Source organism: Malaclemys terrapin, chromosome 7, assembly GCF_027887155.1.
Source record: "Malaclemys terrapin pileata isolate rMalTer1 chromosome 7, rMalTer1.hap1, whole genome shotgun sequence".
Lineage (NCBI taxonomy): Eukaryota > Metazoa > Chordata > Testudines > Emydidae > Malaclemys > Malaclemys terrapin.
The window spans coordinates 127,779,335-127,920,934 of NC_071511.1; the positions used below are offsets into that span (position 1 = coordinate 127,779,335).

A 141,600-nucleotide genomic window follows, 5' to 3' on the forward strand; every position below is an offset into this window, starting at 1 on the left:
ACCATCTCGGTAAACAGAATTAAATTCAAATAGGTTGGGACTCTCAAGCGGACTGAAAAACGCAGCGCTAAACAAAAGGAAATAATAAACAGCAAGGGATGGGGCTGGCGAAGGTGCCTAGCAGTGTTGAGTCTGGTCTTATTTAACATTTTCATTAATTATCTGGAAGTGGAGTAAACAGCACACTCATTTCGCTGGCAGAGGATGTGAAATTGGGAGGCGTGTGAACGCCAGCGCGGGGAGAGAAATAAGGCGAAGAGGCCAGAAATGTTAGAAATGTGGGAAGGAAACGGCAGAGCCGGGTGAAAAATGGAGGCCGGGAGACTTAGCAGAAAATCTAACTGGGTTTTTTTTTTTCTGCTTTCTTTGGCAAAAAAAAAAAAAAAATGATTTTTTTCAACCGGCTCCATGGCTGGCAAGCTACAGGCAGGACACGGCGAAGAGACCGGGACGGAGAGATTTGCCCCGTTGCTCATGACGGTTTTGACCCGCTCTCTAAAACCAGAGCATGAGATTCGCCCTCGCTGCGTGCAGAGCGACCCCGGCCCGGCCCGGCCAGGGGAGCCGGGAAGGCATCGCGGGGCCGGGGGCGGCGGCTGCCCGCAGCCGGGGTAGCACCGCGGGAGCCCGACGCGGGTGTAGTTTGGTGGCGGTGAGGAGGAGCAGAGGCTAAGAGTCGCGGCGTCGAGAGACCGCTGGATGGGTGTGAGCCCGACGGAACCAGCGCCCGAACCGGCCCCCGGTGCCGGGAACAGCCCCCGGGGTGCGGGGAACCGGAGACTGGCGAGGGCAGTGTCCGGGCTGCAGACGGGCGCGGGGACGGATGCTCAGGGCTGAATCTGCCTCTCTGGGCTCCGGTCTGCGGGGGGAGGGAACCGCATCCTCCGGCCGCTCCACGGGGCATCAGCAGGGACAGAGCCAAGCGACCGGAGCCGCCGGATGAACTCCCGCGGGCACAGCCGGACGCTCCTGCCCTGCCCGGGGCTCCTTCGGCTGCGTCTGCCGAGCTCCGACACCCCAGCAGCTTCGGCGGGGCCGGGCGGGCGCCGCTGCCTCCGGTCCCGGACAACTTGAACGCTGCGCCCCGACACCACCGCGATGGGCGCCAGGCCGCACGGGGACGCCTGGGCACTGAACCTCCGGGCTCGGGGCCCCGAGAGGAGCACACGGGCTGCCGGGGCGGAGTGACTCACCCAGCCCGGAGGGCAGCCGGGGCAGCGCGCTGCTTTCACACGCCAAGGGGACCGAGGCCGAACAGGCCCGGCCGCAGGGCGAGTGTGTGGGAGCGTTACTGGGGGGCGGGGGGGGGGGAAACAGGCGCCTACCAGAAAGCGGGTTTTACCCGGGATCCAGAGAGTATCGTCCGAGCCCGCCACCCCCTACACACAGCCCCGAACCGCACACCCCTGCCTGCCGCACTACCACAACCACACACCCCAGCCCCCCCACAACTACACACCCCGAGAACCGCACACCCCTGCCTCCCGCACTACCACAACCACACACCCCAGCCCCCCCCCACAACTACACACCCCGAGAACCGCACACCCCTGCCTCCCGCACTACCACAACCACACACCCCAGCCCCCCCTCACAACTACACACCCCGAGAACCACACACCCCTGCCCCCCTCACCACAACTACACACCCCGAGGACCACACACCCCTGGCCTCCCCTCACCACCACAACTACACACCCCAGAACCGCACACCCCAGGCCTCCCCGCACCACCACTACACACGCCGAGAACCACACACCCCAGCCCCCCCACCACAACTACACACCCCGAGAACCACACACCCCAGCCCCCCCTCCCATCACAACTACACACACCGAGAACCACACACCCCTGGCCTCCCCGCACCCACCACCGCTATCCCCTCACACACCCCCAGAACCGCACACACACCTGGCCTCCCTCCGACCCCAACACAGCAGAAATAAGGAGAGTCAAAGCACCGACCAAAGCTAAGGGCAAAGGTCCGTTCTCCTGCCGGGCCCGTAGCACCCCGCACCGGCCCCTCCCGCACTCACCCGGGAGTCGGCGGCAAACGCAGCTCACCGTTTCAGCAGGAGCCAGGCTTTGACCCCTCCCGGTCCCGGGGGCCGCTGGCCGCCCTGCGGTCCAGGGCCTGGAGATCTGCAGCGACTCGGCCCCCGCAGAGCCGCCTGCCAGACACACGGGCCTGTGCCCCAGCTGCCCTCCCGCCGCCCCACACCGACACCCCGCGTCCTGCCTCGCGTCCCGCTGCCCAGAAGCCGGGGGTCCGGCGCACACCCCGCAGCGCGTCTCACAGCCGGTGCCTCTGGCGCGCACCGACCCAGCTGTCCGCAGGGACCCGCCGCGCCCTCCCCGGCTCACCGTCCTCGTAGTTCTTGAGGTAATAGTCCGGGCCGGGCCCCCCGCGGCTCTTGGCCGGGTTCTTCAGGTTCTGGAACTGCAGGAAATCGGTCCTCTTCCCCGCGAAGCGCAGAAAGGCGGGAGCCAGGCCCCGGGCCAGGGTCACCAGGCGCCTGGAGCTGGGAAGGAGAGAGCAAGGCACTGAGGGGGGAGCACCGGGGGGGCTGGCCCGGGGCGCCCCGGACCCAAATACCTCCTGCGGAGCAGCCCACCCCCGGGGGTCCCGGATCTTGGAGGGTCCCAGCAGCCCCGTTTCCTCTTCCGCAGGATGCAAGGCCGAGCCGGTCCCTGCCCAGCGCTGGCCGCAGCCCCCGCTGAAGCCTGGGGCTGCCCCGGGATAACTCGGGGGCCGGGCAGGATCGGGCCCGAGGCATTCCTGGCCAGGATCTCGGGCTGCTCGTCTCCCCCAGAAGCCCGCGCAGGCCCGGGGACCCCCGATGGGAGAGAACTCCCGCCGGGACACCGCAGCCGAGCTCGGGCGAGGCGCTCGCGTCTCATTCGGGCTTTTAAAGACTTTCCAGCGGCCCCGGCGCGGCTGCAAACCCACCTGGGGAGCCCGCTCGGGCCGGCAACCAGCCCCGGAGCTGAGCGGCGCGGCGGGGAGAGCCGCTACTTCTCTCCCACTGCGCCCGGCCCTGGTCGCCTTAGCCCGGCAACCGGAGCCCGCCTCGGCAAAGATGGGGGCACCCACCCGCTTTCCCGGGAAATGGCCAACTGGTCCCTCCCCAGGACCCCGGCGGGCCCGACCCTAGCGAGCCTGCACCATTGCGGCTGCCCGTTCCCGGGGGCGCCGCAGCTTCGCTAGCGCACAGGCGGTCCCATCCCTCGGTGAGTGCGCGCCCCGCGGACCCTGCCCTGGGCCCGGCTTGGTGGTTTCCAACCGAACCTTGTCTCCGCGCTTCGCCTCTCCGCCGCTGCCAGTCCCTGGGACGCTGCCCGGGCCCTCCGCGGAGCAAAGGGCAGGCGAGCTTCTGTTCCAAGGGAACCCAGCGGCGGACACCGGGGTAGCCTGCGCCCGGGCCGGGGTCCTGCTTGTGGGGCTGCGCGCCGGAGCCCAGCGTCCAATCCTGCTTTCCCGGAGCGTGCCCCGCCGTGTGTTTGCGTTGCTAATCCTCCGCGTAACCGGGAAATGTAACTGAGCCGAGCCTCGGCGCGCTGGAAGCGGGTCCCGCCAGAGACACCCCGCTCCCCTGCAGACCTCCGGCCCGACTGCCCCCGGGAAGGGAGGGGGCGCTCCCCGGGCGGGGCTGCCTCCTCCAGGCCGCTGCAATGCCACATTGTCCGGGCGAAGCACGGCTACTTACCTCGGAGGCAGGGTTTGCCCTCGGTACCAGGAGCTGCCTGCTCGCAACTAGCCGAGCAGCCGACGGGCGAGCGAGCCGGCCCCGCAGCCCGAACCCGAACCCGGCTCCCCGCCCGGCAGGAACCAGGAGCGGTTCGGGGGGGCGTCCCCGCTCGGCTCCCTGTGCTGGCTCGGCACCGCCTGCTGCTTTTGGCAGAGGCTAATTGCTGGGGAGAGGGAAGCCCGACATTTTTTCAGTCATAACTGATAAGTTTCTGAAATGCCTTCTCCATTGCAAACATGTGCATCTTAATGGGAAACACTCAATGCTCCGTCACAACAAGCGCCGGCCGCAGCGCGGAGCCGGCCCAGGGCTCTGGACCATTCGCCTGGCCTCTCTGGGGGCTGCGAGTGGGGAGCGGGGCGGAGAGGGGTGCACGCGGAGCTCCCGCCTTACCTTAAGAAATCGAGCCAACCATCATGGATGATGGACGGGTCCAGCTGCAAGGAGAGGAAGTTCTCACTGGTTATCCTGACAGGGCTCTTGGTGTTCACATCCAGAAGAATGAGAGTCCGTCCCTTCACTCCTGGAGGTTTCTCTGCGGGGACCGCTCTCCTGTCCCCGGCTTGGGAGGAAAGGGAGAGGTGCGCCATCAGAGCCAGCCAAGGGGCCAGGAGGGCGAGGACCCCCGGGGGGCAGGAGCTGGGATGGGGCATGCTGAGCTGCGGGACCCCGCTAATGACACCCCTCTTTCGGCAGGGGCTCGCTGGTGGCTAATTGTCCTTATCTAAAGTGTGGGGCTCGCTGCCTTTTTTTGCAATGTTTTGGTGCTGGTGGAGGGGAACTCACGCCCCTGACCAGCCTTTCCAGCAGCCGGTGCCAAGACGCCTTGTTAACCGGCACCGCCCCTTTAAGAGATGTAGACTGCGGACATTTTTAACTTTTTCAAGGTAAGGGAAGTCTCCTGGTTTAACCCTCTCAGCTCAGAGCTCAGGAGTCTCGTCACGAGGCCAAATGTGACCGTGGCGAGTTCGAGGTGTCGTTGTTTCATTTGCATTTGATGGACAAGAACTTGGGGTAAAATGGTCGCTCAGGGAGACCCAGGGCAGTGGCCCCTCACCCCACGCAGGGCTGCACGAGCGCTACAAGACTTGCACACGCGTCCTGACTGCATTCGCAGGCTCTTTGGGCCGGGGACTCGGTGTGATGTGCGCGGATGGTCGCATTGCTCTCTCCGGACTGGGTGAGTCCTGCCTCGCTTTTCCGCCACTCTTCCCTCCCAACTTGTACAGGAATTGGCTTCCGCCATCCTTACTGCCTTGTGCAGTCAGTCCGAGCCACGGAACTTTACTGGCACAAGTCTTTGTGGAAAGTGCAGGTCAAAAGTCTTGTGCCCTGGTACTAGTATCTGCATTCTAGCAGCCCACACACCAAATGTCTCTTTGCAGGCACACAAGTATCCATGCCAGAAGTGCAGGCACAAGGAACAGAAACAAATACTATCTGATCGATCACAACAAATCAACACCAGGCAATTCATAAATAATGAGTATAATAAGGGGGTCAAACACACACCGAAAATGAATAATTTCAACTGATGAATAAATGGCCGGGGGTCTCCAGGGCTCCTGAGTTGGAAACAAGGCTGAATGAATCTCGTGATTCATTTGGAATGATGAACTCGCTGGGATTCTCAGATTCATAGATTCTAACCCCTGAGATCATCTAGTCTGTCCTCCTACATAACACAGGCCAAAGAATTTCACCCACTGCTTCCTGCATGAAGCCCAATCATTCACGGGTAAGCTAGAAGATACTGTAGGTTTTAGGGAGACTTGCCCAGTGGCAGGGAGGGTGAAAAGACCCCAAGTGATGAAGAAGTTACCGCATGGCAAATTTAGCAAAGAAAGGCGGGAGATGAAAAATAGGCCGGGCTGAAACACCCCAGTCCCCAACGCAGGGGAGGTTGCCTGGCCCAGCATCTCCCATATTCTGAAGGACCCTTTTGATTTGCTTCTGGCAGCCTCATGTTTGGGAAATATGCCCCAGTCCTGCAATCCCTGCTTCTGAGAAATGTTCATTCTTCAATGAAGAAAAATCCGCCCTGGTTGTGCTGAGCACTCAGAGACAGACAGTAAGAAAGATCTGTGCCCTGTTCACAGTCTAAAGAGATCAGAGGAGAAAGAGGGGGACACGCAAATAGACACAATGTGTATAGACAGAGCTATTTTCTGTATAAAATAGCTATCCATCTATAAAGTAAGGGCCAGCGTCTCCCTGGAGCCTTCCTGCCACCAATGGCTGGCTGGTTTCTCACATGTCTGGTGGCAGATCTAGCTAGCTATGGGTTTAGACTAACCCATACCCACAGCAGAGAGGCTGAGTAAACCCTAGAAGCACATGGGTGAATACAGAGTGTAGACGCCATCCAACCTGTTACCTGGGGCTCCCTCCAGTCTTTAGCTGAACAACCTACTAATATGTGAGAAAACTACGAACTGGCCTCACTGGGATTTACTGTGTGTTACTATGTTGGCTAACTGGAGCTGAGACTAATAGAATTAACTCTGTTGTCTGGACAATGCCTAAATAAATAAACAAGGAGAGATACCTATCTCCTAGAACTGGAAGGGATCCCGAAAGGTCATTGAGTCCAGCCCCCGCCTTCACTAGCAGGACCAAGTACTGATTTTGCCCCAGATCCCCAAGTGGCCCCCTCAAGGATTGAACTCACAACCCTGGGTTTAGCAGGCCAATGCTCAAACTTCATGGAGGCTAGTCTCTACTGCCAGAAAGGTGTGTTGACATGGGGACAGTGTTATTTTCCCAACAGTCCTGGTGAGAGGAGGTGGGGTAGTTTTAAACCCCAGTGGCCGTCACCTACACACGCACACTTTGACTAGCTATTGCCAGGTAAAACCTATCCCCACAGGCAGCTAGCACTATCGGCTTGGGTAGGGGGAGGGTTTTGTTTGCCTTGTTCGGGTTGTGTGATCTAATTTGTGGGGTTGTTTGGTTTTTGTGGGGCGGGAGGAGCTGGCTGAGCTCAGTAGAGCTGGGAATTGGTTCCCTGTTGTACGGTCACTTTCTGCGCCTCTCCCGGTGCCTGGCCCCCGAGTTATCCGGCAGGGCCTAGGGCCACTCTTCAAACTACCGATTTATTCGTTTTGAACAGGCCGGGTCTTGTTGGTAGCGCCCGGTGCCTCCTTGTACCGGTGCGAGAGAGGGGCCAAATGCAGGGAGCTGGGCACTACCCAGAGCCCCGGAGAGCTGCGGGCACTTCTCACCGCCTCAGGAACAGGCGGTCCGGGGGTCAAAGCACTTGCGGTCTGAGCGGGCTAGAGGCCAAGGCCGGGGGTCAGACATGCATTACACAGACTGGCCTGCCCCGCCCTGCCCATGCGAGAACTGCGCCTGCCCCACGGGTCGCCTGGCTGCCGAGGGCAGCGGGAAGGGATGGTACATCCACCGCTCTGCCCGCTGCATGGAAACCCCACAGGCGTCCGATTCATCCCCCCCGCCGCACTGCGGGGCTGCTGTCCGAGTCTGCCCCTGCTGGGGGGAGAGGCGCCCAGGCGGGGGGAAGAGGGGGTCTGGCAGGATGCCCGGGTTCCCAGGCTCACACAGGCTGGCGGCCGCCCCCTCCCCTCCACTCAGCCGGGGCCCTGCGCGCAGCACCAAGAGCGGGGGAGCACCGGGACCCATCCAGCCCCTGCAGCGCCGAGCACTCCTCCTGCAGCCCCGGCTCGGAGGGGGAAGCTCCCGCAGCGCGAGGAGCAAGGGGGCGAGGCCGGGACTGGCCCTACCGGCCCCAGGAGGGCCGCCGCCTTCCCTGCCCGCTGGGGACGAGCCCCTCTCCTTACACTAACGCCGCGGCCTAACCCGCGGGGCTGCTCCCACACTCCGCTGGTCTGTGAAACGGGTCCTCGCCGCCTAAGCCCTTGCTGCCGGTCACTGCCCCGCAGCCCCGCCCTGCCCTTCCACGGCCTGGGGCAGCCTGGCACGGGCCCACCCAGCCCGGGGGGGCGGTGCAGAGCCCCGCGGGTGCCTGGGCACTGGCCCCCCGCAGCACAGACAAGGCCTCCGAACCCGCACTGCCCGGAGAGCCCAGGCGAGCCCGCGGGCTCCATACAGCCCTGCCTGCCCCCGGTGCGCAGGGGACTGACACCCTACCCGGGCCCCAGGCAGACCCCCGCTCTCACCAGGCACCCGGGGGCCGGCGCGGGGGCAGCCCCAGCCAGGCCGTGATTCCCCGGCTCACCATCTGGAGGCTCGCCTGGGGCTCGCCCGAGCCTGTAGTGCCAGTGCAGAGCAGGGTCCCCAGCGCCACCTGCCGGTCACTGCTCCTCAGCACAGCGCCGCCTGGGCCACCCTGGCACGGGTCAGGCCTGGAGCTGCAGGGAGCCGGGTCCTTCACTGCCGTCCTGTCCCCCCTGGATCGCCCCAGGCTCTGGGAGGAGACCGCTACTGCTCCGCCCCAGGGGAAGTGCCCCCTGCCCGGCTAAAGCTGGTTGGTGCCCCCCCCCCCCCCAGCGCCCTGCAGGCCCTGCCTTCCTCCAGGGAACAGGGCACACCCGCGCCAGGGACAACGGTCTGCACGGGGCCGGCTCCCGCCGCCCCCAAGCAGGGACCAGGAGAGACCCGCGGGATAGCGCCCTGCTCAGGCACCAGACCGCAGCTAGGCCAGGCTCCCTCCGCCCGGGCTGCTCCAGCCCGGGCCCTTGCGTATGGCGGGCAAGTCACTGCACCGACTTACCGGGTCCCCCGGAGCTGTGACTCCAGGGGGGTCCCGGGGCTGTGACTCCAGGGGGTTCCAGGTGCTGTGACTCCAGGGGGGTCCCGGGGCTGTGACTCCAGGGGGGTCCCGGGGCTGTTACTACCCGGGGTTCCAGGTGCTGTTACTCCCGGGGGATCCCAGCAAGGGCAGAGTGTAACCCCCTCCCCCTGCCACTGGCCTGCGCTTTCCAGGGGGTGTGGGCAGCCTGCCTCGCTGCTGGTGCCAGCCCAAGGAAGGGAGCGGGGCACGGCCGTGAGAGCAGTGCCTGGTAAGCTCAGACCCCCCAGCAGGGGAATAAATCCCCGGGGATCTCTGCTGGAGCAGGACTGGGCAAGGCGAGCCTGTGCCGGGGTGCCCCGTCCGTCGTGGGGCGGGACCGGGCACAGTCCGCACAAGGCCCCTTGGGGTAACCACCCCATTAGCCTCATCGGGGCCAGAAGTTCACCCCGCCGCGCTGGACGCTTCTCCTCCGGCCATGGCCCGGGCTGTAGGCAAAGGAGGCGCCCGCCGCCGGACTGGGGAAGGGCCGGACCCACCACCAGCCCGGCAGGTCACACGGCCCATGGCGCCGCAGGGGAGGGGAGGGGAGCAGCCCGTCTGCAGCCCGGGGAGCTGGGGTGACCCACGCGCCGCAGAAATAAAGGCCGCAGCCAGGGCGCTAAAGGGGGAACTGATCCTCCTCCCACCGAGGCGTCGGTGGGGGCAGGATCCGGACCCCAGAGCCCATCCCCGGCCCCAGCTCCGGCCGGGAGAGCTGAGGGCTTCTCAGCGGAGCGGACCCGGGGCCTGTAGCCCCACCCCGCACAACGAACGGCTCCCGGGGCGGGGGGCAAGAACCGCGTTGCAAGGGGGGGTCTCCCCCTGGAGCCCGCTCGAGCGGGGACTGCGGCTCTGGGTGCTCTGACAGCGCCGCGCCCTACGCCGGGGAGCGCAGGGGCCACCTCCCCGTCGCCAGCGGAGCCGTCCCTGCCCTCGAGGCACCCGCGTCCCCCTGGGCCGCTCGCCTCGCTGAGCCACCGCGCCAGGGCCCCATCCCTGCTCAGTGGGGGCCCTGTACAGGCCGCCCTGGCTCCCAAGGCAACCCCGGGATGGGATCAGGGCGCAATGCCGCGTGGATTCCCGTGGCCCCGGAGCGCCCGGCGGTGCTGCCCGGCTCGGCCCCGCGCTACAGCCAAGGGGACCCTGCCCAAGCGCAGCCGCGGAGCGTAACGGGGCAAGGGCCGGCCTGGCCGGGGGCCTGACCCCGCGGCGGAGAGTTCGCTTCACCCGGCCCGGCTCTGCTAGGCAGGACAGGGCAGGGCAGGGCGCGGCGGGCCCCAATCCGCACATCGCCGCCTGGCGCCCGCACCGCCCCGCCCCGCTCCCTGTGCTCTGGGCAGCTTAACAGCGCAGCTCCAGGCGCTGCAGCGGCCTCGCAGCCGCGGGCCCTGGCGCCGGGGGACATGGCAGGGCCGGGGCGAGCCGGAGCGGCGCTTTACTGCCCCGGGGGCTCCCAGCGCCTCCTCTGTCTCCTTGGGCCGCTTCTCTCTTTGCGCCGTTACTGATCTGTGCCGCGGGGACCGCGTTGCCACCTCGTTCGTGCTGGGAGAGGAGACCCAGAGGGCCCGGCTGGAGCCCCCTGGCCGGCGCGCCCCAGGGCAGGAGGGGATCCCGCTCAGCCCCGGGGAGGGAGGACAGCCCGGCCGGCCTGGAGAATCCAGCCCTGCCTGTAACGATACAACGGCCTCCTGACCCCGGCCTGCTCAGCGCACCCAGACAAAGCGCCGGCTGCAGCCTTCGCCAGCAGCGCTCCGGAAATAACCTTCAGATGCGCCGGCACCGTTAGACATGGGAGAGACTCCCACTGACTTCAGCGGGGCAGGGTGTGACCCACAGAGCTCATCTTGGGGAGGGTTCCCAGGCAGAGGGGCCAAACAGCAGTGCTGGGCCCTGGCCCAGCTCCCCGCGACACAAGGACCCCCCCCCTTGCAGCTCCTGCCCAGAACCATTCCGCAGGAAGCACATGGATGGACAGGCAGATCTCCCGGGATGGTCAGCCCCAACAAAACCCACTGGGAACAAACGGCCACAGGTAGAACAAGGTGCAGCCCCCAGGAAGCAGCTGTGCTGACCTGGCCTCTCTCCCCAGGGCACTGCAGAGCAAACAGGTGAGCTGGGGCCAGGAGCTGAGTCATCGCCAGTTAAATATCTACCCCTCGGAGGGCTCCTGAGCAGAGCTGGGTGAGCCTGCAGGTGTTTCTAGCAGCCTAGTGCCCTCAGTGAGGCTGGGATTTCATCCAGATCAGTGGGAGACTAGGGCCGTTTGCACATGAGATTCTTTTTTAAAACCCCAAACAAGCAGCTATTGTTAGTTTAATGAGGTGCTGTGCAAGGAAGTGAGGGGCTAGGGAGAGGCCAGGGAATCAAAGGCAGAAAGCTCCACCGGGACCAGAGGGAATTTTTAAAATTTTGCTTTAGCAAGAGCCTATTAGGCTCATAGGATCAGGTCTTGCAACTGAAGACCCCTGCTCCCACTGCAAGCCCCATTGGGGCCAGCAGGATCTGGGCCTAGGTGCCTCTTTGTGCTTTTCAACTGGGTTTTTGTTCTTCAAGCAGTTCCCCAGACAGCAGGGCCTCACACTCCCTGCATTACTGGGCATCAGGAGCAGGGGGACTGTTAGTTCTGGCAGGGGTGGTTTGGGAACCATGTGTTCAGCCCAGGCTGCTGTCCCCTGGGCCCACCAATATAGTTTCCATTTAGTCTCCAGGTTTGTTTAGGCAGCGCTTTGTGTTTACTTTCTGATAAATGGAAGGAGTTGTGTTTGTGGCCAGCTGAATAGGAAATCAAATCACTTTGGACGCCCCCTCAGCGCCTGGCAGAATGCATTCCCTCAGCCAGGGGGCCGCTCCAGTTAATCAGATCTGAACACCAGACCCTCCTAGTTCAGCATTTGTTATTCCTCCTAAGAGAAACTGGAGTTAAATTTGCCACATTTAAAACCAGATCCTCACCTGTATTACAGAGAAGGTTGCAACTGAAGGAGTGTTCCATCTCCAATTTCATTTTGCAGTTCACTCCCCCTGTTCAATAAAGAGAGATTAGTCAAATTCACTTTGGTTTCTAGTAAATTTCACTTTTGGTTCATATGCTGAGTTAATTGGAACAAACACTCTACACAGGGAAGCCTCATTCAAAACACACACGCTGTTCATTGACATTTAAAAACTGCACAAACCTATTTCCATTAATATTCCGTTTGCAGTTTTACAAATGCACAGAACTTCACTTTTGGGCCCAAACTCCCTGGTGGGTTCCCTTCAAACGCTTTCAACATAACAATACATGGAAATTATTCCTATAAATCAAACTTTAAATATTAGCTAGTGTGAATGATCTGGCCATGACAGTCACCCTCAGAGCCCCTGGCCCACTGTCAGAAGATGTTTAATAAACTGCTCCAAAAGCAAATGTCCCCAGAGTGGCCATGAATCGTACCTGCCCAGACAAGAGTGAAACGTGGAGACACCAATGCACATTTCATGCCAAACAAGGGCCTGATCCAAAACCCACTGAAGTCAATGGGAATCATTTCATTGACTTCAATGGCCTTTGGATCAGGCACTAGCAGCCTTTTCTTTTCATTGCTATAATATTCTTGATCTTATTCTCTCTGGATGAGAATACTCCGCAGTGAACTGCTGGCTTCACTCATGCACACAGCCCTTAGTCACACACTAGCTGCAAGTCAGGTAAGCAGGTTCATGTCCCCTTGTCTCCAATAGTCCAGGGCAATCCAAGAGCAGCGAGTGGGCCCACTGCCCAGCGCCACAACTGTGGTCTGTTAACAAATGGCAGATAATAGCAAACTCAGATACTGCAGCCTTTGGGGCGTGTCGGCTCAGGAACAGTCGGCACAGCTTTGGTTTGTGGGGCGATGAGGTTTACACAAAGCAGATGATGTAAGAGAATGCTGCACAGTATAAAATAACTGTTAGAGGCACATGGGCTCCGGCCCCACCGGAGTCTGGAGAGCAGCGCAGCCTCCCCTTTGATAAAGCTGCTCTCATGTCCCGGCTCTGCTTCAGATACTGTTTCAAACATGTTGATGAAGCCATTTGGCTAGTTTAAGATAAACAGAGAATACTGCAAAATGTGTCTCTTCTTATTTCTTGTCTCAGTTCTATAAAAGCCAGGCCGGGGGAGTCCAGGGGAAACAGGGCTGGGGACGTGGCTCCAGAGGATACAGGATCTCTCACATCACACACAGACCAGCATTTCACTGGGTTCCTTAGTGAAACCAAGTTCAAATTAATTGCAGCAGTGTGTACTGAAAGAAATCTCTCTGAGCAGAACCTGATCACGCTGCAAATAGTTCACCAAAGCCAAGAGGGAACAAAAGAAGCAGTTTGAAGGAGATGTGCTTGACCAGACAACAGCTTTTCTAAGTACCATCACCTCAACATTGCCACCATGGGTTGGGAAACAAGAGCCCATAACTTATCTCTACCAGGGCAGCCAGCACAACAAGGACAGGTCCAGTTCCCCAGCTGGCAGCTTTCGCTCTCACTGCCTCATCTTTAGAGGCTCTTTTGCTCTTCCGAAACTTCTCTGTAGCAGGGAGATTACTTTTCATGGCATTTCTCAAAGAACCTATTACTCTAGTATTCTGGAGCAGGGGACCCCTCTTTCCTTTGGTCTGAATCCTGGAGCTAGCTGCAGGAGGGTGCAGCGTCCACAGCTGCACCAGTTGAAAGACAAGGGCCTGGTTTCTACAATAGGTGAGGTCACAGCATTGTGCAACATGTACTTAAAACAATTAGAGATGGAAATTACCTGTCACTCCATTAAATATGAGCAGGAAATTTAAAAAACGGGATTAGCCATGGAACAATTCAGCTAATACATGTGAGGAAAAATAACTCAAAACATTCCAAGGGAGAAAGGAACCTAAGAGCTGTAAAGGCTGAAAGTTGGCACCAAGGACTCTAGAAGGTGCTTGGACACCTCAGTGAGTGGCGCAGTACAGCAGTTCAAATAACAGAGAAATAAGAAACCCAGCACAAGCCAATGTAATTTTTGGTGGCTTGGAGACATAGGTTGATGGGGCAGGCAGGAGACAGTTCCCTCTCTATCTCGTTATAGTGTGACTATACCCAGGGCCGGCGCAACCCATTAGGCAACCGAGGCGGTCACCTAGGGGCGCTAACATTTGGGAGGCGGCGACCGCAGCGGCCGGATCTTCGGCGGCATTTCGGGGGCGGGACCTTCCGCCTCCTAGGGCGGCAAAAAAGCTGGCGGCGCGCCTGACTATACCTGGAATACTATGTTCAGTTCTGGGAACCTCTGCTAAATTTTTCTAAAGCTCTTAAGCAATTTAGAAACCTAAGTCCCATTTTCAAAAGTGACTTGGCTCCCAACTGTCTAAGTCACTTTTGAAAATGGGACTTAGGAGTCCAAGTCAGAGGTGCTTTTGAAATTTTTACCCCTCATTACCAAAAAGACACCAACAAACTGTAGGTGGTATCCGGTGTCCAAATAAGTGGTGGAGTGGCAGCCAGCTATCTGCATATTCTCTTCCCCCACCAAAGTCGATCCTATTTTAAAATGAAATACCAAGACAATGTACAGTAAAGGGCAGAGAGAAAACAATATTTCTCCCTCTGACCTCCTTTACTCTTCTGCCTTAGTCCCACTTTCCTGCCCTCCAATCTAGCTCATGTTTAGAAAGGTGGATTTTTCTGAAGTGGAATTTTCTCCGAACTGGTCTCCACTTGTTGACTGCAGGCCAGGGCTGCAGTGCGGTTATAGGACACGGTGCGGTCACCTGCTGAGGCCACCAGCAGCAGCATACAACAAGAAAATAGCAGCCTGTCTCCCGGCTTTGAGGCTAGCTTGCAGGACTGGGGGAGAAAGCAACCGGGGGAATATTCACTTACCTGTCACCGACTAACAGCCGGGAGACTGTCTGCTCAGCTGCCTGTCCTATTTTGCTGGTGATGTCCTCAGGCAGCAATCCTACCTCCCTCTGCAACCACAAAGTGGAGACTGGGACTGCAGAAATAGCAAATTCCATCTAAAAATAAACAATTTCAATTTTTAAAAATTAGGGGTTTATTATAAAAGCCTCTTCTTTTAAATTAAAAAAGCTTGGGAAGACGAAGTTGGTGCCAGGAGTGTTCAGCAGGCTGAATGAACATAAGAGCGGCCACACTGGGTCAGACCAATAGTCCATCTACCCCAGTATCCTGTCTTCCGGCAGTGGCCAGTGCCAGGTGCTTCAGAGGAAATGAATAGAACAGGCAATCATGGAGTGATCCATCGCCTGTCATCCACGCCCAGCTTCTGACAAACTGAGGCTAGGAGCCCTCAAAGCATGGCGTTGCATTCCTGCCATCCTGGCTAATAGCCATTGATGGACCTATCCTCCATGAACTTATCTAGTTCTTTTTTGAACCCTGTTTAGTTTTGGCTTTCACAACATTCCCTGGCAAAGAGATTCACAGGTTGACGGTGTGTTGTGTGAAGAAATACTTCCTTTTGTTTGTTTTAAACCTCCTTCTATTAATTTCATTGGGTGACCCCTGGTTCTTGTGTTATGTGAAGGGGTAAGTAACACTTCCTTTTTCACTTTCTCTACACCAGTCAAGATTTTATAAACCTCTATCATATCCTCCCTTAGCCATCTCTTTTCCAAGCTAAAACAGTTCGTTTTTTTAATCTCTCCTGCTACAGAAGCTGTTCCATACCCCTAATCATTTTTGCTGCCCTTCTCTGTACCTTTTCCAGTTTCAATTTATCTTTTTGAGATGGGGCAATCAGATCTGCACGCAGTATTCAAGGTGTGAGCACACCATGGATTTATATAGAGGCATTACGATATCTTCTGTCTTATTCTCTATCCCTTTCCTAATGGTTCCTAATATTCTGTTAGCTTTTCTGATTGCCACTGCACATTGAGCAGAGAGGCATTGTCATAACCAAAAGAGGCAGGTTTGCTGTCTGAACTGGTAAAGCCAGTCTGGGGCTGGAGTCCACATGGCTGGAGGGGCCTGATGAGCTGGCGGATGTAGATGCCTCCCCAGAGAAGACAGTCAAAAGACCCGATGCTCTTCTCGCTGATACTGAATTTACACGGGTGTAATTCCATAGACTTTGGCAGTTACTCCTGATTTAAACTTGTGCATGAGAGAAGCAAATGAGGCCCAAAGGCTGTATGTCTCCGCTCCGATGGAGTGCCGAAGACAAACTCCCGAAGAAAGAGACTACAGTAAGAATCTCTCTTGGCATCAGATTTGTCAGGAAAATGAGCAGTCGTTTAGTGTTGTTTTAATTTTCTTGGGAAAGATCCAATTTTCACCAGCTGAAGTTCTGGCCCCATCCTCAGTCATGGCGAAAGTGTTGTTTCATTCTTATATTATGATAATTACTTTTGAAAGCCTGGCTCATTTTTACTCTTTATGCCTGTAAATATTTAGTCCATGGCTTTGTTAGACTTGTAAATACATTTCTCTTTTTATTTTCCCTTTACCCTGTACTTGCTGTTTTTAATCTTCAAGGCTGCCATTGAGAAAAGGGAGAGGGGGAGGGGAGGAGTATATCTAGAGAGAGTCATTCCAGAACACATTAAACATTTTCCCAACACCCCCAAACTATCCTCAACCCCCCTATAAACTATTTAGTGTATGTCACATCCTCTCACCTGTCTGCAAGCTTCCTTTTTATTGTAAGCTGTTTGGGGCATGGCCTTTTCTTTTTTCTTTTGGCATGTGTGTGTTTACAAAATGCCTAACGCTCCTTTCAGTCACTATATCAATAATAATCTTACGCCCCAATCCTTCAAACACTTACACACTTAACTGTACTATCCCGAGTAGTTCCATAGGAAGTGCCTTTACTGACATGAGTAAAAACTAGAAAGCAATGGAACTACTCAGGGTAGTAAAGTTAAGAATGTGCATCTTTGAGTCTTGTATAAACACAAGGGGGACCTATTTAGGGAGCTCCAAATGGGGTGGGGGAGGTGTTACAACCCGGAGCTAATTAGGAGACATTCAAGATGAATATATATGAACACTTACAGTGAGAAGTATCAGGGCATGGAATTGTCTCTAAAGAGAAAGTGGGGAAGCCTCGTCAGCTGGGACATTTAAAACTAGGCTGAATGAAAAATTACTTAGCCTGTACAGTAACTGGAGTTCTTCAAGATGTGTTGTCCATATGCACATTCCACGGATGGTGCACATGCACCTCGTGCCAGAGACCAGAGTCTTTCTGGCCAGCAATATCTGTACAGTGCGCATGCACTCTCCAGCCCTCCTGTTCGCAGTGACAGTGTACAAGGGCACAACATGCCTGCCAGCGTTCAGTTCCTTCGCAATGCAGAATCCCCAAGGTAAGGATTCTGGGGCAGAGGGGGTTACAGTCCCACACATGCTGTCTCCATATATGTCACAGGTCAGGGCAACAACACCTGTATTTCCTGTCAGTGACCCAGCTAGAGCACCCTCTCTCAGGGTTCCAGCTCCCCAGCTGTTGCCTTTCTTGGGTGGAAACCGGCATCTCGCTCCCTTCTGACCAGGGTATTTCCGGGCTGCACAGTTCCCTACCTTCACAGTGTTGTTCCCAGCAAAGATGACCTTACCTGTCTCTGAAGAGCAAACAAGCAGGTAACAGTGAAACTGCGCACAGGTAAAGATCCCACACAGCTCTCTTTATGCAAGCCTATTTTATTCTTAAGGTAAAAGCACTACAGAAAAAACATATTAAAAATCAATAAAAGAACCTACACGCAGGGGCGGCTCCAGGCACCAGCCCAGCAAGCAGGTGCTTGGGGCGGCCAAGGGGAAGGGGCGGCACGTCGGGCTGTTCGGTGGCAATTTGGCAGCGGGTCCCTCTTGGAGGGAAGCACCTGCCGCCGAATTCCCGCCGAAGAAGAAAGCGGCGCAGTGGAGCTGCCGCTGGAGTGTCGCCGATCATGATTGTGACTTTTTTTTTCCGCTGCTTGGGGCAGCAAAAACCCTGGAGCCGGTCCTGCCTACTCGCATGCTAATAAGCTTACCGGAGATCACACCAACCCTAACACAGGCTCTGACAGGAACAGTCCTTCAACATCCCACCCGAGGGACTTCCCAAGTTCATCCACAGCTTCAGCTCGGAACAAGCATGCAGGCTTCCAGTGCCTCAGAAGGCCCAGTCCTTCGAATTCTTCCCCAAGGAATGGGACCCTCTATGGGCCAGAAGTTCGCTCCATTTGCTGGAACAGGAAGAAGGCCCTGACGCTGTTGAAAACTAGGCTATTTATCCAAAATCCTTTCTTTGTTGGCCACAGGAGAATTCAGTTTGAACTAGTACATGCAAATGTTTCCAGGGGGTGGCTTCAAAGTGGCTGATAACCAGTGGAATTACGTTAACACGCCCCTCCCTCCTTGAGGAGTTACATACAATTCCACAATAGCACATACTCGATTACATTTTTAATACAATGGACCCCAAAGGCATTAAACCTAATTCAATAAAGCTTATCTCGATTCCAATACGTTTGTTGAGGATGTATCAGGGGACTGTCCGTCTGCCACAGAGGGGATGGAAGGGCTGGGCGGGTTGTGGAATGTGCATCTGGACGACACATCTGGAAGAACTTCAGTAATGGTACATAGTAAATACGTCTCATTCTCCTTTGAGTGTTTGTCCATATGCCCATTTCACTGGTGGTGCCTCCCAAGCAGTGGTTTTGTTAAGGAGATGGGAGTTCGGAGTAATTAGGTAAACAATGCATGAAGAACTGCTTTACCAAGTGCAGTGTTGGAACTGGAGGCCTCTGTCAGAGCACAATGCATCGTGGACATGTGAACTGATGCCCAAGCGGCTGCTTTACAAATGTCTGATATCGGAAATGTCACAGTGCTGCGGCAGCTGCAGCCTGTGCTCTAGTGGAGTGAGCTCTGATCGCAGATGGTGGATCTACTTTGGCCACCTCACAGTAGGTTTAATGACATCAGAATCCAGTTCGATAATTTCTAGGATGAAACTGCAAAACCTTTCATCCTTTCCGCATCAGAGACAGAAGCCTTGGTGATGTTCTAAAGAGTTTTGCTCTGTTTAAGTAGTAGTCCAAGGCTCTTCTAATGTATGCAACATTGCCTCGGATTTGGGTACATGAAGTTTCGGGAAGAATATGAGTAGATGCATTTGTTGCTTCACATGGAATTCTGTCACTACCTTGGGGAGAAATTCAGAGTGTGTTCTCATGAATACTTTGTCCAGGTGGGACATCATGTACAGCGCGTCAGCCATTAGTGCCTGCATTTCTCCCACTCTTGTGGCAGAAGTTATAACAACCAGAAATGCCATTTTAACTGACAGAGGTAACAGGGAAGAGGATGGCATAGATTTGGGCTGAAAGTACTAGGTTTAAATCCCATGAGGGACAGGTTCCTTGATAGGAAGGAACACTTTAATTAGGCCCTTCAAGAACTGAACTGCCATTGGCTAAGAAGATCACATGGTCCTCCCCTGCCAGGTGGTAAGCTGAAATTGGCGCCAAGTGCACTTTGACAGAGCTGAGGGTCATGTTCTTTCTTTTTCATTCAAGTAGTCAAGAATCTGCAAAATCGAAGAGCGATGTGGGATCACTTATTTTTGGTGGCACCAATGGGAAAAAAACCATCCAATTTGCCAGGTAGGTTTGTCTTGTTGATTCTTTTCTACTGCTTAATAAAACTTCAAAAACGTTAACCAACTCAGAGAACTGGTGGTACCTAAGGTCCCTTGGGAAGAAAATCTAAGGAATAAAGGAGTTCAGGAACGCTGTCGGTTTCTCGATGTTAAAAGCACAACTGCAACCTACTCTGATGCGAAGGAAGGATTGTGACGCTGGCAGAGCAGGTGCCAAAGTCCCCATGTCTCAATTAAACACTGACAAATATATAGCTGGGATCAGTCTAGCTCACTTGTGTGATAGTATTGTTAAAATAGGTATTTAAATTATAAGAATGTATTTAGTGTTTAGACTTTATGGAATGCTTGTGAGTTGCTGCCGGCATTAATCACACTCATAACATTTGTATCCCATAGTGTAAGGTAATATTTGAGTGGCTGTATTGTATTGAGTGGCTCTGTGACTGTGTAACTCACCAGACAGGAAAGACACATTAATTATTGTGAAGTGCTGATCATCAACAGAACGTGTTTCGTCCTTCCCAACAGGAAAGGTCCATTGACACCAGACGGTCTACTGTGGGACATTAAAGAGGACAAAAGATTTTGTTGTTTTGCTCTCCCCCTATGACAATGAGTCATGCAAGTGGATTCCTCCCATCATCTGAGTTTGCAGCTCAGAGCACGTGTCAGGACGGGGATAATGATCCCTAGCAAAAAGTAAATGGTTATCTCTATGCTGCTTGGACTAGGAGGGCAAGGTTTTCTAGGCATAAGCAAGAGATCCCCAGTTGCTTAGCCTGTGTTAGCCCTAATGGACATCTAGAGCTTGCTTATTGTAGAGGCTTCTATTACTTTTTTAAACTTAAGATAGTAGCTCATTTGTGAATATATGTTTATCTGCTTTAACTTTGTAAATAACTCTCTGGTTTCCTTTCCTATTTAATAAATCTTCATATAGTTTATTACAGGATTGACTACAAGCATTGTGTTTGGTGTGATATCTAAGGGGCAACTGACCTGGGGTAAGCGACTGGTCCTTTGGGACTGGGAGTAACCTGAATGTAGCTGTGATTCTTGGTGTAAGGAACCATCTGTCACAAAGATATGCTCTCCTGGGTGACTTCCCAAGGGGACTGTCTGCATCATGTTCTGGCTCTTACAACACCTGAGGAGTTTACACTTCATAATTGGTTGGTGAAATCTAAGTATAGAACTCACAGCCAACGTGGAGTTTGTGCCTGGTTCCTAGCAGTCGGTCCTGAGACTGGTACTTACACCCTTTAGTCACTGCAAGCAGCATTGCAATATAGTAAGAGGCCATATGGCTCCATCATGAGCTCTGTAATGATATAAAATCAAAAAGGAATCCTACAAAAAGTGGAAATGTGGACTAATTGCTAAGGAATACAAAATCATAGCACAAGCATGTAGCGACAAAACTGGAATGGCTAAGGCACAAAAGAAGTTACACCTAGCAAGGGACATAAAAGGCAATCAGAAGAGGTTCTTTAAATACATTAGGAGCAAGAGAAAGATAAAGGAAAATGTAGGTCCTCTAATTAGCGGGGAAGGAGAACTAATACTGGATGACAACAAGGAGGCTGAGGAATTTAATGCCTATTTTGCTTCAATCTTCCCTTAGAAAGGTTAATGGTGACCAGATGCTCAACACAATTAACATTAACAAGGGGGAAGGAACACAGGACAAAATAGGGAAAGAACGTGTTAAAGAATATTTAGATACGTTAGATGTATTCAAGGGTGCCAGGGCTTGATGAAATTCATCCTAGGATACTTAAGGAACTAGTTGAAGCAATCTTGGATCCTTTAGCAATTATCTTCGAGAACTCATGGAGGATGGGTGAGGTCTCAGAGGACTGGAGGACAAACATAAATCCCCATCTTTAAAAAGGAGAACAAAGAGGACCTGTGGAATTATAGACTAGTCAGCCTATCTTCAATACCTGGAAAAATACTGGAACAAATTATTAAACAATACATTTGTAAGAACCTAGAGCACAATAAAATATAAGATTTTAAGGAATAGCCAGCATGACTTTGTCAAGCACAACCAGGGGTCAGCAATGTGTCGGTGGCAAAACTTTTGAAGTCCATGAGTCAACAATGTGATGCAGTTGCAAAAAAGGCTAATATGGGGTGTTGAAGGAAATAATTTTCCTAAGGTTTACCCTCACTCAGTTTCCACATAAGCAGTCATTTATTAGTCCAAAGGCCACTTTGGTGTTGGGTACTCCAAAATACAAATAGAAGCATATACACTCTATACTCCATATCCTAGCAACAATACAGTTGTAAGAATTTGGGGCAATACTTATAACAGGATCAGGCCCGGTAGATACCTTCCCATCATGGCATGACTCCAGATAGTAGGGAAAAGCTCTGACAAAGACGCCTGTAGAAAACCTTGCTTTTTATACATTATAACGAACAAGTGATGTCGTTGCTAATTATTAGAACTTCGCTGAAGCAGTTTAGGGCTGAACCCTGCTCTAGTCATGGTTTTCTTATCTCACTTTGCTCTATTTTCCCCTAGCTACTGGACTAAGCATTTATTTCTAAACAAACTTATATAACTAATTATTCACTACACCTGGTACCCAATTAACCACGTTTTCTTTATTCTTATTACTACAACACAACCCTTAAGTAGGACAATGCTTTTATTTCAAAGGGTCACTACAAGTTAAACTCAAAAAACTCTTCTTTCTCATGATCTCATTCTTTTTGGTCATAGGCTTTGAGACTTTTACCCATGCTAAGCTCAAAATTCAATTTAAAACCATAGTTGCCTAGTTCTTATGTGGACCTAATTCCTATACGTGTATTTACAGGTATTTAATATATTACACATGGGAGGTAACTGTTCTGCTCTGCTTGGCACTGGTGAGGCCTCAGCTGGAGTACCGTGTCCAATTCTGGGCACCGCATTTTTGGTAAGAAATGGATAAACTGGAGAGAGTCCATAGGAGAGCAACAAAAATTATAAGAGATCTAGAAAACCTGATGTGTGAGGAAAGGTTAAAAAAAGACTGGGCATGTTTAGTCTTGAGAAAAGGAGACTGAGGGGGACCTGTAACTGTTTTTGAATCTGTTAAGGGCCGTTCTAAAGAGGACTGTGATCAATTGTTCTCCATGTCAAGAAGTAACGGGCTTAATCTACAGCAAGGGAGATTTAGGTCAGACATTAGGAAACTCTTTCTAACTATAAGTATAGCTAAGCCCTGGGCTAGGCTTTGAAGGGAGGCTGTGGAAACCCCGTCATTAGAGGTTTTTAAGAACACATTGGACAAACACCCATCAGGAATGGTCTTTGTATACTTGGTCCTGCCTCAGCACAATGGGCTGGACTTCATGACCTCCCAAGGTCTCTTCCAGCCCTAAATTTCTATAATTCAAACTTCTTGAACTGGGGAGAAGGACGCCTGCTCCATCGACGACATCCATCCCATCACCATGCTTTGCGATGCAGTGACACCGGGCTTGGGTGTAGGATCTGTCTGTTTCTCAAACAGTAGGTCTGGGAGCAGAGGTAAGGTTTTGGGTTGGAATATTGACAGGTTCAGAAGATCTGTGAACCATAATTGTCTGGGTCGCTCTGCAGCTTAGGTTGGCTGAGTCCTGTTGAGATTGTGAAGCACAATGAGAATCAGCGGGGTTGGGGGGAGGGGTAAGCACACAGCACGTTTCCTGACCATGGTATCAGGAACACATTTGCCACAGAGCTCAGACTCATCCCTCCCCTTGAGCAGAATTTTGGACAATTGTAGTTGTGTTGAGTGGTGAAGAGATCCATCCTGGGATTACCCCAGTCCATGAAGATGTCTGCCAGAATCTTGTCTTTGATTTTCCACTCATGATTTGGAAGGAAATGCCTGCTGAGTTTGTACCTGCCACCCAGGTAAGTGTACTTACTGCTAGGCAAACTCGATGTTTGATGCATCATTCCAGAGCCTGACAGCATATTGGCAGAGTGGGGAAGACCTGGCACCACCTTAATTGTTGATAGAGAACATGGTAGATGTGTTGTTTGTCCTGATCTGCACTGATTGCCCCTCTGTTCGGTGGAGAAAGGACTTGCAGGCATTCTGGACAGCTCTGAGTTCTAAAAGATTGATGTGCATTCTCCTCTCCCTTGGGAACACACACTTGTATCATCAATTTGTCCATGTGTGTGCCCCATTCCAGCAAGGATGCATCTGTGACAACGGTCTTGGGCAGTAGAGGTGCCTGGAAGTGGGTTCTTCTGCAGGCGTTCACTGGGTTCTTCCACCATTTTGGGAAGGATGGGTGGGAGGATGAGCGGCATAAGCAGGTGATGTTTGGAGGGTGTGTAAACCAGCTTCAATCAACCCTGCATGCAGTAGAGGTGAAATGTGGCATGCAGCATCATGAAGGTGCAAAAGGCCATATGACCTAGAAGAGTGAGGCATGATCTTACACTGGTATGTGGGTTTCCCTCTGTCACGGAGTCCCTGGGCGATGCTCTGGAACTGCTCCCCACAAAGCCAGTCAGGACTTCGGGGAGCCTCCTCTCCCTCAGAGCAGACCATCTTCAGGGCAAGAAGCTCACACGTCTTCACCTCCTGGGTCTGACCTTGGACCATTCAGCATATACCCCTCCGTGCGCTTCCCACAGTGAGTCCGCCCAGGCGGGTCCTGGGGAAGCCAGAAGGTCCTGCACGCACCCCCACTTTGCAGTCAGACGTGACTCTTAGCCAGCCAGTAAAACAGAGGTTTATTAGATGACAGGAACACGGTCTAAAACAGAGCTTGTAGGTACAGTGGCGAATGGGACCCGTCAGCCGGGTCCATTATGGTGTTCAGAGAGACAGACACCCCCGGCTGCACTCCCTTCCCCGTTCCCAGCAAGCACCCAACTCAAACCCCCTCCAGCCCCTCCTTTTCTGGGCTTTGTCTCTTTCCGGGCCAAGAGGTCACCTGATCTCTTTGGTCACCTTTAGCTATTCCCTTGCAGGGGGGGAAGGGCCCTGGCCATTTGTTGCCAGGGAGACAGAGTGTCAGTGTTTTATGCACACTGACCTTTATCCCTCCACCTAGAGACTTAAGAAATGCATAGGGGAAACTGAGGCACTCACACAGTATTCAGAGGAAACATTAAGAACAGTCCCACTTCATCACACCCTCCAATGGAAGAACTGGAACAGACAGGTTCTCAAATCTGTCTTCAGGAAGGCAGACCCGGGATGTAGAGGAGTCTAGGACCATGCTGTTGAATTTGATCCTCTGCACTGGGGTTAAGGTTGATTTCTGTTTGTCGATTGTCAAGCTCAATCTCTGGAAAGGGTCAAGCTTGTGGCAGATTGCTTTGGAGGTCTTTAGAGGAGAATTCCCCCATATTAGCCAATTGTCCAGGTAAGAGCATATGTTGATATTGCATCTTCTCAAATAAGCTGCCACTACCAACAGTAACTTGGTGAACACTTTCAGTGCTGTGGAAGTCCAAAGGGCAGTACTTGATATTGATAGTGGTCTTGACCCACTGTGAATTTTGGGCACTTCCTGGGGAGTGGAATGATGTAGAGGGTGACCATTCTGAACTTCAGTTTGCAAACAAAAGTGCTGAGGTTCTGCAAAGCTAGCATGGGTCACCAGCCTCCCTTTTTCTCCAGAATGAAAAAATAGTTGCTGTAAAAATCCTTCCCCCCGTATTGTGGAGGGCCCTCTTCTCCCGTTTCATGATAAAGGAGAGTGAGGCCCTCTTGACATAATAGATCCTCATGAGGTGGGGTCTCTGATAAGGGATAAGGGGGATTGTGCTTAGGGACCACCGAAAACTGGATGGATAATCCATGTGTTACTGTCGCCATGGCCCATGGGGCGGCAGTGGTGATGGTCAAAGCATGCCTAAAGTGGGCGACCTGACTTCCAAGGGGGAGGTCTGGAACTTCTGGAGTTGATGGAAGCAGAACACAGCACTCCACCGTCCCATCAAAATGAATGTTCCTGGGACTGGGAAGGCTGGGGGTTTAGAATGGAGCAGTGAGTTGTCTCTTCCTCTGGAAGCAATGATGTTTTCTTGATGGTTCTGACAACCTTTGATGGTAGAAGGGTGGCAGAACTGGTTATCTGTGAAGGGTAAGGCTGTTTGATATGTCTCCTCTTAGGGTACATCTTCACTACTCGCCGTATCGGCGGGGAGCAATCAATTTATCCAGGATCGATATATCGCGTCTCGTTAAGACGCGATATATCGATCCCCGAATGCACTCACCGTCGACTCCGGAACTCCACCAGAGCGAGCGCCGGTAGCGCAGTCGACGGGGGAGCCGCGGCCGTCGATCCCGCGCCGTCTGGACCCCAGGTAATTCAATCCAAGATACTTCGAATTCAGCTACACTATTTGCATAGCTGAAGTTGCGTATCTTGGATTAATTCCTACCCCGCCCCCAGTGTAGACCAGCCCTAGGAACTAGTATGTATACTCCGAGGAAACAAAGGGTGGCTTGTGAGCCCTTCCGTGTACGGAGGACTTACAAACAGCACATTTGCTGGGAATGTGCGCTCTTCCCAGACAACAGAGGCACTTTGAGTATCCCTCTGAGGCTCAGATGCCCCCTCACATGAGGGGCAGCATTTGAATCCAGGAGAACTGAACAGCGCCATACTGGTGATGAGTCAGAACTCTGAAGAACTGATGGTTGCAACCAGCAATCAGAAAAAATAATCACAAACTAAACTATTAAACTATAACTAACTAGTAAAGAAAGACTGGCAGTCTATCAGACAGTCAGGGCTCCATCTCTAAGCCGGGAGGCAGTGAGAGGAACTGAATGGCAGGCAGTGAGCCTTGCCCTTCTCTGCCCATGCTGCAGAGCACAAGGGCTGGCGAGCGCATGCGTGCCATATGGATACAGCTCGCCAAAAACACTTCGATCTCTGGCACATGAGGCGCATGTGCACCATCAGTGGAATGTGCATATGGACAAAAACTCAAAGGAGAACAAAGAATTATCTGCACACAGAGGTAAAGCACTATTGAATGATAAGTTTTATTATTACTACTAGAAAATGTACCGTAGGGAACAAAACTTCGTTAGCCAGGGAAGGACTAAATAACCTAGGAGGCCTTTTTCATCTCTTCTTGAGATATCTAGCATAGGGATTTCTATAGAGCAATCATTGTAATATCTAGGTACTGGAAATACCCACTGTAGTTAATATCAGTATGTCCATGAATCAAGAGCCTGTATTGTTAATTTTTTTGCTGGCAAGAGCCCATCCAGTAAGCCTCAGTGGTGATGGGTGTCCTAGAAATAAGGCAAGGAGAAGATTCAATGAGTGAGAAAAAAGAAAAAAAATACTATGTATCCACAACTTATCAGAAAGATTTTTTATTAATGCTTTTCCATGTCAGCTCTTTACCACAGCCTGATATCTTCCCAGAGCAACCTCTGAGCTAGAGAGCAAATCGTGTTTATAGTATGCAGTAAAGATGTGGTCATGTAACTGCACAGCAGGTTCCTTCCATTAACGTTTCTACTCTTTCTGCATAGGAAGTGCGTATAATTTTAATCAAATGAGTCAAAATCTTTTGATGGAGAAAGTTCTTCCCGACGCTAATCTAACTGACATGCCATAGCAATCAATAACTTAAATGCTTTTTGTCCTTTGCACTGGATACAAACAAATGTAGCGGTGAATTTCCTGTAGTCAAATGTGTGTACAGAAATAATACAGTAAAGACACCATATACTTCTAGAGCATTACTGAGGTCACAGAGCCTTTTAAAACACTGTGTCTCATAACTTCCCCCCAGCTCTGCAAAGTAGACAATAAATAGAATCATCCCCATTTCCCATATGGAAAAATGGAGGCAGAGAGAAGTTAAAGCCAGCATTTTTAAAAACATGACAATTAAGGCAAAGAGCTATTTGATCAGCCATCTGGGAGATGAAGCAGTGCTATTTAGCACAGAGGATGGCATACCGGAGGAGAGATGCATTTGTAGTGGAGGAAGTTCATGTGGACTCTGGGTTTTCTGCAGAGATGCTCTGCATCTGAGGAAGTGGATATGGGGGAGGATGAGAGAGGGCTATTGGTAGGATGGATGAAGTGCTATGACAGAAGAGCAAAGAAGTCAAGTGTGGAGAAGAGGGTGGAGCTGAGCAGGGAGACCATGGAGGAGTTGAAGTTTTGTGAGGGGGCAGGTCAAAAAGAGCAGAGGAGAAATCAGAGTTGCTGCTGGGTGGAAGGTAACAGAAGGACAGAGTAACTAGGAGGCCTGTGCTAATGTCGATTGTAAGCACTTCTCTCACTTGGCTCAACAAGGCCATGACCCTTACTGGGCCACTGGGTGTTGCTGCAATACAAATAATAATGGGGATGAAGAAAATTAGCTACATCAAAGAGATCAACTGGTTTCAGAGAGAGGGAGCAGAGTTTGGAGAGGACAAAGTCAGGAGAGTGACCAAGGCATGCCTGGGGAGGCCTGACCAGAACTGCCGGTCAAATTAGAGAGAAGTATCAAGGCAGAGAAGTCATCAGCATGGAAGCTGAAGTCACCCAAGATAAGAGCAGGGGGCTGAGATGAGAGGAAAAGGGAGAACCGGTCTGAGATCCATGATAGGGCGAATAAACGGAGAGATCAGGCACTTTTGGAGTGGGCTAAGAGCAGAGCCATTCAAAAAACAGAATTTCTGTCCTGCAAGAAATTCTGACATTTCAGAATGTTTTCATCCCAAATTAGGCTGAAAAGTCAAATACCAAATTTTTTCACAGGACAGAAAGTTGTAAAAAAATTCTATTTGGAAACATCAAAATGTTTAATTTCAGCATGAATCTGTGTCTCTTTTTGATGCATCATGGTATTCCCTCTGGTTAAACCACTGCTGTGCATCATGGGAAATATAATCCAGCCAGGGAACATAACTCATAGAAGAGAATGTGGGCATGAGGCTTTCAAAATATAAGTCCCATGAGGCACTGGAGCAGCTCAGAGACACACAAATTAATGTCGAAATGACTTACCTCAAAATATTGCATTTCACTCTTCCAGGTACAAAATAAAAGAATTTCCGCACATTTGAAATTTTCCTGAAGAAAATTTCCATTGTGAAGAAACTGCATTTTCTGTTGAAAAACCATTTCAATTGAAGATTTCTGAGCAGCTCTGCCTAGGAGTGAGGAGGAAGGTGTGATGAAATGAAGTCCTTGCTAGAGTCATTTTCAAAGAGGAAAGTGAAGAATTTGGGAAATCTGTCTGGGTCTCCACAAACTAGCTAGAAACGTGATTTACCAACTACGTAATATGAATCAGATGCAATTTACCTGTTCCTTCCTTTGTTTGGGTAACAAGTTGGGGAAGTATTGCCTGAACGCAATGAGTTGTGAGACAAGTATTCACATCACACCTACAGTTATAGGGCTTGATCCTACAACTGCCTCAGCATGGGAAGACTCTTGGGCACATCCAGAACTCCCAGGGGGTCTCTGTGCTGGGTACCGGGGCCCAGCCCTACAGAAAAAGTTACAGGCTTGGGCCAGGAATGTATAACGTGGGAATTGCCTTTGTACTCTCTGCAGAACTTTGCTGTACTTCTTTCCTCTCCTTCAACTTTTTGTTGAATCTCTAGTTATAGGAATTTGGGGCAAGTTAGATAAACAGCTATGCAGGCAAAATGTACATGCAATTGCATGCCAAGATTGTTTGGAAACGTGGCCCATTACTTTCCATAGTACAGACACTATTGGGAGGGAGTAGGGAGCGGTTAAATTTGTTGTTACAGCTATGTGCTTTTGACTGTGCAAAAGCTTGATTTATACAACCACTTTTCTTCTGTATTTAGTATCACCATATGTCACTGATTATATATTTAAATTGCAGAAATTAGTTAAACCTCCTGACTTCCGCCCTTTAGCTTCCCTGTCAGAATGGGCAGCCCTCAGCCATTATCCCAAACCCTTGGAAAACAGATGGAAACAGAGTAAGGCACTTGCGGTACCTGTGCAGGAGAGGCCACTGCTTAGTATGGACTAACTGCTGTACCTAGGCAGCACCACAGAGGTCCATCGTGCTTTGCAAACATGCAGTAAGAGATTGTCCCTATCAGAGCAGCTTACAGTCTGTACAAGATAGTGTCAGAGGCTGAACAAAAGAGGCACACCGCCGTTTGTAAACAATGTTCTCCTGCCGGCGATCTTTAGTTCAGCCTGCCCCAGAAGGCAGCAGCAAAACGTCCCCACTTCCCAGCAGGTGTTTCACATGCTCTGCAGAGGTGTCTGCCCCCGAGGTGTTACTAAGCAAAGGGTTACAAAGAGAAAACATAAACAAGTTTGATTTACTTGCACATGCCTTCCACGAGAAGCAGCTAGCCAGCCTGACTCCCTCTAGACTTCTGCCCACCTTGAGGAACAGGAGCCTTTAGATCAGTGCTACTCACACCTCAGTGGCTCAGGAGCCAAATTAGTGATCACCAGTACCCACAGGAGCCACAGGAGTGTGAATTCAGTGTTTCAGTTACTACTTTTATATATATTATTCTCATGCAAAATGACTGACCAAGCATTATTATTTTATAAACGACAATTGGTTAATAACATAGGAAAAGCCTCCTGACTGGTTAATAACTAAATCACACAGTGTTTTTTAATATCATATGCCGTAAGCACTGGAACTAGGGGTGCGGGGTGTGTGATGTGGTTTCCATTACATACCGGGTTTAGTTTGGTTCAATGGCTCTCAGCACCCCCACTACACACACTGTTCCAGCACCCCGTCATGCTGCAAAGAATCACTTGCAACTTCAGAGCCCCAGTCTGAGTATCACTGCTTTAAATACTCCCTTTACTTCCCACCATGCTTTGCCAGAAGGTAGAACTACTAACATGGCTGCCATACAGTCCCCAGCCTGCCTTGCTTACCTGTTTCTCAGCGAACCACTAGGGCCAAGCCTGCCTGATACCTCTTCACTGAGAGGAGTGGGAGGATAGTTCCAACCTACCCTGCTCATGAAACTCTGGCTTCAGGCCCTAACGCCAGGGTCAGCAGAGCTTCTTCATAAGCCCCAGCCCACTTCCTCATTCCGAGCCAGAGTGCCCCTGTCCTACACAGATTTTTGTAGGCAAACTTAGAACAGGATGGTGGTGGCCCAGTAGGGTTCAAAGCACCGGTACAGCTCATGACACATGGGTACCAATAGTTGAGGGACAAAGCATGAGGGTCAGAACAGATCAGAAATGGAAGGCGGGCAAGAGAAGTGGGATTTAAAGCAGAGATTTGAAGGGGCAATTGAGGAATCCTGGAGCCCGGGAAAAGGGTCACTGTTTCTAAAGTAAGAGCAGTGTCACCAGTAGGGAAAGGAATAAAGGACGAGGAGACCAGAGAGTGAGGTGCAAGAGGAGTTATAGGTGGAAATGGGGGCTGGGATCAGGTGCCTCGATATTTTGAAAGTGGGGGCCCTAGAGAGCCCTAACAGATAGGATGTTGCCAGGGCAGATCTCTGTGCAGAGCCTTAAAGGTGAGGACAACACCCCAAGCACTTTTACTTGACCAATTTAGCATGTGTTAAAGGACAACTTGCTTTGTCTTGTCTACAGTTTAAGAAGGTATTAAATAGGCTGAGCTATTAGACACCACCTAACAGTGCACCTTTCACCTCCAGGGCGTATCTTCTCTACGAAGAGAGCTGTGGTCTAACCACCTGTGAGCTAACACAGGCTAACTAAAACGAGATAAAACCCTAGTAAAGACAAAGCAGCTTGCAGTTTTCACACGTGTTAGCAGGTTGAGTGAAAACTACAAGCCACCTTATCTTCACTAGTCACCCCGTGTTAAAAATACACCTTTTCTTCTCCTGAAGACAAGAGCCTCATCTAGACAAAGCGAATGGGAGTGGAAGGGACAGCACTTGAAGGGGGCAGTTACAATCTCCACAGACCAAGCCCTATCTCCCTGCCAGATCTTTCTGACTGCTCCGGTTTGGGAGTGGAGGTACCAGCTCCGAGTCCTGTTGCTTTTTAATCTTCTCCTCTCTCAGGCTGCTCCAAACCAAACGCCACGTCCAACTCACAGCACGTGACCTGGTCCTAGTATCCAGCCTCTCTTTATTTTGCTAAAAGAAGCATCACCCTAAACATGCCCCTGCTGCTTGAAGCAGAAGCCTGACATGTCTGTTTTTCTTAATGTAACATTAGGGTTAGGAAGAGACGCTCCAGATCAGGTGACCCTTCCGATGGAGACAGTGAATGTCATCTTTGAAGAAGGAAACCTACCATCCCTAAACCATGGGGTAGCTTGGTCAGTGTTCACGAAGGTATCACTGGTCCCTAGAGAGCTCGAAAATTACCACCTGGTGTCCCTTTCTTGGGAAAATTAACCGAAGAGCTGGGAGAGAACAGCCTCCAATGGCACCTAGTCACACACTGGGGTCCTGGGCTCCACAGGGTGCTGCTCTCCAGGCACGAAAAGTAGAATTATACAGACGGGAAAACACAGGGTTCAGATGAAAGGCTCAGCATAACCAGGAGCTACCAGCCACCTTCCAGAAGAGGTTGCACCTCACAGTAACTACCAGAAATGATTTTTAAAAGCACCAGTTCCAAAGTCATCAATCTGCGGTTCGTTTTACTGACAGAAGCATGGGGAGAGTTCGCCACCTTGTGGCTCTTCAAGTTATTGCCAAATATACCCATGGGCTGGGGAGACAGATCAAGCAGATGTTTAAAAAACTGCATTGGCCGAGATCATCCCTGTCTGATCAACACATGGAGGGGATGCTCACACAAAGATCTCTCCCTCTTATACACAGACTGGGGACTCACTTTGGATACTACAGGGACCTATTCATAGGGCCTGTGCTGGGGAAGGGGGTGAACACGTTGTTCCCTCTCTAAGGATCTCCTGGCAGCTGAGGCCAGGAAGAGTCCCAAACAGATTGACTCCATTGGAGACCCACTTTCAGGGAGCTGGAAGGGGGAACCACCAGGAGTCACAGCTGGTGCAGAAGCGCAAGGCCACCATGCAGATGGACCTGCTCAGATCGCAGGGGATCCACCAGATTTGGGCTATACAAGGGGAGATATCTCCCTATAGTGGGACAATGTGGGAGGGGGAGACAGGACGGTCAGGAAATCCTTATGGAGATTTGCATCCCCAGAACTCCCTGCCAGGGGTCTTCTGTGAGAAGTGACGACTGAGCCCCTTACCGTTTGCACCCCATGGACACATGCACAGCAGTAAAATGCAGATTTATCAGCCATGGGTCTAGAAACAAGGATGTGCAGCAGTTTCTGAAATTCTGCAGAAATCCCATTTCCAAGAACACAATGTTCCTTTCTATTCATTTTCTCTCTTACGAGTAACTAACTTTATTAAATGCACAATACCATTCTAATGCTACATTTACTGAATGGGGGAGGCAACTTAGTGACAGATGATGTGGAAAAAGCTGAAGTACTCAATGCTTTTTTTGCCTCGGGCTTCACAGACGAGGTCAGCTCCCAGACTGCTGCACTGGGCAGCACAGTATGGGGAGGAGGTGAGCAGCCCCCAGTGGTGAAAGAACAGGTTAAGGACTGTTTAGAAAAGCTGGACATGCACAAGTCCATGGGTCCAGCTCTAATGCATCCAAGGGTGCTGAGGGAGTTCGCTGATTGCAGAGCCATTGGCCATTAGCTTTGCAAATTCGTGGCAATCGGGGGAGGTCCCAGACGATTGGAAAAAAGGCAAATATAGTGCCCGTATTTAAATCGGGAAGAAAGAGAACCTGGGGAACTACAGACCGGTCAGCCACACCTCAGTCCCCGGCAAAATCATGGAGCAAGTCGTCAAGGAATCCATTCTGAAGCACTAGGAGGAGAGGAAGGTGACCAGGAACAATCAACATGGATTCACCAAGGGCAAGTCATGCCTGACCAACCTGATTGCCTTCTATGATGAGATAATGGGCTCTGTGGATATGGGGAAAGCGGTGGATGTGATATAGCTTGACTTTAGCAAAGCTTTTGATACGGTCTCCCACAGTATTCTTGCCAGCAAGTTAAAAAAGTATGGATTGGATGAATGGACTATAAGGTGGATAGAAAACTTGCTATATCATTGGGCTCAACGGGTAGCGATCAATGGCTCGATGTCTAGTTGGCAGCCGGTATCAAGCGGAGTGCCCAAGGGTCGGTCCTGGGGCCAGTTTTGTTCAACATCTTTATTAATGATCTGGATGATGGGATGAATTGCACCCTCAGCAAGTTCGCAGATGACACTAAGCTGGGGGGAAGAGGTAGATACTCTGGAGGGTAGGAATAAGGTCCAGAGTGACCTAGACAAATTGGAGGATTGGGCCAAAAGAAATCTGATGAGGTTTGACAAGGACAAGTGCAGAGTCCTGCACTTAGGACGGAAGAATCCCATGCACTGCTACAGGCTGGGGAACGACCGGCTAAGCGGCAGTTCTGCAGAAAAGGACCTGGGGATTACAGTGGACGAGAAGCTGGATATAAGTCAACAGTGTGCCCTTGTTGCCAAGAAGGCTAATGGCATATGGGGCTTTATTAGTAGGAGCACTGCCAGCAGATCGAGGGAAGTGATTATTCCCCTCTATTCGGCACTGGTGAGGCCACACCTGGAGTATTGCATCCAGTTTTGGTCCCCCCACTACAAAAGGGATGCGGACAAATTGGAGAAAGTCCAGCGGAGGGCATGAAAATGATTAGGGGGCTGGGGCATGTGACTTGAGGGAAAGGCTGAGGGAACTGGGGTTATTTAGTCTGCAGAAGAGAAGAGTGAGGTGGATTTGATAGCAGCCTTCAACTACCTGAAAGGGGGTTCCAAAGAGGATGGATCTAGACTGCTCTCAGTGGTAGCAGATGACAGAACAAGGAGTAACGGTCTCAAGTTGCAGTGGGGGAGGTTTAGGTTGGATATTAGGAAACACTTTTTCACTAGGAGGGTGGTGAAGCACTGGAATGGGTTCCCTAGGGAGGTGGTGGAATCTCCTTCCTTAGAGGTTTTTAAGGTCAGGCTTGACAAAGCCCTGGCTGGGATGATTTAGTTGGGGACTGGTCCTGCTTTGAGCAGGGGGTTGGACTAGATGACCTGCTGAGGTCTCTTCCAACCCTGATATTCTATGATATTGAGAAATTAAATAATCAGTCAGGAAATATGGCAGTTAAGGTTTCTACAATAACATTAAATTGACCCAGTACATATATGAGTGTGGTACAGGTAACCGTGTTGTAAAGAATGGTTCCAGCTATTCTGTAACTTTAAATATATAGCGGAATATTCAGACTGGAAATGTCTCCAATTGGTTTTCAGTTGAAGTCAGTGCTTGGCTATGACATCACTTGTTTGCTGAAGGGTATAAAAAGTGAACACTTAAAGGGTTCATTGCTAATACCTGCCTGCCCACGTTGGAGCCGAGCAGTATGGGTCTAGCTAGTGACTATGGGGATGGGGAGTACCCTGGGTGGGGCTGAGGGGGAGGGGTGTGCGGGTGTGGGGAAGGGGTATGGGGAGCAAGAGTTATGGGAGAGGGGTGTGCTGGAGTGGGGATGTGGGAGAGGGGTGTGTGGGACTGAGAGGACGGGGTTCGTGGGTTTGGGGGAGGGGTGTGTCCAGGGGTGGGACTGTGGGGGAGAGGTGTGCAGGAGGGGTGTGCCAGGGTGTGGGGAGTAGGGACTATGGGGGAGGGGTATGCCGGAATGAGGTTGTGAGGGAGAATCATAGACTATCAGGGTTGGAAGAGACCTCAGGAGGTATCTAGTCCAACCCCCTGCTCAGAGCAGGACCAATTCCCTACTAAATCATCCCAGCCAGGGCTTTGTCAAGTCTGACCTTCAAAACCTCTGAGGAAGGAGATTCCACCACCTCCCTAGGGAACCCATTCCAGTGGGATGTGCAGGGTGTGCCCGGGGGCGGGGCTCTGGGGGAAGGGGTGTGTGGGTATGAGGGAGGGGTGTGCCTGGGGTGGGGCTGTGGAGGAAGGGTGGGCGGGGGGGGGGGAGGACTGTAGAGGAGGGGTGTGCGGGCCAGGTGTGCCAGGGTGTGGGGAACAGGGACAATGGGGGAGACGTGTGCAGGAATGGGGTTGTGAGGGAGGGATGTGTGGGACTGAGGGGAATGGGGTGGGCGAGTGGTGTGCCCGGTGCGGGGCTTTGGGGGAGGGGTGTGTGGGTATGGGTGAGGAGTGTACAGGTATGGAGGAGGGGTGTGCCAGGGTGTGGGGAGCAGGGGCTGTAGGGGAGGGGTGTGCCTGTGGGTGCGGCTGTGGGGGAGGGGTTTGCCCTGGGCAGGGCTGTAGTGGAGGTGTGTGCCGGGATCTGGGGAGCAGAGGATGTGGGGAAGGGGTGTGCAGGGCGGGACTCCGGGGGGGCGAGGCTGTGGGGGAGGGGTGTGTAGGAAGGGGGGAGGGGTGTGCCAGGCGGGGCTGTGAGGGGAGGGGTGTGTAGGAAGGGGGGGAGGGGTGTGCCAGGTGGGGCAGTGGGGGAGGGGTGTGTAGGAAGGGGGTGTGTGTGCGGGCGGGGCTGTGGGGGGAGGGGTGTGCAGGAGGGGGGAGGGGTGTGTAGGGCAGGAAGGGTGTGCGGGCCCAGGCGGGGGTGGGGGGGCGGCAGCGACCCACAGCACCCCCTGTCGGCTGGGAAGAGCAAGTGCAGGTACCTCATTGCCACGGGCGGCCACAGGCCAGGGCATAGGGTGACCAGACAGCAAGTATGAAAAATTGGGACGGGGGTGGGGGGCAATAGGAGCCTATATAAGAAAAAGCCCCAAATATCGGTACTGTCCCTATAAAATCCGGACATCTAGTCACCCTACCAGGGCACCACGTGCGGTGCGCCCCAGGTGGGTCTGGCCCGGCCCGGAGAAGCCAGCAAGCACCCTTGGGCGGGGCAGGGAGGTAGGGAGGGAGGGGGGGTCCCTGCCCGCACACCCTGCCCCCAGCAGCTCAGAACTCAGGACTTTGCAGTGCAAAACACGGGTCTTGTGCTAGGGTCACAGGATCGCACCCGAGTGCAGCCGGGCCCTCAGCCCAGCACACACTCTCCCCACGTGTGCACACGCATGTACACACACACCACCCTGCAAACCTACATACACAAACCCACTCAGAGCCCTCCCTTGGGTGTGGCGAATCAGACCAACCGCTCTGGGCCCTGCGCTTTGGGGGGCCCCAGGCTTCAGTGTGCATGTGTTGTGCGAGGGGTGCTAGGCTGGCCTGGGTGGAATGGGGCTAGGGGTGCCTGGGGGACCAGGCCAGGCAGGGGGTTGGGGTTACGGGTTCAGGGGGCCAGGCCAGCCCTGGGGAGGGGTAGCGTGGGGCCTGGCGCCAGCAGCAGGGGTCGGGCCTGCACTCACTGGCGGGAAGCACACGTATTTATTTTTCTTGTTCATCTGCCGCCACACCAGCCACCAGCATCCTAGCACCGCCGGAACACGCCAGCACCAGGCTGACCCCATCCATTGACCTTCTGCCCTGGACCCCTCTCTTTTCCAGGACCCTCAGGCACAGGGGGGCCCCTTGTCCATAGTACAGGTGCCACCCTGTGACTCTCCATAGTCCCTCGCCCCCAGCACTGGTGTCCCCTCCCGACACTAGATTTCACCCGTATAAAAAATGTTAAGGGGGGGGGCATACAGGTCGATTTGTCCCGGGGCTGCGCAGTCCCCTTGGGATGGCCCCAGATGCACTGTCACACATATACCAGCACACACATGCACACCCCCTCTCCTCCCCAGAGGTGGATTATGATTTTTTTGGCAGCCTGGGCACAAAGAACATTTGGGCCCCCACACCCTGGGGGCCTGGGGTGCCAGAACCAGGGGGGCCAGGCCCTCCCACTTTTTTAACGTGGGCATAATAGCTTCAGGCAGGTGCTGTACTTTGCAGTGGGGGAACTGGTGATTAGCTCGCCTGGTGTGAAGCCACCCCTGCTAGCGGTGTGCCCGCGCCGGCTTCTTCTCCAATGGGGGGGCTAAGGTGGGCCTTTGCCCCCCCACCATCATGGGGCCCTGGGCCCTGCTCCTCCTTTTCCCCCACCCCAGGCCCCACACCCTGGCAAGGCCAGAAGCTGGAGCCAGGCCGTGGGAAGAGCCGCAGGGAGCCCGGGGCCGCTGTGGGGAGCCCCGCATCCGCCACCTACCCTGGGCAGTGCATCCAGGGGGCAGGGACAGGGGCTGAGGGCTGCTCTCAAACACCCAGCCCCTGCCCAGGGCAGGTGGAGGGTCCAGGGCTCCCTGTCTGGCTCTTACCACTGGCCAGCTCTGGCTTCTAGCCTGGCTAGAAGACAGGGCCCCAGTGGCTCCCCCACCTCTAGCCAGTTTCCAGCACTCCGGGGGGAGGGGGGGCCTGGGGCACAGGCCCCATGGGCCCATGTGATAATCTGCCACTGCACACTGTGACGGAGCAGGGAGCGGGCGGATTTGACCTGGGAATGTGTTACACTGGGGATGAGACGGAAGCTACCTGACCTGTAACCTGAGCCAGGAGGGGGGTTGGGAGAAATGACACCTTCTGCCGGGGAGACTGAACAAAGGAGAGGAGGGGCAGAGGGGAGGGGGGAGAGAGCTGCTGGAGGAGTTTTTAGTTTCAGTTTGGGCTGGGTGGTGCAACACAGGGAACCCCAAGCTGAGGTCTAAGCTCCCTGAACCCCCCAGAAGGACTTGATTGAGAGGTTCTGGTTGTACCTACACGCTCTGCTTGGGACTGTATTCCTGTCATCTCTGTGACACATATCCCATCACATGCACACGCACATAGATTCATACTGTCACATACGTGAATATGCACATAGACAGGGGCGGCTCTATGTTTTTTGCCGCTCCAAGCACGGCAGTCGGGTGGGCTTTAGCGGCATGCCTGCGGACAGTCCGCAGTCACGCGGATTCGGCGGCGTTTCTGCAGGCGAACTGCTGGTCCCGCACCTTCGGCGTACCCGCCGCCGAATTGCCGCCAAAACCGCGGGACCAGCAGACCTCCCGCAGGCATGCCTGACTGCCACCCTCACAGCGACCAGGAGGCCACTTTCCACGGCTTGCCGCCCCAGGCACGTGCTTGCTGCCTGGAGCCGCCCCTGCAATAGATTAGGGTTGGGCAAACTTTTTGGCCCGAGGCTACATCTGGGAATAGAAATTGTATGGTGGGCCATGAATGCTCACAAAATTGGGGTTGGGGGTCAGAAATGAGTTCAGGGTGCAGGAAGGGGCTCCAGGCTGGGGAGTGAGGTGCAGGGTGAGGCTCCGGCTGGAGGTGCAGGCTCTGGGGTGGGCCTGGGGATGAGGGGTTTGGGGTACAGGAGGGTGCTCTGGGCTAGGATCAAGGGGTTTGGAGGGCAGGAGGGGGATGAAGACTGGGGTAGGGGGTTGGGGCATGGGGAGAGGCTCAGGGGTGCAGGCTCCAGGTGGCACTTACCTCAAACGGCTCCTGGAAGCAGCGGCATGTCCCTTCTCTGGCTCCTACGCAAGGCGCAGCCCGGCGGCTCTGCACGCTGCCCCATCCGCAGGCACCACCCCTGCAGCTCCCCTTGGCTTCGATTCCTGGCTAATGGGAGCTGCAGGGGCGGTGCTTGGGGTGGGAGCAGTGTGCAGAGTGGAGGTCCCTGACTGCCCCTACGACGTAGGAGACGGAGGGGGAGTCATGCCGCTGCTCCTGGGAGCCGTGTAGAGCGGCCCCCGACCCTGCTCCCTGGTTGGAGCAGGGCAAGCCCAGACCCTGCTCCCCAGTGGGAGCTAGAGGGCCGGATTAAAACAGCCTGTGGGCCGTAGTTTGCCCACCCCCGACATAGACACACAATCACATACACACCATCACACGTGCACATGCATGTACACACACATGTAGATACACACCAAATGTGTGCACGCACACACATACAGTCATATACACACACCATCAGATGTGTGCACGTGCACATACCCCCACAGGCACTCCCCAGCATGTGTGCCCACACATACAGACACACCATCACATATGTGCACACTGATACAAACACACACCATCACACAAGTGCACATGTATACACCACACCACACAGGGGCACACAATCACACACATGTGGAGACACTCTCACCATCATGCATGTGCACATGCACCTAGACACACGCTGTCACATGCATGCATAGACACACACGTTCATGCTGTTAGACATGTTCACATGCACCAGGCTGAAATTCCAGGTTCAGGTGCCAGGCGCATGCAGACAAGCTCTGGAAATATTCAGATACAGCCCAGAAAACAGCCCCTGAGCTGCTGTGGAAACGGGGCATAAACCAGCCAGCTTGGACCAGCCCCACCTGCCGGAACTGAGGGAAATTCCCTGGGAGCTGGGAAATTGTCTGCTCCCAAAGGGACAAGGGCCCCGGCTTGCGCCCCTCCCGGTGTTCCGTGAGGCGTGGCCCTTTCTCATTGTGTGTCCGCCCCAGGGCCGGCTCCAGGCACCTGCTTAACAAGCAGTTGCTTGGGGCGGCCAAGGGAGAGGGGCAGCATGTGCGACACTTCGGGGGTAACAGTCCCTCACTCCCTCTAGGAGCGAAGAACCTGCCGCCGAACTGCCCCCGCCGATTGCGACTTTTTTTTTGCTTGGGGCAGCAGAAATGCTGGAGCCGGCCCTGGTCCGCCCCATGCCGTTACAGTGAACGGATCCGTGGGGCTGCACCTAGAGTGACCAGATGTCCCGATTTCATAGGGACAGTCCTGATTTTGGGTCTTTTTCTTATATAGGCTCCTATTACCCCCACGCATCCCTATTTTTCACACTTGCTCTCTGGTGAGCCCAGCCGCCCTGCGCCTTTGTGGACTCTTGGCCACAGCCCCCCTGGATTCCGGCCCCGTCTGGCTGAGGGCCCCGCCAGGGGGAGGCCGGACGCAGCCCCCCCACTCCGGGCCGCCCCCCGGCCCCAGCGGGCGCGGCCGCCCCCAGCCCGGCACGTGGGCTGCAGCGTGACGCGCGGCCGGGCGCTGCGGTGCAGGCGGAGCGCCATGGCGGGGCAGGCGGCTGCGGCGGGCGGCTGGGGCCGGAGCCGGGGCGCGGTGTTGCTGCTCTTCTTCTCGCTCTCCCGCCGCCCGCCCGCCGGGGCCGCCTGGCTGCTGGGGCTGCGGCCCGAGGACACGGCCCCGGGCCGGGTCTCGCTGGAGGCCGGCGCGCTGGGGGCGGTCGAGGGAGCCAGTTTCCTGCTGCGCCTCTACTTCCAGCCGCCGGCCGAGGGGAACGGCAGCCGCGGGCCGCCCGGCGCGGAGAGCGAGCCCCGCCTGGTCTTTATCGAGGAGCCGGCGGCGGGAGCGAGCCCGGCGCCCGGGGAGCGCTGCCCGCAGCAGAGCGCCTGGGCCTCGGACGTGGAGGTGCTGGGCCCGCTGCAGCCGGGCGGCTCGGCCGGCTCCGCCCTGGTGCGGGTGCGAGTGCGGGAGCCGCGCAAGGGGGAGCCCGGCGCCGGGCCGCGGGGGCGGCTCTTCTCGCTCTGCGCCTGGGACGGGCGCGCCTGGCAGCACCACGGCGCGGCGGGCGGCTTCCTGCTGCGGGTGCGGCGGGCGGCGCGGGCGCCCTGGCTGCTCGGGCCGCTGCCGGAGGCGGGCTGGCTCCGGGCCCTGGGGGCGCTGCTCCTGCTGGCGCTGTCGGCGCTGTTCAGCGGCCTGCGCCTGGCGCTGCTGTCGCTGGACCCGCTGGAGCTCCGCGTGCTGCGCAACAGCGGCTCGGCCGCGGAGCAGGAGCAGGCGCGCCGCGTGCAGGCGGTGCGGGGCCACGGCGGCACCTACCTGCTCTGCACCCTGCTGCTAGGCCAGGCCGGGGCCAACGCGGCGCTGGCCGGCTGGCTGTGCGCATCCCTGCCCGGCCAGGGGCCGGCGCTGGCCGGCTGGGTGCAGGGCGTGCCCTGGCTGCCCGTGCTGCTGTGCACCGGCGCCGTGTTCCTGGGCGGCGAGGTGCTGCCCTACTCGGTGTGTTCCCGGCACGGGCTGGCCATCGCCTCGCACACGCTCTGCCTCACCCGCCTGCTGATGGCCGCCACCTTCCCGCTCTGCTACCCGCTGAGCCGCCTGCTGGACTGGGCGCTGCGCCAGGAGCTCAGCACCTTCTCCACCCGCGAGCGCCTGCTGGAGACGCTGCGCGCCGCCGACCCGCACAGCGACCTGGTGCGGGAGGAGCTGGCCATGGTGCAGGGCGCGCTGGAGCTGCGCACCAAGGCGGTGGAGGACGTGCTCACCCCGCTGGCCGACTGCTTCCTGCTGCGCTCCGACGCCGTGCTGGACTTCGCCACCGTCTCCGAGATCCTGCGCTCCGGCTACACCCGCATCCCGGTCTACGAGGGCGACCGGCGGGACAACATCGTGGACCTGCTCTTCGTCAAGGACCTGGCCTTCGTGGACCCCGACGACTGCACCCCGCTGCAGACCGTCACCCGCTTCTACCGCCGGCCGCTGCACTGGGTCTTCAGCGACAGCCGCCTGGACACGCTGCTGGAGGAGTTCAAGAAGGGTGAGGGCGCCGGACCCCCGGTTCTGTCCTCCGGGCACGCACCGCCCGTCCCGACTCCCCGGGCTCCGGCTGTGCGCTCCGGGCCATGCAGCCTCCCGCGGGGCTCGGGGTCCCCCTGTCCCTGCCTGCACCCGGCCGTGCGCCCGCGGCAGCCACCGCCTTCCCCTTGCGCCCCCCTGGCCCTTGGCCGGCTGCCTCTGGCGCACCCAGCCCGCACCTCCCCGACCGCCCCCTGCTCCCCCAGGCCCGTGCGTGCGGGGCACTCCCGGCGGGGAGCGGGGGCCCTGCGGGTGTCGGAACTGGGATGCCCGGGTAGGATGCCCTGGGCGGGAAGGGGGCTCCTGGGCTCTTTGCGCCCTGCATGAACCTGGCGTGTGCCCGCGGGCTCCGCGCAGCTCTCGGGGGTGTGTGTGGGGGGGGGGTCGTGCGCCCCATGCGGGCCCGGGGCGGGGTGCGGCTGCTTTTGACCCCGAACCTCATTGCGAAGCGCTGAGGGGTTGGAGCGAACTAGGGGCCGGGCTGAGCCGCCTCGGGGGTCGCAGAGCTGTCATTCACCGCCCCCGCGGCTCACGCCGGCAGCAATATGTGCCCCCCCGGGGGGGAGCGGCGGACTCGGGCGGCTGCTCTGCATTGGCCCCTCTGCACCCAGGCTGGGCGGAGTGAGGCCGGCAGCGAGCGGGCGTGGAGCTGGGCTGTGAGCTCAGTCCTGGCTGTGCCACTCCCTTGGGAAGGTCGCTGCTGGGCTGTGCAATGGGGACAGATCCTTACCCCCCAGTGCCGGGTGTCGGGAGGGTTAGTTAACACTCACTCGGGGTGTTCAAAGGCTGGTGCATGGAATCAGTTTAACAGAGGGGCTGGAGGTGAGGTGCCTGAGTCTCCAGGCTTGTTTGGGGGGTTTAAAAGTTACTTTTGTCCCTTCTTGCTGGTGGAAACGGACTAAAACTGTTATCAAATGAACACTGTAAACAAACTAGGGCTGTCAAGTGATTACAAAAATTAATTGTGTGATCATGGTTTTAAACAATAATAGAATATGATTTGTTTTGTTTTCTACTTTTTCAAAGATACTGATTTCAGTTACAACACAGAATACAAAGTGTACAGTGCTCGCTTTATATTTTTGATTACAAATATTTGCACTGTAAAAAACAAAAGAAATAGTATTTTTCAAGTCACCTAGTACAAGCACTGTAGTGCAAGCTCTTTATCATGAACGCTGAACTTACAAATCTTGGCTCTAAAGTTTTACATTGTTTTGTTTTTGAATGCAGTTTTTTTTTACATAATTCTACAAGTCCACTCAGTCCTACTTCAGCCAATTGCTCAGACAAACATGTGAATACCATGTAAAACTGGCTACAAAAGTGCCATGCGAACACCTGTTCTCACTTTCAGGTGACACTGTAAATGAGGAGGAGGCAGCAGTACCTCCCGTAAATGTAAACAAACTTGTTTGTCTGAGCGATTGGCTGAACAAGAAGTAGGACTGAGTGGACTTGTAGGCTCTAAAGTTTTACATTGTTTTGTTTTTGAGAGCAGTGATGTAGAAAAAAATCTACATTTGTAAGTTACACTTTCACGATAAAGAGATTGCACTACAGTACTCGTATGAGGTGAATTGAAAAATAGTATTTTATCATTTTTACAGTGCAAATATTTGTAATAAAAATAATATAAAGTGAGCACTGTACACTTTGTATTTGTTGTTGTAATAGAAATCAGTATATTTGAAAATGTAGAAAAAATCATCCAAAAATATTTAATAATTTCAGTTGGAATTCTATTGTTTAACAGTGCGATTAATCGTGATTAATGTTTTGAGTTAATCACGTGAGTTAACTGCGATTAATTGACAGCCCTAAAACAAACCAAAACAGTAGAAACATCAGTCTGCTCTTTTTCAGTTACGGTAAGCTTGAGTTTTACTGTTTTTTCAAATAGACACATAACTTTGAGGATAGGTTGTTGGGTTTTGAGATTATCTATCTATCTATCTATATTTGGTCAAAGTTGTCTTGTAAGCACCTGATAGAGTAATGTTTGCAATGCCATCCGGTGGGGTGTTGGCCTGTAACACCTGTCTCAACCCATCCCACCTCCTTCCTGGGCACCAGATCTAGATGAAAATATAACAGCTGTTTGGGGTCAGTCCTAGGTCCGGTACTATTCAATATTTTCATTAATGACTGCTAAGGGAGTGGAGAGTTTGCTTATAAAATTTTGAGGATAGCACTAGACTGGGAGCGGTCGCAGGCACTTTGCAGGATAGGATTATAATTCAAAACTACCTTGACAAAGAGGAGAATTGATCTGAAATCAATAAGATGAAATTCAATAAAGACTAGAACAAAGTACTTAACTTAGGAAGGAAAAATCAAATGCACAACTACAAAATTGGAAATAATTGGCTAGATGGTACTACTACTGAAAAGGATTTGGGCATCATAGCGGATCACAAATTGAATATAAGCCAACAATGTGATGCAGTTGCAAAAAAAAAAAAAAAAAAAAAAAAACATCATTCAGGGGTGTCTTTACAGGAGTGTTGTATATAAGATACAGGTCATTGTTCTACTCTGGTTGGCACTGGAGAGGCCTCAACTGGAGTACCGTGTCCAATTCTGGGTACCACACTTGAGGAAAGATATTGATAAAGTGGAGGGAGTCCAGAGAAGAGCAATACAATTGAAAAATGGGTTAGAAATCCTGATCTATTAGGAAAGGTTAAAAAAAAATTGGGCATGTTTAGTCTTGAGAAAAGAAGACCGAGGCTTTTTCTACACTGGCACTTCATTGGCAAAACTTTTGTCGTTCAGGGGTGTTAAAAAACAAAACAAAACAAAACCCACTGAACAACAAAAGTTTACCGACAAAAAGCGCCATTGTGAACAGCGCTTTGTTTGCAGGAGAGCTCTCTCCTGCCGACAAACAACAGCTACACCACGTGCCTTTTAGCGGCAGGGCTGTAGCAGCACAGCTAGGGTGACCAGATGTCCTGATTTTATAGGGCCAGTCCCATTTTTGGGGACTTTTTCTTATATAGGCTCCTATTACCCCCCCCCCCCCCCCGCCCCGATTTTTGACATTTGCTGTCTGGTCATCCTAAGCACAGCCCTGCCCCTAAAGCCTCCTAGTATATCCATAGCCTGAGGGGGGGACCTGATAACAGTCTTTGAATCTGTTAAAAGCTGTTATAAAGAGGACAGGGATCAATTGTCCTCCATGTCCACTGAAGGTCAAGAAGTAAGGGCACAATCTGCAGCAAGAGAGATTTAGGTTAGGTATTAGGAAAATCTTTAGCTATAAACAAACTAGAGAAATTTAGCCTAGACAAATCTACTATAAAGAAGGTGCACAACTGGATGGAAAACCATACTCAGGGAGTAGTTTTCAATGGTTTACAATCAAGCTGGAAGGACATACTGAGTGGGGTCCCTCAGGGATCTTTCCTGGGTCTCGTTCTATTCAGTATCTTCATAAATGATTTGGATAATGGCAGAGAGCGTACACGTATAAAGTTTGTGGATCATACCAAGCTGGGAGGGGTTGCATGTGCTTTTGGAGGACAGAATTAGAATTCAAAATGACCTTGACAAACTGGAGAAATGATCTGAAATAAATAGGATAAAATTCAATAAGGACAAATGCAAGGAAGGAATACTCAGTTGCACAAATACAAAATAGGAAATGACTGCCTAGGAAGTGTTAACGAGCCACTTCCCCTTGAATGGTCTGGTAGCATGTGTGAGCTACTGAGGCTAAACTATCTGTTTGATCTTGTGTTAAGCTGTGACACTGAGTTCCTTTCCCAGACTGAGGAAGAGCTCTGTCATAAGGGACTGGGGCGTAGGTGGCATGGCCCAGGGTCACAGCTGGGCTGAGGTCTGCCCATCAGGGTCAGGAGTGGGCGGAATTGCAAGGCCAGGTCCCGTAAACAAGAGTCAGGGTCAGAGTCAGGCCAGGCTCAGAGATCAGAGGTAGTACAAGGTTAGAATCAAGGGGCAGAAGTCAGGGTCCAGCTGGAATCGGAGACCAGGGGAAGAGCCGAAGTCTGGCAGTGCAGTCAGAGTCTGTGTGATTGACCAGACAACTTCCTGGGGCAACCCCTGGGGTTAAGTAGGGGAATTCGGCCAATCAGAGGGCTGCTACTCTGGGTTTCTTGGGCGGTACTTCCTGCAACGCCTGCTTTCCACAGTGCTCCCTGGCTGTGCTGTGGCATGGCCTCCTGGTAGCACTGTGAGAATATCAGCTGCCCCAGGCTCTGCAGACATGGGTTCTTGTCCCCGAGTCCTTACATCTGTGTCTGTCGAAAGCTTGTGTCTCTTACCAACATGCTAAAAGATATTACCTCATCCACCTTGTCTGCCTAGGAGGGAGTAGTGCAGAAAAGGATCTGGGGGTTATAGTGGATCACAAATTAAATACAAGTCAACAGTGCGATACTGTGCCCAAAAAAACCCACCATCATTCTGGGATGTATTAGCAGGAGTGTTGTAAGCAAGACAGAAGTCATTCTTCCGCTCTACTCCTCACTGAGGAGGCCTCAACTGGAGTATTGTGTCCTGTTCTGGGCACCATATTTTGGAAAAGATGTGTCCAAATTGGAGAAAGTCTAGAGAAGAGCAACAAAAATGATTAAAGGTCTAGAAAACATGACCTATGAGAAAAGATTGAAAAAATTGGGTTTGTTTAGTCTGGAGAAGAGAGGACTAACGGGGGACAAGATAAGTCTTCAAGTACAGAAACAGCTGTTATAAAGAGGCGGGTAATAAATTGTTCTCTTTAAGCACTGAGAACAGGACAAGTAGTAATGGGCTTACATTGCAGCAAGGAAGGTTTAGGTTGGACATTAGGAAAAACTTCCTAATTGTCAGGCTGGTTAAGCACTGGAATAAATTGCCCAGGGAGGTTGTAGAATCTCCATCATTGGAGGTGTTTAACAGCAGGTTAGACAAACACCTGTCAGAGAGGATCTAGATAATACTGAGTGCAGGGGACTGGACTAGATGACCTCTCAAGGTTCCCTCCAGTCCTACACTTCTATGAGTCTATAAGGATAGTCAAGCTCTGAAATAGGCTTCTAAGGGAGTCTGTGGAATCCCCATCGTTGGAGGTTTTTAAGAACAGGCTGGACAAACACCTGTCGGGGATGGTCTAGGTTTATTTGGCCCCGTCTCCACACAGGGGGCTGGACTAGATGACCCTTCCCGCTGTACGTGTCTTTGGTTCTAGGATTGCATTAGGATAACACAGGATGCATATGCACCGTGGTGCTCATGTGTTCTGTTTGGTGCATAGCAGAGTTTGAGTGTGCTCTGCTGTTGAGGGTATCTACAGCACATTGCCTAGGTGAAAGTTGAGTTTGGCAGCAAGAAGGGGGAAAAGGAACAAAGCAGAACTGGTGCCGTGAAGAGTTTACATGCGTGTTTTTAAGATGACTTACCACAAGCTATACCTTCTGCTGCAGTTACACCCATCTCCTAGAACTGGAAGAGACCCTGAAAGGTCATCGAGTCCAGCCCCCTGCCTTCACTAGCAGGACTGAGTACTGATTTTGCCCCAGATCCCCAAGTGGCCCCCTCAAGGATTGAACTCACAACCCTGGGTTTAGCAGACCAATGCTCAAACCACTGAGCTCTCCCTCCCCCCAGTTCTGACATTATTGATCATGGCAGAGGCTGCCTGCAGCTTTAAAGAGGCTAGGAACTGTTCTGCAGCAGGCTTGCTCTCCCAGCAATAGTCCTAGGCTTTTGTGTCCTCCCTAGTTAGAGCCGTCAGATTCTCTGCCATGCAGTAGTCCCACACGTGTAGCTCACGGGCTTTGTACCTGTACAGCAGCAGGTGGATCCGGCTCTGTAGGAAACGTCTCCAGGGGTGACATGTTGCATTCCATCAATAAAGTTGGAAGCTGGGAATGACCAGGCTCCATCAGTGCCTGAGGCCTCCTTGCAGTCAGAGAGAGAGTTGCTCACAAGGTCCTTGCTGAAGGCTGTGGAGGAGGAAGCTATTCCCCATTGCCCTGCCAATGTGACTGCAGAGGGAAGCATTTCTTCTCTACCGCAGATGATGAGCAATAGGACACGCTGCATTTATCCTAATAGTAGTGTCTTATCTGCAGACTGGACTCAGAGGCTTGCACAAATAATTGTTCCCACTCCCTGGAATCGCAGCTGGATGGATTCTGCTTGACAAAGCATCCAAACTCTCACCCTCCTGGTGGGAATTAATTAAAAGTTTGGCTTCTTTAATTTCCAGGTGTGCTCAAAGCATCATAGAACTGGAAGGGACCTCGAGAGGTCATCTAGTCCAGTCCCCTGCACTCAAGATAGGACTAAGTATTATCTAGACTATCCCTGACAGGTGTTTGTCTAACCTGCTCTTAAAAATCCCCAGTGATGGAGATTCTACAACCTCCCTGGGCAATTTATTCCAGTGCTTAACCACCCTGACAGTTAGGAAGTTTTTCCTAATGTCCAACCTAAACCTCCCTTGCTGCAGTTTAAGCCCATTACTTGTCCTATCCTCAGGGGTTAACGAGAACAATTTGCCTCCTTGTAACAACCTTTTATGTACTTGAAAACTGTTCTCATGTTCCCCTCTCAGTCTTCTCTTCTCCAGACTAAACAAACCCAGTTCTTTCAATCTTTCCTCATAGCTCATGTTTTCTAGACCTTTCATCATTTGTGTTGCTCTTCTCTGGACTTTCTCCAATTTGTCCACATCAGACAGACCATCGCCCCCCCCCCCCCCATCCATATGGACTTGTCTGCACAGAAAAGCTGAACCACGTTAAGTCTACCAGTACAATTCCCCTAGCATGGGTGCAGTTATACCAGTGTAAAGGTGCCTTGTACCTATACAGCTTATTCTGGAAAGGAAAGGAGCTATCCTGCTAGGAGGTATCTTTGTTGTGTGTCCATGCTACAGGGTTTGTGTAACCCACACACCTCCTGGGTGTGGTGTTCTGTCCCCTATAGTGGCATCGAGACCACTTAGAGATTAATGAGTCTGTTCTATAGCCTTAGCTAAGAGCCATGTGGCTTTTAGCTCATGCGGTAGAGGCTCCTGTACTAAGCTCCAGAGGTCCCAGGTTCCATCCCAGTGGCTTGTCGGCGTTACATTTGCACTAGAATGGAGTGTGGCTTAGTCACGCTGAAAGACAGTGTGGGGCAGTTGATAAGTTTGGGCTTTGGCCTGCTGGAGACCTGAGTTCTAAGCCTGCTTTGACTTTAACTGCCCAAGCTCTCTGTTTTAGAAATTGGGGAGGGAGGAGTGTTCAGCAGCTCTTCCCTAATTGTCTTCTAGGTTGCAGTTTGTGGTCTCAGTTAGAAGAGAGAAGAGTAACTCCTGGTCTTCTCTTTTCCAACTCAAGGGGCTTTCTCCTAGGCCAGAAGCATGGGTAAGACAGAGGGAAGGCAGTCAGTCAATCTCTCTCGAAGTGAGTGGCTGTGTTCACACTGCAGAAGATTTGTCAAATTAAAATCTGGTGTGTTCAACTTGGCACACATTTTCCATTTAGCTAAGAAGTTATAAATCTCTGTAGACAAACACTACCCCAGTGTAACTGATATTTCAGCAATCAGCACATGTAAACAAAGAACAAGACCCAGAGTGTTTTAGAATTTCTTGCAAAAGGGATACAAAGAAAAATGAGACAATCCAGTGAAGAAAATTGCCAAAGGAGTGATTTTTTAACTCTTCTTTTTGTCTCTGTATGGAGTCATTTTTCATCAAACCACTGTGAAAATTTTAAATTGTGCTCAAATTTTATATTTTTTGTTTTTGCCATTTCAGTGAGATTTTTACAAAATAAAGATTTTCAATTGAAAACTGAACTCTGTGATACAACCTTAAGTATGAGGGAGCTTTTGCTGCATGTGCCATAATTAAATTGATTGAATCTCCTTGGGGGAGGGAATCATAAAACGCCCTAGAACTGTGACATTGTAAAGCCTAAAGGGGATGGTTTTAAAAAAAGCTAGGCAAGAAGATTAAAGGGAAGAAATTAAGATCTTTATGAATCTAAAAGAATCTAAAATTGAGAAGAAAGCTAACTAATCAAATGGCGTCCCTGAACAAAGAAGGAAATGGGCAGATGAAGGGGAGGGAGCAAATTGGATATATGGCAAGGCAAGGGGTATCCGTCAAGAAATGGAAATCCAGCCCAACTGAAGCCAAAAGAATGGACCAGGTAAAAGGAGGAATTGGGAAGCTTGGAAGAGCAGCTAGCCAGAGACGTAAGTAACTTGCTTTAAGTATATCAGCAAGAAGAGGCCTCAGAGAATGAGTGGGTCTGCTGGACTTTCAGGCAGTAAAGCATAGCTGAAGAGAAGGACATTGTGGGGAAGCTAGACAATTTCTCTGCCTCAGACTCCCCCATGAGGAGAGACTGAAAAGATTAGGACTGTTTACAGAGGAGCCAAAGGGCATGTACACAATAACTTATGTCGCTCGGGGGTATGAATAAGCCAGCCCCCGAGCGACGTAAGTTACACTGACCTAAGCGCCGGTGTGGACAGTGCTATGTTGATGGGAGAGCTTCTCCCGCTGACATAGCTACCGCCGCTCACAGAGGTGGATTTATTATGCTGACAGGAGAGCTCTCTCCCGTCGGGATAGTGTCTCCCCCAGACGCGCTACAGCAGCGTCACTGCATTGGTTAGGGTTGCCAACATTCTAATCGCACAAAACAACATCCCACCCCCTTCCCCAGCCCTTCCCTGAGGCCCCGCCCCTGCCCTGCCCCTTCTCTGAGGCCCCGCCCCCTGCTCACTACATTCCCCCTCCCTCGGTGGCTCACTCTCACTTTCACAGGGCTGGGGCAGGGGATTGGGGTGCGGAAAGGGGTGAGGGCCCTAACTGGGGGAGCGGGCTCTGACGTGGGACCAGAAATGAGGGGTTTGGAGTGTAGGAGGGGGCTGCAGGCTGGGGAGTGGGACAGAGGAGTTCAGGGTGTGGGAGGGGGCTCTGGGCTGGGGCAGGGGGTTGGGGTGCAGGAGGGGGTGAGGGCTTCATCTGGGAGTGCAGGCCCTGGGGTGGAACTAGGGATGAGGGGTTTGGGGTGTCGGAGGGGGCTCTGGGTTTGGGGGGGGCTAAGCCAGCAGGTCCGGCTCCTAGGCGGAGGTATGGCAGGCGGCTCTGCGCGCTGCTCTCACCCGCAGGCACTGCTCCCACAGCTCCCATTGGCCACAGTTCCCAACTAATAGGAGTGCAGAGCTGGTGCTCGGGTGGAGCGCCCTGACCGCACTGCCTAGGAGCCAGACGTGCTGGCAGCTTCTGGGGTGCAGCGCGGAGCCAGGACAGGTAGGAACTAGCCTTGGACCCGCAGCTAGATGTGGGAGGGCTGAGACAGAGTGCGATCCACCCAGCAGAGGTCCTGCAGCCCCGTGGCCTCGCTCTCCCCCCAACGGCCTCTTGTAGATGCTGAACTGGAAGGGTGAGTAGAATCCAAAGGCTGAGCAAGCAAACAGCGTCTCATGGAGAGTGTGACAGATTTCTCTTACCAATCTGCCTGAGGCCTCAGGCGATCAGGCTGAAGCCACAGGATCTTTTTAGCAGAGGAGATGACGAAACACACCAAGTGTCTAAGTTTTAAAGCTTTATTAATAAAATAATAAAATAACAGCGGAAAGTGATGGGTGCTCCCTACATCACTCAGAGGAAGGAAGAAAGCGCTAGTGCCCCAAGACCTAACCCACTTTCATACTCACACACACTCTACCCGCGGCTGGCCAAGCCTGGGTGTAACGTAAGAAGAAGAAGAGGTAGGATGGACGGGAGTTCTGTCCTGGGCCCAGGTTGTCCGGGGTCCACTGTAGTCTCTGACTTGCTTTGGCTCTCGCGAGGGTTTTTAAGTCCTGGGCTCTTTTGGGGGTGTTTTTGTTCAGGGCCCTCCGTTCCTAGTGCTCTTTGTACCAGTCCAAACTGGCTTTCTGTGGCCTTCTCAGCTTTTCCCAAAACACACCAGCTCCAGGGACGCACAGCTCTGCTTTACCTGCCCCCCATCTCGCCTGTGTTTTCCATCTCTGCAGCCCTGGTTCAGTGTACTTTTTCTTTTCTCATGGCTGTCTGTGGCTGAGTGAGAGATAAACGCCGCTGCAGATTTCCGTGACCTTGGACTGGGGTCAGCGTAGCGTCTTATCATCGGACTGAGCTAGCTGGCTACAGTATTGAGTTAACCCGTTCTCTGCTCTCTTCCTTCTTTCTCCTCTTGGCTTCTTGCTACCTGTAAAGGAATCTTCCATTCCACATTCACACCTTTGACCTTCCCTTCCCTCCCCCCAAAATGCTTTGCAATGCTTACAACCACGATAGCAACATACAATGCTGAATGAAAGGAGATACAGGGACTTGGGGGAATATTTTGGGGAAACAGCGACTCCTTTTTCATGGATTTTTGTCTAAATCACTTGGTGGTGGCAGCAATACCGTCCAAGGACAAGGAAAGGATTTGTGCCTTGGGGAAGTTTTAACCTAAGCTGTTAGAAATAAGCTTAGGGGGCTTTCATGTGGGTCCCCACATCTGTACCCCAGAGTTCAGAGTGGGGAGGAAACCCTGACAGTGACATTCCACAAAGCGATCACTCTATATTTGACCTATCAGTCGTCATCTTCAAAGGAAACCTGAACACCATTTTCAATAGATGAGCCTGGGAGCTTGAATTTATAACCTTCCTAAACACTAAAAATTCTGGACTGAACAGAGACGCTGGATTTATGGCTCATTACAACAATCGTAACTCACTAGCCCCCATTTTTGTCCTATGACTATCGGGATGTTAACAGGCCACTTCACCTTGAAAGGTCCCTTGCAGTAAAAACTATCTGTTTGAGCTTGTATTTCGCTGTGACACTCTGAGTACATTTCCCAGATCTGAAGAAGAGCTGTGTGTGGCTCGAAAGCTTGTCTCCCTCACCAACAGAAGTTGGTCCAGTAAAAGATATTCCTTTACCCACCTTGTCTCTCTAATATCCTGGACCAACATGGCAACAACAACACTGCATATTCCATCAGGATTGGCATTTGAAGTCAGGAGAACCTGTGCTCCCAAGTTGACAATCCTCCCTCAGGTGCCTAGGTATGGATTTAGGAGCCTAACTTTGGGCTCACAGTTTATGAAAAATTGTACCTCTTGTGTGTCAGAGAAGTTTATACTAACTCTGTTACTTTATTAGAAAGATAAATAACTTTTCTCTGAAACAATTTTCTTTTGAAGTGATGGATTTTTATGCCACTATGAGAAAAGTTTTTAAACAAACATACAATTTTAGATCCTGATGCTGCAAATATTTGTGCATAAGCTTGACTTCAAGTGCATGAGTATTCCCACATGGGGACTATTCACGTGAGTGAAGTTATAGGTCTGCTTTAGTCTGTGCGGAACAAGGGCCTTAATTTTGAATATTTTGATTTTTTGCCTGTAGTAGTTTTGTAAATTCCAAATAAGAAATCCCACCCATAGTAGCATTAAAAACATTTATAACTTATGCATCCGAAGAAGTGAGGTTTTTGCTCACGAAAGCTTATGCCCAAATAAATCTGTTAGTTTTTAAGGTGCCACCAGACTCCTTGTTGTATTTATAACTTAGTTCATTATAAATATTTAGTTGCAATGATGGAATTTTTCAAATTAATTTTAGAGCCTAAACTTGATTTAAATCTGATTATTCAAACAAACAAACAAAAACAAACAAACCCCCACAAGTGATTCAAACCTCTCTGCTCTGAACCCACCAGAACAGAATTGAAGATTAGTGACCAGCCAACAGACTGCAGCGCCTCTTGAAAGGTGTGCTGCGCGGGGGCGGGGAAATCCAGCTGTTTCCTCCCAAAGAGAACCCCTTCCCTCTCTGTGCTGTCACCCCAATCCATCTCTGTCACACAGGATAGGCTAAGACTGAGAGTTTACTGAATAATCCCTGAACTTTTGCTCTCTTCTCTCCCACCCTCTCAACGGTGCTGCTGCTTCTCCTCTCTGAGGCTGTGCCATCTCCTCGGGAAGGAGAGTGGGGGAGGAGAATGGCGCTCACGGTACTCACCAGCGGGAGATGCAGCCAGCAGCAGCCAGGCACAAAATGGCTGCTTAAGAGTTGCAGCTGCTTCTCTCTGCTGAATTTAAAGGACCAGTCGCAGAAAGGCATGATGGGACTGCCTGCCTGGCTGAGTTTGGAGAGGGGCTGGCTCATCTGGAATCAGGCTGAGTGCTTGCGTCTGGCTGAAGGCAGCAAGGCTGGGTTGTCGCAGCAGGGTGGGTGGAGGGCTTTGGCAGGCCTTGGCCCCCACCTGAAATGAAGCTGAACATTGAGAGCGACAATGGAGAGGGCAAGGGGGAGAGAAAGTTGTACTATGAAGGAGAAGCAGCAGTGGATGAGGAATGGTCTCAGATAAGGGAAAAGAAAAAGAGACTTGATCTATCTGGATTTGAAGAAGGGATAAACCAAAAACAACATTTCCCAGCTGTCAAATCAGTGAGGGAAGAGGTGCAAATAGGAGATGTTAACCCCCCTGAAAATGGCAGAATGGAGAAAGCGAAGCGCTGGTGACCTACAGAGTTAAAAGAACGCAGGGTGGAGATCTAGGGATAGGATGTACACATGGAGCAAGCTGAAAAACTTCTTAAAACTACAGCCTTAGGGAAAACGAAAGTTACTTGTCAACTGCCTAAATCCCTGATGCGAGCAAAAGGGGTTAAATCTGGAGTGTTTGTTAAATGGCTGCTTGGTAGGGGGGAGAGTAAACCAGCCATTTATGGCTCTACGCATAACACTTGAACTTCTGGATAGGGTCCAATGAGGTGTCAGTCTTTCTGGTTAAACCATAAATTCCCGCCTAGTCCCAGTGAGGTGCTATAATTGTCAAAGGTTTGGACACGCAGCAGCGATTTGAAAGGGTGCAGTTAGGGGCAGTAAATGTGGAGGAAATCACCCATACAAGAACTGTGTAGAAGGAACAGAACCTAAGTGCAGCAATTGCGGGGGAAAGCACCGTGCAGCATATAAAGGAGGTGCAGTAGCAGAGTGACCTAGAGAAATACAAAAAATTAAAATCATTCAAAAAATCTCATATGTGGAGACTACCAAAAGGTACCCCCGCTGCAGGAAATAGGAAAAGAAAAATACTCAAGTAAGAGAAAAGATGTACTGGGCAGCAGAACACATCTGTGGTCAGGGAGACTAGGCGAGGAATGGGAGAGGATGTATTGCTTGTAGGAAAAGGAGAAGTTTATAGCATTCATTATAGAAGTAATTAACTGCACCTTGCAAAAGGGGGGAAAATGAAAGGATTAAAATCATAGCAGCAGAAAAATATGTAAAGACAGACAACCTTGATAGACTGCATTCATGTGATTTTAAATGAAGATAATACAGCTTAAATAATATGGTTTTAACGATCCTTAGCTGGAATGCATATGGTTTAATGATGCGTAGGCAGGAATTTAAGAAAGCCATCTTTGACATGATAAAAAAAGCCTGAAGTAATATATGTGCAAGAAACATAGCTAATAAGTAATTTTATGATCAATCTGCCAGGACATGATACACTCCAGAGAAGCTACCAGAGGGGGCAGGTCTGTCTATTTAGAAAAGAGGGACGTAGTTACATCAAAATGGATGTGCAGAAACTAAGTTTTGAATATAATGCTATTGAGATTCCCATGCAGAACGAAAACACTGATATACAGATTTATAATGTTTATAATCCATGTAAAATTAGTTATTTTAGAATTAGAAAAACTGGTTAATAATGTCAAAAACCCATTCATAATTTGCAGAGACTTTAATGGTCACAATGATCAATGCGGAAGTAAGAAAACTGACCTAAGTGGTAAATGCTTAGAACAATTTACAGTACGCATCATCTGGTAATACTGAATACAGGCTCACGTCCTAGCTTTAATTCAGTGGGTGGATCCTTTTCTGTTTTGGTTTTGGGAACTGTGATAAATAATATAGCTAGGAAATGCAGCTAGGAAATTCATAAAGAAAATGGAATGGAAAGTGATCACTTCCCGACATTTATTGAGTACCATGGCTGAGAAAATGTCAAAAACACAGAGTTCCTAGCTGGATTTTTTCAAAAAGTTGATTGAGGCCTTGTCAGGATTAAATGTGATGAATATTTATGTAGTAACTATTCAAATGACAGGGTTGCCAACTCTCCAGGATTGGCCTGGAGTCTCCTGGATTCGGCATCGATCTCCCAGTGACTACTGAATGCAATCTGAGAGATTTTAATAGGCTATTTTTAGAAAATGACATTGTCATGTTGGTGGGGGGGAGGGGGAATCTCCCAAAATAGTTGGTAACCCTATCAAGTGACAATCTAGGAGATCCTGTAACAACATAATACAAGGAATTACTGTATCGCAGAAACTGATCTGGCCATCTAAAACACGTCAGATTGACCCCAATTTAGAAACCCAGTTCCCTGGTGGAATGAGGATTGCACATTATTGATCAGAGACAGAAATAAGACATACAAGTAAGTAAAACACACAATGAATAGTAAAGACTTAATCAATTATAAAAGATGTAAAGGGTGGCAGAAAAGTTTATCCAAAAGACAAAAACAGAAAGTTGGAGAAATTTGTGGGAAATTGAACAAAATTTCAAAGCATTCAGTAATATATAAGCAAAGTCAAAGAATGAACAGAATTTGAAGTCAAAGTAAATGTAAACCGGGGCTTTATGTAAGCAATAAAATTGAGGTCTCCAGCGTGGGAAAGGCAGACACTTTAGCAAAAGAATTCCAAAAGGTCAGTAGTCATATGAATCAAAGTCATGACTTTTGTGAGGCAAAAAAAGGAGGTTTATTGAGGAAAACGACGAACTGTTAAATGGCTGGAGAGAATGTGATGATGTGTTAAGCAAAAATTGTAGTATGCAGGAGCTTATTGAAGCCATTAGAAAAAGGAAAAATACAGCTCCGGGTAAAGAGACGACCAGTAATAAATGCTTCAACACTTCTCAGAAGGGCGTAAGAGTCCACTGTGGTTATAGAGTGATCTAAGGCCTAAAGCATTGCTGCCAATTGAATGGAAACAAGCAACGGTGATACCAGTTCGGAAACCCAGCAAGGAACACACAAAAGCTAATGCTTATAGGCCTATTGCCCTCTAATCCGGGGGGGAGGTCCTGGCAAAAAGGAAACAGGTGAGACTAGTGGAGTATTTGGAGAAAAGCAATGTTAACTGAGGTCCAAAGTGGTTTCAGAAAAGGAAGATGCACAGTTGACCATATAGCGAGACTAGAAACAGAGATACAAAAAGGCATAAGGACTAAGAACTTTACAATAACAGCCCTCCTGGACACTGGAAAAGCACTTGACATGCTAAGGAGGGAAGGCCTCCTATGTACAGTAGCTAAAACTGGAATAAAAGGGAGAATTTTTTGGTGGCTAAGGAATATCTTAAGTGACAGAACTACACAAGTAGTCAAAGTGGGAATAACTTTATCAGAAACTTACAAGCTTACAAGTGGAACTCCACAAGGGAGTATTATCAGCCCTGCTTTGTTTTCCTTTATGCTAAATGACCTCCTGGAAAGCATGCAGATGGGAATAAGTATTTCCCTTTCCGCTGACAACTGTGTGATGGGACTAAGCATAAAAGGCTTAAAGTAATCAAAGAACAGACAAATGAGGCATTCCAGAGAATTTCCAAGTGGGGAAATGATTGGAGATTTAAATTCTCACTTGCAAAAACTAAGGGAATGCTTTTAACCAGGAAGAAAATTAGGGAAGACTGGCACTTATATCTTTATGGTGAAAAAAATCAGGTAGTTCAAAAGTTTATGTTCCTTGGAGTAGAGTTGGATGATAAATTAACTTGAAAAGGTCACATAGATAATATCATTTAAAAGTAGGATGAACATACTGAAAAGTGTAGCTGGGAACAAATCGGATGCAGATAAGATGGTATTGATGATGCTGTAGAGAGCGTTGATAAAACCAGTTTTAGACTACAGATGCCAAACTTTTGGTACAGCCTCAAAAACAACTGTTAGAAACTTGGAACCACTCCTGCCAAACTTCTGTGCTTGACATGTGATAAGACCAGAATGTGTGCTGCAAAGAGCCACTGAAGGAGCACCTCTGAATCTAAGGATGACACGATTAGATTTAACCTTCCGGTGAGAGAGAAAAGGGAATCATGAAAATGGAAGGGCACATCAGATTTATGAGGATTGCTGGGAGCTTAGTAGACAAATTATATGGGTTGCCACAGACTTCCTCATACTATCAGGGTCAAAAATGGGTTAGGAGATATATAAAAGAAAAATTGAGAGAACTAAAAAATTGTAGTTATGGGAAATCAAATTATAGCTGGAGACTTATTCCCCATTTGTGGATTTGGAATTGTACGGCAAAAACAAGGGGAGCAAAAAAACACCCATGAGATTTCTGAATTTATTTATGAAAAATGGAGCCAGCTTTGCCAAGTCTACACAGATGGATCAAAAGATGACAGCCTGGGTAGAGTGGGAACAGCCTTCTGCGTTCCTAGTCTTGGAATCCAGAAATCTAAAAGGCTATCGAATTATGTAGCCATCTGATGGCTGAACTAATGGAGATAACGTTGAAACTAACCTAGATTAGAGATATGCAACTGGCTGCAACTGTCATTTTATCTGATTGCTTGTCAAGCATTATGACAAGCAGACAGGGACTTAGGAAAGCCAATATGACATAATAAGTGAAATAGTGTTCCTAACTATGGTAATAGCAAGCCGCTATCTGTGTAACAATAGCATGGATTCTGGCACATATCAGAATACCTGGAAATGAAATAGTTGACAAAGCAGCAAACCATGCTCTAAAAAATGAGGAGGTGGATATTAAGATACCCTTAAGTAGACAAGAATTTAAAGGTTTGGTCACGAAGGAGCTTGTGAGGAATGGCTGGAACTACAGACTAAGGAAACAAAAGGATGAAAGTTCTATGGTGTATGCTCAAAAACCAAAGATAATACTATACTCCACACTCATGTTAGAAAAAGTGAAATAGTCATTTTTAAAGTGTTAAATGATAAGTTAAACTGATTAAAAAGACAAAGGTGGGCTGTGTAATGTGTGCAAAACCAAAGAAACCCGATCATGGTCTATGGCATTGTGCACAATATTCTACGGAAAGAAAGTTTCTTTACGAAAAATTGAGTAAAATCAAAGATTTTTCCCTGTAGGGACTAGTGAGAATGTAAGAAAAATGGAATAGTATACACACAAAAGGCTGGCTGTGTTTACTGAAGGATACTACACTGAGTGAAAGAATATATATTTTTAAAAAAACCTTGGCTAAAAATGCATGAAGAAAATGGCGCTCATAGCCTCGTTTGATGAGGCTGTTGCACCAAAAAACAAAGACAAAGGCATGCTGGGGAAAAGCTGCCTGCAAGAAGGCAGCCTGTACTGTGCAGAGTTAGTTGGGGCCAGGATTTTGCATACCGCTGCTATCGCATATCCTGCAAGTGAGAGAGCCAAGAAGTGTCAGCACTTTGGGGGGATGGGGGTTGCAGTGAGAGCAGCAGCATCAGGTGCCCAAGTTTTCTGGAATCTCCTCTTCTCTGGAGGAGATACAGGTATTCGGGAGTCTGCTGTGGCAGGGAATGGATTAAGATCACCAACTCATTCTGCATAGGCCTGGAGCAGCTGTTCATTGTGATGATTTTCCATTGCTACCACCTTGGGCACCTGCTCTGTTTGTGACATGGGTATTAGTATGGAAATCTGATAGCTTCCTAAAGCTAGGAGGTTTATAGTGTGGCTACAAGTGTTTATTTTCTGTTAAAAGAAAAGACTTGAACTCCAATTCTTGAATGTTCAAACAGCCGTTCCAGCTGTATCCCAATTACAATAGAGCCGTATGATCTCTTCCCAAAGTAACATTATTGTGTTATTTTTAAATAAGCTGGTTTGCGGCTGTTTGAACATGGAATCGGAAATCTGGGGCTGCTCTAGAATAATTCACAGCCTAAAAGTAGGTACTTGGCCAAGAGAGAAAAAGTCTCTGTATTAGTCCCAACTGCTGTTAAGTAGCACCTAGTGCTCTTTGTAAGGGCTTGGTGGTTTTTGGCTGAGTGTGTGTCTCATTAACAACCAGCTTTTGGCCAAAAGAAATAACATTTTCTCACCCAAAGACTTGTATAAGACCAGATGGCCCCAAGTGTCTGGAAGTAGGTCTTGGCAAACATGAAGTTCTTGAAAGTAGGATTTTCTAGGATTTATTTCTGATGAAACATAGCTGCTGGTTTGATGTAGCCAACTTGGGGTTTTTTGTTTTTTTTTTCTTCCAGTTTCAAGTCATGTTGTGTTATTACTCATAAGGCCAAGTGTATTGTCTGTTTAATATATGACAAAGGGAAAGAGTCTCTGAGCCAAAGAGCTGACAACATTTTTAAACACCCGAGGACTGTTAAACAGGCAAATTTGATCAATTAATTTTTCTAGAGTGTGCCTTAAGCTTTGTCAGAGCAGCAGTGCTGCTTGCTGCGATGCGACTTTCCCTAGTCCTGTGGGAATGGGAGGCTGTGACTCGGCCCTCTGACGTCTTGCAAGACACGTTTGCGATGAGAGGGAGGGATTTTTCGTTATGGAAATTTTCCTGCTCTTCTATGTGAAAGTGACAATATTGAACTTCAGCTGGAAGGTTTAATAGCCTCGGATCCGAGGATGGGGTTAGTTTACACTAGAAGTGCTCCAGCAGATCCATTATTGTTCGGGTAACCGTGTGCTAGCTGCTCTCCACGGATCTAGGAGGACGGTCCCTGCCCTGAAGAGATCACAGCCTGAAAGACAAGAAGTGGCTGAGGGGTAGGGGAGAGCAGGCACACACACTCAATGTACATGCCCCTCACACCTACCGGTTGTTAGCTGGCTATTTGCTTGTAGGCAGCATGACTGAAGTGGGTCTTGTGACAAAGTTCCTCCTCTATCTTGGTGGGTCCTGCGCTTATTGGCGGATTTTCTTGCCTCAGAGATTCACCATGTGGGTTGGGGAACAGCCCAGAGACCTTCCCCTCTGGAAGAACCCACAGTCCAGGTCAATTGGGAGGTTTGGGGGGAACCCAGGCCCGCCCTCTACTCCAGGTTCCAGCCCAGGGCCCTGTGGACTGCAGCTGTCTATGTGCCTCCTGTAACAGCTGCATGACAGCTACAACTCCCTGGGCTACTTCCCCATGGCCTCCTCCAAACACCTTCCTTATTCTCACCACAGGACCTTCCTCCTGGTGTCTGATAACGCTTGTGCTCCTCAGTCCTCCAGCAGCACACCCTCTCACTCTCCGCTCCTTGCGCCTCTTGCTCCCAGCTCCTCACACTCACACCACAAACTGAAGTGAGCTCCTTTTAAAACCCAGGTGCCCTGATTAGCCTGCCTTAATTGATTCTAGCAGCTTCTTCTTAATTGACTCCAGGTGTCCTAATTAGCCTGCCTGCCTTGACTGGTTCTAGCAGGTTCCTGGTTACTCTAGTGCAGCCCCTGCTCTGGTCACTCAGGGAACAGAAAACTACTCATCCAGTGACCAGTATATTTGCCCTCTACCAGACTCCTGTACCCCACTGGTCTGGGTCTGTCACAGTCTAAATGAGACATTTGAATGATGGAGAGGGGGCCTGGCTTATTAATTGAGGAAGGTCCATTCCTTGCATGGGGCAGGATGGCCGAGAGCACAGAGAGTGGTAGGGGAATCGGAGTAACCAGGCTGGCCCCATGGGCAAAGCCACAGGGTGGGAAGGTGATGCAATAACAGACAGAATCAGTTACCAGACTGTGCGTAAGAAAACTGCGCACCTTCCGCACCAGCAAGGCTTTCGGGGGACCTAGCTGCTACTCTGGAGGCCATGTTTCAGCGTGGGAGCCGTGTTAGTCTGTAGCCGCAAAAAGAACAGGAGTCCTTGTGGCACCTTAGAGACTAACACATTTATTTGGGCATAAGCTTTCGTGGGCTAAAACCCATTTCATTGGATGCATGTAGTGGAAAATACAGTAGGAAGATATATATACACAGAGAACATGAAACAATGGGTGTTACCATACACACTATAAGGAGAGTGACCAGTTAAGGTGAGTTTTTATCAGCAGGAGAGAAAAAGAACGGTTTGTAGTGGTAATGAAAACAGCCCATTTCCGGCATGTCTCTCTGGAGAGGAGTGGCTGTTCTTGACTTAGTCTTAAGTTATACACTGGAGTGAACTCAAGAATTAACAGTAGTCCAGTCACTAAGTAACAGTGACCACAACAGAGATGGATTCAACATACTGGGGGGGGGGGGGAGACACACACACACCAAAAAGTGACACGGTGACTTGGAACTTTAGAAAGGGAGATTTCAATCAAATGAAAGGGCCAATCAAAAAGGCCCTAAAGTTAAAAATAAAGTAAAGCCCTTAGCTGTGGCTTAGGTGCTATTAAAAACCAAAGCCAGTCGTCTCAGAAGGCCCGTGTGCTGAACCAAAAGTGAACCAGGAAATCTAAGCGTAAAACCAATAGACCTAAACGGCAGGTTCAAGAGGCTACTGATGCCAGGCAGAAATCCTTCGACATTTGGAAGTGAAGCTATGAAACAGGAGAATGAATTACAGCAGGCAGTGTGCTAGAGGGAACCACGGTGGCTTCCAGGCAGCGAAGAGCTAACGGTATAAGAGCAAATAAATGTTTCAAACGTATCAGAAGCAGGAAACCTACAAAGAATCAGTCCAGCTGCTGGATCACTGGGGCTAAACAGCAATTAAGGAAGACAAAGACATTGCTGGGAGATGGAATAATTTCTTTGCAGGAGTCTTCATCCCAGGGGAAATTCCATCCCCAGCCTGCTCTTTTATAATAACGAAGATGAGGTTCTTTCAGAGACTGAGATGTCAGAAGAACCGTGAGGTCCTTGAAAAAGCAGGAGGTCCCCAGGCCAAAATGGTCCATCCAAAGGTTCTGAAGGAGCCAAAGTATGAAGTGGCCAAACTGCTCACTAAAATTGGCCCCTGTTCCAGGGGCTTGGAGGGTAGCTAATGTTGAACCTGTATTTAAGAAAAGGCTCTAGGGCCAATCCAAGGAGTTGCAGACTCCAAACCCTTAGAGTTGTAGCTGACTGACCCAATCATTAAAAACAGAATAATAAAACACCTACAAGATCGTGCTACAACGGGGCCTGACAGCACAAGGGAAACGGCCTCTCAATCTGTTACAATTCGCTGATCAGGTCAGTAGAGTTGTGGATAAGGGAGAACCACCTGACATAACATACTTGGACTTTCAAAAGGCCTTCAACAAGGTCCGGCACAACAGGCTATCCAAGAAGCTAAGTCCCCATGGGGTGTGAGGGAAAGTATTGTCCTGGTTCAGAAACTGGCTAGGAGACAGCTAACAAACTGTAGAAGTAAATGGTCTTTGTTTCACCCTGGCAAAAGGTAAATAGAGGGGGCATCAGGTTCCATATTGTGTTGTTTAATATGTTTATTAATGATCTAAATAAGGGGGTGAGCAGCGAGGTAGCAACATTTCCTGATGACACAAAAAGTTACTCAGGTCAGTCAAAGCCAGAGAAAATGATGAGGAACTTCAGAGGGACCTGACCAAGTGAAGGGAAAGGGAAAACACAAAGGCAAATAGAAGAACAGGAGTACTTGTGGCACCTTAGAGACTAACAAATTAATTAGAGCATGCTCTAATAAATTTGTTAGTCTCTAAGGTGCCACAAGTACTCCTGTTCTTCTTTTTGCGGATACAGACTAACACGGCTGTTACTCTGAAACCTGTCATGCTCTAATAAATTTGTTAGTCTCTAAGGTGCCACAAGTACTCCTGTTCTTCTTTTTGCGGATACAGACTAACACGGCTGTTACTCTGAAACAAAGGCAAATGAAGTTCAGCATTGCTAAATGCAAGTAATGCATTTATTGGAGAGAAAAATTTAAACTACTCTTACACCTTACAGGGTTCTAAATTAGCTGTATCAGTTCAGGAAAGGGACCAGGATGTCACTGCAGACAGCAGAATGGAGAGCTCTGTATAGGTGTGAGCTGAAAAGCTAATGAGATGCTACGGTGCAGAAGGAGTGGGAAGGGGAATAACAGAAAATACTATCATGCCTTTTAATTATTGGTGCAGCCTGAGCCGGATACTGTGTGCAGGACCGGTCACTAAGCTGAAAACATATACTGCAAAATTAGAGGGGATTCAGAGAAAGGCAACAAAAGTTATTAGGGCCCTGGGAAGACTCTTAGAAAGGCAATGAATAAACGGGGACATCACAAAAGTTCATAACATGATGAGTGTTATAGAGAAGATAGATTCTGTGTGTCTGATAATACAAGAACAAGGGGCCAGTCAGTGTAATTAACAGATAGCAAATTCAAAACTGATAAAAGGAAATACTTTTTCATGTAATGTGTAATTAGTCCGTGGAACTTACTGCCACATAAAGTCACTGAGGTCACAAATTTAGCAAGATTAAGAAGGAGATTGTACATGTACATGGCTAGGAATAATCACAGTTATAGCAGTTAATGCTAACACACTTTGGAAGGGATACTAAGTCTAGTGCTTCAGGGCTTAAGCCAATCTCTTAACTATTAGGCCTCAGGAGGTGAGCTAATGCGGTGGGGGGAGAGGGGAAATGATCCCAAATCTGCCTACTGTGAAGTTTCTTGCACCTTCATCCAGGGCATCTGGTTCTGGCCACTCTCAGAGACAGGATGCTGGACTGGATGGACCTCAGGTCTAACCTAGCCTGGCAGTACCTGGGATTCTCTCCATCTCTCTCTTTCCTAGGGTTTGGAGCTGGTGGGTTTCCCAGCTCAGTGTCCATTGGGGAGGGGAGTTGTCACTGCTCAGTCCCCACTCTAGACAGTCTGTTCCAAGCTCCTACTTCTCGCATTCCTCTGCTTCGGCAGCAGCTGAACATCACTGAACCTAGATCTCCTCCAGGAGGGCACTGGGGCTTCCTACAGATCCCAGCACGGCGTCAGACCCAGCCCTCATGCCCCACCCATTTGAGGAAGAAGCACAGAGGCTTAACAAATCTGTCTAGATTTCTTCCCCAGGAAGCGTGCATCCTGGCTGTTCCTTTCCCCTCCCCTCTTATTAGGGAGATAAGGAGGTGGCTGTAGGGCGCACGGGACTTAACAGGTGCAGTCGGATGGGGTGCAGTGCCAGCCATCCCCAGCTGGGTCAGAAATACTCGGCTCTGCCGTTCAGCCTGTGGTCTGTCCTGTGCAGCCTCTCCCCCAGCCAGGTAACACCGCATTGCTTTCCGTTGGGTGCAGGGCGGCCTGTTTCGCCTCGGAAGTGCTTTGTTGTCATCTTGTGCACACAGCAGAGATACGGGTGCCTTTACTTGGTCTGGGGGCGAGACCGGTAAGAGGGTTACGGGTGGAGCAGGGCTGGGTAGCCTTGTAATTCTCAAGGCTGAGCACGTGAGAGTCCCGCTGTGAGTAGAGTAGAACTGCCCACCCTCCCGCAGCTCGCTAGTGAGTTACACGGGCTCTGTCCATGCCCAGCGCTGGCCCAGCGTGCGCCTGCCCGTGGGTGCTCACGGGATTCAGCTTTTCCCAGGGAACCAGGTTCAGTCAGGCCTTAGGCTTCAGTTTGCCAGTGGGGTGACCTAACCCACTTCCCACCCAAGAGGGCTGTGCTCCCAGCCGGGCTCAGGGTCGGGCCCAGGCCCCTGGCATCCTCACCACTGGTCAGAAGCATCAGCAGATTCCTGCCATCTGGCCCAGAGTAGAGAAGGGCCCTGCAGGAGGGTCTCATTCGCCCACTGAAAGCAGGGGTAGGAAGAGCTCCCGGGTACCTTCAACAGGCACCTTTCTCCTCCAGGCCAGGTGCGGCTTCTCAACTTTCCCCTTGTAGCTGCCTGGCCTGTTCTTTCCCTGGCAGCGTAACTCAAAGGCTCTGGCAAGAAGGAAAGCGAACCGATCCCCCTGACATTGCAGCCCAAGCAAGCACAGAACCCCTGGCTTCAGAGCAGCCTGACCACCGGCCCCCGAGGCACAGGCTCCCTCAGGCCTGGCTAATGCCTCTGCCTTCTCACACCCCATGAAGCGATTTAACCCCTTCGCTCCCAGCTGGGCAAGGGTTGGCACAATCGGTCACAGATATAAAGCAAATCCAAGTGGCAGTCAGACTTCGCAGCAAGAGAGTGGGATCCCTGGTTATCCCCATATCCTGTGCGGCATGGGTCATGGCTGCACCTGCCGGTGACCAGAGGGGCCTCTGAGTGTGCTACTGAGCACTAAGGAACCCAGACCAACGTTGCAAGAGCATTCGCCCCTGGAGCCCAACGGGCGCCACAGAGGGGCTGAGCACGTGCAGCAGCTGCCAGTGGGCGCTCAGCATCTCTGAAGATCAGTGCCCAGTATCTCAAGTGGGGCACTCAGACAGAGCAGCTTCTTCTGAAAACTTGGGCCCTAAAGTCGGAGCAAATGACCCAGAGTAGGAGCGAGGAAGAGACTCCCACAACTCCTGCAAGAAATCAGCCCACTGGTGCCGGGGGCTCAGTGCAGGGGAGTCTGACGCTCGGCCTGTTCTGTGTGAATCGTGTCTGGTTTCACTGGGTGCTTTATCCCTCTGCCTCCTGCTAGTTTTCTTAGATGGGGGCTCCAAGGCAGGGCACTGCCACAGTTCTGGTTGGTTATTTGTCCTGCTCCCAAGGCCCACGCCAAGCCATGCCTCCCACCCAGCTCCGGGCTGGTGCTCACAGGGTGGGGAGCTCTGTGTCAGGTTCTGTACCAGCCCAGATCGCCCAGCTATGGCAGTGCTGTGCTCTCCTGCTGCCTTTCTGCAACCCTCGTGCAGCAGGTCTGAGGTATCGCCTCACCGCCTGCTGGCAAAGAGCTCACTCGCGTTCTAGCCCGGCGCGCCCAGCAGCTGTGTGGAGCTGCTCTCCATGCCCGGGTATTTCCTGAGGAGCCCATCTGGCAGAGAGAACGCGGGCCTAGGAAGGGACACTTCGGTCCCTCAGCCCCATCGGCCTAGGGAGTCTCCCTGCTGAGGCCTGGGTGGAGAAAGATGCCACCCAGAAGCCCCCCAGCTGCCGCGGGATTCCATTCCTGTTCTGTTCCCTTTCGACAGGTAAATCGCACCTGGCCATCGTGCAGCGGGTGAACAACGAAGGGGAAGGAGACCCGTTCTATGAGGTGATGGGGATCGTCACGCTGGAGGATGTCATTGAAGAGATCATCAAGTCCGAGATCCTGGATGAGACAGACCTTTACAGTCAGTGTCCCAGACCAGATACTGGGATGAGGGGAGCCGGGATAGGGCCTAGCTAGCTAGATTAGACAGACAGCTTGCTCAGAGAAACAGAGTCAGCCTGAGCAGCCAGGAATTAATTTCCTGAGGAGGGGAATGTATCCGTCCTGCGCCGCCACTCCCCACAGGCCCTGCGTGTCCTCCACAGCACAGAGCAGGCGGCATGAAAATAACAAGCACAGCCTGAGACCCATCCTTGCCCTCGTGCGATTCTGGCACCTCACCTGCAGACGCTGCGTACACGGCGCAGTCACACCGCATGTCCCAGGCCCCTCTGCCTGGCATGGTCCCTCGGCTGTACGGGAAGGGAGCGATGCAAGTGCTGACTGACTCGGCCCGGTGCTTTCAGTGCACAGACTTGCAGGTATCAAGGGAAATTCCCGAGAGGAGGGTGGATCTGGCTGGGGAACTGTCTCCTCAGGGCGGGGTGGGAGCTCCATTGCTTGGATCTTTTAGAACTGGACTGGCCAAGGCACTAGAAAACAGCCTGAAGGGAACAATCCGGCCCTGGCAGCTGGGCGGCAGGGATGGACTGGAGGGGACCAAACAGGTCTAGATCTTCCGGCTGGCCCCTGTGGGTCTGGAGGCAGCAGCTAGGCTCCCATCTCAGCTGCTCAGATGCTGTGGGGACGAGCACAGTGTAAATGTCTCAGGTCTCGGCTACGCTGGTGTAATTCGAAGTTCAGTTGTGTCCCAAGCTGATCTTAAGCAGTATTGTCCCAGGCACGTAACCGTGCCGCTCTCCACCCCTGCAGCAGACAACCGAAAGAAGGAGAGGGCGCTGCACCAAGGCAGGAAGCCGCACGACTTCTCCATCTTCAGGCTCTCAGACAGTGAGATGAAGGTGAAGATCTCCCCTCAGCTGCTGCTGGCCGCGCACCGCTTCATGGCATCAGGTACCAGCGCCCCCTCGTGCCTCATGAACGGAGGCCCAACACCCCCAAGCACAAGTGCCCTGGGGGCTCTCAGGACCCTCCCCACAGTATTGCCAACTCTCCACCACCAGGGTCTTGTGCTCTGCTGCCTCGTGGATTTCATCCACTTCCTTCCCCCCCAAGGAGGGGGTCCCCTTTCACCTCCTTCCTGGGGACTCGGACCCATGGGGGTCACAGACTCCCCAGCTCAGGGGGGGTTGGTTCTGGCTCCCAGTCCTGGCCCAGGGCACCACGGGGGGGACACTGCTGTGGGAGGCCCCATCACCTGAGTGAAATGCCAAACCAAGGCCCCCTGTCTCTCCTGTCCCTGGTCATCATAGGTGCTGACTCTGTGGGTGCTCCAGGGCTGGAGCACCCACCGGGAAAAATTAGTGGGTGCTCTGCACCCACTGGCAGCCAAGCCCCTCCCCCAACCCCACTTCCTCCTCCTCCGTCTACCTCCCAACGCTTCCCGCCAGCTGCCGCCAAACAGCTGTTTGGCCGCTCGGGTGGGGGAGGAGCAGGTGCATGGCGCGCTCAGGGGAGGAGGCGGGGCCAGGGCTGGGATTTGGGGAAGGAGTCGGAATAGGGGCAGGGAGGGGGTGGAATTGGGGCGGGGACTTTGGGGAATGGGTTGGAATGGGGGCGGGGCAGGGGCAGGAGGGGGCAGGGCAGGGGCAGAGTCAGGGCGGGGCCGGGGGCAGAGGGGAGTCGAGCACCCACCGGCGGGAGCAGAAGTCGGCACCTATGCTGGTCATCTGCCTGGGTGAAGTTATGATCCCTGAGCGCTTTGCCAGCAGCGTCAGGGGGAACGCGAGCATCCCGGCCAGCGTCTCCTGACTGGGCGGAGTGAGCACACGGGGCCTGCACAGCCCTGCCTTGCTGGGATTTCCCACCGGAAAGGGCCTTGGGATAGGTGGAGTCCTTCTCCTGTCTTCCCCCTAGAAATCGAACCCTTCAAATCTCCCTGCCTCTCGGAGAAGATCCTGCTGAGACTCCTCAAACACCCCAACGTCATCCAGGAGCTGAAGTACGACCATAAGAACAAGCAGGCCGCGGAGCACTATCTCTACCAGCGCAACCGGCCCGTGGACTACTTCGTCCTCATCCTGCAGGTGCGTCCAGGGCCAGGGCTTCCCCACATCAGGCAGCCCGAGGCCGAGCCCCACCGGGGCTGTCCTCAGTGACTCTCACCTGGCTGGGCCAGACCAGGTCGTTCACAGGGAAGAGCCTTGGGATTTAACAGCCCAGGGTGGGTCCAAGGTGGTGACTCCACTGGGGGCTGGCCAGAGATGCCGTGCCGTGCAGTGCAATGAGTGTGGGGCTAGGAGCTGCCACGCTCTGACAGGCTTGCAGCGTGGTGTTCAACCTCCAGGCCTTGGTTCCCCTGTCTGTGAAATGGGCCCACGCGTTCCCCAGCTCCCAAATGGGGTGTGAGTATGAAGAAGTGAATGCTGGCAAAGAGCTTGGCGGATACAGAGTGAGCTCTCCTTGCTCAGCAGTGATTATCTGGGGGATGTTTCTCATTCCCTGAGTGGACCGTGCTGCCCAGTAGGCGGTACAGCTAGAAAGAGCCCTGGGGCTAAAAATGCAGAAACCGTCACTGATCCTGAGAATCTAATCATCTTATTGCCCTTTAGCCAGGCCCCGGCAGGCACGTGTTGAGGATGCGTCCCCACATTCTCCCTAACAGCTATGCCAGTGCCCCTCAATCCTGACCCACAGCCCCCATCACTCCAGGCCTGGGCTCCCCCCTCACACAGACCCAGCTCCCCACAGATCCCTCAATCCTGACCCACAGCCCCCATCACTCCAGGCCTGGGCTCCCCCCACCACACGCACCCAGCTCCCCACCGAGCCCTGTCCTGACCTGCAGCCCTCATCACTCCAGGCCTGGGCTCCCCCCACCACACGCACCCAGCTCCCCACAGATCCCTCAATCCTGACCCACAGCCCCCATCACTCCAGGCCTGGGCTCCCACCTCACACAGACCCAGCTCCCCACAGATCCCTCAATCCTGACCCACAGCCCCCATCACTCCAGGCCTGGGCTCCCACCTCACACAGACCCAGCTCCCCACAGATCCCTCAATCCTGACCCACAGCCCCCATCACTCCAGGCCTGGGCTCCCACCTCACACAGACCCAGCTCCCCACAGATCCCTCAATCCTGACCCACAGCCCTCATCACTCCAGGCCTGGGCTCCCCCCACCACACGCACCAAGCTCCCCACAGATCCCTCAATCCTGACCCACAGCCCCCATCACTCCAGGCCTGGGCTCCCACCTCACACAGACCCAGCTCCCCACAGATCCCTCAATCCTGACCCACAGCCCCCATCACTCCAGGCCTGGGCTCCCACCTCACACAGACCCAGCTCCCCACAGATCCCTCAATCCTGACCCACAGCCCTCATCACTCCAGGCCTGGGCTCCCCCCACCACACGCACCCAGCTCCCCACAGATCCCTCAATCCTGACCCACAGCCCCCATCACTCCAGGCTTGGGCTCCCCCCACCACACGCACCCAGCTCCCCACAGATCCCTCAGTCCTGACCTGCAGCCCCCATCACTCCAGGCCTGGGCTCCCACCTCACACAGACCCAGCTCCCCACAGATCCCTCAATCCTGACCTGCAGCCCCCATCACTCCAGGCCTGGGCTCCCCCCTCACACAGACCCAGCTCCCCACAGATCCCTGTCCTGACCTGCAGCCCCCATCTCTCCAGGCCTGGGCTCCCAGCTCCCCACATGCCCCTCAGTCCTGACCTGCAGCCCCCCCCCCCACCCACCCCATCACTTCAGGCTTGGGCTCCCCCCACCACACACACCCCTTCTCCGCACAGCCCCCCAGCCCATCACTCCAGGCCTGCGCTCCCTATACGCACAGCCCCCCGTGCCCATCAGAACTGACCTGGCTTTATGCTGTGGACACAGAACCAGTTGCAGCCTTGAGGACATTTTTAGCCTTTGTTTGTTTTTAAGCTGTGCTCTAACCCCCTTGGCCTGCGGGACCTGCCCAGCCCTGCGAGGAGTGGGGGGACAGGGCGAAGTGGGGGCGACTCTGAGCACAGTTACCTCCTTGCAGGGCAAAGTGGAAGTGGAGATTGGCAAGGAAGGGCTGCGGTTTGAGAACGGAGCATTCACCTACTATGGCGTCCCAGCCATCATGGCTGTCATCTGCTCAGGTAAAGCCAGCGCTGGCCAGTCCTCAGCCTGGGGGGGCCACTAGAGAACCGGCTGCAGAGAGCAACCCTGCCCTGGCCCCAGGAGATGGTGGATGAGCAGACAGGGCCTGGGACAGCAGAGGTCAGGGGCAGGGTGCTGTCCCTGTTCAGTGGGGTATCAGGCAGCCTGAGGAGTCGCTCCCCTGGCCTCACAGCCAAGCACGGGGCTTCCCTCGCTGGCTGGGAAGAGCAGGAGCTCACACTCTGCGTGGGAGCTGGCCGTGCGCACGCTGACCTTACGGCCGTGCAGTGAGAGAGCCCCTGGGCCTGCACAGAGCCAGCTCTGCATGGCGGCAGCTGGGGGGTGCAGGGGCTGTGCAGCAGGCGAGCCCCTTCCAGTGAGCAGACAGAGGCCATGCCAGGGTGTGGGGGGAAGCCCTCAGGCAAAGGGAGCACTACTTGGTGATTGGCAGCTGGCACGGCCTCTCCCACTCCTGTTCCCACGGGAACACCTCTCCTCCCTGGGGTGGCGTGGGATTGGATCCTGTGCGATTCACTCTTTCCCACCTGTGATTTCAGATAACGATGTGCGGAAAGTGGGCAGCCTGGCCGGATCCTCCTTCCTGCGTAGGTATCTGCCACGCCCCCCCTCTGCCCCCGAGCGGTGCTTGTGTGCGCGGCCAGAGCAGTGTCCCCACACCGGGCTCGCTCACCCCCGGTGCCCTGGCCAGGCTGGCGTCAGCCAGCTGCTGGCAGAGTCTGGCTTGGCACACGCCCTGCTCGGCCAGAGCCTCGTCACCACAAACCCAACCAAGCCAATCCCTCACACCAGCACCAGGAGGGGGCGCAGACTGAGGAAGAAGATCAGAGGTAGCTGGGGCGGGGTGCGGCGAGGTGGCTAGTGGAGGGAAAGCCCCTGTTCTGAGCTGCAGCCCAGCCCCCCACTCACTTCATCTCCTTTTCCACTGGAAAAATGGAATGTGGGAATTTCTGGTATTTCAAGCTTAGCTTTTCCTAAAGAAAGTGAATTGGAAGGGAGCCTGGGCCCAGAGCTTCAGGGGACAGGGAGGACAGGGTGGGGTAAACGGGCTGGGGGCCTTAAAAATCAAGAGTAAAGGTCGGAAAAATTTGAGACATGTTCAAAACAGCAGGGAAAGTGCATGTGCAGGCCCATCTGTTTCCTCTCACCCTTTCTCAGAATGGAATGAGACATTGTACCCCCACACACACACAATTAACCCAGTTTTGAGCATTAGAAAAAAAAAACACTTTTAATGTAAAATGGGTGAGACACCCCAGTCTACACAATAAGCCATGCCCGAGTGAGCATTGGTGGGACAGGGGCACTATTAGATGAGCAAGGGCACAAGGTCAGAGTTACATACAGCTCCTAACGCACCAGGCATGGCTTATGGCTATTAGATCAGGTTGGGAAATAATTATTTATTGTGGGACTTTTTAAAGTGTTTTTACACAAATGTCATATGAACGTTTATTGTTTTACTTAAAAAAAACCAATCCTGACAATCTGTTTTTTTCAAACCATTGTTGTTAAATGTTCCTGGTAACAATTTTCTGTTTTTTAAAACCCCAAAACTTTTACCAAAAACAGACACATTTTTATCAAAAAAATGTTTTATTGGTGTTGTCAGAGAACTGGAGAAATTCTACCAGAACTAAGGCTTTTGTGGAAAATTTTCATTTTGGTCAAAAAGCCATTTTTTGTTCCCCCAAATATAGTTTAAATGAAAAAAAAATGGGCACAGCTCTAATTGCCCTAGTTCCACATCAAGGCCCCAACCCTGCGCACAGGCGTTAGCGTCTGCAGGCTTAGGGCCTGTCTCTGGCCAACCACAGGGGCACTGTGGGAATGATGCTAGAGTACCAAGTGTGCCGGCATTTTGTGCCACCTTTGGGCAGAAATCTGCCCTGCTCAGCCCAGGCGGGACCTTTTTGGGTGAGTTTTAAATCCCTGTTTGCCGTTATCTGGCTGGGGGGAGGAGCTGTTTTTCACACTTTAAAGAGCTGTTCCTGCCCTACCCTGGGCTTAGCTTTGAACACTTGGAAATGTCGCAGGGCCCAATCCTGGAGCTTTGCCATTGGCTTCTGTAGCAGCTGGGGCAGGTGCAGTGGGCCATATTATTATTATTATTTGTGCAATAGACGCACCTGGAGCACCAACCAATGCAGAACAAGGCTGCTGGGTGTTGCACAGACAAGGCAGTATCAAGACAGTCTCAGCCGCAGAGAACTTACCATCTAAGGCCTCAGTCACGTAGCTGGAATGGAGCGGGTAGAGCCGGCACCCACACAAAGCTCCATGCACTCCAGGGCACCGCCCAAACAGACAGTGACACAATGCAGCCGGGGGACAAGGCAAACACACAGGAGGGAGAAAACAGCAGTGAAGACAATGAGGTTTTGTCTGATCCGTTTAGGTCTCAGTTCACCACCTTTCAGCTGTACTGAATGTGGGTCCCACGCAGATGTGGGCTCACATGTGAACAAAGGCCAGTCTGAGATGGCACAGATGGTTCAGTTTACCTGGCAGCTGCTCAGGTGAATGTGTGCATGCTGTTAAAGCAATGCAGTCAAGTTAGAAAAACCCAGAACCCTCCCACACATTCCCTGCCTGCAGTTACTGACCTGCTCTGGTTTCGCACTGGTCTACACTGGGAAGTTCCATCTTCACAGCTCTGACTCTCAGGAGTGTGAAAAGTCCACACCCTTAAGAGACACAGCTCTGCTGCCTAATCCCAGCGTAGACAGCGCTACATCGACAGAAGAATTCTTCTGTCAGCCTGGCTACCGCCTCTCGGGGAGGTGGATTATTTGCGCCAGCAGAAGAACCCCTCCTGTTGGCACAGGTCATGTCTACACTGCCGCTGGAGCAGTTTAAGTGTAGACATACCCTTAGTCAGCCTAGAAGAATTTTCAGCATCTAATTGGCGTGATCCTGTTATTAATGATTACTCCCCATCCAGCTCCGAGGCTGTGTACTGTGATGCCCCCTCATGCTGATTTTATAACCCGAGCCCCTTATCCTGAATCCTGTTCCGACAACTAAAGCCCTGTGCCTGGGCCGAGCCCAGGGGGGCCCATGGAGAGCTGCCTACGTGGGCCCAGTTGTGGGGTCGAAGCCCAAATTAGTACCTGACCCCAGCAGGGAGGGGCAGACGGGGAAGAGAGAGTGCTCATGGCGGGAAGTGGTGAACTATTCCCAGGGAGGCCAGACTATTGGGAGTTTGTTAGGATCGGGTATTTCTGACTGGATACTCTGACTTTAATTGAAAAAGCAGCGATGCTTGTGTTGATGATTTAAATCCTCTCCTTGGATGATCACCAGGCGTTCTCCCACCTCTCGCTGCTTTCTGCGCCACGTTCCACTGGGCCGATGGAATAAACAGGTTAATCTCACCTTGTGGCTCTCCAGCATCGGCTTAAAGCCCCAGTCCTGCAAGCACTTGGGCACCCGCACGCCCACCAGTGGGATGCACAACTCCATGCGTGGGCTGGCAGGTTGGGGCCCAAGGCTGTCATCGTTGGGCTGCAAACCCTGCAGGGTGGGGAAAATCATGAGAATTATTTCTAAGGCACCTAAATCCACCTGATTTCCCTTCCAGCTGTGACAGACACCCCCCTCCTCTCAGGTGTGCACCATCCATCGTGCGTGTGCTCTTAGCGCCACCTGGTGACCATCTCGGGCTGTGCATGGTCCAGCTATAAACGCCTGGTGGCTATTTACTGACTCCCATATTTCCCTTTTCCCATGAATATGAACCTGGCGTTGTGCAATGAGACGTTCATTCTCCTGTGACCACACAGGGTGAAATTCCATCACAAGGGCACGTTCCACTTACACACCACTCACCTCCAGGACTGTAGGACTTATGGGGGATGTAGGTGTTGGCCAGGCCGTGAATTTCACCCACAGAACATTTACTTTGATCATCCATGGTTTTCCCTTTTTTTCCCCCCTTGAAGAGTAATCCAGTGAAAAACACGTGTGAGCTTATTGTTACTATCAGAAATTTAAATAGTAACATTTACTGATTATTAAACTTTTGTTATATTGCTACTGTGCAGCCATGTAACTTTGTTATAGAGCACCAGAGATGAGCATGAGGCGTTAGAGAAAGGTGATAGCCCCTGCCCTGGCACCATAAGGGCTGAGTTGGAGCGGATAGAACAGGTAGATGGAGAGGAGAGGGCTCACAGACCAGGGTATGGGCAATCATGCCAAATAGAACAGGAGTCAATAGCCAGGAACTGGAGTCAGAGGTCAGGCATCAGAGCTGAGGGTCAGAACCTGGTTACCTGGAGCAAAGCAAGACTGGGAACAAGTAGACACAAGAGCTATCACAGCCATGGGAAAATGCTTTGAGCAGCCACAGAACCGCTGCTGCTGGGCTTAAAACCAGTCCACCGCTCACCCTCTCACCAAGCAGTGCAGCCAATCAGGCAGCCGATACAGGCCAGCTGTGCTCGTTAGCTTGCCCATCGGCTGGCCCCGATTCCTGACTGGTGGTGTCACATGGAGACTTGAGATGGGTGTTTTTGAAAGTGCTGCGTTGTATTAGTGCATCTTGCAATCATTGATTTTTGATAGGTTTGTCATTCCAAGGATGAGGTGAGTGGGGTTACTGCTGGGAGGAGTGTGAAAGAGGTGGGTGTGGAGAAGGGAGGCGGCCAGGTGGCAAACTTTCCAGCTTTTTATCTTCAGGCACTTTACAAACATTCATCAGCCACAGCGGAATAAGAAATCTGATCATTCCTACAGCAACGTTAACATGGCCCCTTGCATGTGCATATAAAGACAGACTTGTCCGTGGAGAGAGAGTGTGGTGTCTGATTAGAGCAAGGGTCTGGGAGTCAGGATGCCTGAGTTCTATCACTGGTTTGGGGAAAAGAGTGTGATGTAGTGGTGAGAACCAGGGGGCTGGGAGTCAGGACACCTGGGTTGGAGTCCTGACTCTGGGAGCAGTGCTGCCTAGCAGTTAGAGCAGGGACTAGGGCATCAGAAGACACCTACTGCCTTGTTTGTAACCTTAAGTAAATCACTGACGTTCTTTGTGCCTGTTTCCCCGCGTAAGGCTGCTGTAGTGACCAGTTAGCGTTTCTGAACCGCTGTGAGCCCTAGGTGAAAAGCCCTACGGGCTAGTAATGGACCAATGGTGCCTGACAGGGAGAGCAGCTCCATGCTGTTAGCGACCAGCTGCAGGAGGCTGCACCTGGGCCTTGAAAGCGGCTGATCAGTAGCCAACAGGAAACACTGGCCTGGTGTGCCCGCAAGGGGGGGCTGGGATACCGGCGAAAGAATGACACTCAGTGCTTGAGAGTAAAAAGCAAGGCTTTACTGAAGGAAGAATGTACACTCCAAGCAGCGCGAGTTGTCCCTGAGGCACGCGGAGGGGCTGCAGGGGATTCTGACCATCCGGGACAGCTGGCCAGGCAGGACTCCACTGAGGGGAGTCCGCTGCAATGCTATATCCCCTGCGCTTATCTCAAGCCAAGGAGGGAGGGGGAGAAGCGGCGCCCGCGCCGCGGCCACTCAGAGTCTCCCCCTCCCTCCCAGGCTCTCAAACCTGGGAGGGGGGGGGGAGCAGCGGCACGCGAATCAACTGTTTTGCACGCCGCAGCCACTCGGGATCTCCCCCTCCCTTCCAGGTTTGAGAGCCTGGGAGGGAGGGGGAGCAGCGGCGCGCGAATCAGCTGTTTCGCGCGCCGTGACGCACGAGCGGCAGCAGCGGAGGTGAGCTAGGGTGGCCGGGGCACATTTTTAGGGGCGGCATTCTGGCGCCGGCCATGCCACCCCTAAAAATGTGCCGTCCCAAGCACCAGCTTGTTTTGCTGGTGCCTAGAGCCGGCCCTGCCTGCCTGATCCACGCCAGGAGGGCAGGTTCCTGGTCAGCAGTGCAGAGAGTTCAAAACAACACTCAGCCCCTTGAGGAAGGAATAGCCAGCCCTGCCCATCTCTGTGCAGCCTCGGGCACAGCGCTGTGGGAACAGCCTTGGCAGGGTATGACTTTGGGCAGTTTCTGTGAGCAGCTCCATGCAGGGGCCCCTGCACATATCCCCCGCTGCCCCCGCGCACAGAGCTGCCTGCAGAATCAGGGTCTGAATCCTCAAGTACTTCCTTCATTAAGTCCCTCCTGATGCAGGATCTGTTTTGTTTCTTCAGGGAGATGCTACCTTACTGTGACTTTGGGTTCACGTCCCCCACCCCACGTTCATGGCTCTGCTACATCAGGACATGGAGAAGGAAACCCATTCTCTTGATCCAAGTACACACTGAGCCAGATCCGCGGCTGGTGTAAATTGGAGCCGCGCCATTGCAGTCAAAGTGCCTATGCTGGCTTGCACTAGCTGGCTCCTTAGCTGACTTCTGCCGTGTTTGAATCCATCAGATCTGTGACCTCAGTAAGCGACTCTTCTGTTCGTTAGGCCTTGTCTTCACGGGGGTGCTTTGCCTGCTAACACGAATGTGGTTATCCTGGTTCAGTTCGTGAACTCTTGTCCTCCCTTGGCTTGTGTGATTGTCTTCTCCCGGTTATCCTCCTGCCTCACTACTGGCCCCTTCAGCAGATCCTCTTCATCTGCCCTCCAGCTTTCTATGGGGGCTCCATAGGGCTTTGTCCTTGATCCCCTCCACCTTATCTCTGGGTATTCTCATCCACAACATGACTTCAATTACCACTGGTATGCTGAGGTTTCACAGCTCTACTTCTGTTCTCCAGCCTTGGGTTCTCCAGACTAGTTCCTCGGCCTGTCTCTGACATTTCCTCACGGATGTCTGCTCAAGCTCGGCGTGGCTAAAACAGAGTCCTAACCGCCTTCCCTGCTACCTCTTTTCTTGATCACTGTCGCCAACACAACCATCCTGCCCGGCCCATAACCTGGTTGTCAGAGCTCTCCCTAGGTCCTCACACCCAGGCTATGTCTAAATCTCGTAGATTCTTTCTGCAGAACGTCTCTAAGATACAGCCTTTCCCATCCATCCACACAGCTAAAACTCTCACCATCTTCTGCAACATCCTTTTCTCTGGTCTTGGCAAATGCAATCTTGCCCTGCTCAGATCCATTCGGTGTGCTGCTCGAAAGCTGGTTCTCCTAGCCCACGGCTCTGACCACGTCACCCTCTCTGCATCCCATTATTGGCTCGCTCGTCTCTGTGCATTAGACATCAGCTGCTTGTCTTCACTTTCAAGGCCCTTTGTGGCCTCGCCCCACCCTAACATCTCTCCTTCACTGCTGAGAATCGACTCCTGTCTCCCATCAGCCCATGACACCAGCCCCAGCCCCCACGTGCTTTCACCCAGGCTGTCCCTCACCTGTGGGAGGGGCTCCCTGCAAACATCTGCAAAACCATCTCATTGGCCTCCTGCGAAATCTCCTTTGCTGGGATGCCTACACAAATCTTGACAAGGGTTAGGTGCTGAGATCAGTCCTGTCTCATTGGTTCCTCGTACATCTCCATCTGCCTGCAGCCAGCTGTTGTCTCTGACTTTGATTGAGAGCTCCGGGTGGAAGGGATTGTCCTTTTGTTCTGTGTTTGTGCAGCGCCCACACTGTGAGGGCCTGGGCCATGCCTGGGGCGCTTAGGCACTAGGGTAATACAAGGGCTTGTCTACACCACGCAACTTTTAGCGACAAAGCTGCGTCGACACAGCCTTGTTGCTAAAACTCAGCATGTGTAAATGCTCTTTGTCGGCACTTTTGCCGACAAAATACTTCCAGCCCCGCGAGCAGCGTTCGCTTTGTTGGCAGGAGAGTGCTCCTGCCGACAAAGCCGCATTCACACTGCCGCTTGTGTCGGCAAAACTTTTGTCTTTCGCAGGGGAGGCTTTTTTAAGTACCTGTAAAAGACAAAAGTTTTGTTGACAACTTCGCAGTGTAGACATACCCCAAGTAACACATGATGATACAGTCTTTAGACCAGTAGCACCCCTGGGTGGACACCTGGATTCTGGTAAACCCCTACTCAAGCAACCTAAGCTAAACTGAAACGGGCTCCTGGCACAGGTGCCGACTTTCCAATGTGCCAGGGGGTGCTCAAACCCCGGCTCTGCCCCAGGTCCCACCCCCCACTCCAGTCCTTCCCCCAAGGCCCCACCCATACCCTGCCTCTTCCTGCCCCCGCCCCTTCCCACCCAGTTCCGCTGCCTCCCCCAAATGCATACGGTCCCCATTCCTCCCCCCTCCAGCACACCTTGAAACAGCTGATTGCAGCAGGCAGGAGGCACTGGGGGAGGGCGGGGGAGGTACTGATCCACGAGACCCGCCAGCGGGCAGGAGGCACTGGGGGGGGCTGCTGGGGGGCTGCTTTTTCCCTGTGGGTGCTCCAGCCCTGGAGCACCCACGGACTTGGCACCTCTCATCCTGCAGTAAGAGCATCCACACTGGCACAGAGGTGCTATTCCAGGGTAAAGTCACACCTGGGCTCATACAGAACAGTCCCGTGGAGACAAGGCCATGGAGGAGTTAGTGCCACCTGGCCTCATTATTGGCTCTAGTCTGACACGGAGACCTTGCGGGTTTCCCAGAATGCTTTGTGTTATTCCATTCTGAGTGCCTCACCGACACCAGTGAAGACGCAGGTGCATGGGCCTCGTCCTGAGCCCAGTATCACCGTTAGTGCAGGACAGGGGACATTCCCACCCCACCCAGACAGTGGTGCCAGGATCTGTGGCCTTAGGACCGCAAGAGAAGCTCTGGGATACTGTGTAATGGACCCTTCAGCCACCACAAGCCATCTGCAGCTGCAGAGAGGGCAGGCCACGGGGAGCGGCTCTGCAGAGTAGGGCTGGGGCTGCTCCCCAGCGAGTCAGGGAACGCGGGTCGGTTACAGCCCTGACTTCTCTCCTGTCTCATTCAGTCTCTTGTATTTCTTTCCTCTTCATCTCTTCTCCCCATCCCTGCCTGGTCATTCCGGCCTGACCCCTCACTCTCTCCATAGTGCCTGTCTCAGTGTCCCGTACCTTCGCCGTCAGCAGAGGGGAATCCCTGGCTGGCTCCCCAGGTAACTGCATGGCTTCCCCACACCGGCCTTTGGGAAAGGAAACCTCTGCATGTGCATGACTGCACAGTGGCTGGCTCTCCACGTGTGGCCTAGGCGTGCCCCCGCCGTGCCATTCGGTACATCGAGGGGAGCGCACGCTGCAGCAGGCCGCACAGGAACAGTGCAGAAGTACCCAGTGTGTGAAACTGCGCAAACAGAGGGGCACGCCCAGCTATGGGCCGCCGGGCGTGCGCGAACAGAGGGGCACACCCAGCTATGGGCCGCCGGGCGTGCGCGAACAGAGGGGCACGCCCAGCTATGGGCCGCCGGGCGTGCGCGAACAGAGCGGCACGCCCAGCTATGGGCCGCCGGGCGTGCGCGAACAGAGGGGCACGCCCAGCTATGGGCCGCCGGGCGTGCGCGAACAGAGGGGCACGCCCAGCTATGGGCCGCCGGGCGTGCGCGAACAGAGGGGCACGCCCAGCTATGGGCCGCCGGGCGTGCGCGAACAGAGGGGCACGCCCAGCTATGGGCCGCCGGGCGTGCGCGAACAGAGGGGCACGCCCAGCTATGGGCCGCCGGGCGTGCGCGAACAGAGGGGCACATGCTGTAGAAGGTTCTGCACCAACAGAGACGCACCTTCAAACGAAGGGCAAAATGGGCGGAGCCGCTGCCAGCTCCCTGCCCTTGTGGCAGCCAGGCCCTGGGGGCCCAGGAGCAGCCCAGTGCAATTACCTGCTCTGCACGTAAATGCAGGGAGGGGCTGGCACGTGCACTACTGCCCCCGCACGTGCACGCGTGTTAGTACTGCAGTAGTGTGCTCGACACACTCCGTTACACACACACTGCTGGGGCACTGGTGACTCAGGGGGGTGGGGGGGGGAGGGGGAGTTGCTAGTGCTAAGAGCCAACCCCGAAGGACAAGGAGCCAGCAGACAGGCAGGCCGAGTGTAGGACAGAGGCAGACTGGAGCGAATTAGGCACAGTATGAGGGATACTGGGGGCGTGGGTCCTGGGTTACGTTTGGGTTTTTATAAATTTCATTTCCTGGCTGTGTTTTGCTGATTGCTGCACCTGTACCTCCCGATACCTGCCCGTCATGGATACGCTCTATGGTCAAGCAGTTTCCTTTCTGGGAATTACAGTAATAAAAGGGTATTTGTCCCAAAAGAGCGAAGGTCAGAGAGACAGTTACATCAGCAGTGCCACGAACAAGCTGCCTTTGTTCACTAATAAATCCACTGACCACTTGGAATCCATCAAGCTGCATGTCAGCGGCTGTCAATTAACATGACTGACAGGAGGCCCTGCCCTGCAATGTCTGCCCCATGTCAGACCCCATTTATAACCCTCCCCCCCGGAATGAGGCTACACAACCATGCTGCAGGGGATTGTGGGTGTAAATGTAATTTGTACCAAACAACACCGGGAGCAGTGAGCATCAGCTCTCACTGCATTAGAGCAAAGGGACTGCCAGGGGCCTTAAGCACAGCTCTCCATTGGTTGTGAGGGCTGTCAGTCAATATAACTGACAGGCAGCCGTCCTGGAACAGCCCATTAATAGGAGCAAGTGGGCAAACCACCTAACCAGTTTTAAGTGGGATCCTGGCGTGCCGATAGATGGGATGGGACGGGACGGCCTGACCGCAGGGCCTGGACTCCCTGACCTAGGCAATCCCTTCCCCTTCTACGTTCCGAGCCCCCACACTCATTGTGTTCTGACGGCCCGTCTCTTCTGTCACCTTTATACGATTCCGTATTTTAACAACTGTACCCGTGAGCACGTCCGAGAGCGAGCGACTGCCCCAGCCCCCCCAGCCGGCAAGCCCCGCATGGGAGAGAATAAACCTGCGCCTGCCAGGCTGCCACTCCTGGGGGTTCTCTTCCCAAATACTCCCATCTCCCCTCTCGGGGTCCCTGTGCTAACCTAGAAACCTGCTGTGCTGGGGAGCTGCAAGTGCTGCTGGCGGAGGGGTGAAGTGTGGGTGAGGCCCAAGGAGCAATATCCCCCCCCTTCACCTGCATGGCCTCCACTATCTGCACCTTCTGCTCAGCACCCTGCTGTCCGCATGGCGCTGCCCGTTCCAACCCCGGCAACAGCTCAGTCAGCCACACCTGGCCTTTAGCTTCTTGTGTGAGCAGCTGCTCCGAGGCCTTTTCCTTTGCAGGCCAGGAGGCCGGGCTCTGCACTGCTTCCTCTTGCGGGGAGAGGATGGAGAGGGTCACTGTGGTCTGGAGAGAAGCAAAGACACCAGTGACCCCATCTGTCAGAGCATCAGTCCAGAGGGTGAGACTCCCAGCCAGGCAGGAGCTCTAGAAAGCCTTTGTGTGTGTGGGGGGGGGGAGGGGGGGTGTCTCTGGCACCTTAGCGTGGGCAGCGTCCTGGTGCTAGAGCGCTCTCACACCCTGCCTCCATCTCTGTTCCCCTCCCCCCCTCTAGTAAACCAATCGCCATCTCGCTGCAGCGGGCTGAATCGCTCCGAATCCCCAAACCGGGAACGCAACGACTACGGGGGCAGCAGCACCCAGCTCTACAATAGCAGCAACAACATCTACACGCCCGACTACTCCGTGCACATCCTCTGCGACGTGCAGTTCGTCAAGGTAGCCGCAGGGCTGGGGGACCTGCCTGATGCTTTGTGGGGTGTCTGGGTGAATTGCTGCCACTTGCCCCCAGCATGAGGGAGCCGTGGCTGTGCTCAGCAGGGGACGTTCTCCCAAAGCTACCGGCTGCCAGCAACATGCGCGCTCCACTCCCGGCTCGCTCCCTCCGTGGGCGAATAATGTACACCCCAGCTTGTCACACTGGAGCGCCCAGCCCCTTGTCGTCGGGGCACCCGCACTGTGCACCCATCCGCTGCCTCCCCCGAAGCAGCACCCGAGGTTACTGGCTTCTCCTCAGCTCGCTCTCCTTAGCGCCAGGTCAAACCAAACCGAAGTGTATTGAACCAGGTTTGAGATAAGGATTCGAACAAAGGCAAGTTAAACTATTAGAAACACCAGGTTACAGGTAAAAGACAAACATAAAATGCAATGGTGGCCTGGTACCCCATGTGTCAGCGCCCCCCGTAGGCCAGACAGGGCATTGCACAGAGTCTGCTTGGATCGGCAGGGCCGTCAGTCTGTCCTTGTCTGAATCTCTCTCAACCTATCGTGGAGACAAGGACATTAATTTCTGCCCCATGGGGGCATATGGGGCACCCCTTATGTTTGACAGGAGCTAGCCAGCCCTTGTCCTCACGAGACCTGGAACCCCTTTGCTTTGTAAGGGGGTGGGTAAGGAAACCCAGGCTCACCCACTCCACTGGGTCCAGCTCAGGGCCCTTAATCCAGGCAGGCAGAACCAGTCCTCCACAATTCTCCTGCCCCAGCTCCCTGGGGCTGGCGGCTGCTGCAGCCTGTGGCTCTGGCCGTCCCTCCCTTGGGCTCTTGCCACTCTGGGGTGGCTTCTCACCAGCTCGTTGGCAGCCCCCTCTTGCTCCTCTGGCAGCCCCCACCCCCTGCTTCTAGGCTCTTTTATCCCCAACTGTGGTCAGGCTGCCAATCAGCATGGCCAGTGGGTCCTGCATTAACTCCGTGGTTGCGAGACCCACCTGAGGCCTATACCCCATGACAGCAATCTATAGCCTCTACTTATTAACCAGTTCCTTTCTTAAGGGATTTCTCACCCAGCGCTCGGTCCATACAGCGCTGTCCAGTCCAGAGAGCTGGGAGCCACTTTTCATGAGACGCTCCTGCTGGCAGAGCATCGACTCTGTAACGGAGGACATCTTGGGCCATTTTGTCTTCTCTTACAGAGTCCCAGACTTTGTCCCTTTTCAGAACCAGGGCGTTTCATCAGCTCCAGCTCGGCCTTGAGGGCCCCTAGGCAGAGTCTTTTCTTGGGATTCTTTTTGTCTTTGAAAATGCTCCAGACTGCATCTGGTCCAGTCTGCAAATGCAGGGTTGGGCTGGGTTGAAAGTTGTTGATCTTATTCTTGAGTGCGCTGACACCCGCCTCACCTCAGGTGATTACGCTTCACCTCCAACAAAGGGTTTGGAGCATAATCATAGAATCATGGAAATGTAGGGCCTGAAGGGACCTCGAGAAGTCAACTATTCTAGCCCCCTGTGTGGGAGCAGGACCATGTTCACCTAGAATCTCCCTGCCAGGTGTTTGCCCAACCTGTTCTTAAAAACCTCCAATGACCAGGATGCCACAGCCTGCCTTAGAGCCTATTCTGGAGTGTAGCTACCCATAGAGTTAGAAAGCTTTCCTAATATCTAACCTAAATCTCCCTTGCTGCACATTAAGCCCATTAGTTCTTGTCCTACCTTCAGGGGCCAAGGAGAACAATTGATCCCCGTCCTCTGTAGAACAGCCCTTAACAGATTTTAAGACTTATCACGTCCCCCCTCATTTTCCTTTCTCAAAACTAAACATGCCCAGTTTTTTTACCCTTTCCACATAGGTCTGGTTTTCTAAACTTTTATCATGTTGTTGCTCCCCTCTGGACTTTCTCCAGTTTGCCCACATCTTTCCTAACGTGTGGTGCCCAGAATTAGGGCTTGTCTTCACTACCGGGGGAAGTCAACCTAAGTTACACTGCTCCAGCTACGTGAATAACGACTTACCCTGGTGGCTTCACTGCGCTGTGTCCACGGGAGACGCTCTCCAGTCAACGTCCCTTACCCTTCTCAGGGAGCTGGAGTACCGGGGTCGACCAGAGAGCGCTCTGCCGTCGATTTAGTGGGCCTTCATTAGACCTGCTAAACCAACACCCACTGCGAAGACAAGCCTTTAGACACAGAATCCAGCTGAAGCCTCACCAATGCCTAGAAGAGCAGGACGTTGACCTCCCGTGTCTTACATACGAGACTCCTGTTAATACACCCCAGAATTAGAGTCACCTTTTTCACAACTGTATGACTCTGACTCCTATTCAAACTGTGATCCATTCTAACCCCCAGATCCTTTCCAGCAGCACTGCCACCTACCCAGTCAGGCCTCATTTTGTGGTTGTACATTCGATTTTTCCTTCCCTAGTGTAGTACTTTGCACTTGTCTTTATTGAATGTCATATTACTGAATTCAGACCAATTCTATTTCTGCCCCCCCAGGTGTTGCACGCAACCCCTCCCAACTTGGTGTTGTTCACTAATTTTAAAAGCAAACTCTCCACTCCATTATCCAAGTTCTTCATGAAAATACTGAATAGTGCCAGTCTTCGGACTGACCCTGCAGGACCCCACTGGATATGCCCTCCCACTTTGACAGCAAACCATTGATAACTACTCTTCAAGTATGGTCTTTCAACCAATTAAGCACCCACCTTCTAGTAATTTCGTCTAGACCACATTTTCCTAGTTTGCGTAGGAGAATGTCATGAGGAACTATATCAAAAACCTTACTAAAACCAAGATATATCACACCTACTGCTCACCTCTATCTACTAGGTCAGGAACCCGGTCAACGAAGGAAATTAGGTTGGTTTGGCATGATTTGTTCTTGACAAATCCATGCTGGTTATTCCTCATAACCCCATTAGCCTCTAGGTGTTTACAAATTGTTTAATCATTTGTTCCTCAGTCTTTTGAGGTATCGAAATTAGGTTGCCTGCTCTATAATTCCCCAGGTCTTCTTTGTTCTTTTTTAAATATAGGTATTATTGTTACCCTTCTTCAGTCCTCTGGGGTGTCACAATCCTCCAGGAATTCTCAAAGATAATTGCTAATGGCTCCAATATTGTTTCAGCTAGTTCCTTAAGTACCCTAGGATGAATTTCATCAGGCTCTGCCAAACTGAATGCATCTAGCTTACCAACATATTCTTTAGCCTGTTCTTTCCTTATTTTGGCTTGTGTTCCTTCCCCCTTGTTGTTAGTATTAATCGTGTTGAGCATCTGGACACCAGCGGACCTACACTTTCCTTCATCTTTCTCTTGCTCCGAATGTATTTAAGGAACCTCTTATTGCCTTTTATGTCCCTTGCTAGGTGTAACTCATTCTGTGCCTTAGCCTTTCTGATTTTGTCCTCACGTGCTTGTGCTATTCTTGTATACTCGTCCTTAGCAATTCATCCATGTTTCCGCCTTTTGTAGGATTCCTTTTTGATTTTCAGATCATTAAATAACTCCTGATGGAGCCATATTGGCCTCTTACTATTCTTTCTGTCTTTTCTTTGCATTGGGATAGTTTGCAGTTCTGCCTTTAACATTGTCTCATTGAGAAACTGCCAACTGTCTTCAATTGTTTTTCCTCTTAGACTTGCTTCCCATGAGACCTAACCTACCAGTTCTCTGAGTTTGTTAAAATTTGCTTTTTTGAAGTCTCTTGTCCTTATTCTGCTGCGCTCACTCCTTCCTTTCCTTTGAATTATGAAATCTCTCATTTCATGACACCTTCACCCAAATTGCCTTCCACCTTCAGATTCACAACCAATTCCATCCTGTTGGTCAGAATCAAGTCTAAAACGGCTGCCCACTTATTTACTTCCTCCACCTTCTGGAACAAGAAGTTGTCCTCAACACATTCCAAGAACTTATTGTAAATTTTGTGTTTTGCCATATGACTTTTCCAACAGATGTCTGGGAAGTTAGAGTCCCCCATTACTACCGCGTTGTGTGTTTTGGATATTTCTATTATTCTAGAAATGCTTCATCCACCTCCTTTTCCTGATTTGGTGGTCTATAGTAGACACCTACCATGACATCACCTCTATTTTCCCCCCTTTTATCTTTACCCAGAGATTTTCAACTGGTCTGACACTCACCACCTCAGAACAAGTGTATATATTCTTGATGTACAAGGCAACACCTCCTCCCTTTTTCCCGACTGACCTTTCTGAACAAGCTGTACCCTGCTATAGCAATATTCCAGTCAGCAGATTTATCCCACCAAGTCTGTGATACCAATTAAGCCATAATTAAGCTTAAGCTTATGTACTAATACTTCCAGTTCTTCCTGTTTATTCCCTGTACTCCTTGAATTTGTGTATAGACAGCTAAGCTATTGAGCAAATTCCCCCACTGATTTCACTCTTGTTCCTCCTATGACCCTAGTGTAACTGTCCTTGTCCCCCCATGCCAATCTAGCTCTGTGTTCAGGTCGCCTTTTTAAATATAATATTCTACCTGTCACATAACTCTAAAAATGTTGGGTGTACAAGCATCCTGGAATAACCACACTAGCCAGTGAGTTCTTAGCTTTTGGCAGAGACCACCCACGACCCCTTTCAGTAAAATATTGGGAGGATGGTCGAACACAGGAATAGTACACCTGCCTGGGCACGTCTGTGTCACAACCTTCCACACACACACACACACCCGCTGACTCCGCAGGGCGCTGAACAAGCAGCAAGTGATGGAAAGGAACAGAAGCAGGGCGCTGGTGGGAGTCCAGCTGCCCCATCAGGAGGTGCAACGGGGCCTTTCCAGCCAGCTGCTAGTGCTGTCCCTGGGCGCTGGGCCCAGCTCGATGGCTTTCCAGAGATGGCTCGTGCTGCGTTTGGCAATGCGAGCGCTGAGTTGTCTCTATCAGCCACGCATACACAGGCCCCTCCCTCTGCAGGCTCTGCCTAGCGCACCCAGTGCCTTTATGCAGTAAATAGCCCTACGATAAATAACCAGGTGGGGAGCAGCTGCTCCCCCAGGTGGAGGGGCCAGGGCATCATGTGGACTAGAGCTATTTGCTGTATCAGTGTGAACTTCCCCTGGTGCAGGGATGAGCCGCAAGGCCTAGGCCCCACTGAAGTCTCCAGAACAAGGATTAAGTAGGACCTCAGTGGGGCATGGTTGGATGCTGTCCCCACACAGAGGTGAACGTCACCCCCAGCAGGCAGGCAGTGTTGCTCCCCCAAGGACTTGGAGCCAGGCATCTGGCCATGCCCCTGGAAGCTCAGTTCACACCCCGCTGAACGACCAGGCATCCCCACACCCCTGAACTCGCCCAGCTGAGCTCGCTTGTCTGTCCTGTGCCAGATCACCCGGCAGCAGTACCAGAACGCACTGGCCGCCAGCCGCATGGACAGCTCACCCCAGTCCCCCGACATGGAGGCGTTCAATGATGGCAACTCCACCAAGGCCCCGACGGCCCGGGGGACCCCACAGACCCCGAAGGAGGACCCCACTCCCACCCTCCTGAACGAGAGGAACAGCATCATTTGTAAGTCACCCCATGGCCGCCTGACGGCCAGTCCCACAGGCAAGCCACTCCCCACAAGCCTCCGACACTCCCTAGCACCCATCAGACCCCGACGCCACCAGCTGCACACACACATCCCTTCACGCTCGGGGCCTGGCCCGTGGCACGTATTCACCCCTGGGCCCCGATGCTCACACTGACACACTTCCCCTCCCCACGCCAGGGATGGGGGTGTCTCCCACAGGCAGCCGGTCAGACGGGCTCCGCAGCCCCAACAACTCCATGTTCCTCCGCGTGGAGGGAATCCCCTTCATCAGGGAGGAACTGGCAGACAACGAGGAGAACAGCAAGCGGCAGGGTAAGTCCCCGGGGTGGGATCTGGCCCATGGGACGGATGTGCCCCCACTAGCGTATTGGAAGGGGTGGCTGCACTGGAGGGGGGGGAGGGAATTGGAGGATGCACCCATCGGGTGCCCAAGATGCTCCAGAGAGCCCTGCCCGGAGATAGCACTGCTCTTACCTTCCTCCGTTGCAGCCAGCGAATGCTGTGACATCCCCCTGGAGCCGGAGAGCCCAAACAGAGAGACAGCGAGCGGCACCGAGGAGACCCTGGGCAAGAAGCTGCTGAGGACACTGAGTGAGTGAAGCACCCAGCCAGCCCCAGGGCAGGGGGGAGAACGTGGGAGCCCAGACAGGCACACAGCCCCCAGTGGTGTACGGGGGGGCACATACAGTGCAGGGCAGCCGGGGCCCCAAACAGCAGTGAGGCTGCAGGTACCAGTTCCGCACCCAACAACTAACATCCAGTGAAAACCTGGGGCCCGAATGGGGAGAGGGGAAGGGAAAGGAGCCTCGTCTACTACTGCCCCCCTTCACCTACGCTCAGATCTGCCAGCCCAGCCCCAGGGTCCCTCCCTTCCCATTACGCTGCTTGTTGCTGGGCCTGGACAAGCACTTGGGGCGATGGAGCAGCTGCAGGGAGCCCAGTTCTCCACCTTCCCTGGTGGCAGCAGGCGGTACTGCACCCTGCAATAGCACCCCCGCTGTAGCATTGGGGGAACTGGCTCCACTAGCTCCTAGTACCCAGCAGCCTCCAGGTGCTATGAAGGGCCTGGGCTGTCCCCTCCCCCCAGTGCAGCATCCCCAGGGCGGGACAGCGCTGTCTGGGGACCCACGGGGCACTGATCCCAGGCTGGCCGCTGTTTGCAGGTGGGCGGAAGAGGAGGCAGTCCCCAGATGGCGAGACGCTGCCGGAGGAGAATTCCAACCGAGCGCCGTTAATCACCTGAGCGGCAGCGTGGCTGGAGCGCGGCGCTGGAGTCCCATGTATCCTGGAGGTGTGAACATACCCCTCAATACTGCTGCTGGAAAGAGACACCCCCCCACCCCGCACGGCCTGCCCCAGGCACTAGGGGGACACCCTTGCTCTGCTCTGAGCACACGCTGCAGGGCCTGGAAAGCTGGTCAGGGGCTGCCATCAAACACCCCCCCACACACACACACACCCACACACCCCACCCCCAACAGGGACACGTCCATAATGCTTTCAAAACCAGCGTCTGCCCCTCTGGAAAGCTGCTCTCAGCCCGGCTGCCCAATGGAATTAGCGGGTGCAACCTGTGGGGGCTCCTGGCATGTCCTTGTTTAGGGAGTCCCCAAGCTGCTGAATGAAGGCCCCGAGCCCAGCCCTGAGACTTAACACCCTGCAGCCTGGCTCGGGGGGAGAGGGGGGCACTGGGAGGCCCGGGGGACTCTGGAGAGCAGGGAGGGGGAACTACGAGCATTAAACAGCTGCTTTTCTTTCAGGTCTGCAGCATGAGAGCCTCCTGCGCGCGTCGTGTGCGACAGCAGCGGGTCTGCACGCCGCTGCCTGCCCACCCAACACCTGCCCTCCCTCAAGGACGTGCGTAGAGCCCCAGGCGAGAAAGGCAAGGCCCCCAGCTGGGACTGAAGCAGAGGCGGCAGCCCTGGACTTGCCAGGAAGCCGGGGCATGTGGCCGGCTGCTGCCCTGCTGCCAGGCGTTCCATCTCAACAAGGAGAAGAAGAGAAAAGTGGCAGTGCCTGGGGCGTGGTTCCCCTGCGGCAAGAAGCAGGGAGAGGCAGCCCAGCTCAGGCTGCCCAGAGCATCATTTCATACTTTACAGCAGCTCCCAACCCCTTTTGAGTCAGGGCCCCATAGCGCTGGGCGCTGCAGCCATAACGAGATGTGGTCCTGCCCCAAGGAGCGCCATGCTCTGGGCAGTGCCCATCCCCTCCCACCACACACAGTGTGACACTCAGGAGACCCTGCACATTTGTGCAGTGACAGTCAAAACCTGCCCTCGCACTTCAGTCTGTCCCCCCGGGAGCAGTGAACTGCCCATCCCACAGGCACTGGCCAGGTGTGGGCCTCAGGCCCCGCCCAGCACCAAGTATATCCGTCCCCCCACCTGGGGAAAGGGACGCTCAGAGCTGCGCTTCAACCACCATGGCCCTGCGACAGGCCTCAGCTCAGAGCCACATGTTGGCATCAGCATGTTACAGAGAGTTTTAAATCGCGGCTATGGAGGCTGAATGCAATGTCGATCCTTTACATTAAAAGCCATCCCTCCCTGAGCGGCTCTGCCTCTGTCTGGGCCAGTGCAGGAGAAGCTGCTGTTTAAAGGCCTGAACTGTGCCAGGTTCTCCTCCCCACAGACATGGGGGGTGGTGGAAATCACTGCTGCATGGCACAGCTGCTCCGTTCCCTCGCAGCTCCCCCGGCCAGTTACCAGCGGGGAGGGGAAGCAACCTCTGCCTGCAGCGTGGACAGCCTGAGAGCCCCCTCTGCCTGCAGCAGAACAAGCTGCATCCTAATCCCCTCTCCCCAAAACAGCCCCCTTAGCGCCAAGCCTGCTAGCTTCAGAGCTGCTGCCAGCCTGGGGGGCAGATTCCCCCTCCCCAGGAGACTGGTGCAGTCACATTGCCCGGCAAGCAGCCTGACCTCACATTCAGCCTCAGGTTTCCCTTTCTAAGGGCCAGCCCCTTGCACCACACCCACTGCCACCTTGCCCTCCTCCTACTAGCTGTTGTAGCACTTTGGCACCCTCCTGCAGAGCTCACCAGCATTTCACAACCCTCCCCGCAGGGCTGCCGTGATGCAGGCAACTCACGCTGCCTGCACTCAGGGGAAGGCTGTATTTAAAGCTTTTCTCTCTGCGAGGGGGGTGGGGGGAGTAGCCCTGGAGCAGGGAGACTTACCCAGGGCCACACACAGGCAGGTAGAGAGTTGGAGGTCCAGGCCTGAGCTCTAAGCACTTGACACATGTCCTCCCCATGCTGAGCAAGACCATCACTTGATTGACACACAGGAGAGGGTGTCAGGCTGCCTGGGTTCAGCTACCACCTCCCTGTGGGGGGCATTTAAAGCTCTGGGTCAGAGCGTAGCCCAGCATAAGCTGGAGAAAGCCCTTTTCTCAGGGGGGCTCTGCAGGACTAAACGTTAATGGTGTAGTGAGAGTGTGGCCATCTCTAAAGCACTGTGTAGAGCTGGAGACGTAGCTACTCCATCCTCTTAATGTCACACAGAGGACTGGGCGAAGAACCGATTTGCCAGTGCTGTGGCCAGGAAAAGCTGTAAGCGATGAATTTCGTGGCTGTCGCAGACATAAGAGAAGCAAAATGTGCTGGGTCTAGAAGGCAAATGGAAGCAGTGTGAGCTTCCAGGCACTGCTGCCCTCATGCCCTGGCAAGAGAGCCCCGGAGGCCCGGCTGTGCAGGCCCCTGCTTCCTCCACTCACGCATGCCTCACGAATGATGGGGGGAGGGACACTTGCATGGCAGTAGGGGCTGTACCTACACAGGGCATCTTCCTGGTCTTCTCCCTCCATTGCTCCCACTGCTGGAGCTAAAGCAGAGATAAGGCTCGAGGCAGCCTCCAGGGGAAACACACAGGGTTGGAGGAAGTTCCAGCCACGCTTCAGTCTCCCAGATGAGCCACATTTGGCCCAAATCAGTGCATCCATTTGAGTTCTGAACGGAGCCATGGGAGAGATTCTATTGCTCTGGCTCTGCAGAGTTTTGGGGTGAGGAAAACGAGGAGTCATGGATAGGACAGGAGCCTCCAAGGAAAGGCCCCTCTGCACACATCCCGTGGCACAACCACAAGCTATGATACAGGAAAGGGTGCCTTTCGCACTGCACTCAACCGCACTTTCCCTTTCACAGATGGGGAAGAGGTACAGAGGTTAAGTGATTTGCCAAGGGTCACAGCACGGCTGTCCAATTCCCACTCCTGTGCTTCAGCAACGACAGCTAGACAATGCATCCCTGCTACCCTTCTTGCACCCCCCCCCACTCATGCCCTCTCTAGCACTAGTGTGTATTTGGTGCTGTGAAGCAGCGCAACACTTACAAATGCCACTCTACAAAGTGAGCTTAACCCAGCAGAGTGACTAAACTTCAGACCTGACCTACTGCTGCAATAGGAAAGAGCAGATAGGTCAGGCTGCTCTGAACAAAGATCTGTTCAAACAGGGGCTACATCCACATTTCCTAAACTGGTCCACAGAGCCCTGGCTGGCTCTGTGCAGAGAAATGGTTTGCTGGATGGTCCTAGCTCTCCTCCTCTCCCACTGCTTCTACAGGAGTCTTAGTTCTCCATGGCGTAGTGCCCAGATGCCTGTAGTGAGGAGGATGCAGCCCATGGGCCTCCAGCAGCAACTGCTGCAGAAGAAATAGGATCGACTCTGAGGAATGGAACCACCCGTGGGACAGGGGCTATGATCCAGAGAAGAAGTCCCCTGTGGAAGAGATCATCAGATGTCTGGGCAACATCTCACCGAGGGGGAAACATGCATATACACCGGCAGAGGAAAGCCAGGCAAAGAAACAGAAGCGATACATGGGGAGCGAATTGATTAGTTATTCAAGGACACACTTTGGATTCATCAGAACTTTCCTAGATGCGATGGTAAATGGGAAGGGAAAGTAGCCATGAGACGCCATCAAAGAATGAACCTCTGGACAAGTCTCTTCTTTAAAATAAGATGAAGCCTTGGATCGTAGGGCTTTTATTGTGGACGTGGGAGAGAGGGCTGCTATTGCTTAGAGGGGGGGTGGGGGGGAGGGAGATGGGCAGAGGAGCTCCCCCCCCCCCCCCCCCCCCAGCAGTTCAGCACTCCAAGGCTGGAGCCTACTGCAATAGTTAAGAGTCTGGCCACGCAAGGTTATGTCCCATCTTCCCTTTGCCAGCAGCATGTCAATGCCAGTTTAGGGAGTTACCCAGCAATGCAGACACAGATCACAGGCAGCAGGACAAGCACCCAGCAAGGCATCCTTCGGAGATGGAGGTTTATTTTCTTTCAGCAACATAAAGAAGCAGCGACACAAAGAAACCATCACTCTTTGCTCATGGGAGGTGAAAGCCAACAATAGGCTCACTCCCTGAAATGTTACAGTGCCTCCAACCCACAGACAGGACAAGAGGGCCCATGAATTTGGGCACCTATCCCACAATGCACTGCACCTGTACAGGAGTTGACTGGGCCAAACCATTTTGGTTCTACTGGGTCTATTTGGTTGCACAGAAATAGGCAGCTTTGAGATGTCTGGGTCCCAGCGCATATGGCTGCTGTCAGCCAAATGAGAGACAAGATGGCTTACTTTGCCACCAGCCCCAAGAGGGCACTGGCCTGTATTATAAGTGGGCTTTCAGAGACGCAGGCAGACTGATATCCCTGATATAGCCACTGTTCCCCATCCTTATTAAACCCTAACAGGGGTGATGGAGGGGAGTTATGAGCAGGGAACAGAGACTACACACTACTGCTTTGGTGGGTTCCGATGGGAGTTCAGGGGTTTGGGTTCTTCACTGGAACTTGGTGACAGCTTCGTGGATGGAGCTGGCCACATAGTCCAGGTTCTTGGTGGTCAGGCCGCACATGTTGATGCGTCCACTGGCCATCAGGTAGATGTGCTTCTCCTTGATCATGTACTCCACTTGCTTAGCTGGGGAAACATTCAAGAGAAGTCAGGTCAGCCATGTGGGAGACCTGGAAATCCCAGAGCACGGCTCAGTGCTGCATCTCACCGGCTTTCAGAACGGAGAGAAGGGGTTGAGGACCTGGCCAGTGAAATAAAGCATAGAGCTGCTCCAAACCCAGCCTCTCCAAGCAGAAGACGAGTAGAGAGAACAGCAGGGCACTGGCTGTGGGGTGAGCTCTAAGCTACTCCAGTCCTGGCCAGACCCAGCAGGAGGTGCTGTAAAGAGCAGGCCAGGTGACTGCTCTCCATCCAGACTTTCCTACTACCCATCAGAGGCCCAAGACTGCACCCCAGAAAGACAGTGGAGAAGTTCTTCAGGGAATCCAACTTGGGTTCCTGCAGCCCAACCCCACTCAGTTCCATGCCCCTGAGCTCACCTCCTGCTGCAACAGCATCTGGTTCATTGATACTTACGGTTCAGCCCTGTGAAACTGAACATGCCAATCTGCTCCGTGATGTGATTCCAGGTGCCTGGGGTCCCAAGAGCCTGGAGCCGGGCCTTGAGCTCCGACCGCATTAGCAAGACCCGATCTGCCATTGTCTTCACATTGTCCTTCCTGTGAAGGGGAGAGAGTGAGCCAGTAGTGGAATTTAGCCATGTCTATCCATGCCCCGGTATGACAGCTCCTCCCTTCAACACCCCATTTTGGAACCGGCACCACTTACCACTCAGCGAAGAGCTGTGGGCAGGTGAGGGTGGTAGCCACGATACGTGCTCCTTGTGAGGGAGGGTTGGACCAGATGGTGCGGACAATCTTCTCCATCTGGGAAAGGACACGCTGCACGTTGTCAGTGTCCTTCCCCACCACACTCAGGTTCCCCACTCGCTCATCTGGAGACAGACATGGAGACGTGAGCCACTGGACCCAGCCCCTGTGCCCCACATCCCGGCAGGCTTCACCCACCACTCCCAGGGAGGCTGGCCCAAGCTGCAGGGTTAGCTGCTGCCAGATGGATACTCACTGTAGAGCCCGAAGTTCTTGGAGAAGGACTGAGCACAGAAGAGTTCGAAGCCCTCAGAGACAAAGTACCGCACAGCCCAGGCATCTCTGTCCAGGCAGCCGGAGGCAAAGCCCTGATAGGCTGAGTCAAAGAATGGGAACAGGAACCGGCGCTGCAGACAGGAAGATAATTAGAGGGGAGACCCCGCCCCTACCCCTAAGAACCCCTTGTCCCCATTTCTGCCCCCTCCCCTCACCCAAACAGGGTGGGCTAATCTGCTGGGAAGTCCTTTAAGAGTCAGTGTGAATCTGGGGCAGGGTGGGAACCCCTTCAAGCCTGACTGGAGCACTGTCATTAGGACTTGAATGAAGAGGGAGACTTAGAGACAAGCTGGGGAGTGTGTCAAATCACAGCCCAGCGGATGGGAGAGGACGGCCACTGCAAGGAAACAGCAGCAGCTGCCTCCCACACCACCGGGGAGAAAGACAGAGGTGTCCCCTTTACCTGGCTAGCGTGTTCTTTGGGGGACAGGCACCCAGGAGAGAGAGAGAGAGGGCAGTCTTTCCAGATGCACATGTACCAGCCAGAGCCAGAGATTAGAGGCAAGTTAGCAGCACAAGCAGAACTGGGGCAATTTAAACATCGTGTGGTGTCCAAGAGCAGACTTCTACTGGTCCCAGCCCCTCCTCATTCTTACCAAAGCCTCCAACAACTCACCGGGGAGGGGCCCTTTCTCCCACCCCTCACTCAGCTTTGCCCACCCCCACCTCTCCCCCAAATAGAGTCTAGAGTCCTGTTTGTGCTCTGGTTGGCTCAAGGGCTTCCTGGCCACACTACAGCCCTCTCCCCACCAGTCTCCTCAGTGCAGATACCTTCATGACAGCAGCAATCTGTTTCCACTGCTCCAGAGTGGGGTCTGTGCCAGTTGGGTTGTGCGCACAGGCATGCAGAATAAAGATGGAGAACTCCGGTGCACTCTGAGGAAAGAGCAGTTCTCAGTCACGCGCACACAGCCGAGGGCCCACATCCAGTCAGCCACCAGCTGCCTTGGCCACTGTGCTGGACTATCACACATCTGGCTCCAGTCCCCCCAGGCAGAAAACTGGCAGGCTCCTGCCCAGAAGGGCCTGGCTGATCCAAAACTAGGGCCGCTGGTGCCTTTGGATGCAGCTCAGGAGCTCTCCTCTCCAAGGCACTCTTACCCACCTCCATGTCCTCCAGGAGCCCCTCCAGGTCCAGCCCCCTCTTAGCAGCATCCCAGTAGCGATAGGCCCGGATATCCTTAAAGCCAGCGTTCACAAACACAGAGTTATGGTTCTCTGAGGAGAGAGAAGACCAGTCCATCTGTACTGGAGAGCTGCCCCTGAGCCAGCCAGTTCCTCCAGTCCTGACTTAGGTTGCCTCCCGCCACACCACCCACGGAGGAGGGGGTGAACCTCTCCCTTGTTCGTATGAGACACCCCGCCCCCCAGTGTGAAGAGTCTGGCTGGGCTGCTCCCACCTTACCCACTTGTCCTGCAGGCTCCAGTGAGCAGTAAGCATGAACACGCTGCAGCACTCACCCCAGGAAGGAGAAGAGATGTAGACAGGAGTTGTTGTGTTGTTGTTTCCATTGTACCAGCGCCGCAGGAACTCTGCTCCGATGCGCAGTGCGCCAGTCCCGCCCAAGCACTGAACGCCTCCTACCTGGAAGGCAGAGGGGGTCACAAAGAGCCTGCCACCAACAGATGGCATCAGTGCAGAGATAACAAGGAAACATCAGAAAGGGACAGAGTGAGATGAGCCTCGCTGGCCTCCAATTACACTAAAGGGATCAACCCCCCACAGACCAAGAATTCAGCACCCCTCATCCAATCGGAGGCAGATCCCTTTCGTTGCCACAGCCCAGAACAGCACCTCCTAGGCCAGGCTTCCTGACCTCAGAGCAGCAGCTCCTCTGCCATACCGGGGCAAGCTCTGCTCCTCAGTGACCACTAACTATTTAGCTCCTTATAGGGCCCCATACCATGGTATCAGAGCACCTGTTTCCAGGCCAACCAGGACTTTCATACTGCAGCCATGTAGTTCAGCACTGACCATGGGATGCACTAACACACCTAAATAACCCCACATCACATCATCTACCCTCAGCTCCAATCCTGCTGTCACCCCTCCTTAAACAGCTTCTCTCGCATTTCTCACACCCCCTTTGGGCCTTGGCAGGTTCAGCTGTTTCTGTCACACCCGTTGACCCTTCCCATCAGAGTCCTAGGGCAGATGCCTGGCCATGGTTCAACATCAGGTGGCAGGACCCAGATCTTCTGCCTTCCCTCTGGGAGAGGTTTCCTATCGGTTTCTGGTATTCAGCATCTAGATAGGAGCCTAAACCCTGCATGTTCAGAGAGCTCTGAGCATTCACACCAACAGCTCCATGCAGCCAGAATGCAGACTTGAAACTGAGCTCAGTGCCAGACCAGTCAGGGCAAACTCTGCAATCCTGGCAAGATCTATCCCACCTTCCAGGACCCCTCCAGAGACCCCATTCACCAGTATGTCTCAGCAAGGAGTCGCTTCCCCCCAGAGCTTACACGATTCTCCTTAATAGCACAACTGTCCTCCCCAAGCGCGATCCTTGAAGCGTTGGCCCGGAACTCAGGCAGGCCAAGGATCGGCAGGTATTCATGGTTCAAGCTGGCATCATTGGCGATCTTCTGCTCAACTTTCTTCACCACTGGCAGGACCCAGGGCTGCCCCTCATCTGTGCGATAGGCTGTAAGAGAGAAAAGGAGAGTCTGACACTCCACAAGCCATGTCCCGAGGGGACATTCAGCCAGAAAAACTTACCCACAGTTATTAGACTAGGTCTCTTTCCCATTCTCGCAATTGCTGTTCAGATCCAGAGGTTGAGACCATGGGGAGGGCAGGATAGGAGGGGAACGGTACGTTTTCTTATGACCTGGGATGTGTCCTTTACAGACCGTCTCTGGAATCCATAGGCCATAGCACCTCCCTCCCCCACCCCCAGGTTCCCCATCAAAACATTTCATGAGTAAAGAAGCTAAATTAGGAAGTGATTAGAAGAATCCTGTTAACCTTCCAAACGCCAAGGGACAGTACAAGCTGCACTACACTAGCAATGCTGCTTCTGGACAGACCCCCACACAGAAGCACCTGACTTATAGTGATCCAAGTAGTGCCACCTTCCTACCATCCAGTGCACATGCTGTGGATTAGGCTCGTAAGCTCTGTGGAGCAGGGATGAGTCTTCCTGTCCATTCCCGACAGCACTGAGCATGCTTGATGGAACTGGTAAATCCATGTCACAGGGAAGTGACTGTAACTGAAATAACATTTCCTCAGCACCTTTCAGGACAAAATGCTTTCTAAACCAGTCCACATGTGCAGAGAAATGCAGCCCCCTCTGCATGTAAGTCAGAAGCAGGACGGGAAAACAGCATACAACATGCTGCAGACTAGCTGAGATGAAGAGATGCTGGGGCAAACCCTAGGTCTTGAGAAAAGGGCCATGGGTTATTTAGCATCTGTCTAACCCTAAAGGCCTACGCACAACATACGGCATGGAACTCCAGTTATCTGCCTTGGAAGGGAGAGCAGAGCTGACCGTGCCAGCAGGGAATCTTAGAATCAATTCCCCTCCACTGGGCTCTGCCAGGAACAGGCATCTGGGATCCACTCTGCAATTATGGAGTCTGGGCCATTTTACACCGGGGGGCTCCCATATTGTTCCCTAAATGGAACAGAATCAGAATGAGAAAGACTGAATTTGGACAAAGATTAGGATACAGACCTCTGCCTCTGGTTTCAAGGCAACTAGGGGCATTAGAGACTGAAAATAGTTGCCCTCAACAACTGTTCATTCACCCTGACATGAGATGAGTTACTAGTTCTCCCCCAGACAGGTGTCCAGTGCAAGGGTCACACTGGCACCAATCTGCTCTCTCGACACCACTCAAGAGTAGTTCTTACTGAATGAAGTGTGCAGACTGACGTCCATTCTGCCCTCGGTGGCGATAGTGCCCGATTCCCAGGGTCGGGCGTATTACCTGGGGCAGGGCTGAGTAGGGGAAACCTATGTGGGAGGGCACAGCACTGACTAGAGAGTTCGGTCATGGCGCTGGCACCCTACAAAGGCAGATCACACGCTAACCCTTCGCACCTCTCTAGGACCTTCTGTCCCAGCACCTCACCGTCTGAACTTTACCAGACTCAGCCTGGACCCTGCCTCCTGTGCCGAGGACAAAGATCACGCCTCCCTCCCACCCAGCTTTACTTTGCGCAAGGAGGCAACCCATCCAAGGTCACACAGTGCGGGGGTAGTCCTGAAACGGAGCCAGCCCACCAGGCCTTCTGACTCTGCCTCCACCCCCCACCCACCGGACCTCCTCCTCTAAGGGCCTGGCTGCCAGCATCCTGGCTCAGCTTAGCACAGGGAAAGGGCCCAAGGGGGGGCAGAGCATGGGGCCCAAGGGGGGCTGGAGGCCAAATGGGAAGTGAGCACTGAGCATGGCCTGGGGCAGCTGCAGGGCAATGGGGCCTAGAAGTAAGAGGGGAGACCCCCAAGCACAGCTAGTGTTCAGGTGACCCATTGTGGAAACAGGAAATAACTCAGGGAGGGGCCGGTCACCCACCTTCTAGAACCACCACAACCCCCTGGCTGATCTGAGGCCCCCCATTGGCCCCATATCAGCCCAGGTCACGCCTCGCCACCCGCCCCCCCAGTCCGGGATCAGACACAGGGGCCACTGGGAGCCCACCAGACTGACCCATTCCCCACCCCCAGCTTCCCACTCACCCCCCCCATTCCCCGCCCCCCCCTCACACACACACCCATCCCCCCTCACTCATCACCCACCCCTGCCCAGCTCCCCTCATTCACCGCTCCCCCTCATCCCCCCACCCCCCTCATTCACTGCCCCCCTCCCCCTCATTCACCCCCCCTCACTCGCCCCCCGGCCCCGCCCGCACTCCCCGCCCCCCCACACACACACCCATCCCCCCTAAGTCCCCCCTCACTCACCGCCCCCCCCCCCCGGCCCGGCCCCACTCACTCACCGCCCCCCCCCCCCCCGGCCCGGCCCCACTCACTCACCGCCCCCCCCCCCCGGCCCGGCCCCACTCACTCACCGCCCCCCCCCCCGGCCCGGCCCGGCCCCACTCACTCACCACCCCCCCCCCAGGCCCGGCCCGGCCCCACTCACTCACCGCCCCCCCCCGGCCCGGCCCCACTCACTCACCGCCCCCCCCCGGCCCGGCCCGGCCCCACTCACTCACCGCCCCCCCCCGGCCCCACTCACTCACCGGCCCGGCCCCACTCACTCACCGCCCCCCCCCCGGCCCGGCCCGGCCCCACTCACTCACCGCCCCCCCCCCCGGCCCGGCCCCACTCACTCACCGCCCCCCCCGGCCCGGCCCCACTCACTCACCGCCCCCCCCCCGGCCCCGCCCGCACTCCCCGCCCCCCCCCCACACACCCATCCCCCCTAAGTCCCCCCTCACTCACCGCCCCCCCCCCCCCCGGCCCGGCCCCACTCACTCACCGCCCCCCCCCCCCCCCCCGGCCCGGCCACACTCACTCACCGCCCCCCCCCCCCCCCCCGGCCCGGCCACACTCACTCACCGCCCCCCCCCCCCCCCCCCCGGCCCGGCCACACTCACTCACCGCCCCCCCCCCCCCGGCCCCACTCACTCACCGCCCCCCCCCCCGGCCCCACTCACTCACCGCCCCCCCCCGGCCCGGCCCCACTCACTCACCGCCCCCCCCCCCCCGGCCCGGCCCCACTCACTCACCGCCCCCCCCCCCCCGGCCCCACTCACTCACCGCCCCCCCCCCCCCCCCGGCCCCACTCACTCACCGCCCCCCCCCCCCCCCCCCGGCCCCACTCACTCACCGCCCCCCCCCCCCCCGGCCCGGCCCCACTCACTCACCGCCCCCCCCCCCCCGGCCCGGCCCCACTCACTCACCGCCCCCCCCCCCCGGCCCCACTCACTCACCGCCCCCCCCCCCCCGGCCCGGCCCCACTCACTCACCGCCCCCCCCCCCCCCGGCCCGGCCCCACTCACTCACCGCCCCCCCCCCCCCCGGCCCGGCCCCACTCACTCACCGCCCCCCCCCCCCCCCCCCCCGGCCCCACTCACTCACCGCCCCCCCCCCCCCCCCCGGCCCCACTCACTCACCGCCCCCCCCCCCCCCCCCGGCCCCACTCACTCACCGCCCCCCCCCCCCCGGCCCGGCCCCACTCACTCACCGCCCCCCCCCCCCCCGGCCCGGCCCCACTCACTCACCGCCCCCCCCCCCCCGGCCCGGCCCCACTCACTCACCGCCCCCCCCCCCCGGCCCCACTCACTCACCGCCCCCCCCCCCCCCGGCCCGGCCCCACTCACTCACCGCCCCCCCCCCCCGGCCCCACTCACTCACCGCCCCCCCCCCCCCCGGCCCCACTCACTCACCGCCCCCCCCCACACACCCATCCCCCCTAAGTCCCCCCTCACTCACCGCCCCCCCCCCCCCCCGGCCCGGCCCCACTCACTCACCGCCCCCCCCGGCCCGGCCCGGCCCCACTCACTCACCGCCCCCCCCCCCCGGCCCCACTCACTCACCGCCCCCCCCCCCCCCGGCCCGGCCCCACTCACTCACCGCCCCCCCCCCCCGGCCCCACTCACTCACCGCCCCCCCCCCCCCCGGCCCGGCCCCACTCACTCACCGCCCACCCCCCGGCCCGGCCCCACTCACTCACCGCCCCCCCCCCGGCCCGGCCCCACTCACTCACCGCCCCCCCCCCCCCCGGCCCCACTCACTCACCGCCCACCCCCCGGCCCGGCCCCACTCACTCACCGCCCCCCCCCCGGCCCGGCCCCACTCACTCACCGCCCCCCCCCCCCCCGGCCCCACTCACTCACCGCCCACCCCCAGGTTGACTTTCCGCGGGTCCCGGTCCTCCCGGAAGTCGGCCGTGAGCTGGAACACGGCGACGGGCGGGGCGCGCGGCACGGAGGCGAAGACGGAGCCGGCGGCCATGGCTCCGCGCTGCTGCGGGGCCGGCGGGGGGACGCGGCTGCCCAGAGGAGACTCTCACCTTCACCGGCCTGCCGGGGGGTGGGACCGGGCGCAGCCAATCACAGGGCGCCAAGGGCGAGGGCGAGCGGGGACAGCCAATCAGATCTCCTCGGGGCGGGGAGGAGCCGGGATAGCCAATCAGATAGGCTCAGGCTGGCTGTCCCAGTGACAAAGCGCGAGAGATGGGCGGGGTCCGCATAGCCTATCACAGTGCGGCAGGGGCGGGGTGAGAAGCGCGCGCCGTCGCGTGGGCCGCTGACATCCCGTTGCCCAGTGGTGGCCAGGGCGAGCCCCGGAGGCTGCACTGATTGGAGGAGAGGGCGGGACTTCAAGGGGGGCTCCTGTGAGCGCGGTAGTGTGACGGGGGCGGGGCCACGTGCGGCCTGGGGGCGGGTTCGGGCCAGGAGCAGGGCGGGGGGGGTCACCCGTGATCCGCGTGGCCAGGCGGGGCGGGGCTAAGGGGGGACACGTGGGGGGCTGGAGGGGGGCTGGGCCCCAGGGGCAGGACGTAGTGGGGCGGGGTGGGTAGGGTCACAGGGGGGCTGACACGAGGCGGGGGCTGGCTCGGGCTCTGGCTGGGGGGTAAGGGGGGACACGCGGGGGGCTGGCTGGGGCTGGGCCCCGGGGGCAGGACGTAGTGGGGCGGGGTGGGTGGGGTCACAGGGGGGCTGACACGAGGCGGGGGCTGGCTCGGGCTCTGGCTGGGGGGTAAGGGGGGACACGCGGGGGGGCTGGCTGGGGCTTTGGAGGGGGGCTGGGCCCCGGGGGCAGGACCTAATGGGATGAGGTGGATAGGGTCACGGGGGCTGACACGAGGCGGGGGCTGGCTTGGGCTCTGGCTCTGGCTGGGGTGCTAAAGGGGGACACGTGGGGGGCTGGAGGGGGGCTGGGCCCCGGGGGCAGGACGTAGTGGGGCGGGGTGGATAGGGTTACAGGGGGGCTGACACGAGGTGGGGGCTGGCTCGGGTCCTGGGGGGGGCTAAGGGGGGACACGCGGGGGGCTGGCTGGGCTCTGGAGGGGGGCTGGGCCCCAGGGGCAGGACGTAGTGGGGCGGGGTGGGTAGGGTCACAGGGTGGCTGACACGGGGGTTGGCTGATCATGTTTTCCCTAAGCTGGGCAGAGTGCAGGTCTGGTGTTTATTGTGTGGATGGAGAACAGCCATGTTTGGTTTCATGCACATTTTTCCTATTTTTAATGGCTATTTGCACAATTGCAGGAAACCCCGGGCGGTGTCGCACCATCATTTTTAATGACAGTCTCTAACATGTTCTCAAGCCCTGTTTTTCTTACTTTGCCGAGCTGTAACTCTCCATTATTATTCATGGAAACAGTTTTCATCGGTTTGGGGCTGTGTGGTGAGTTTGATGTTCACTGACATTTACTGGTTAAAAAACTAACCCTGTTATTATGGTATGCTAGTCCCCACACCAGAGAAGGCCCCTAACCCAAAGACTTCACAATCCAAATAACAAGCTGAGAAGACTAGAGGAGCCGAGAGGCTCAGAGGAACGTGGTAACTTTCAGACGCCCTGATCGTCGGACCCCTGCAACGAGCGCGTGCTGTGGACCTGCGGGATCAGTCAACGCTACACACGGCTCATGCAGCACCTCATGGTCTCAGACACCATCCGATGGTCCAGGGACATCTACACCGAACACGTCACCGGCCACCGACAGTACCAGGAGGTGTGAGCCAGAGCGACATCGTGCATCGACTACGAGAAAGGGACCGAGAAACTTTCTCCGTTGGACCACACGAACTGGAACCATAAACTCACTGAACGTTAAATCTCACCAAGTGAGAGTCAATCCATCCTCATCATCGTATCCACTCATTATACTCCACACCCGAACAGAGCCATTATATGAACATACCCTCATATCTCCATGTCTGTACTTTGCCCCATCAGCCTTTTACCCCCAATTGGGGATATTGCAGATTATGTATTCCTTACGCCATCCAATCTTCAACCGAACTTCGCACCCCTTGATAATCTGCACGTTATTCCCTGATAACCAGAAACTTCTATGCTTAAATTCTGTACCGTTCACTTTTTTTAAACATCATCTTAATAAAATTTTCGCTCTTCTTTCTGTTCTCAGCCATCCACGCACCCACCTCATGAAATGTAAGGGTGCAGGAGGCCCCACATGGGTTACTCAGCATTTGTGGCCTTGGCAGGCAAAGTGATGCTAATGGTGGGGGGGAGGGTGCTGGTGTTTCAGGACAGAGAAGTCATACTGTAGGGTGAGAGGTGGAAGAAGGGATAAAAGGAGGTGGTGAGGTTGGCATAGCTACCTGCCTGCAGGGGGTGGAGAGGTGACAATAAGAATATCTGAGAAGTAGGTGGAGACAGAGGTTTTGTGCAGAGACAATTTTACATTTGTGATGGGGAGAGGGAAAAGCCGTGGAGATCTCTTGGTAACAAACACAGAACTTGATCCTACAATCAGCTCTGCACAGCCAGAGTCCTTGGTGCAAGAATGGGACTCAGTCCATGATGCCCAGCTGATATTAGGCGAGATGAAGCGTTCGTTCAGCACTTCTGCAATGGACCCAGTTGGCCCCTGGGTGCCGCTGTTGAGCCATGTTAGCTTTATACTTTTTATACAAGGTTACAGAGGGTCCTGTGGCACCTTTGAGACTAACAGAAGTACTGGGAGCATAAGCTTTCGTGGGTCAGATGAAGAAGTGAGGTTCTGACCCACGAAAGCTTATGCTCCCAGTACTTCTGTTAGTCTCAAAGGTGCCACAGGACCCTCTGTTGCTTTTTACAGATTCAGACTAACACGGCTACCCCTCTGATACTTTATAAAGGTTGTTCTTTTGAGCCTCATGGTGCAGGTGAGCCGGGAGCCCTGCTGGGGATTTAACTAGCAAAGGGACTGGGCACTAAAATGAGTTGCGTCTGGGAAGAGGGGCTGTATGAGAACACGTCAAGCTGGGGCACTGCTGGATGAGGTGCGGCAGTTACCGCCCCAGACTCCCTCACCAGGTCTCTGCCCCAAGGAAGAGGCACTCTGCTGGCCTGTCATGTTTTTAAAGTTTATATTTTTTTTTTTGAAGTTCTGGGGTCGGGGGCCTTTCGGCTCCAGGCCACTGGTTCAAAATGACTCAGCTAGTGACTGAAAGTCATTAACATCTGTTGGCTCTTTAATGGCCCATGCAAAATGTGGGGGCCTCAGCCTAGTTCCGCTGATATCCCTTGGCTGCCTCAGCAAAGCGATTGAGGAGCAAACTAGCTCTAGAGGCCGTGTACTCCCTCGCCCTCTGCTCATGGCCAAGGCGTGCTGGTGCTCTGGGAGGAAGGCAGCAGGCGTCGGAGCTGTAAGTGTTGTGCCTGCCCTGAGACGAATAGACCTGGGTTGTCAGTCTCTCTCCTGCCATGAGCACCAAATTTGCTTTATAAAAACAAAGCATGCCTGAAAAGACAAGACAAACCCTGAACAAGTTTGGGGGGAAGCTCCAGGGCACGTGTGAAAATGGGTAATTTGGAACATCTCTTTCTGCCTCTGCTATGGCATCACTTGTGTGTGTCAGGGTTGTGTTTATCTCCAAGGCACCGTATGGCTGGTCATTAAGGGCTCCCTGGGTGGGCTCAGAGGGCAAGAAATAAGGTAAAGTGTTCAGCTCCTTACGTGTATATGCCCTCTCCTCTGGGCCTGCTGGAAGGTGTTTTGTTTGAGTTCTGCATCCCTTTGCCGTTGGTTGCAGTGATCTCTGGAAACTGTGACTCTCATTCGTATTGTTCTTACTCTAACTGCACTGGGGTGAGGTTACATGGATTCAGTCAGAATTATTAGGCACGAGGGCCAGTCCCTGCTAGAAGCAGCATGCAAACTAAACCAGGAGGGAAGAAGATATTGGGTCCCCATCTGTCTAGTCCTGGGGGTCTCTCAAGGCGTTTGTGTTCCAGGGAAGAACTTTCATGATGGTTTGGTGGAGATCCGAGCAGGAAGGATGTGAACCAGGCCACAGTCATCAGGAGAAAATCTCGGTTCAAATGCTATGAAGTCTTGAGCCTTCAGGACCTGACCATGCAGTGTCAAAAGTGTGAACAAATCCAGTATGGGAACGGCATTGAAGATCCGAATCTGCTCTTCAGGGCAGGGACTGTTCGTGCAGTACCCAGCCCAGCCCAGCAGGCAGGGCCGGCTCCAGGCACCAGCTTCTCAAGCAGGTGCTTGGGGTAGCAGATCCTGAGAGGGGCGGCACGTCCAAGTATTCGGCAGCAATTCAGCGGACGGTCCCTCACTCCCACTGGGAGCAAAGGACCTCCCGCCGAATTGCCGCCGCAGATCACGATCGCGGCTTTTGTGTGTGTGTGTGTGTGTGTGTGTGTGTGTTGGCTGCTTGGGGTGGCCAAAACCCTGGAGCCAGCCCTGCCAGCAGGGTCTCGCTCCTGATTGGGGCCTCTGGGTGCTACTGAACAATCACAGACTCATAGACTTTAAGGTCAGATGGGACCATTATGATTGTCTAGTCTGACCTCCTGCACAATGCAGGCCACAGAATCTCACCCACCCACTCCTGTAACGAACCCCTGACCTATGTCTGAGTCACTGAAGTCCTCAAATCATGGTTTAAAGACCTCAAGGTGCAGAAAATCCTCCAGCAAGTGACCCATGCCCCATGCTGCAGAGGAAGGTGAAAAACCCCCAGGGCCTCTGCCAATCTACCCTGGGGGAAAATTCCTTCCCGACCCCAAATATGGCAGTTGGCTAAACCCTGAGCATGTGGGCAAGACTCACCAGCCAGACACCAGGAAGGAATTCTCTGTAGTAATTCAGATCCCACCCCATCTAACATCCCATCACAGGCCATTGGGCATATTTACCGCTAATAATCAAAGATCAATTAATTGCCAAAATTAGGCTATCCCATCATACCATCCCCTCCATAAACTTATCAAGCTTAGTCTTGAAGCCAGATATGTCTTTTGCCTCCACTGCTCCCCTTGGAAGGCTGTTCCAGAACTTCACTCCTCTAATGGTTAGAAACCTTCGTCTAATTTCAAGTCTAAACTTCCTGATGGCCAGTTTATATCCATTTGTTCTTGTGTCCACATTGGTACTGAGCTTAAATAATTCCTCATATATCAGGTACAGAGATGGGCTACTAGGATGATCCGAGGAATGGAAAACCTGTCTTATGAAAAAAGCAACAGAGGGTCCTGTGGCACCTTTAAGACTAACAGATGTATTGGAGCATAAGCTTTCGTGGGTGGGCATTCACGAAAGCTTATGCTCCAATACATCTGTCAGTCTGTTAGTCCAATACATCTGTTAGTCTTAAAGGTGCCACGAGACCCTCTGATGCTTTTTACAGACCCAGACTAACACGGCTACCCCTCTGATACCTGTTTTATGACAGGAGACTCAAAGAGCTTGGCTTGTTTAGCCTAACCAAAAGAAGGCTATGGGGAGATATGATGGCTATGTTATGGGGCCTTGGTCCTAGTGGGGCCTCTCAACCCAGCTGTGGTACAAATAATACCTATAATTAACCATGAATAATCTGAAATGTTTTGAGCACAGCTGAGCTTGCGCAGGAGGTGGAGCTGAGCCCCGGTGCGGTCTAACTGGACTCTCAGGAATTATTCTCACTGGATTGTACTGGGCGGGGCTCAATTTGGCAAGCGAGGGACAGACACTGTCATGAGGGGAGATAACGGAATCATACACATCAGAGATGGAAAAACAATAGCTGCCCCGGCAGGATCATTCCCTACCCTGTATAACTGAAGATCTTCTCCAGTCTAATGCGGGGCGAGGGGGGGTGGCTGCAGCCCAGGCCTGTGGACCTGCCGCTCGGAAGAGGTTTCCTTTTAATAGAATATCAGGGTTGGAAGGGACCTCAGGGGGTATCTAGTCCTGATACCCCCTGCTCAAAGCAGGACCAATCCCCAACTAAATCATCCCAGCTAGGGCTTTGTCAAGCCTGACCTTAAAAACCTCTAAGGAAGGAGATTCCACCACCGCCCTAGGGAACCCATTCCAGTGCTTCACCACCCTCCTAGTGAAAAATCCCCCCTCATGCTCAGCTTCATCCCATCCTGCGTAGCTGTTCCTCCTTGCTCCCATTAATGGAGAAGAAGCAGGATGAGAGGCACTAAATGCTCCATCAGCTGGGGCAGAACTGCATGGAAGGAACTGTCTTCCTGTCTAACAAAGCTTTTGCAGAAAGGGAAGTTTTATAGGCCTCCAGCTGAGAAAGTAACACCTGTGACAGTCACAGAAATGTCGGGCTGGAAGGTACCTTGAGAGGGCATCAAGTCTGCCCCCCCTACACACATCCGTACAGAGGCAGGACCTTTCAAAAGGAAACGAAGGATCTTATGAATGACAGACCCATCAGTGTGACCCAAGAGATGCATAACACAACTGGTTACCACACTATGCTACCACACAGCTGTGGAGTTTGTCATTTTGAAAGCACAGAGAATCCATGATTGATCTCACCACCACAATTACCTAAGAGCTTTCTTACCAGATTGAAAGATCTTCACCTTGCTGAAAAGAGAAGCCACATTAGAAACTCTGGAGCAGAACAACAATCTACGAGACTCTCGAGCCGTATCTGCAGAAACTGCAGAGTGGCATTTACATTTGGCCAGAAGAGCAGACCATGAGCAAGAGGCAGGATTATCCTACCACATGCCAGCTTGTTGCAATGCCCTCTGCCCCGGAGAAAATATGAATGGGATGAAAAGGGGCAGCAAGGCAATAGCATTAGGCCTAATCCCCAAATCTTCACAGGATTTTACCCTGTCACTAACTCAGCCAAAACTTCCACTGAAGCCTGAGAAAGGACATAGTAAAAACTGAGTAAGGACTTCAGGGATGGGCTTAATAATAATTCTTAGTCCCCACACAGAGCCTTTCATCTTCACAGTGCTGTACAGGCATTAGTTGATCAGTTAATACATCTGATGAACAGCACCTGAACCCCCTTACATTTGAGCAAGGGTCAGAGAGTTGAATGAGAGGAAGGAAGGAAACATAGATGTAGATCCTGGAGACCAGTTTTGCAGAAAAAATCACAGGTGCTGGGAGATTATAAAGAGGGAAGTCTGCCTAAATCATCTACTGCATCCTAGTCCTGAACCAGAGCAATGGGGTAAGGAGAAGCCTCCAGACCAGCAGGTTCTCAGAGCCCTTATGGTCTGTCTATACTGTGATCGAAGACCTGTGGAACGGCTGTGGCTGGCCCAGGTCAGCTAACACAGACTCTTAAATTGCAGTGTAGATGTTCTGGCCGAGGCTAGAGCCCAGGCTCTGAGACGCTGCAAAGAGGGAGGGTCTCAGAGCCCAGGCTCCAGAACATCTACACGGCAATTTGTAGCCCATGAGCCCGAGTCAGCTGACCTGGGCTCTGAAATTCGATGCTTTGGGTTTTTTATTGTAGTGTAGACATCCCCTTCATGGCTCCTAAGTCTCCTGATCATTTGCTCTCCAGATTCAGTGGGATAGCGGAACGATTTTTCACAGGGGTGCTGGCATCTTCTGCCAACCTGGCTGTCCCAGCTTCTTGGCCACATTACCCATGGATGGAGCCCAGGAGCCCCTGGTGCCTGGCTCTGCTGAACAGATTGTGTGTAAATCCAGAAGACTGGAAAAGGGCAAATATAGTGCCCATCTATAAAAAGGGAAATAAAAACAACCCAGGTAACTACAGACCAGTTAGTTTAACTTCTGTGCCAGGGAAGATAATGGAGCAAGTAATTAAGGAAATCATCTGCCAACACTTGGAAGGTGGTAAGGTGATAGGGAATAGCCAGCATGGATTTGTGAAGAACAAATCATGTCAAACCAATCTGATAGCTTTCTTTGATAGGATAACGAGCCTTGTGGATAAGGGTGAAGCGGTGGATGTGGTATACCTAGACTTTAGTAAGGCATTTGATACGGTCTCGCATGATATTCTTATCGATAAACTAGGCAAATACAAATTAGATGGGGCTACTATAAGGTGGGTGCATAACTGGCTGGATAATCGTACTCAGAGAGTTGTTATTAATGGTTCCCAATCCTGCTGGAAAGGCGTAACGAGTGGGGTACCGCAGGGGTCTGTTTTGGGACCGGCTCTGTTCAATATCTTCATCAACGACTTAGATATTGGCATAGAAAGTACGCTTATTAAGTTTGCGGATGATACCAAACTGGGAGGGATTGCAACTACTTTGGAGGACAGGGTCATAATTCAAAATGATCTGGACAAATTGGAGAAATGGTCTGAGTTAAACAGGATGAAGTTTAACAAAGACAAATGCAAAGTGCTCCACTTAGGAAGGAAAAATCAATTTCACACATACAGAATGGGAAAAGACTGTCTAGGAAGGAGTACGGCAGAAAGGGATCTAGGGGTTATAGTGGACCACAAGCTAAATATGAGTCAACAGTGTGATGCTGTTGCAAAAAAAGCAAACATGATTCTGGGATGCATTAACAGGTGTGTTGTGAGCAAGACACGAGAAGTCATTCTTCCGCTCTACTCTGCTCTGGTTAGGCCTCAGCTGGAGTATTGTGTCCAGTTCTGGGCGCCGCATTTTAAAAAAGATGTGGAGAAACTGGAAAGGGTCCAAAGAAGAGCAACAAGAATGATTAAAGGTCTTGAGAACATGACCTATGAAGGAAGGCTGAAAGAATTGGGTTTGTTTAGTTTGGAAAAGAGAAGACTGAGAGGGGACATGATAGCAGTTTTCAGGTATATAAAAGGGTGTCATAAGGAGGAGGGAGAGAACTTGTTCACCTTAGCCTCTAAGGATAGAACCAGAAACAATGGGTTTAAACTGCAGCAAGGGAGGTCTAGATTGGACATTAGGAAAAAGTTCCTAACTGTCAGGGTGGTTAAACACTGGAACAAATTGCCTAGGGAGGTTGTGGAATCTCCGTCTCTGGAGATATTTAAGAGTAGGTTAGATAAATGTCTATTAGGGATGGTCTAGGCAGTATTTGGTCCTGCCATGCGGGCAGGGGACTGGACTCGATGACCTCTCGAGGTCCCTTCCAGTCCTATAATCTATGAATCTATGAATCTATGAAAATGGTGGCGTGGGGTGGATAATGTCCATAGGCAGGGGAACATGACTGCACAAGACTTGGCACCACGTTTTACTCCATTTTCTGACCAGCTCTAATAGAGGCAGATACTGGGCTAGGCTGCTAGTGCTTGCAGAGACCTTCACGCTCCAGCTGCTCCTCTCTGGGCGCTCACCCAGTGCAATTACTTACCAGTGAGACTGGGCTTTCGTGGCCCAAGCCAGGCTTTCGCTCCTTCGCTTTCACAGAGCAGTCGGTCTGGTACGTGACTCTGGGAACAGCTGCGTGCACGAGACAGACAGGCACAAAACAGGAGGCTTCCGGGCCCCTTGCTGGAGTGGCTATGTGAGAGCTTATTACGAAGCGAGCTCTGGCCCTTTCCTTTCATCTCATCGAGTTACACAAAGGTTGCCACAGAACTGTGTGTAAAGTCAAGCGAGAATGTAGAAACTGGCGCTGAGGTGCCTTCCCCCACCCTTCATCTCCCACCCAGAAACGATCTGCCACTGTCCTGAACTGGAGTGAAACAGCCCCTCCACCCCACCCCCCACACTCACCAGCCCCACCCTGGGAATCCATGTTTACAGAGAGCGAGCTGGGGGATGGGCACAGGTGTGCAGGGCCCTCCCTAGGGTTGGCCTTACACAAATTCACCAACAGCTGCTGCCTGGGACCCGTCAGCTTGGGCAGCTCCACCCAGCAGCCAAGCCTTCACCTGCTCCCCTCCAGCGCGTGGAGCCATGTCCAGGACTGTGATTTCGACAGGCAGGATGGCTCTAGCATGCTCAGCTCCTTCACGCCATCCAGGCAGGGGGAATTAACCCATTAGCCCAGCTCTCTCCCTACACCCCAGGGCCAGTACCCTGCTGTGGCTTTGCAATTCCTCCTCTGGCTGCCCTTGGGCGTGAGATAGGCACCCTCCTCGCCCCTCAGCATTTCCCGTGAAACAGTGCAGCTCACTGACCTGCCTGTTCACCAGCTGCTCTGAAGAGCGTTGTGCTGCGCCCATTCATGTAGTAGCCATAGGGTTAAAGCAGTGCCCAGGGCCCCAGGGTGCTGTACACCCAGCCGGGCAGGCAGGCCCTGCCCCAAAACACTTACACGCTAACTAGCCCTGACCGACACGGGGAGAGGAACGGCTGTCAGCCAAGCAGAGTGATGGAGTGGCTCAGGCTACAGCTGTTCCTGCTAGGCCACTCTGGATGGGGGGTTAGTTTCCCAGCATTCCTCTGAATACAGATGTTTTCTCGGAGCGGGATCCAGACAGAGGAGGGTAAAATGTTTTCATTCCAAACGCTCAGGGTCAGGTCATGGTTTGTCTAAATGGCTTTTGTTGCTGTAATTATCAGATTAGCAGATCTCTGGCAGCATGTTTAGGGGCAGCAGCATTAACCCTTTAGTGTGGTCCCCCCCCGTCCCCCAGCGTTCCCCCCAGACAGCTGGGGCAGCTGCTTTGCAGAGAAAGGGGAATAGCAGAGAGTGAGGAACAGAGCAAATACCAAGCCCAGGAGTTACTCTTAAGCGCCCAAAGGAAATATGTGCACCCCTGAGAGCGGCCAGCCAATATGGAGAGGGCAGTGGCTGCAAGAGGCCAATGCAGTCCTGGCCTGTGCCTGCAGCAGCATGAAGTCATTGCGGGGGGGGGGGGGGGGAATAGCCCCTTGCGATTTAGCTCTGGTGCAACAGCCTCTGGACTATTGCATTCACTCCAGGCCCCTCAGAGCCAGAAAGACGCAGGGAGCGCGGAGAAGAGCAAGGATGGGGCTGACGGGGAAGGAGAGATTCAATATGACTGAGCGATGAGTGGGGCAGGCATGATAAGCCAGCAGGGAAGAACTGATCCCTGGGGCCCAGGGGCCATGACTAGGGAAATCAGGATGAAACGTTTGAAAAGACATTTAGTTTGAATATCAGAAGACGCCCCAAAGCCTGGGACATGGGAGGTGCACCACCCCCAGGCCCAAAGAGACACCAGCGGGGAACTCACAGCAATGGAAGTGAGGACGACCTGCAGCCGGAATAGCCACCTTGACTGCAGCTGTTTCTCTCACCCACATTTAAAGGAGCCGCTATCAGAGGAGCATAACCCATAAGGCTGGAATCCCCACCTGTCTGAGGGGAGGGGCCAGGGGAAGCCCTCATGGGGAGCTGCTGTATTAGCTGCTAGAACTTGAGTCCAGATGCTTTCTGCACCAAGGCTGGTAGGAGCCCCAGGAATGCACTGCGCAGCCTGGGGCCCCGCCAAGGCTGACTCCATGTAACCCAGTAGGCGCTTTCCATTTCAAACCCAGTTCCTGACTGCTCCGTTTGTCTCCTCTGCCCACCTCTGCGTCCTGGGGGCGTCCCCTGGTCTCCTTGTGCCTGGAGCAGCCTCACACTGACTGCTCTGCAGGTTCCTAGCCGCTGCTCCTTCTGACGGGCCAGCTACTCCAGGGGGGATTCCAGCTGTAACTAACACCCCACACTGTCCGCTCTCGCTCATGGTGGCCTCCTCTGAGCCTCCCTGGGACAGGAGCTCTGCCAGCGTCTGGGCCACGGCACAGTGTCGGGTACGCCTAGGGCAGTGAACACACTTCGTAAGTAAAAACTGTGACGCCAACGGGCTTCAGAACTGGCATCATCCTCCTGCTGTCCTGGCTTCCTCCTCTTTCAGGGCACATCCCGGCTTGGCTAGGATTTGGATTTGCAGGGGGTACGGAGGAGCACAGCCCCTCAGGGCTGTATCCTTAGCGTGTCCCCTCTGCAACAGAAGGATGGGAGGAACTTCTCTAGGCTTCCCTTTTCTCAGCCATACAGCGAAAGCTACAGCCCCTGTAACAAAGTCTTGTCCCTAAATAACATATCGGGATTAAATCTGTCCCCAAAGCTTCGTCCTCCTTGATGAACATGAGTCTGACCTGCCTGGCACACTCTTTTCAGCACAGCACTGCCTGCTCTGGGGGCGAGGGGTCAGGGATGATGGAAGAGAGGGCCCCAGAGCCCACTGCAGGACTGATCCCTGAATTGGTCTCACTTCCACCACAGGAAACAGGAACCAGCCCAGGGGGTTGCTGCTCTGCTCCCCATTGCTCAGGGAATCTGCCGCCAGCACACCTGCTCCAGGACAAGAACCAGAGACCTGGGGTGAGTAAAGCTCCCGTCCAACATGTTTACATTCCGCTGTCTCCAACTGCTTTCCCCGGGGGGCGACGCGGGTGGGGGGTGAGGGTCTGCTTTGTGCCAGAATTCTTCCCTTCACCTTTCGTGCATTCCTGTCGGGGGAGGGAGGGCGGCACTGGTGCCCACTAGCTCCCCAGGAGCAAAGGCACCAGGCCATAGTCCGAGCGGGTGCAAATCCACTGGTTTCATGTGCGAATCACGCCAGGCCCCTGGTGTGAGGGAGGGTGCGCAAGGGCAGCTCAGACTCATCCCAAGGACGAGGGATGCTGGAGGGCAGAGACAGCTCCGCAGATTCCTACGCGAGTCCAGTAGGGCTCCCTCCGACAAGCCCCAGGGTGCTCAGACTCGAGGCAGCTCTTTTCCCCAATTCCCAGCTCCTGGCAGAGACCAGACAATCCTGCTCCTGCCGCTGTCTGCTCCTTGCTGGCCGCTGTGATCCACACCACAGTCTCTCCAGCCAGGGCTGGGCTTAGCAGCGCTGTCTTGCTGGGCCTAGCAGAGGACACTCTCAGAAGCTCAGTGGCCCATCACTACCAGAGCCAGTGCCAGGCCCTGGTTCCCAGCTTCAAAGCCCTCAAGGGCGGGGGCCCATCTACCTAAAGGAGCCCCTCTTCCTCCGCCCCACCCCACGAGTGCTGCACCCAAGGCACTGGAGCTGGAGATGAGGCCCCTCCAAGAAGGGCGCCTACCCGTGCAGCACTTTGACCCAAGCACTTGAGTCTCGCTGCCTTCAGAGCAATGGGCAAAACTCACCTGTCCCCAGCAGCCTCTCGTCGGGTTCGGGAGCCCATTTCCTCCCAAAGCAACAACAGAGCGGATGGGACTGAGCAAGCCTGGCCCCGGGGCTGCCACAGCTTAACCGTCCGGTTGGTGACAGCAAGGCACCAGTGCGATGGGTGCAGGGTCGATGGGCCGGCAGCACTGGAGAGAGGAGAATGCCAAGGCCTGGGGAGGGGAGAGAACCTGGAGAGACGGCGGGTGTGACAAGAAGAGCAGAGGAGGGCAAGGAGCAGAGAAAGAGGAATCAGGCATTACCGGCGCAAGGCAGCCTGGCTCTCGGCTTTGTCTGTCAGCACCCAGCGGTGCTGATGGCACTGACTCCCTGCGATAGACAGAGACAGCGGGGCCTCTCCGAGAGGCACAATCAGGCTCCCCCCTGCCCCCCGCTCCTTCTCTCTGGTCTGTTCAGTAGCACTCAGAGGCTGAACTCTGGTGCCAATTAATGTAAGAGATGGATGGTGCATGCAGGGAGTGTGCAGGCTTCCCTTGCAGGACACAGCCAGTGGGGCCCGGTGTCCCTGCTGTTCCAGCCTAGGGTCCCCTCTCACACACACAAAGCACTGCCAACGCCCCTCCATCCCAGCCTGCAGCCACACACCCTGTTCTTGCAGCCCTGGGGCCCCCACCTCGGTCAGTGCCCCTCAGTCCCGACTCACAACCCACCCCTGCTACTGCAGCCCTGGGGCCCCCACCTCGGTCAGTGCCCCTCAGTCCCGACTCACAACCCACCCCTGCTACTGCAGCCCTGGGGCCCCCACCTCGGTCAGTGCCCCTCAGTCCCGACTCACAACCCACCCCTGCTACTGCAGCCCTGGGGCCCCCACCTCGGTCAGTGCCCCTCAATCCCGACTCACAACCCACCCCTGCGATTCCAGCCTCGGGCCCCCACCCAGAGCTGTATCAAAGCCCCTCCCCATAGCGACAGGCCCCCTCGCTTAGGCTGGTATTGAGACATCACCCACTGGGCCAACATTTGTGTGACCTGCTCACACCAGTTCGGATTCCAGTAGCTCGTCTGCTCAGACTGACAGCGCTGACCTGAAAGGCCACCGGGCCGCTGCAGCTGTTGCAGGCCCCTGCTTTCCAAGTGCAAACATCTTGCCTGTTCTCCACACCAGGCAGATTGTGGGGCCTCACACGAGCGGTGCGGGAACTGGACTTTCCGTTCCATGGGAAAGGCTGGGATTTCGCAATTTGTGCCCACACACAGAAGTGCTCCAAATGGTTCGTGGTCATCCCCACTGTTAGCATGATTGATCCTCTCTGGGCAACTCTGCATGCACCGATTCAACCCACGCTGGTTCAGCGCTCAAGGGTTCTGCCAGTGAAATCTCCCAGTGCTCTTCCCCGCCCTCCCATGAGAACCCAGAGCCACCGACTCTGTCACCTGCCAAGCACCACCTCACCCAGGTCCAGGCAGGCCCAGGGGCTACCAGGGCAGGGTGGGACTTGCCTGGTCTCTGCTCTGCTCAATCATGACAGAACTCAGCTCCCACTCCCCGCCCCCCCGGACTGCCCCCACCCCATGCAGGACACAGAAGCATAAGGAAAAGCAAACTGCCATTGGTAACCAGTAAGGCAGGAGATCCCAGAAGACAAGTCACACAGTAACGTGCATCTTTAACCTGTAAAATATTTCTTAAAATGTAACAACATTACAGCAAAGTGTGTCTGGTCAGCTTCTGGAGGAAAAGAAACGCGAAGAGCTTAGTCGGCCTGTGACCAAGAGAGAGAGGAGAACGCCCAAGGCTCGTGTGACTCAGTGGGGCACAGAGTCACCTGGCTGCACCCCCAGACTCTGGATCTGACACAGACTGAACAGAAACAGGGACACTAGTGCGAAATTCTCCAGAGCCCCCAGATAAATCCTCTTTCACCATCACTGACCCACTGCAGCACTTTCCACCCCCGTACATCCCTGGGGGGTTGGAGCTGGAGCAGAATACAGGATGCGGGGGGAAGAAAGGAAGTGGGGAACTGGCTGGACCACATGGGGTCAGTCAGGATGGGGTGCTCACACTGGGGTTCCAGGCCCTGCCTGCTCCCATCTGGATCCTGGGGGGACATACAAGCAAGAATCAACAACAGATTATAGATGGACGGGAAGAATACTTCTTCCCTTGGAGCCCCACATCCAAGGGAGGCTGGGCTTGTCTGAATGAGCGCTGCACCAGGACCAGGCAACCTACATGGCAACCATGGCATCTACACGCATGTTATCTGTGTGACGATGCAGCTCCCACCCCCACAATCCAGAGGCAGACCCGTGGCCACGACCACTGTGGGACACCAATCCAGCAGAACACCGACAATACAGGTGACTTTGATACAGCTGCTCCAGGGAGCGGTGCCTCGGCTATGGGCAGGTGCTGCCACTCACACAGGTAGCTGTGCTGGACGGAAGCTGCAATGCCCAAGTCAGGTCCGTGTGGATACACGAAATAAACCTGAAGCACTTTGCTGTAATGCGTAACTGTGAAAGCACTGGGTGCTCCAGGGCAGGCAGGTGGGAAGCCCTGTTCTGTGTCACCCACAGCCCAGTTTGGTTTACTGCCTGGGGGTCCTGCGGTTCCATTGACCTAATGCCTCCCTGGGACAGGTGTTTAACGCCACGCTGTACCTAGCCCACCAACACCCTGGGAGGCAGAACAGGGCTCCCAGCAACATTACGGCTCTGGGCAATCAAGGCACAAGGAGGTTAAGTGATTTGCTCAGCATGGCACAGGGAGTCTGTCGTAGAGAAGGGAGCTGATGCCTGGTCTCGCCAGTCCTAGGCTGGGGCCCTGACCACTGGACCATCCTCCCGGCCCTTCCTAATGCAGCTGCTGCTTTGTTTTCTGCTTGGCTTACTGGGTTTTTATTTCTGAATGTTATTATTGATATGACAGGCCCGTCTCAGGGAGCGTTTGCACCACAGCAGGCGTGATCCTCCCGGCCTGGCCAGTCAGACCAACACTAGTGAGGCTCAGCTGAGCGTGCAAAAACAGCCGTACGCACGCTGCAGCTCGAGCTGCAACTTGGGCTCCCAAACCCACCTGGCCAAGGCCCAAGACCCTGAGCCACACGCCCGCACTGCTACTGTCAGCACATTAGCCTGAGCCCTGCTAAAGCAAGTCTGGCCACCTGGTCCGGGAGGATCGCGCCCAGCTGCAGTGTAGCCAAACCGTAGAATTCCCAGCTGAATGCAGGGCCCCAGTGTGCCAGGCGCTGCACAGACCAGAGAACCCAGGGCCCCAGCAGAACTCAAATTAATTCACAAACTTGATCCCATAAAATTAGGCCTGAATTAAGCCTGGGAGTGCCTGGGTCACTACAAAAAATAATGTTCCCTCTGTTGATATTCACCCCTTCTTGTCAACTGTTGGGAATGGGCCACATCCACCCTAATTGAATTGGCCTCGTTAGCACTGACCCCACACATGATAAGGCAACTCCCATCTTTTCATGTGCTGTGATATATATATATACACACACACACACACACACACACACACACACACACTGCTTACTGTATTTTTCACTCCATGCATCCGATGAAGTGGGTTCTAGCCCACGAAAGCTTATGCCCAAATAAATGTGTTAGTCTCTGAGGTGCCACAAGGACTCCTCGCTGTTTTTACTGATACAGACTAACGCGGCTACCCCTCTGAAACCTGTCACCAACGAGGAAAGTATCATTGCCACCAGCAGGGGGAGCTCTAGGACCCACATACCAGGAGCCTGGCAGGGAATTACCGCTAGGCAGCCAGCCCCCCCAGGTGTCACTGCTCGGAGCTGCGCTCCCTCCCCGCCCCCAACGCCCCGCCAGCTCCCCTGGGGGAGCGCCTGGCACCAGCTGCAGGAGCACAGGGCTTGTGTTGGAGAGCAGGGCTAGAGGAGCGGGGAGCCAGGGACCCAGGTGTAAGCAGGTTGCATCTGGACAGCTCCATGCAAGCCGCCAGCCTCACCTTCCAGCCCCAGAATCCCTCCCCCTCCCCAGCTGCAATCTGGAAGCTGCAAGCCTCCATCTCATCCCATTTCAGCCCTCCTAGGCCCCCCGTGCCCCCTACACCCCACCACACGCCCAGCGCAAACCCCAATACGCATCCCAACAGACACCTGAACTGCATCACTCCCTCCCGAGTCTTGTACGCGACATCTTTCCACCCACTCCCGGCGTCTGCTATGGCCTCACTTGTCCTCACATCAGGGCAGGGCCCAGCTGAGCTGCGTTTTTTGTGAAGTGCCCAGTACGCTTGTGATCTCCATAAAATAACACCTGGTCAGCTCCAAAGGGAATAAGCGCAGGGGGCCTGGCCAGTGCCCTACAGGTTCACAGGCACACTCCTCTCCTCCGCCTCCTTCTCATGCCCCGGAGCATCTCTCTCCCTCTCTGTTGGCTGGAGGGGTGAATGTATTCCCTGTGTAGTGTGGTTTTATGCCACCGGCTGTCCTCTGTCTGGTACCACTGCATTCTGCTTGTGCTTTGGGATCTGCAGGAAAGATGAAATCCCACCAGATAAAGCTGCATCATCTCCTCTTGCACTCCCTGCCCCAAGCGATGCTCTGTCCGGATGCCAATCAATGACACTGCCCGTTTCACAGCTGGCAATGGGCCAGCCCCTCCTGAGCTCCTTCATCCCTCACCGGGGCCAGAAAATGGCTGTTAAAAGCAGGGGGCCCTAAATGCTTCCCCAGGAGCTGGTGGAAACTCCTTGTGCCCTGGTCAGGCCCAGGACACTAGGCAGGCGGGTACCCAGTGTTCAGAGCTCCCAGCTTCTCTGCAAATCGCGCTCTGCACAAGTCTCTGCCCAGCCACACTTCGGAGGCTGGCGAGTGCAAGCGTGAGCCCCTTCTGTCAGCAGGGCCAGCAGCTCTGAGCATCCTGCCACGAGACCTCCAGCAGGGCTCCCCTGAGGCCAGCTGGGAGCTTCCTCCCCGCAGTGTCCTGTGCTGCCTCCTCGCTGCAGCCAGTCAGAGAACACCCCTCAGCACAGCCTCAGGGAGTTCGCTGCACAGCAGTGTCCAGTCAGTGCCAGCGGGGGCTCCAGAGTCTTGCTGACGAAGATTGGAAAAGAGACCTCCAGCTGCCCCTGCGCCACGAGGGAATACGGACCGATGGGGCTTTCTGGACCCTGCTATGAGGCAGATTTACTGAAAATGATTTATTTAATATTAAAAATAATTTTTCACTGTTTGGCTGGCGTCAGCCCGAGCACTTACTCACCCAGGAATTCAAACAAAGGCAGGCCTGGCTCCCAGCCAGGGGGTCGGGCGCTGGGTGGTCGTGTCCATCCAGGCCGCAGACCCGCCTCTGGGTCACTCGGGTTTGTGACATGATGTCTCCATTTATTTACTGGCAATGTTTGAACAGGAAATGCTAATGGTTTGGGTTTGCGGAGACAGCTGGAGGGGTCCGGCAGGAGCTTCTGGGAAGGGGACTTCTCCTGGGGGCGGAAGGCGGGGCCCTCTGGTGCAGCTCACTACTCAACATGGAGCGCCAGTTCCCCTGCAGCCTGGGGACAGGGGTCGCCAGCAGGCAGTGACAGGGGCGGCGAGGGTCCTGCTGGCGCCATCGCCTCGCTGAGTTCCCGTTCTAGTGCCTGTCAGTACAGGAACACGGTGTGAGAGCGAGGCGCAATCCACTGACTCCAGCCACTGCCGTAGCGTGTCCCGGGCAGCTGAGCATGGGAGGGAGCAGGAGGGGGCGACGTGTGATGGGAGTTCAGGTGTGTGTGTGGGAGCAGGTCTGCATGTGTTCCACTCTAGCCCTTCGGGACAGGCCCAGTTCTGCTCGTTCGCGTGGGAGGGACGTACTGCCTTGCCTCCCGTTGAGGGGGGTCAAGAGGTGCTGGTGCAGTTTGGCTCTGGAGTGGGCTGTTCCTGTGTTTGCTGATAAGAGAGGAGGTGAAGCTTGACCCAGGAAACCAGACAAGATCCCCAGAGATAAACTCCCTGCAACAAGACAAAGGCACTGACCTTTCTGCAGCCCGAGCCACTGCATTCCCACAAGCACAGCAACTCCCGACCCTGGGGAAAGCACAGCACAATAGCCCAATGAACCGGGTGCTGAAGCCCTCCTCGGGTGAGTATCCACAGGGACCACGCCAGGAAGTCACAATATAATAAATGATCCCAACTGACCAGACTAATTGTGCAGAAATAGCAGCTGGGTTTTAACCAGAGCGCCTCATTGAAATCAAGGTGGGGGTAGATTGTTGCCTAAATACTGATGCAATGATATAACCCGCTGTAATTATTTATATAACACTACGAGGGCACTTGGTGCTGGGCAAAAGGCAAAGATGGAGGCAGTCTGTGCACATAAATGCTTACACGCGACGTGACATTCCCCTCTGCGCAGAGAATGCCCCAGGCCAAAGCAACTCTTAAACCCTGTGTCCATGCGGGCAACAGCACACAAACCACAAGCCGGGTTGGGAAGCAAATGGTCACTCGTGTTCTTTACTTGGAATTTTTTATTCAAAAGATTTTGGCATAAATGTGGCTTGTTTAAAAACAATGTCCCCCATTTCGCTGAGCAGAGACTCCCAGGCCATTCTGTAATTCACGCGTCGCTCTATCACGCCCAGTGGAGGCCAGCATGTCCCTGGCAGGGCTCGGAAAGCTGGACTGCTGGAACTCTCAAGGCTGGGCTCTGTAATCTCTTGCTCACACCCTGCGTCGCAGCCCACTCTGAATAGAGCCCTGGAAATGACATGGCGGCTGCACCATTCACAGGAAACCATGTTCAGAAAAACAAAACACCCCACGACACATCCAGTCGATCCCTCCCCCACAACAAGAGTTTGGCCAAAACTGCTCAAACCCAGGTGCCTAACGATAGGCTCAGAAAGAAAAGCAGATTAGGTCACAGAAGTGCTGAACGGCCTCGAAGCCCAGTGCGGCCAATGGGACCGGCAGGGGCTCTGCGCTGTTGTGAAATCAAACCAGGAGAGGCTGCAGAAGACCAGGCTCTATGCCCTGCTGCCCCCCAGGCAGCCTTGGGCAAGTCACTCAGCCTCTCTGGGCCAGATTTACAAAGGAATGTAGATGCCTCGTGGGACTCTCAGAAGCACTTAGGCAGGTTAAGGCCCTGCCTCCCGTTGATTCTAGGCAGCTCAGCTGCTTCTGGAAATCCCACGAGGCACCTGTCTGCATTTTCGGTGCCTACATACCCTGGAAAAGCTGGCCCTGTGGGCCTCAGTTCCCACCTGGGCAATGGGCATAATAGCACAGCTCTTCCTCACAGGAGTGTGTGCAGCTAAATACATTGCAGCTGGGAGCACTGAGTACCTCAGGTAGCCAACCCACTTCTGCTTAGGAGCCTGACTTCAGGCACCCAGGTCTGAACAGTTTGGAATTGACATCCCACAGGAACATGGGAACTGCACAAGCCAGGGGTACACCCCCTCTAAATACTGCTTCTCCACAGAGACGAGAAAGTCAAGATGGCTGCTCCCATCCCATAATTTTTTTAAAAGGCAGGCTCTTAAAATGGCCGGTCCATGCAGAATTCCAGGACAAAGCAACTGTCTTTAAGGCGCATGTGCTGCACTGCTCAGATAGAGGGAATTCAGTCCTGGGCAAAGAGCCAGCACAAGGCCTCTGTGCTTAATAGGGACAGGAGTGGTACATAGGCCTGCGGGTTTAAGTGGGAGCAGCCCATGGCCCTGTCCTGGCCCTTGGCATGGGCATGAATTTCACCTGCATAGGCTGTAGTCTCCAAGCTGCAATGCCACAACATTTTGAAACCTCCACATTGGATGCAGAACATGAGGGTTTAAAACTCTTCCCAGGCCCCCTCCCTCCCCGTCTCCTACCGGAATAAGCAGGGTTGGGGGAGGAAAGCGGGTTCACCACGTCCCATGCCAGGCGCCCAGCGACTGGCACCCAGACATGCAGCCTAGACACACGGGACCTGCTAAAGGCAGGGGACTGTGGGGAGCAAGGCTGCAACTCCAGGCTAGAGATTTGCTTTCAGTACTGCTCAGGTTGAACCCAGGGTACTATTAGACAATGGGACGAGATCTGTGCAGGGGCAAATTATCCCACACTCCAAATTCCTACAACTTCCTCTGGAGCATCAGAGACAGGATTCTGGACTAGATGGACCTTGCGACTGGTCCAGTCTGGCAATTCCCACATTCCTATGTACACAACAGCCTCCAACACACCCTGGAGTGACCCTGTCTGTGCCCACGTGCTCCAGGCCAGGCCAGCCCCCAGCAGGGTGGCTATACAGAGCTGACAAGCGATGAAGAGGACGAGAGAGTAACCAGAGTCTGGGCTTTACACAGTTTGTACTGGGCCGTACAAACCGTCAATCTAACGGCACATTTTCTATACTTACTATGGGCCAGATTCGGCCACCCTTACTCAATGACATGGACTTTGCCCTGCAAGCAGTCCCACCCAGGGAGTCCTGGTCCAAAGCCCATTAGGCGTCTTTCCACCGACTTTGCTGAGCTCTGGATCAGGACCCGAGTAAGGCACTACTCCACACGAGTAAGAGTAGCAGAGTCTGACCTCACAGTCAATGGTGCTCACATCAGTGGAGAGCAGAGACAGACGTTCACTGCTGTGCTGGGCAGGGACTCCAATAATTGTTTTCTTGGGATGCAGGCATGATAGTGACTATTGCCTATGTCCCTCTCTGACTGGGTCCTCTCTGAGTAGCCGTCCCTCTCCCGATCCCTTCTCCATCAGCACAGGACTCTTCATTTATTGAATTTCCTCTCATGCCATATTCCCTCTGAATCTCAGTCTAAGAAGAGGCCGAGATCAGACAGTGTTCCCCCCCCCCCCCCGCCGCCCCAGCTGATGGGGAGAGGAAGAGGAGGCAATCAGTCCTGGCCGGTGACTGAAGTGTGAGGAATGTGGCCTGGGACGTCTGAGAGAGAGAGAAAGAACAGGGGTACAAGGTGCTGCACTGCCTCCCAGGTGCCAGGGGTGTGATGGGAGGGGTGAGGAATGCCCTGGGAATCCCCATTCACAGGCCCTGTGGGGAAAAGTGACAGGAGTGAAGGGAGGTGAGGCTGCAGAGACCCAGGAAGAGAACTGCAGGTGGGGCAATGGGGATGGACCTGCTCCAAGATCCCTGCAGTCCCAAGTGGAGTGAGGAAAGTAGGTTGGATCTAAGCTAGAGAGAGACAGTGGAGAGGAAGGAGCTTCTTCGGCACGTGCTTCCACCAGGCAAAGTGAGGCAGGAGATGGAGAATAAAATTAAAAGGCCAAATCCTGGGTTCTGCCTGATTCAGCTTCTACTCTGAGTCGATGAAGCAAGCAGCAAAATCCTCCCTGCACTGGCTTCTTCCTGAGAGAGAGGGACCCACTGGAGCACAAACATCCCAGAGAAGTTGGTAACACTGACCACACACTGCTTGAGTTCAGCGTAAGTGATGGGCATTCGCAGAATGCAACTAGGGTGACCAGATGTCCCGATTTTATAGGGACAGTCCTGATTTTGGGATCTTTTACATATATAGGCTCCTATTACCCCCCACCCCCTGTCCTGATTTTTCACACTTGCTGTCTAGTCACCCTGAAGGCAACGGTTCAGAGGGCATGGAGGCCTAGACCTAGGGTTGCCCACTGTCTAATCACACAAACCCAAACACCCTTGCCCCACCCCCGCCCCGCCCCTTCTCCGAGGCCCCGCCCCGCTCACTCCATCCCCCCTCTTTCGGTCGCTCGCTCTCCCCCATCCGCACTCACTTTAATCGGGCTGGGGCAGTGGGTTGGAGTGCAGGAGGGGGTGCGGGCTCTGGGCTGGGGCCAAGGGGTTCAGAGTGTGAGAGGGGGCTCCAAACTGAGCCTTGGGCAGGGGCTTGGGGTGCAGGATGAGGTGTGGGATGCAAGCTCTGGGAGGGAGTTTGGGTGCTGGAGGGGGCTCAGGGCTGGGGTAGGGGTACAGGAGGGGGTGAGGGGTGCAAGCTCTGGGAGGGAGTTTGGGTGCTGAAGGGGGCTCAGGGCTGGGGTAGGGAGTTGGGGTGCAGGAGGGGGTGAGGGGAGCAGGCTCTGGGAGGGAGTTTGGGTGCTGAAGGGGGCTCAGGGCTGGGGTAGGGGGTTGGGGTGCGGGAGGGGGTCAGGGGTGCGGGCTCCAGCTGGGCGGTGCTTACCTCAGGCAACTCCTGGTCAGCAGCGCAGTGGGGCTAAGGCAGGCTCCCTGCCTAGCCTGGCTCCACGTCACTCCTGGAAGCAGCCGGCACATCCCTGCAGGGGCCAGGGAGCTCCACACACTGCCCCTGCCTTCAAGCACCACCCTCGCAGCTCCCCTTAGCCACAGTTCCCAGCCAATGGGAGCTGCAGAGTCGGTGCTTGGGGTGGGGGCAGCGTGCAGAGACCCCCTGACCCCCTCCCCAGGGACCGCAAGGACGTGCTGGCCGCTTCTGGGAGTGGCACGGAGCCAGGGCAGGCAGGGAGCCTGCCTTAGCCCCACTGCACCGCCGGACTTTTAGCACCTAAAATCTCCCGGTTTGGCTTCAGTAGCCTCAGAGAGATAGAGCCCGATTCTGGGAGAGTCCCAGTGAAACCTGGAGGGTTGGCAACCTGCACCCCAGCCCCCTGCCCCAGGCCTGAGGCCTAGAGCCCCTGGTCCAGGCCTGACCTGAGCCCCTGGTCCCAGGCCTGAGGCCTAGAGCCCCTGGTCCCAGGCCTGACCTGAGCCCCTGGCCCCAGGCCTGAGGCCTAGAGCCCCTGGTCCCAGGCCTGACCTGAGCCCCTGGCCCCAGGCCTGACCTGAGCGCCTTATTCACTTTTCACCCAGTCAGTGGGAGTTTGTCTCAGTAAAGACGGAGTAAAAGTGAGGCAACGCACTCAGGATTTGGCTGATGAGTATGCAAGCCGGCTGGAGACTCCTATGGGGCACTCTAATTAAGGTGCAGTAAACTGGAAGTGCTTTGATAAAGCTGAATGTGAGGATTAAGGACTGGCCCACCTGGCTTCACAAGCGATCAAGAACCTAAGCGTCAGAAGGAACCCAGCACACACAAACGTGTAGGGCCAGTTACAGCTGCAGGGACAAGACAAGGGCAGTGAAAATGCACTGAATGGAGTGAGGGGAGTAAGAAAGGGTTCCACAAATAGATCGGGGAAGGGGACAGTGGAGAGACAGTCGGGCAAATGATACATGTGAGGAGGTGAGTTCAATGATGATCTGAAAATGGTTGAGCTTCTGAATCACTTTTAAAAAATCTGCCTTTAGCAAGAAAACAAGGACAAGAAGAAAAGACCATCAGGAATTGAGTCCAACCTTGTAAAACCAGCTCCTAATAGAAAGCAGGGTAGGAAAGGTGGGGACAGCAGAACATTCCAGGTGAGATGCACCTTCGGGTGTTGCTGACATTAGCTAACAAAGTCAGCAGGCCACTGACAATGACCTTGGAGAAGCAGGGGATAGCAGAGGGCTGAGGGGGAAATGTACCGATCTGTAAAAAGGATGGGGGGAGGGAGAGGAGGAGCCAGACAATGACTGGCTGGTGAGTCCCACTGGGGTCCCCAGGAAAATAATAGCACAAATATGAAGCGAAGGATCTCTGTAAACATCTAGAGGATAATGAAACCATGAGCTATAAGCAGGATGGGGTTTGTAAATAACAGACCTCGCCAAACAAAACAACCCCTCGAGGACTGTTTTGAATAGAATGACAAGATTAGTGAGGGAAGGGGACTCGGCAGGATGTCATGAGAGGAGACCTTCAAACCCCAGGCCCTGCCTGCTCTGTGTGGACATTACAGAGCCCGGGGCCCATTCTAAGATAAGTTGCAATGGACAGCATCTGCTTGTGCACATACAAAATTGTCTTCCCCCACCACTGGCAACCATGCTTGGTAAGGGCAATCACCTGTGTGTTCAAACAGTCTAACACCTGCATCCTCCAGGCTCACGGGACCCCAGAACACCCTGTCCCAGCCTGTTCTCCATCTAGATGTGCCAGCTAACATGCTAGCACTTACACACTAGCCAGTCTGATACTCCAGCACATACTAGGGTTAGAATCTCTACCCACAAAATCCATTGGGGGTGCACATTCAATTAATGGCACATGCAGAGATGCTGGACTCTATAAAGGGCACATGCAGATGTGAGGATTTTTAACTGGCATCAGCACCTCCAAAGCCCAAGTAGATGTGATCTTGCATGCGCATATACAGAAGACAGGTAGAGTCCTGGCTGAAAGGTACCTGTTAACCAGACTGGGGGCTGGATCTCCTGTCTTTAGCACACTAGAGTTTGCAGCCATGCACCAGATAGTTGTTGCTATACTATGCCCCAAAGGTGGCTGCATTTCAGTGGTACAGTCTGGTTATAGTTACAAAACACTTTGGGCTCAACTGCACCATATAAGGGCAAATTATTGTTATTCCATGTCTATCTTATAATACATTAATAACAATATCCTTACATTAATAACAGTATCTTGCATCTGAAGAAGTGAGGTTCTTACCCACGAAAGCTTATGCTCCCAATTCTTCTGTTAGTCTTAAAGGTGCCACAGGACCCTCTGTTGCTTTTTATCTTATAATAGTGTCCCATGAAATCTTACTTGAAAATTTAATTCAAATGGGTTTGGATATGAGACAGCCATATGGACTGGAAACTGCCTGAAGGATCATAAACAGGGAGTTATAAGAAGCTAGTGGTAAAGGTGGCTGGTAGATGTAATATCCTTACATTTTTGTGAGGCGGCTGACTTAGTAGTGCACGACATTCTGGTTAAAAAACTAACACTATACAGTAAATGGGCCCTTCTGACCTTAAACTCTCTGAAATGATGTGGTGATGAAACAAGAACACATTGTGTTATTAATCAGAATACAAGAATTCACACAGCACTTCTCATTTTCACAACCCCGTGCAAACGTTAGAACACTGATCTTTACACACCCACAGGTGGCAGGCAGCTGTTCTTATCACCATTTTGCAAATCAAAAAAATAAACCACAGTGAACACAAAGATTTGGGGGAGACAGTGCAACAGCAAACTAAGCACAAGCTGGCAGCACCACAGTGATGCAGCAAAACCCACGAACAAAAAGCTATTTAGTTTTGGGTTTCACCTCAAATCCCAATTATGGGCACAATATAAGTAGGCTAGACAGGCGTGGAGCGCTGGGGTGAGGGCCCTGCTCTGAGACATTTAGGAGGCTGCACATGAAGTACGTACGGTTCTGAGCACTGCAATACCATACAGATGTAGAGAAGTGGAAGGGACATCAGAAGAGCAGGGAGATTTAGGCTGAATAACAGAAAAATGTCCTAATAGAGAGATTTCTGACTGTAAAACATCTCCCAAGAGAAGTGGAGGAAACCCATCCTCGGAGAGAGTTACAACCGAATATCCTATAGGGAACAACTCTGCATTGGCTGGAGGCATGGACTGATCACAGCCAAAGTGATCTTCTCCTCCTCTAATTTCTGTGATTCATTCATATGTTATCATGGAGTCTATGGAACTGTCCCATTCTCCCCTTACTTCTCTGAACTCCAGGTCCTTGCCAGACAGTGGCAAAGCCAGTGACAGGGGGATTGAAAAAATTCTAAGGTTCATGTTGATGTAACCCTTCTTCCAGGTGGAGTCGGCAGGGACAAGGGCCAGGTTCAGTATCTAGAGGTTCCTTTCTAATAATACCACAAGAACCAGCTTGAGCTCCACCCAGTAACCTGGGAAAATTACACCCCTGGGTGCCTCTAAGAGGCAATACTTCCCCTCTCACAAGCACTGAGTCTGTGTGTAGAAAAAAAATTCATAAAAAGGGGGACAGTAACCCAGCATTAACTTGGGAAAATGCCATACGCAGGATTCATAAGCATAAGACCATGAGCAAAACACCCACCCCAGAGTACATTGGGTAGTGTCCTTTACCTCAGGTTCTTAAGTTCAACAACCAAAAGTTCCTTTAACGTGCCCCTCCCTTCTCCCTCCACACTCACAGCTATTGTCTTTGGTCCGTGAAGACCCAGAGTTCAGAGGTGCATTCACATGAGTTCACCTCCTACCCTCCTTCTGCTGCTCTGCTCAACCCACTGCTCATTCCACTGCAAGTTCTGGAATGTCTTGAGGTCCCATAGCTTCCAATGATTTCAGCTGTTGGTAGTGGAGCGTTGCTACTAATGCAGTCTGGGAACTCTCTTTCACCAGAGACACTGTCCCAAAGCAGGCCTAATACTTAGACCTCATTATCAGTCATTTCAGCTCTAATGGTCTAATGCAACAAAAGATTCTCAACTGAGGCTTAATCAGCTCTGCTATCACACAGCAGGTAGGGTCAAGGGATGCCTAGGACCCTCAGGCAGCCCCTACACCACAGGGTACAAACTCCTTCCTCACCCTCTCCAGTCTCTATTGGGCTTTGCCACCCCTAGCCCCTGCTTAGCAAGTGCCATTCATAGATTCATAGATTATAGGACTGGAAGGGACCTCGAGAGGTCATCGAGTCCAGTCCCCTGCCCGCATGGCAGGACCAAATACTGCCTAGACCATCCCTAATAGACATTTATCTAACCTACTCTTAAATATCTCCAGAGACGGAGATTCCACAACCTCCCTAGGCAATTTGTTCCAGTGTTTAACCACCCTGACAGTTAGGAACTTTTTCCTAATGTCCAATCTAGACCTCCCTTGCTGCAGTTTAAACCCATTGTTTCTGGTTCTATCCTTAGAGGCTAAGGTAAACAAGTTCTCTCCCTCCTCCTTATGACACCCTTTTATATACCTGAAAACTGCTATCATGTCCCCTCTCAGTCTTCTCTTTTCCAAACTAAACAAACCCAATTCTTTCAGCCTTCCTTCATAGGTCATGTTCTCAAGACCTTTAATCATTCTTGTTGCTCTTCTTTGGACCCTTTCCAATTTCTCCACATCTTTTTTAAAATGCGGCGCCCAGAACTGGACACAATACTCCAGCTGAGGCCTAACCAGAGCAGAGTAGAGCGGAAGAATGACTTCTCGTGTCTTGCTCACAACACACCTGTTAATGCATCCCAGAATCATGTTTGCTTTTTTTGCAACAGCATCACACTGTTGACTCATATTTAGCTTGTGGTCCACTATAACCCCTAGATCCCTTTCTGCCGTACTCCTTCCTAGACAGTCTTTTCCCATTCTGTATGTGTGAAATTGATTTTTCCTTCCTAAGTGGAGCACTTTGCATTTGTCTTTGTTAAACTTCATCCTGTTTAACTCAGACCATTTCTCCAATTTGTCCAGATCATTTTGAGGGAGGTGGTGGAGTCTCCTTCCTTGGAGGTTTTTAAGGCCCGGCTTGACAAAGCCCTGGCTGGGATGATTTAGCTGGGAATTGGTCCTGCTTTGAGCAGGGGGTTGGACTAGATGACCTCTTGAGGTCCCTTCCAACTCTGATATTCTATGATTCTATGATTCTATGATTATGACCCTGTCCTCCAAAGTAGTTGCAATCCCTCCCAGTTTGGTATCATCCGCAAACTTAATAAGCGTACTTTCTATGCCAATATCTAAGTCGTTGATGAAGATATTGAACAGAGCCGGTCCCAAAACAGACCCCTGCGGTACCCCACTCGTTACGCCTTTCCAGCAGGATTGGGAACCATTAATAACAACTCTCTGAGTACGATTATCCAGCCAGTTATGCACCCACCTTATAGTAGCCCCATCTAATTTGTATTTGCCTAGTTTATCGATAAGAATATCATGCGAGACCGTATCAAATGCCTTACTAAAGTCTAGGTATACCACATCCACCGCTTCACCCTTATCCACAAGGCTCGTTATCCTATCAAAGAAAGCTATCAGATTGGTTTGACATGATTTGTTCTTCACAAATCCATGCTGGCTATTCCCTATCACCTTACCACCTTCCAAGTGTTGGCAGATGATTTCCTTAATTACTTGCTCCATTATCTTCCCTGGCACAGAAGTTAAACTAACTGGTCTGTAGTTACCTGGGTTGTTTTTATTTCCCTTTTTATAGATGGGCACTATATTTGCCCTTTTCCAGTCTTCTGGAATCTCTCCCGTCTCCCATGACTTTCCAAAGATAATAGCTAGAGGCTCAGATACCTCCTCTATTAGCTCCTTGAGTATTCTAGGATGCATTTCATCAGGCCCGGGTGACTTGCAGGCATCTAACTTTTCTAAGTGATGTTTAACTTGTTCTTTTTTTATTTTATCCGCTAAACCTACCCCCTTCCCATTAGCATTCACTATGTTAGGCATTCCTTCAGACTTCTCGGTGAAGACCGAAACAAAGAAGTCATTAAGCATCTCTGCCATTTCCAAGTTTCCTGTTACTGTTTCTCCCTCTTCACTAAGCAGTGGGCCTACCCTGTCTTTGGTCTTCCTCTTGCTTCTAATGTATTGATAAAAAGTCTTCTTGTTTCCTTTTATTCCCGTAGCTACTTTGAGCTCATTTTGTGCCTTTGCCTTTCTAATCTTGCCCCTGCATTCCTGTGTTGTTTGCCTATATTCATCCTTTGTAATCTGTCCTAGTTTCCATTTTTTATATGACTCCTTTTTATTTTTTAGATCGTGCAAGATCTCGTGGTTAAGCCAAGGTGGTCTTTTGCCACATTTTCTATCTTTCCTAACCAGCGGAATAGCTTGCTTTTGGGCCCTTAATAGTGTCCCTTTGAAAAACTGCCAACTCTCCTCAGTTGTTTTTCCCCTCAGTCTTGATTCCCATGGGACCTTACCTATCAGCTCTCTGAGCTTCCCAAAATCTGCCTTCCTGAAATCCATTGTCTCTATTTTGCTGTTCTCCCTTCTACCCTTCCTTAGAATTGCAAAGTCTATGATTTCATGATCACTTTCACCCAGGCTGCCTTCTACTTTCACATTCTCAACGAGTTCCTCCCTATTTGTTAAAATCAAGTCTAGAACAGCTTCCCCCCTAGTAGCTTTTTCAACCTTCTGAAATAAAAAGTTGTCTCCAATGCAGTCCAAGAATTTGTTGGATAGTCTGTTCCCCGCTGTGTTATTTTCCCAACATATATCCGGATAGTTGAAGTCCCCCATCACCACCAAATCTTGGGCTTTGGATGATTTTGTTAGTTGCTTGAAAAAAGCCTCATCCACCTCTTCCACCTGGTTAGGTGGCCTGTAGTAGACGCCTAGCATGACATCTCCCTTGTTTTTTGCCCCTTTAAGCCTAACCCAGAGACTCTCAACACTTCCGTCTCCTATGTCCATCTCTACCTCAGTCCAAGTGTGTACATTTTTAATATATAAGGCAACACCTCCTCCCTTTTTCCCCTGTCTATCCTTCCTGAGCAAGCTGTACCCATCCACACCAACATTCCAATCATGTGTATTATCCCACCAAGTTTCAGTGATGCCAACAATGTCATAGTTGTATTTATTTATTAGCACTTCCAGTTCTTCCTGCTTATTCCCCATACTTCTCGCATTTGTATATAGGCATCTAAGATACTGGTTTGATCTTTCCTCCCAGTTTTTTCCTGACTCTCCTTTCTCTCTGCCAATATAGCCCACACTCCCTCTTGTTTCCGACTCATTTCCCCGGTCTCCATGTTCCCCACTTACCTGTGGGCTTTGCTCACCTGTCCCCGTCGAACCTAGTTTAAAGGTTGAGGGCTTTGCTGAGCACAGTTCTGCTGCCCTTGATTCCCACACCAGGATAACGCCCTTTATTACCCCTGCACCCAATAACAAAGTGACTTGCAACCCAACACCAACCAAAAGTGATCACCTGGGCAAAGCCGCCCCATCATGCTGTGCACCTAGGCAGGGTGGGCGTGTCTATGCAAACAAGATCAGTTCATGAAGTCATCACTAGCTGTCAGGGGAGAGCTCATGCAGACCCTGCTTACATTGAAAATGCCCTTTGGAACTCACTTGTTTATCCAATCCCACCTGAACCTCGTGGGCCCAGTTACATTTCAGAGAAAATAAAAAACTTCAAGTGAGTTTTCCATCCATGTGGCAGTGCTGCTCTGCTGTCCCAGCCAATCTGAAATAATTTCCCAGGAAGATTTCCTGCAGCCCCAGGGGATGAAAAGAAATAGCATTGTGACTAAAGAGACATTCTTCAAAGTCACTGAATTTGCCACGTACTGTATGTTCTCACACAAAGCTGGAGAACACCAGAGAGAGATGGGTTCCACAGCTTATGGTTAGCAAAAGGAAAAGATGCCTGCTTGTCCCCTGTCTCAGAGAGGTTATGAACTGATTCCCTTACAGAAAGCTGGGTACCCATTTCCGCAGAGAGAGGGGAAGAAGGTCCCAGTGCTGTCTGGAGAGACCTTCCAGGCCTCCTTGGGCTGAGTGGTTAAGGGTCTGACTTTGGTGCTTGAACAAGGTGTTGACTGTCCTCTGCCTGCAGCGCTAACATTTGCTGTGTCTTTATGCTTTATGCTTTATGTCTTTTAGCTTTATGGTTCAGTCAGGCTCCCGTTGGCTTCAACAGGAGCAGGCCAAGGCCCTTAATCTGTGGCCTGATTCTCTGTTTGTGAGTGACTCACAGTCTCATTCCTGCTGTTTCACTCATCACACTGTGGCCTCCTGCCCAGGAAACACCCAGTTTTTCCCTTTGTCTGATCAGAAAAGATGCTGCATTAGCCCAACAATTCTCAGAGATTGACATGAAAATGCAAACGGTCCCGAAATGTCACTCAGCCAAAGGAGAGAGCTCCCAGAGCTATAATCACAGACAAGTGAAGTCATGTCCAACTCCTAGCACAGGGTGCAAGCAGCTCCTCTCACTGGCTGCAGCAGTGTGTCAAAGGAACAGCCCCTTACAGACTAATGAATGAGGAGGGGGTGCAGTGAATAAGACCTCAAAAACGGCCCAAGGTACTGCAATTTTAAAAATCCGCCTGCCACTAGACAAAACAAAGAGAAGAAATTGAACAATGAGGAAGTGAAGCAAGCCCTGTAAAATAACCCTGGATCGAAGGCAAGTAAGGGAACACGTAGGAAATCTAACCACATGCGCACCAGCCAGCACTGCGTAATACGGGAATTAGCTGCACCACACTGACAGTTCATTTAGAAATCGCTTGACCAACTTGGGAGGCACTGACAGACTGGGGATGAGCAAATATAGCACTGATCTTCAGAAACTGACAGAAGAGCTGTCACTGTCCAGCGGAGCTAACGCCTGTCCCTAGTAAGACAATGGAGCAAATATTCACTGGGGGGGGGGAAATGACAAATCTACTTCGTTGAAAAAATTGTAATAAGCAGTGGGTTTTAAAATAATAGTTTGGATCATTCCTAGACAACATTAGTGTATGATCTTAGCTGTGTCCTCTTCCTCCTCCTTCCCCCGATGTCTTACTGTTGGTTACATTCAATTGTGGGGTCTTGTCTTAAACTCTTCAGGGCCAGAGATTGTGTCTTTTTTTAAACGTCTGTACAACACCTAGCATAAAGGGTTGTTGACCCCTGACTGAGTCCTCTATGTGCCACCAGAGTATAAATTAATATTAGCCATGAGCAATAGGCAACCCTGGCAGCTGTAAAGAATATGTCTGACCAGGCAAACTTTTTAAAATTTGGATTTTAGAAAATCATTCATTGCTGTCTCCTGACACCTGAGCTGAAAAGTTAATTCCACCTGATGTGCTAAAGAACACAGTGATGTGGACTGAAAGCTGGGTAAAAGACCCTAAACTGAGACCAATGGTACGAGAAATTTAGAGATGGCCAAATACCAGAAATAAAAATTATTCAGTAACTAGTATTCAGTCAGCTATCAAGCTGGTCTAATGCTGAGAAAGAAATCTCTGAATAATATTCAGTTTGTTCAGGGATCGGTGTTAAGTACAATCTCCATTCATGAGCTAGAAAAATGGCATTGGGAACAACACCGAGGACAAAGGACTCATCCAAACAGAGCGACAAAAATTAAAAACATAGGCACAAATCTGAATCAGCTTGGGGAAAATGCAGCTAATGCACTTGAGAGGAAATAATCCAAACCCAGATACTCACTGGGAGGGAGAATTCTGGGCCACAGAGCATTATTATTAACAACACTGGCCAGAATTTTCTGACTAAAACATTTTCTTCACAAAATGAGATTCCACTGAAAAAATTCAAAATCATAGAATATCAGGGTTGGAAGGGACCTCAGGAGGTATCTAGTCCAACCCCCTGCTCAAAGCAGGACCAATTCCCAACTAAATCATCCCAGCCAGGGCTTTGTCAAGCCGGGCCTTAAAAACCTCCAAGGAAGGAGATTCCACCGCCTCCCTAGGTAACCCAGTCCAGTGCTTCACCACCCTCCTAGTGAAAAAGTTTTTCCTAATATCCAACCTAAACCTCCCCCATTGCAACTTGAGACCATTGCTCCTTGTTCTGTCATCTACCACCACTGAGAACAGCCGAGCTCCATCCTCTTTGGAACCCCCCTTCAGGTAGTTGAAGGCTGCTATCAAATCCCCCCTCATTCTTCTCTTCTGGAGACTAAACAATCCCAGTTCCCTCAGCCTCTCCTCATAAGTCATGTGCTCCAGACCCCTAATCAGTTTTGTTGCCCTCCGCTGGACTCTTTCCAATTTTTCCACATCCTTCTTGTAGTGTGGGGCCCAAAACTGGACACAGTACTCCAGATGAGGCCTCACCAATGTTGAATAAAGGGGAATGATCACGTTCCTCGATCTACTGGCAATGCCCCTACTTATACAGCCCAAAATGCCGTTAGCCTTCTTGGCAACAAGAGCACACTGTTGACTCATATCCAGCTTCTCGTCCACTGTAACCCCTAGGTCCTTTTCTGCAGAACTGCTACCGAGCCATTCTGTCCCTAGTCTGTAGCAGTGCATGGGATTCTTCCGTCCTAAGTGCAGGACTCTGCACGTGTCCTTGTTGAACCTCATCAGGTTTTTTTTGGCCTAATCCTCTAATTTGTCTAGGTCCCCCTGTATCCGATCCCTACCCTCTAGTGTATCTACCACGCCTCCTAGTTTAGTGTCATCTGCAAACTTGCTGAGAGTGCAGACCACACCATCTTCCAGATCATTAATAAAGATATTAAACAAAACCGGCCCCAAGACCGACCCTTGGGGCACTCCGCTTGAAACCGGCTGCCAACTAGACATGGAGCCATTGATCACTACCCATTGAGCCCGACGATCTAGCCAGCTTTCTATCCACCTTACAGTCCAGTCATTCAAATAAAAATATTTTCAACACAAAATTTTGAAACAAAAGTTTTAAATTCATTTCAAATCAAAATATTTGTTTTGTTTCAGTTTCAAAACCAAAAAGCTTTTCAAAATTTAAAAATGTTGGATTTTTGATTTTTCCCCTTTCTGTCCCAGAATACAACACAGTGAACGATCTCCATGGTTTAGTTTGGGTTGTTGTTGTTGTTGTTGTTTTCATTTTATTCACTGTCACTTTTCTAAACTTCAATTTTTGAAAAGTTATGAAGCAGCAAAAGAAAAGTGAAAAAAAATCCAAACCTCAGACATCATTCATTCTGCAGCATTCAGTACAAGAAAGGAGAAAGGGAGAAAACAGGAGGCACAAATGGAAAAAATCAAAAATTCAGAATTTCAAAATGTCAGTAGTTTTTCAGTTTTAAAAAAATGGAATAAAAATGAAACTAAAATTGAAATAACATTTTATGGGAACTGAAACAAAATGAAAAATAAGATTTAATTGTAAAATTTCCCCATGGAAAAATGTAAAGAATAAATTTCAAATTAAAATGTCAAATATTTTGTGGTGGAAACATTGAGCAGCTCAGATTATTAAGGCTGAACAAAACCCGGGGGCAGCAGACTAGACGTGAGTTAGCAATGGGACATGCCTGCAAAGAAAGGCCACTGCCTGTAGGGGCTGTACGTACTGTGAGGTGTTCAGACACCGTGGTGTTGTGCACAGTATGAAAAGACAGACAAGCTAACACGGAGCAGGCAGGTCATAGTCACTCTGTTGGCCAAATCCTTTCAATGGGGGTTTTGCCACCAGCTTCAATGGACCCAGGCGCAAGGCCATCCCTGGGATGTTGACAAATTAGAGGAAGTGCCCAAGAAGAGCGTGGAAGTTCCAAGTTATAGAAAGAGCTAACTCTGTCTAGTTTGGCTAGGTAGCACCCGTGGTGGGACATGGAAACAGTCTGCACGAGGGAGAGCAGTTCTTTGGGATGGGTCAAGGGGGGTTAACTAGGAGCTAAATGGGATAAAATTCTAAAGGGAAAATTAGGGTGAGCATGAGGAAAACCTTCCCCACGGCAGGATGTGCCTGGCTTCATCTCAAGGGAAAAGGGGGAAACCTGCTCCTTGAGGCATTTAAAACACAGCCCTGGCTCCTGGCAGATGGAGTGGGTGATCTCATAGGTCTTCTTCATCTCTGATTTCCTGTGTGTGAGCCCTGGATTCACGCCAGCTACTATCCCAATGGGCATGGTATTGAAATCCCCTCCTGTTCCGAGGTGGGAAGAGCCAGTCTGGATTGGGTGAAATGTGGAACCAGCCTGGCAGCTAGTCGCCTCGGAAGACGCATGGGTCTTTGGCACTGTGGGGTTGTGGGGACGAGGTTAGCACTGTGTTAATCCATGAGAGGGACTGGGGAACTTCTTGTCACTTATGTCTTTGAGTTGGGCTTGGTTTCTCCCCCCCTCACGTTTGGGACCATTGTAGGGTAGAGCGGGACCTCCCTTGCACCAGGCAGAAGGTAGCAGAGGATGAGAACGAGACTTTCCCTTCCCAGTAAATTCATCTTCTTGTTTCCGTGGCAGCTGAACTCCTTTGTCCTGGACACCAACACTTCTGCGAGCCAAGCTGTGTGTGCAGTGGGACAGGGCGCGGGGCCGGCTCCTAATGGGGGACTGTCACTTTACAGCAGTTAAACAATAGTCAGATTTGTTATTTATTTTCTAAATAAATCAGCAGGTCCTGTGCTGAAGGGCTGGAAAGTGGCGGTTTAGATTAGACCTTCCCCAAACCCCGGCTAGGCCTTGAGCTGCTGTCAGGGCTACAGAGAAACAGCAGCAAACTCTCACGCAAATGGCCTATAAAAAAGGCCCTGTCAAAGGCACCTTGACCTGGAGGCTCTCTCTGGTGCTGGGCTCCCCAACAGTCCTCCCCTCCCATGGCTGCGCTCTCCTTGCATGATGTATTTCCCCTGCCTTTTTTAGAGCTGCATTATGTTAGCTCCAGGAAACAGCCTCTTCCTTCTTATAAACATAGCCCTGGGTTACTGACCAGCGGCCCTGCCACTCCGCAGCCACTCTCTGTCCATCCATCACACCTCGCTGTCACCCTGGCAACATATCTCTTGGACCGGTCCGGCTCCAGAGCTGGGAGAGGAGGGTGGGGAGTGGGGGGAGGAGGGGGGTCACATATACAGTGCACAATTCCAGCCTGCTGAGTAATTCCCTGGAAGCCCTGAGACTGCACAATGAGAAATCCTTTCCGATGGCTTCGCGAAGGGCACCCAAAGGTCAGCGCAAGGACATGGCTTGTACTTTCCAGCCTGTCAGCAGGGCGTGTGCAATATGCGTACGTGTGCGAGCCATGGTTGTTTGGCTGTACACAGAGGTGCCGCTTGTGCACGGGGGGCGAGCAGGGAGGGAGGGTTGGAGAAGTGTGTCTGGGCCCAACCTGCCTGAGGAAGGGGGCCAGGTGCCTGCTAGACATCGCTCCCAGGTCTCCCAGCACTCCCTTCTCTGGTTTGTGTAGGTGCAGAGCCTGGTCACTCAGGGACCTGCAGCGTCTCCCAGGCAGCCAGGGCAGGTGTTGGCAACCTCAGTGGGATGGGGCCAGCCAGGTGAGCAGTCTGGGCCCTTTTGCCAAGTGAAAGGGGGAGGGCTATGAGGACACAGCCGCTGCCTTTGCCTGGTTCTGGTGAATCCAGAATGGACAAGTCGGGGAGCAGATAAGGCCCTAGCAGGAGAGAGGTCTGTAGTTATAGGACTTCTTCTCTAGTGTCAAAACCATGCCCTGGTGCCTCTGACCCAAATGCACAGGGCTGGGTCGGTGTGGTGAGCAGCCCATGTTAGCAGGTTTATGGGGGGATCTTTGCCTTTGGCCCAATTGTTTTTTTAGTCTTATTGGTGAATTACATGCATACATCCCTCCCGGCGTTTTCACAACAGCATGACTATATCCGTCTCCTGGGCTGCTCACCTGGTGGGGGATTATTTATTATCTGCATTATCGTAGTGCCGAGGAGCCCTGGTCATGGACCAGGGGCCCTGCTCTCCTGGGTAACTGCTCACACAGAGCCTCCTGTGCGTAGGCAGATGTGTAGCAGCTACTAACCAGCCCTCAGACACACTGGAGCCTCACCGGAGTAACCAGAGATTATGCAGTAACAACCGGTGGGACAGGTTCTCCTGTTTCGTTCCGGCTGTTCAGGGGCCCACAGGACATGAGTCCTGGGTCCCAGTTCAGTCCCGATTCCACAAGTGTCCGCACCCCGCAACCTCCCTCTACAACTGCGGCTTTGGGGGCAGCCTCAGCAGAATGGCCACACCCGGAACAGCCTCTGGAAGAGGCTCCTCCAGATCAAAGGGAAGCACATTGCCAGGACAATAGTGGGAGCCCAGCAGCGCCCAACCCACCCGAGGTCTATGCCACGCCGTGCCATTCAGTCCCTTGCAGTGAGCTCTGGTCCTTCACTCCAACCCTTTCCTTCCATTTGAGCCACTAACCGCTTCATGTTCCGAGCCTTCCTCAATACCTGATAGCTCTTCCTTTGCGCTAAACCAGGGGTAGGCAACCTATGGCACGCGTGCCAAAGGCGGCACGCGAGCTGGTTTTCGGTGGCACTCACACTGCCTGGGTCCTGGCCACTGGTCCGGGGGCTCTGCATTTTAATTTAATTTTAAATGAAGCTTCTTAAACATTTTAAAAACCTTATTTACTTTACATACAACGATAGTTTAGTTATATATTATAGACTTCTAGAAAGAGACCTGCTAAAAACATTCAAATGTATGACTGGCACGCAAAACCTTAAATTAGAGTGAATAAATGAAGACTCGGCACCCCACTTCTGAAAGGTTGCCGACCCCTGCGCTAAACCATTGCTTTTCAAGGGAGGTGTCATTTAACAGCACGTCTGTCTAACCAATGGGAATCCTGTGCCATGCAAACAATACAGATCCTTGCTTGAAATTCATCCTTTACCTATTCCTAGGATAAAGTTGGGAGTAAAAAACAGCAGTGTTTTCCCTTAGCAAAACAGAGCCAAAGCCTCACAAATGCATGTTCTGCTGTTAATCTAGAAACGTCCCTGGGGTTAGCGGTGGCATGAATCTCAGGCTGAGTTTGGTCTAGCCCTTTGAAATTTGGCAAAATGAGGTCTCCAGCCCTTGGAAGACTCTCAAGTGAGGGAGCCCCAACATCTGACACATTTAAAACCAGGCTGGACAGGACCATGTCAGGGATAATTCTATACTGACCCTGGGCAATGGACTAGAGGGACTCATTTCAAGCTTCTCTGAATCTGCTAATAACAAACTGGATCATAATTTTATCACAGACTGTTGTTAAAAGATTCTGATTCACCATATATACTCGGGCTTAGACAACGGGAGACTTAGCGCTCCCCTCCTCCCCCAATGTAGGGGGTGCATTACTAAATAAAGAAAACACTAAGTTTGGAACAGAAGCTCATTTAACTCACTTTATTAAAAGTGGATCTATTTGGTTATGGTACAAAACTGCTCACTGCAGAAATATTCAACAATTACTATTCGATTATTGTGTAACTCTAGACACCTGCCCCCCCCCCAAAATAAAAAATAAAAGTTGTCTATGCCCCTGATAGGTTAACAATTGCTGCCTGGAAATCACAACAGGAGTTAGCCAGAAGAACTTTCAGGGTAAATCTTTACAGAAATGTTCAAATTTCCCGCCACCTGGCTGTGTAAGTGACTCAGAATCTAATCTAGCTATTTACAGGTCAGTCATCAGCCTGGGAGGTGTGAGATGAGAGAACAGCAAAACACACCAGGGAAAACGAAAGCCACAAGGCTGTTTATTAAAAATGCACAAGCAAATCCCACATTTAATAGCCATGGGCCACGCTCACCAGCTGCATGAGCTGACCATAGGACCAGGTTTTCCCTAAATTCCCCTAAACATGTCTCAGTCCCCGCCCACTCACCTACCAACCCATTTCAAATCACACAAATTGAACAGAGTGCTGTAGTGTCAAAGCACTGCGCTCTCAGTGATGTTTGGGAAACAAGTATACACACTTCCAACAAAATGCCCTTCAGATGCGTCTGTTTGCCCTGCAGTGCCACCTCCTTCCTTGTAAACCTTTGCATCTAAGCAGGCAAACAGAAAGGTCTAGTTTCCCTAGTCCCTCAACCTACACCTCAGAACCATCCATGGTGTCTGGCACATGGGATTTGAGCCAGATGGGGAAATATGTTGTGGGAGCTCCCTGTGAAGATATTGGCAGCATGTCACTGTAGCAGAATATGGAGATACACCACAATCTCCAGCTGCAAATGCCACCCAGAGTCCATGAGACCAAACACCAGGAAGGGACCCTCAGCAGGTTGAGGCAGATATGGGGCTTTAAAAGGATTCCAGCATCAAATTCCTGGACAGGAAAGTCATGCTCTCTTTCCTGGTGCAGGCAGGTAGCTGGAGTTTAGCTGGAGCTCTAGCTTTGTGCTGAGTAATGCCTGTCTGCTCTCAAAGGTGAGATACAAAAGGGAAAAAGAAAAGAGGCATTTCCAAAAC

The 141,600-nt window shown here is 52.9% G+C and overlaps 3 protein-coding genes and 1 long non-coding RNA gene across 9 annotated transcripts in view; 2 read left to right on the forward strand and 2 right to left on the reverse strand.

The window, feature by feature from the left end:
* The window catches only part of HPSE2 (heparanase 2 (inactive)), a 279,034-nt gene extending 274,549 nt beyond the window's left edge, over positions 1-4,485 (reverse strand). For 3 of the 5 annotated variants that reach the window (XM_054034871.1, XM_054034867.1, XM_054034866.1), the window contains exons 1-2: positions 3,290-3,689; positions 2,365-2,522 (exon numbers count right to left, since the gene is read on the reverse strand). In XM_054034871.1, coding sequence (XP_053890846.1) covers positions 2,365-2,522; positions 3,290-3,681 — 550 coding nt within the window. In that variant the 5' untranslated portion in view covers positions 3,682-3,689. Of the gene's footprint in view, positions 1-2,364; positions 2,523-3,289; positions 3,690-4,142 lie in introns of those variants that run through there. The other 2 variants (XM_054034870.1, XM_054034869.1) reach the window with 1 other exon arrangement.
* A 364-nt stretch (positions 4,486-4,849) lies between these two features.
* On the forward strand, positions 4,850-20,007 carry LOC128840625 (uncharacterized). Of its 2 annotated transcripts, none has more exons than XR_008445675.1 (3): positions 4,850-4,929; positions 19,038-19,121; positions 19,649-20,007. It is a non-coding gene; the product is annotated as an uncharacterized LOC128840625 (long non-coding RNA). The 2 variants fall into 2 exon arrangements; XR_008445674.1 differs by having other exon boundaries at positions 4,858-4,929; positions 19,035-19,121.
* Positions 20,008-40,050: 20,043 nt separating this feature from the next.
* Positions 40,051-90,576, forward strand: CNNM1 (cyclin and CBS domain divalent metal cation transport mediator 1). The gene is made up of 13 exons (XM_054035629.1): positions 40,051-41,539; positions 66,601-66,744; positions 67,536-67,676; positions 68,640-68,809; positions 70,783-70,882; positions 71,441-71,488; positions 79,818-79,880; positions 82,300-82,463; positions 87,818-88,001; positions 88,204-88,338; positions 88,516-88,617; positions 89,190-89,317; positions 89,787-90,576. Exons 1-12 carry the CDS (start codon positions 40,051-40,053, stop codon positions 89,267-89,269), a joined length of 2,820 nt encoding a protein of 939 aa, XP_053891604.1. The 3' UTR covers positions 89,270-89,317; positions 89,787-90,576.
* A 2,701-nt stretch (positions 90,577-93,277) lies between these two features.
* On the reverse strand, positions 93,278-101,998 carry GOT1 (glutamic-oxaloacetic transaminase 1). The gene is made up of 9 exons (XM_054034767.1): positions 101,824-101,998; positions 97,494-97,675; positions 96,489-96,612; positions 96,133-96,245; positions 95,799-95,903; positions 94,948-95,098; positions 94,651-94,816; positions 94,399-94,541; positions 93,278-93,948 (listed from the first exon to the last, which is right to left on the reverse strand). Exons 1-9 carry the CDS (start codon positions 101,939-101,941, stop codon positions 93,809-93,811), a joined length of 1,242 nt encoding a protein of 413 aa, XP_053890742.1. The 5' UTR covers positions 101,942-101,998; the 3' UTR covers positions 93,278-93,808.
* Between the last annotated feature and the right edge of the window lie 39,602 nt (positions 101,999-141,600).

What these genes read in the sequence shown, in the direction of transcription:
- CNNM1 (XM_054035629.1), top strand. Translation starts at nt 40,051, where the DNA reads ATGGCGGGGCAGGCGGCTGCGGCGGGCGGCTGGGGCCGGAGCCGGGGC. An exon ending in GGAGAACAGCAAGCGGCAGG is followed by an intron (nt 88,339 to 88,515) that starts GTAAGTCCCCGG and finishes CCTCCGTTGCAG; the next exon opens with CCAGCGAATGCTGTGACATC. An exon ending in GAAGCTGCTGAGGACACTGA is followed by an intron (nt 88,618 to 89,189) that starts GTGAGTGAAGCA and finishes CGCTGTTTGCAG; the next exon opens with GTGGGCGGAAGAGGAGGCAG.
- GOT1 (XM_054034767.1), bottom strand. Translation starts at nt 101,941, where the DNA reads ATGGCCGCCGGCTCCGTCTTCGCCTCCGTGCCGCGCGCCCCGCCCGTC. An exon ending in GTGCTATTAAGGAGAATCGT is followed by an intron (nt 96,613 to 97,493) that starts GTAAGCTCTGGG and finishes TCTGCCTTCCAG; the next exon opens with GTAGGAGGCGTTCAGTGCTT. An exon ending in AGATTGCTGCTGTCATGAAG is followed by an intron (nt 95,099 to 95,798) that starts GTATCTGCACTG and finishes TCCTGTCTGCAG; the next exon opens with CGCCGGTTCCTGTTCCCATT.